Source organism: Zea mays, chromosome 3 (genome assembly GCF_902167145.1).
Source record: "Zea mays cultivar B73 chromosome 3, Zm-B73-REFERENCE-NAM-5.0, whole genome shotgun sequence".
NCBI lineage: Eukaryota > Viridiplantae > Streptophyta > Magnoliopsida > Poales > Poaceae > Zea > Zea mays.
In genome coordinates this window covers 195,786,071-195,930,249 of record NC_050098.1, presented here as the reverse complement: position 1 = coordinate 195,930,249, position 144,179 = coordinate 195,786,071, and the positions used below count along the sequence as shown (strand labels likewise).

The following is a 144,179-nucleotide window of genomic DNA, read 5'->3' as shown; positions in this document are numbered from 1 at the left end:
ACTGAGAATGACAAACGAATGCGCAAAGACTGAGTGTGGATGATCAAGAATGCTCTAAGGTTGCTTGGTGTGCTCCTCCATGCGCCTAGGGGTCCCTTTTATAGCCCCAAGGCAGCTAGGAGCCGTTGAGAGCAATTCTGGAAGGCTGATCTTGCCTTCTGTCATCGGGCGCACCGGACAGTCCGGTGCACACCGGACACTGTCCGGTGCCCGATCTCCTTCCTAAAATGGCGCAGCCGACCGTTGCAGATCTGGGAGCCGTTGGCGCACCGGACATGTCCGGTGCACACCGGACAGTCCGGTGCCCCCTTCCGACCGTTGGCCCGGCCACGTGTCGCGCGCAGATTCCGCGGCCGACCGTTGGCTCACCGGACAGTCCGGTGCACACCGGACAGTCCGGTGAATTTTAGCCGTACGTCGCCGGTCAATTCCCGAGAGCGGCCAGTTCGCTCGAGCCAGCCTGGCGCACCGGACACTGTCCGGTGCACCACCGGACAGTCCGGTGCCCCAGACCGAAACAGCCTCTTGGCTGTACACAGCCAACTCTTCTCTTTTCTTCTTCTTTCTGTTTCTGATACTTAGACAAGTATATTAGTACACAAAACCAATGTACTAAGACTTAGAAACATACCTTTGCTCTTGATTTGCACTTTGTTCATCCATGGGCATAGATTCACATTTAAGCACTTGTGTTGGCACTCAATCACCAAAATACTTAGAAATGGCCCAAGGGCACATTTCCCTTTCAGTTCATCGTCTTCCAGGGCTGAGCCCGAGTTCGAGCCCTGGGGTCGGGTGAAGCGGAGTTCGTCGTCTTCCGGGGCTGAGCCCGAGTCCGAGCCCTGGGGTCGGGCGAAGCGGAGTTCGTCGTCTTCCGGGGCTGAGCCCGAGTCCGAGCCCTGGGGTCGGGCGAAGCGGAGTTCGTCGTCTTCTGGGGCTGAGCCCGAGTCCGAGCCCTGGGGTCGGGCGAAGCGGAGTTCGTCGTCTTCCGGGGCTGAGCCCGAGTCCGAGCCCTGGGGTCGGGCGAAGCGGAGTTTCCCATAGCGCCTGGGGCCGGGCTTGGCTGCCGTCAGCCTCACTCTGTCGTGTGGCATAGCAGTCAGAGCGGTGCAGGCGGCGCTGTCCTCTTGTCAGACTGGTCAGTGGAGCGGCGAAGTGACTACGGTCACTTCGGCTCTATCAACTGGAGGACGCGGGTCAGGATAAAGGTGTCAGGCCACCTTTGCATTAAATGCTCCTGTGATTTGGTCGGTTGGCGTGGCGATTTGGCCAAGGTTGCTTCTTGGTGAAGACTGGGCCTCGGGCGAGCCGAAGGTGCGTTCGTCGCCGTAGGGGGTCCTCGGGCGAGACGTAAACCCTTCGGGGTCGGCTGCCCTTGCCCGAGGCTGGGCTCGGGCGAGGCACGATCGCGTCCCTTGAATGGACCGATCCTTGACTTAATCACACCCATCAGGCCTTTGCAGCTTCGTGCTGATGGGGGTTACCAGCTGAGATTTAGGAGCCTTGAGGGTACCCCTAATTATGGTCCCCGACAGGGCTTGATGGCCAAACTCACAGGCAACACAGAGAAAGAGGGGAGTCATTAGGAGGAGAAAATGGAAACTATGAATCAGGAGCTGGTGGAAGGGAGTTGCAATCGCACCTGCCCAAGTTTCTATTTCCAAAGTTTGGTGGGGAGGATCCCGCGCTATGGGTGATCAGGTGTGAGGACTATTTTCGTATGTACCAGGTGTCTGAGTGCATGACGGTGCTTTCAGGTTCCATGCACATGGAAGGAAATGCTGCTAGATGGATGCAAATTCAAAGACTGAAAGGGGATTTGGGAAATTGGAGGCACTTCTCGAAGACTGTGATTGACAAGTTTGGGATAGATGTGTTTCCCCGAGTCATGAACAGAATACTGTATTTACAGCAGAAGGGAAGTGTGGAGGAATATGTTCAGGAGTTTGAGGAACTCAGATATGCAGTTTCAGTGCATAATCCAAGCCTGAGTGAAGTTTTTTTTGTGGCTCAATTCATGAAAGGTTTGAAGCATGAGATTCAAGGGCCAGTGATGTCTCAAATACCTACTACCATTGATAGAACAATCAGACTTGCTGTGGTGCAGCAGGAGGTTTGGGCAAAAGGAGGTGGTAGATTAGTGAAGTTAGGTCAGATGAATAAAGGGGGAACATGAGGGAAGACTGAGGTGAATGGAGTAGTGGAGCAGGGACACTGGAGTAAGGAGAGACAGGTGAAGGAGTATAGAAGGGTAAATGGATTGTGCTACACTTGTGGAGAGAAATTTGAGCCAGGTCATCAAGCTAAATGCCCTAAGAGGGTGCCTCAACAGCTGAATGTGACTACCGAAGAAGATTTGGAGATGGTGCTTTCTAAGGAAATGTTGGAAAGGGTATAGCAAGAGGAAGGGCGGGAGGAAGCGTTGCATAAACTGTCCTTACATGCTGTGAGTGGAGCTGACACTTCAGAGTGCATCAGATTCAGAGCCTTGATCCAGGATCAGTTGATGCTTAAGCTGGTAGACTCTGGAAGTTCCACTAGTTTCATGAGTCAAACTATGGTGGACAAGTTGAGTTTAAATTCTGAACTATGTGCTGCAGTCACGGTCAAGGTAGCCAATGGGGAAGTCTTGAGGAGTGATAAAAAGGTTAGAGAAGTGACTTGGTGGACTAGGGACATACTTTTGTGTCATCTATGAGGGTTTTGGATATTGGTGTGTATGATGCCATCCTAGGATTTGACTAGCTAAAATCCTATAGTCCAATGCAATGTGATTGGGAGAAAAGGACCCTGTCCTTTGTTCATCAGGGAGAACAAATTTAGTTGAAGGGGGATTCTATGTTGGTAACTGAAGTCCCACAAGTGGCAGCACTGAAGGTGCAGAAATGGTTAAAAGGAAATGAGGTTTAGGTGTTTGTTCTATTGGAACCTGTTCCAGAACCAGTGGAAATTGTGGAGTCTGAACCTCTGAATGAGTTACTAAAGGAATTTCAGGACATCTTTGAAACACCAAAGGCTCTACCACCCACCAGACTTTATGATCACCATATTCCTTTACTCCCAGGATCAGTGCCTGTGAATGCAAGGCCATATAGGTATTCACCATTGCACAAGTCTGAAATTGAGAGGCAAGTTGCAGAATTGTTAAAGGCAGGCCATATAGTGCCAAGTGTTAGCCCTTTTGCCTCTCATGTGCTACTTGTGCAGAAGAAGGATGGCTCATGGAGGTTTTGTGTGGATTATAGAAAACTCAATGATATGACAATCAAAAATAGGTTTCCAATGCCTCTTGTGGATGAGATTCTTGATGAGTTGGCAGGCACTAGCTATTTCACAAGTTTGGACATGACTGCAGGTTATCACCAAATAAGAATGGGAATAGAGGATGAGCATAAGACAACCTTTAAGACCCATCATGGTCACTACAAGTTCAGGGTAATGCCATTTGGGCTTACCAATGCCCCAGCAAGTTTTCAATGTGCCATGAACTCAATTTTAGAGCCTTTTCTAAGGAAGTTTGCTATGGTTTTCATCGATGATGTACTGATTTATAGTCCAAACTTTGTTCAGCACTTAGAACATTTAAGGAAGGTGTTTTCTGTTTTGAGGACTCATAAGTTTTATTTGAAGAGAAAGAAGTGTGTCTTTGGTCGACCTGAGTTGCAGTACCTGGGTCATATCATATCCAAGGATGGAGTGGCCACTGATCCCAGTAAGACTAAGGCAATGTTGGATTGGCCTGTTCCTAGTTCAGTGACTGAGTTAAGGGGTTTTCTGGGATTAACTGGGTACTGCCGAAAGCTTGTCAGGCATTATGGAACAATTGCCAAGCCTCTGACTAGGTTGCTGCAGGGAAAGCAATTGTGGAATTGGACTGAAGATGCTCAACAGGCTTCTGACAAATTGAAAGTGGCAATGACACAAACCCCAGTCTTGGCTTTACCAAATTTTGAGATTCCATTTGAGGTAGAGACTGATGCTTGTGTGGAAGGTATAGGGGTTGTTTTGATGCAACAACACAGACCAATAGCATTTCTTAGTAAAGCTTTGGGGGTGAAGAACAAACAATTGTCTATATATGAGAAAGAGTTTTTGGCTCTTATTATGGCAGTAGACAGATGGAGGCCTTACTTGCAGAGGTCCCAGTTTGTTATAAGGACAAATCATCAATCTTTGACTTTCTTGGGTGAACAACAGTTACAGTCAGACTGGCAAAAGAAAGTTATGGCGAAGTTGATGGGTTTAGAATTTCAAATTGTATATAAGAAGGGCAAGAAAAATGTAGTGGCCGATGCACTCTCGAGAGTTGGAAGGGTTATGGCTTTAACCACTGTCACTGAAGTCCAACCAGCCTGGATAATGGAGGTTACTAATTCTTATGTAATAGACCCTGAGGCTCAACAGATGGTGCAGAGACTGGTTGTGCACAGTCCAGATGAGGCTGGGTTTTCTCTTCATTAGGGCATAATCAGAAGACATCAACAGATTTGGTGGGTAACAATTCTACTTTAAGAACCAAGATTGCCTCATCTTTTCATGAGTTGGCTCTCAGGGGACATTCAGGCATCAATGCAACTTATAAAAGGGTGAAGAAAATGTTTTGGTGGTAGGGACTAAAACTGGATGCAGATTCCTTTGTTAAACAGTGTCAGGTCTGTCAGCAGGCCAAGGGTGAAAGGCAGTTCCCTGCAGGTTTACTACAACCTTTACCTGTCCCTACTGGTGCATGGAGGGATTTGACTATGGACTTTATTGAGAAACTTCCCAAATCAGAAGGATATGACACCATTATGGTGGTGGTGGACAAGTTTTCAAAGTATGCCCATTTCTTTCCATTGAAGCATCCCTTTTCTGCTCAGGTGGTGGCTCAGGTGATTCTTGACAATGTGGTGAAGTTGCACGGGGTACCACAATCTATAGTGTCAGATAGAGATAATATTTTTACTAGTGTCTTTTGGAAGCACTTGTTTGAGTTGCTTAAAGTGAAACTAGCTTTAAGTACTGCTTACCACCCACAAACGGATGGGCAGAGTGAAAGGGTAAACCAATGTTTAGAGATGTATTTGAGGTGTGCTGTGCAAGCTACTCCTCATAAATGGAAGTCCTGGTTAGCTATGGCAGAATTCTGGTACAATACTTCTTATCATTCATCTCTAGGTTGTTCACCTTTTAAGGCATTGTATGGATATGAAGCTTTTGTGTTGGCTGAGCCTCATATTTAGGGCACAGAAGACATTGATGTGATGCAATGGGTGAATAAAAGGGATAATCACAGAGTGATGCTTCAGGAACAATTGTTGAAGGCTCAGCAACGATATAAGCATTTTGCTGATCTTAAGAGGAGGCCATGGGAATTTCAGGTAGGTGAGCAAGTGTTGCTTAAGCTCCAACCTTATGTGCAACATTCAGTGGTAAATAGGTCATGTCCTAAATTGGCTTTTAAGTTCTTTGGTCCCTATACTGTCTTAGAGAAGATTGGTGAAGTGGCCTACAAGATTCAGTTGCTTGAGGATGCATAGATACACCTTGTTTTCCATGTGTCACAACTCAAACCATTTACTCCCAGTTATGTGCTAGTTTTCTCAGAATTACCAAAGGTGTTGGATTTGGGGCAGGAAGATGTTCAACCAATGGATATTCTGGACAGGCGTCTAGTCAAGAAGGGAGGGGCGGCCATTACACAAGTGTTGTTTAAATTGTCAGGTTTGCCAGTAGCAGCAACTACTTGGGAGGACTATAATGTGATTCGGGCTAGGTTTCCAGATGCACTTCCTTGGGGACAAGCAAGTATTCCAGGAGGGGGAAATGTCACAGCTGAAGGAGATCAGTAAGTCAGTAGAGATTTCCTTAATAGGATTAGCATTTGGTGCATGTGACACAACTGGTGATAGCTGGCTTAACAGCCTTGTAACCAATCGGATTAGGGTTGACAGTTGGCGATAGTTGGCATAACGACTTGTAATAGATTTTGGGTTCTAAGGTCATCATAGGGGCTTATAAAAGGCTTGTAATCATCTACTGATGGATTCATAAAAGTAATGAGAATAAACTCGTCTAGCAAACTTATCTGTCGGACTTCTTGCTGTGCGTCATCTTCCCAACTTCTACGACTTCTCACATCGGCGGAGGCGCACCGCCGGTCACGAGAGGCCGGTGTCTCAGGATCTCATCGTCCTCAACACAACGGCCGTCACAGATCGATGGAGTTCGCTCTCTGGGGAGGCTGCTCACGCTCAGATTCTTCTGTCCTCTGCCGCCAAGCATGGTTCGATCAATGGAGTTCGCTCTCCGGGGAGGGTGCTCGTGCTCAGATTCACACCTCCCCCAACATGACGTGTCCCACCGCCCCTGCTCGCGGCCTCCTTGCCAGCATCGTGCCGGACGCCGCTGCCTCCTTTGCTCGTGACCTGCTACCCACGACCCCCTTCCTCTTCTCCAGCGGTGCCGCTCCCACCAGTGTTCCCTCCATTTCCCACCCTCGCTCCGACGATACTCCCGGACGAGCATAGGGCTCTAGACAAGTGTTGTTGCACGCTCTCCTGCAGTCTTCCCCAACGACGCGACCGCACCCAATGCCGTCCTTGGCCATGCTCTTGTGGCTCCTGGCTTCTCCGGCCCCGCCTTTGCCCTGGCTGTCGACACCCCTCCTTTCTAGCTCCGCCCATTTCCATCAGGATCACTGTGTGCATCCTCCTCTACGATGAACAACTCGTCTAGGGCACCCTCGTGGCTTTTGATCGTGCCATAAGCCCTGTCCTTCATGACTGCGTCGAGCTTCACCCACATGCAGGCCGCCACATGTCTGGTTCGCTTATCTTTCCTAGATATATGATTGCCTCCCTGGCAATCGAGACATTGTTGTCTCCCTCACCTACTAGTGACCTTGTCGGAGCACCTCTTGTCACATCCGGTTTTAAGGGAAAACCAAATGCTTAGCATATATGTGCCAGGATCTATTTCCACACATATGTTGCCATCACAATTGTAATATATAAAAAGAACAATGCATAAAAGCGTAAATAGAGATTATATTAACATATTACACTTCGAACAGACTTAATGTCTTAACCTTTATTCATCAAAGTATAGTAGAGCATGGGCATCCTTACAAAGGAAGATGACCGAGGGAATCACTAGACTAGCATCCATCGAGTTCACCATCATAATCTTTATCTATAAACTTCTGATAAAAAAATTAAGCAAGGGGTGAGCTCACTTATGGTGGGGGCTCAGCAAGTGGGGTGAAAATGCAAGGTTAACAAGGTAAGGTTGAGTTTTAATGCGGTTAGCATTTTAGTTGGTCAACATTTTATTATCAACACTTGATTACTAAGTATAATTATATACCAAACCCATATTAAGCATAAGCAATAAATCTTTAGCATATATATCATCAACATAAATAATCACCAGCATAAGCTCATTCCACTTGAACAAAATAGAGCATGATTTATTTCCATCTTCAAGTTCAATTATCATGTGAGGGTTTAGGTTGCTCTTAACTATGAGCACGATTGATATATCAATTTTACACTCTACAGAGGTGGCACGTCTTTACCCATGAGTCGCAATTCCCTTCTAGCCTGGGTTGATCAAACATGTATTCACTCCCAACGTGAATGGCTAGGGTCTCATTATGAGGCTTTTCCCTAGAGTCCTCATTATGTAGGTGTTGGAAATGGCCAAACTACATAGAGCACATCTGACGTAACCTAATCTTATACACCAGTCTATAGGAAAACATGGGAACTATGCCCATATCCAATCCACCTGAGCTGGAAATATAGCGCATGGCAGATGCCACGTTCCTGTTGACCAGACCAGCACCCAACACAAGACTTCCCTAGTTATTTAACCAAGGGCGTCCAATACCACCCTCATGGTCGCACTGTTTTCCTGGGTGGTCACTCCATGTTCCAATTAAATCATATGATCTTGATTAATTAACGAAGAATACACAATAGCAATGATAATGGTAACATGATCTTTGGAACAATAATATCATAAACAAGAGTGACTACATAAAGTTAAAGTTGTAGCAATAGCATAACTACTAAAGTAGAGTACAATACCCAAGTTTGATCAAGAAATAAGGTTGGAATGGTTAAGTGTATTTTAATAGGCAACCCATCAAATTATGCATATCATGAATGTAAACTTAGTTATCATGTGTTGATTAGGTTCAAACAGAATATGCAGGGGGAGAAGTCCACTTGCCTTGCTTATAGAAAAGTTAAGGTTCTTCTTCAAAATTGAATCTTGATTCTCAAATATGGGATCAATCACTGGACATCACATAAACAAACAAGAAGAAACAAACACCACACAATAACATACAACATTCGTCGTAGACAAAACTAAAAGAAAGCATAATGAAAAGAGCATTTGCTTTTCAAGACATCACAAGCAATGATTATAACAAAAAGGATGCTCTGTTTGAAAAAGGTTTGATTCATTGCAATAGCAAAAACCCAACACTCCAAGACACAATCAAAGCAATCAATCCACTCAAAGCCCCAAAATCAACTCTAGAGCATTATGGCTTGTGAGAGGATCACTTGTGTTCTTTGTTACTCTTGTCGCTTGGTTTGGCCTTTTTCTTTTCCCTTCTATTTCTCAAGTGACTTGTAATCGAAGCAAGAGACACCTAAGTGTGTGGTGGTCCTTGCGGGGTCTAAGTGACCCAAGAGATTAAAGAAAAGGCTCACTCGGTCTAAGTGACCGTTTGAGAGAGGGAAAGGGTTGAAATAGACCCGGTGTTTGTGACCTCAACGGGGACTAGGTTCTTTGGAACCGAACCTCGGTAAAACAAATCATCGTGTTCACTTGCCTTGATTTTTGTTTGATTTGTTTTCCCCTCTCTAACGTTTCCTTGCTAGTGTGATTTTGAGTTGGCTCCCATACATCATCCGAAATCCTTGAGCAACTCCTAGCAAGAGAGATATTCTTTTGGACTTGAATTTAATTCTAACTCTAACCCCCGACCTTAGTGTGTGTTTAAGTTTATAAATTTCAGATTTCGCCTATTCACCCCCTCTCTAGGCGACTTTTAGCTCCTTTTCCCACTTCCACGTCTAGGGCTACTCAGGCCTTTGACCTTGTTCATTGTGATCTCTGGACTTCTTCTGACCTCAACCTCTCTAGTTACAAATATTACCTAGTCATTCTAGTTGACTTTTCTCGCTTCTTTTGAACTTTCACGCTTCGGTTGAATTTCGACATGTTGGCCACCCTCACACACTTCTTTGCTTAGGTCTCCACCCAGTTCGTGCCCTCCAGTGTGACAATGGACACGAGTTCGACAACTCCACCTCTCGCTCCTTCTTCCTCTCGCATAGTGTGCAATTGTGTCTCTCATGCCCTTACACCTCTCCCTAGAATGACCAGGCCGAACCACCATCATCCGCACCACCATCAACATGATCCACTACCTCCTCTTTCAGGTGTCTCTTCCTGCCAGCTACTGGATAGAGGCCCTGAACACCGCTGCTCATCTCCTCAAACGCCTCCCCTCACGGGCGGTGAGTCACCCCATTCCCACTTTACCCTGTATGGCACATCCCCCTCCTACGACCACCTTCATGTGTTCGGTTGTGCCTGCTATCCCAACACTTCTGCCACAATTCCCCATAAGCTATCTCCTCGCTCCACTTTCTGCCTCTTCCTTGGCTACCCCCTGACCACAAGGGGTATCAATGTCTTGACCTCATCACCCACCACATACTCATCTCCTGTCACGTTGTTTTTGATGAAGATGTGTTTCCCCTTGCTGGCTCCTCCCCACCCACCGATCTCGACTCTCTCCTTGAGTCTGATCCGGTTCCCCCTCCACCTCGGTCGCTCCCACCTGCTTTACCCCAAGCCTAACTGCCCGCCTTGCATCGTTACCCATGCCACACACGGCTTCGACGTCTCTGCTCGTGCCTCTACCCACGCCACGTGTGGCCTTGACGCCTCCGCTCGCGTCTCTTCCCACGCCACGCACGGCCCCGTCGACCCTGCATGCACCACGCGCGGGCCCATCGATGAGTGTGCCCACTTCATTAACCCCGCCCACTTCTACCACCGCCGCGAGCGGGCCACTCCCTTGGCTTCCGCTGACCTAGCCCCATCGACGATTGTGGCTCGCTTCACCAACCCCACCCTTGTCTACTGCCACAGCGAGTGGACCACTCCCTCGGCTTCCAACGCACTGTCAGCCTACATCGAGCCTCCTGTGTACCACCCGGTCGCCATCCATCGTAACCCTGAGCACGTTCACTCGATGATGACTCGTCGTGCAGCCAACGTTCTCCATGCCCGACGACCGGCTAATCCAGACGACAGACGCTCAATGGATACCTTCCTGGTCCCCTCCTCCATTCATGTCGCCATCGTCGACCCCACAGGAGTCACGCTATGGAGGAAAAGTACGTGGCCCTGCTGGCCCAACACACCTGGGACTTGGTGCTGCGTCCGCCAGCCACCAATGTCATCATCGACAAGTGGATTTTTCGCCACAAGCTGACCTCGGATGGCTCCCTCGACCGCTAGAAGGCCCGTTGGGTCCTTCAGGCTTCAACCAACGCCCTAGAGTGGACTACAATTAGACCTTTAGCGCCGTCATCAAGTTTGCCACTGTTCGAGTCATTCTCTCCCTCACCCTCTCCTAGGATTGGGTGATCCATCAGCTAGATGTCAAGAATGCCTTCCTCCACGACACTCTGACGGAGATTGTCTACTGTTGCCAGCCCACCAGCTTCATCTATGCCGCTCGTCTGGATCTGGTCTGTCGATTGAACCACTGCATGTACGTCCTCAAGAAAGCGCCGCGGGCATGGTACAGTCGCTTCGCCTCCTACTTGGCTTCCATCGGCTTCGTCGATGCCAAGTCGGACACGTCCCTGTTTATCTGCTGGCGCCACGATGACATTGTCTACCTCCTGCTCTACGTTGACGACATTGTGCTCACGTCATCCATCGCCGACCTTCTACAACACACGATCATCGCCCTTCAACGGGAGTTCACGATGAAGGACCTAGGGCCTCTTCACCACTTCCTCGGCATCGTCACAAAGCGCCAGCCTCAGAGTCTCTTCCTCCACTAGCGCTAGTACGCGATCGACATCCTGGAGTGGGCTGGCATGTCTAACTGCAAGCCCTGCTCCATGCCTGTCGATACTCAGGCGAAGCTCTCTGAGGACGACGAGCCCTTAGTCGCTGACGCGACATCCTGTCGAGCATGACCGGTGCGCTCCAGTAGCTGACCTTCTCCAGACCCAACATCGATTATGTCATCCATCAGGTATCCCTACATATGCACACCTCGCGGGAGCCCCATCTCACCGCTCTCAAGAGGATCTTGAGCTACCTCCGCGGCTCCCTCGACTATAGTCTTCTACTCTGACCCTCCTCAGCGTTGGAGCTCATGGTCTACATCAATTGTTGTTCTCTGAACGCACTGGGTGGTAAGCCTTTGGTAAGCGGATCCACAAGCACTTTCTTGTTACTTATATGTTCAATACTTTTGATATGATTCTGGACTCTCCTTTACAACGTATAACTTTTGTGTCAACATGTTTAGCAGTGAGAGCACCTAGAGGGGGGTGAATAGGTGATCCTGTAAAATTCAACACTAAATTCCAACAACCTTGATTATAAAGATATTAGTGCGGGTTAGTTAAGTCAATGAGACGAGCTCTTGTGAACACAAACAATCAAAGAGAGAGCAATCACAAGAGACAAGCGATTTTATCCCGTGGTTCGGCCAAGTAACACTTGCCTACTTCCACGTTGTGGCGTCCCAATGGACGAGGGTTGCACTCAACCCCTTTCAAGTGATCCAATGATCAACTTGAATACCACGACTTTTCTTCCTTATATCCTTTTCCCGTTTGCAAGGAATCTCCACAAGTTGGAGCCTCTCGCCCTTACAAGATTGATCACAAAGAATGCACAAGAGTAAGGTTGGGAAGAGCAACACACACAAGACTCAAAAACGCAGCACACCAACGCACACAAGTGAAGATTTGAGCTCAAATGACACACAGGGAGTTCTCGACTCGAATGGAGCTCAAATCTCTAACACAACAACGCGAATGCGCGGGAGCAGAGTCAGGATGCCTTAGAATGTTTTGTGAATGCTTGGGTAGCTCCTCCATGCACCTAGGGGTCCCTTTGATAGCCCCAAGGCAGCTAGGAGCCGTTGAAGATCAACATGGAAGGCTATCCTTGCCTTCTGTCGAGTGGCGCACCGGACAGTCCGGTGCACCACCGGACAACCACTGTAGACTGTCTGGTGCCGATCTCCTTCCTATTCTGGCACAGACGACCGTTGTAGCTCCGGGCCAGTTAGCACATTGGACACAGTCTGGTGCACACCGGACAGTCCGATGCCCGCTGCCGACTGTTGGAGCTGCCACGCGTCGCCCGCAGATTGCGCGGCCGACCGTTGGCGCAGACGACCGTTGGCTCACCGGACAGTCCGGTGCACCACCGGACAGTCCGGTGAATTATAGTCGTACGCCGCCAAACATTTCCCGAGAGCGGCATGTTCACCGGAGACCAGCCTGGCGCACCGGACACAGTCCGGTGTGCCAGGCCAAGCTGAGTTTTGGCTGCACCGAGCCAAGTCTTTTTGGTTCTTTTCTTCTTCTCTTCTCGCTGTTTCTAGCACTTAGACAAAACATGTTAGTACTTAAAAACTATGTACTAAGTCTAGAAACATACCTTTTCTTTGATTTTCACTTCTCTCTTCATTTAGCACATAAGAACTTAATTAAATGTGTTGGGCACTTAATCACCAAAACATAATAGAAATTGCCCAAGGGCACATTTCCCTTTCAATCTCCCCCTTTTTGGTGATTTATGCCAACACATCCAAAAGCAACCAAAATAAGTGCAACATCAATGTAATTAAGAACAAAATTGTCTTTGCACAAGTTTTGACATATTTGGATCATTCTTTGCCACCACTTGGTTTGTTTTTGCAAATCAACTTCATTTTTCTATCTCTAAGTCAAACACACTTGTTTAGGCATAAAGAGAGATAATCCAAGAGTAAAATTGATCAAGTTCCAAAAACTCCCCCTTTTTCCCATAATCATAAATTCTCCCTCACAAGAGACCAAATTTTGCAATAAGAGTATTTTGGACAAATCAAAAGTTCTAACTCTATTGTTTTCAAAATTCACAAGTGGTAGCTGATCCGTTTGCTTTGGCCTTAATTTCTCTCCCTTTGGCATTAAGCACCAAAACGGGATCATTTTTGGCCCTTTAACCCCATTGCCTCACCAAAAATGTCAATTAAGAGCAAAAAGGCAATGAGAGCATAAGTATGAACTTGGAGGTGAGTACACTAATACCGGAGTGCAGTGGAAGTCTTTGCATGGTCCAAGTTCACCTTTCCCTTTCAATGCACCTTTGAGACTACATTAAGTAAACTCAAACACAAAGGTTAGTCTCAAAGGGTCAAGTTGTAGCACTTCTCCCCCTAAATATGTGCATCACTCACACATAGACTTGTGAGGTCCGGGGATCCCTTGCACAACTTGAGCACCATAAATAAGCAACAATGCATGAAGTAACATGATCAAAGGCATAGAACACATGTATGCTATAAATCAATCCAAGTTACGCGAATCTAAGACATTTAGCTCACTACGCAACCTGCAAAAGGTTTTCTCATCTAACGGCTTGGTAAAGATATCGGCTAGCTGGTTCTCGGTGCTAATATGGAAAACCTCCATATCTCCCTTTTGCTGGTGGTCTCTCAAAAAGTGATGCCGAATGTCTATGTGCTTAGTGCGGCTGTGTTCAACAGGATTATCCGCCATGCGGATTGCACTCTCATTGTCACATAGGAGTGGGACTTTTCTCAGATTGTAGCCAAAGTCCCGGAGGGTTTGCCTCATCCAAAGTAGTTGCGCGCAACACTGGCCTGCGGCAACATACTCGGCCTCAGTAGTGGATAGGGCAACGGAGGTTTGTTTCTTTGAGCTCCAAGACACATGGGACCTTCCTAGGAATTGGCACGTCCCTGATGTACTCTTCCTATCAACCTTGCATCCAGCATAATCGAAGTCTGAATATCCAATCAAGTCAAAGGTAGACCCCTTTGGATACCAGATCCCGAAGCAAGGCGTAGAAACTAAATATCTAAGAATCCGCTTAACGGCCACAAGGTGACATTCCCTTGGGTTAGATTGATATCTAGCACACATGCATACGCTAAGCATAATGTCCGGTCTACTAGCACATAAATAAAGCAAGGAACCTATCATAGACCAGTATGCCTTTTGATCAACGGACTTACCTCCTTTGTTGAGGTCGACATGCCCGTCGGTTCCCATCGGTGTCTTCGCGGGCTTGGCGTCCTTCATCCCAAACCGCTTGAGAAGATCTTGAGTGTACTTCGTTTGGGAGATGAAGGTGTCGTCCTTGAGTTGCTTCACTTGGAATCCAAGGAAATAGTTCAACTCGCCCATCATCGACATCTCAAACTTTTGAGTCATCACCCTGCTAAACTCCTCACAAGACTTTTGGTTAGTAGAACCAAATATCATGTCATTGACATAAATTTGGCACACAAAAAGGTCACCATCACAAGTCTTAGTGAAAAGAGTGGGATCGGCTTTCCCAACCTTGAACGCATTAGCAATTAAGAAATCTCTAAGGCATTCGTAACATGCTCTTGGGGCTTGCTTAAGTCCATAGAGTGCCTTAGAGAGCTTAAACACATGGTCGGGGTACCTGTCATCCTCAAAGCCAGGGGGTTGTTCCACGTACACCTCCTCCTTTATTGGCCCGTTGAGGAAAGCGCTCTTCACATCCATTTGAAACAACCTGAAAGAGTGGTGAGCGGCATAGGCTAATAATATTCTAATAGACTCTAGCCTAGCCAGAGGAGCAAAAGTCTCCTCGAAATCCAAACCTGTGACTTGGGCATAACCTTTTGCCACAAGTCGAGCCTTGTTTCTTGTCACCATCCCGTGCTCGTCTTGTTTGTTGCGGAACACCCACTTGGTTCCCACAACATTTTGCTTTGGACGTGGCACCAGGCTCCAAACTTCATTCCTCTTGAAGTTGTTGAGCTCTTCCTGCATGGCCAACAACCAGTCCGGATCTTGCAAGGCCTCTTCTACCCTGAAAGGCTCAATAGAGGAGATAAACGAGTAATGCTCACAAAAATTAGCTAATCTTGAGCGAGTCGTTACTCCCTTGCTTATGTCACCCAGAATCTGATCGATGGGGTGATTTCTTTGGATCGTCGCTCGGACTTGAGTTGGAGGGGCCAGTGGTGCTTCTTCCTCCATAACTTGTTCTTCTTGTGCTCCCCCTTGATCACGCGCCTCTTCTTGATGAACCTGTCCATCATCTTGAGTTGGGGGATGCACCATTGTAGAGGAAGATGGTTGATCTTGCTCCTGTTGTTCCTGTGGTCACACCTCACCTATTGCCATCGTGCGCATTGCGGCCGTCGGAACATCATCTTCATCTATGTCATCAAGATCAACTTGCTCTCTTGGAGAGCCATTAGTCTCATCAAATACAACGTCGCTAGAGACTTCAACCAAACCCGATGATTTGTTGAAGACCCTATACGCCTTTGTATTTGAGTCATACCCTAGTAAAAACCCTTCTACAGCTTTGGGAGCAAATTTGGAATGTCTACCTTTCTTCACCAAAATGTAGCATTTGCTCCCAAATACACGAAAGTAAGAGACATTGGGTTTGTTACCGGTAAGGAGTTTGTAGGAGGTCTTCTTGAGGAGGCGATGCAGATAGAGTCGGTTTATGGCATGGCAAGCTGTGTTCATAGCTTCTGACCAAAACCGCTCGGGCGTCTTGAACTCTCCAAGCATTGTCCTCGCCATGTCGATAAGCGTCTTGTTCTTCCTCTCTACCACACCGTTTTGTTGTGGTGTGTAGGGAGCGGAGAACTTGTGCTTGACGCCTTCCTCCTCAAGATACTCCTCAACTTGTAGGTTCTTGAACTCGGACCCATTGTCGCTCCTTATCTTCTTCACTTTTAGCTCAAATTCGTTTTGAGCCCTCCTTAGAAAGCGCTTTAGGATCCCTTGGGTTTCATATTTTTCCTGCAAAAAGAACGCCCAAGTGAAGCGGGAAAAATCATCAACAATTACAAGACCATACTTACTTTCCCCGATGCTAAGGTAGGCAACGGGTCCGAAGAGGTCCATGTGAAGAAGCTCCAGTGGTCTTGATGTTGTCATCACATTCTTGCCGTGATGAGTGCTTCCGACCTGTTTCCCTGCCTGACAAGCTGCACAAGGTCTATCTTTCTCGAAGCAAACATTGGTTAGTCCTAACACATGTTCTCCCTTTAGAAGTTTATGAAGGTTCTTCATCCCAACATGTGCTAGACGACGATGCCACAACCAGCCCATGCTAGTCTTAGCTATTAAGCATGCATCTAGATCGGCCTCCTCTTTCGAAAAATCAACTAAGTAGAGTTTGTCGTCTAATACACCCTTAAACGCTAATGAACCATCACTCCTTCTAAAGACAGAAACATATATATTTGTAAATAGACAATTATAACCCATACATAATTGACTTACAAACAATAAGTTGTACCCGAGCGATTCAACTAAGAACACATTGGAGATAGAATGCTCGGATGTAATGGCTATCTTTCCCAGTCCTTTGACCTTGCCTTGATTCCCATCTCCAAAGATGATCGAATCCTGGGAATCCTTATTCTTGACGTAGGAGGTGAACATCTTCTTCTCCCCCGTCATGTGGTTTGTGCATCCGTTGTTGATAATCCAGCTTGAGCCCTTGGATGCATAAACCTGCAAGGTAATTTACACTTGGGTTTTAGGTACCCAACTCTTGTTGGGTCCTACAAGGTTAGTCACAATAGCCTTTGGAACCCAAATACAAGTCTTGTCTCCCTTGCATTTGGATTCCAACTTTCTAGCAACTACGTTTTCATTCTTACATAAAAGCGTAAAAGAGGTATTGCAAGCATGGTAAATAGTAGAAGGTTCATTACACATTCTCCTAGCCACATGAGGCACACCATTACTTCTCCTAGGCCTACTTCTACCATGCACAAAAGTAGAGCTAGAAGCAAACATATCATGTGAATTAAAAGCATCATAACTCCTATTATAATGAGCATTCCTAGAAAATTTTCTATCATAAATGTAAGCATGACATTTTTGAGAACTACTAGCCATAGGAGCCTTCCCTTTCTCCTTGTTGAGAACGGGAGCCTTTTGGCTTGTTAAGTTCTTGGTTTCCTTTCGAAAACCAAGTCCATCCTTAATAGAGGGGTGTCTACCAATTGTGTAGGCATCCCTAGCAAATTTTAACTTATCAAAATCATTTTTGCAAGTCTTAAGTTGAGCATTAAGACTTGCCACTTCATCACTCAATTTTGTAATAGCAATAAGATGTTCATTACATGCATCAACATCAAAGTCCTTACATCTATTACAAATACTAACATGCTCTACACATGAACTAGATTTATTAGCTTCCTCTAGCTTAGCATTTAAATCATCATTCAAAATCTTTAAACTAGAGATAGATTCATGGCAAGCAGATAATTCAGAGGATAACAGTTCATTTCTCTTAGTTTTTGAAGCAAAAGTTTTTTGCACACTAACAAATTTATCATGCGCCTCATATAAAATATCCTCTTGCTTTTCTAACAATCTATCCTTTTCATTTAGAGCATCAATTAATTCATTGATCTTTTCTACCTTAGCTCTATCTAAACATTTGAATAAGCTAGAGTAATCTACTTCATCATCGAAAGAATCATCATCGCTAGAAGTAGTGTACTTAGGGGAATATCGAACACTTACCTTCTTCTCCTTGGCCATGAGGCAAGTGTGGCGTTCGTTGGGGAAGAGCGAAGATTTATTGAAGGCCGAGGCTGCCAGTCCTTCATTGTCGGAGTCGGATGAAGAGCAGTCTGAATCCCATTCTTTGCCAAGGTGCGCCTCGCCTTTCGCCTTCTTGTACACCTTCTTCTTCTCCCTCTTCCCATGCTTTTCTTGTTCCTGGTCATCATCATTATCGGGGCATTGAGCTATAAAATGACTAGTCTTACCGCATTTGAAGCAGGAGCGCTTTCCCTTTGCCTTATTCTTGGAGGGATATTCTTTGCGTCCTTTGAGCGCGGTCTTGAAGCGCTTGATGATAAGCGCCATCTCATCTTCATTAAGTCCGGCAGCTTCCACTTGAGCTACCTTGCTTGGTAGCACCTCCTTGCTGCTTGTTGCTTTGAGAGCAACCGGCTGCGACTCGTAGATGGGTAGTGGACCGTTCAAGGCATCATCCACGTATCGTGCCTCCTTTATCATCATGCGCCCGCTCACGAATTTTCCGAGTATCTCTTCGGGCGTCATCTTGGTGTACCTGGGGTTTCACAAATGAGATTGACAAGATGGGGGTCAATTACCGTGAATGACCTTAGCATAAGTCGGACGACGTCGTGGTCTGTCCATCTTGTGCTTCCATAGCTTGTAATCTTGTTGATGAGGGTCTTGAGCCTGTTGTAGGTTTGTATTGGCTCCTCATCCCTGATCATCACAAATCTCCCCAGTTCGCCTTCCACCAACTCCATTTTGCTGATCATGGTGGCGTCGTTTCCCTCATGCGATATCTTGAGGGTGTCCCATATTTGCTTGGCGTTGTCCAAGCCGCTCACCTTGTTGTATTCATCCCTGCACAAGGATGCTAGCAAAACAGTAGTAGCTTGTGCATTCTTATGAATTTGCTCATTTATGAAAACGGGATTGTCAGTACTATCAAAATTCATTCCGTTTTCAACAATCTCCCAAATACTAGGATGGAGAGAAAATAAGTGACTACACATTTTGTGACTCCAAAAAGAGTAGTCTTCTCCATCAAAGTGTGGAGGTTTCCCAAGTGGAATTAATAGCAAATGAGCATTAGAATTAAATGGAATACAAGAATAATCAAATAAATAGTTTTGATTCACCGGTTTCTTCTTTGACGAGGAGTCATCGTCGTCGTCGTGTGGTGAAGAAGACGAGGCATCACTGTCGTAGTAGATGATCTTCTTGATGCGCCTCTTCTTCTTCCCATCCTTCTTCTTGTGACTCGAGCTAGAGTTAGTGGGCTTGTCGTCTCTTGGCTCATTGAAGAGGGACTCCTTCTCCTTATCGTTGACCACCATCCCCTTTCCCTTAGGATCTATCTCTTTGGGCGATTAGTCCCTTAAGTGAAGAGAACAGCTCCAATACCAATTGAGAGCACCTAGAGAGGGGGTGAATAGGTGATCCTGTAAAATTCAACACTAAATTCCAACAACCTTGATTATAAAGATATTAGTGTGGGTTAGTTAAGTCAATGAGATGAGCTCTTGCGAACACAGACAATCAAAGAGAGAGCAATCACAAGAGACACATGATTTTATCCCGTGGTTTGGCCAAGTAACACTTGCCTACTTCCACGTTGTGGCATCCCAATGGACGAGGGTTGCACTCAACCCCTTTCAAGTGATCCAATGATCAACTTGAGTACCACGACTTTTCTTCCTTATATCCTTTTCCCGTTTGTGAGGAATCTCCACAAGTTGGAGCCTCTCGCCCTTACAAGATTGATCACAAAGAACACACAAGAGTAAGGTTGGGAAGAGCAACGCACACAAGACTCAAAAACGCAGCACACCAACGCACACAAGTGAAGATTTGAGCTCAAATGACACACAGGGAGTTCTCGACTCGAATGGAGCTCAAATCTCTAACACAACAACGCGAATGCACGGGAGCAGAGTCAGGATGCCTTAGAATGTTTTGTGAATGCTTGGGTAGCTCCTCCATGCGCCTAGGAGTCCCTTTTATAGCCCCAAGGCAGCTAGGAGCCGTTGAAGATCAACATGGAAGGCTATCCTTGCCTTCTGTCGAGTGGCGCACCGGACAGTCCGGTGCGCCACCGGACAGCTACTGTAGACTGTCCGGTGCCGATCTCCTTCCTATTCAGGCACAGACGACCATTGCAGCTCCGGGCCAGTTAGCGCACTGGACACTGTCCGGTGCCCGCTGCCGACCGTTGGAGCTGCCACGCGTCGCCCGCGGATTGCGCGGCCGACCGTTGGCGCAAACGGCCATTGGCTCACCGGACAGTCCGGTGAATTATAGTCGTACGCCGCTAAATATTTCCCGAGAGCGACCTGTTCACTGGAGACCAGCCTGGCGCACCGGACACTGTCCGGTGCACCACCGGACAGTCCGGTGTGCCAGGCCGAGCTGAGTTTTGGCTGCACCGAGCCAAGTTTTTTTGGTTCTTTTCTTCTTCTCTTCTCGCTGTTTCTAGCACTTAGACAAAACATGTTAGTACTTAAAAACTATGTACTAAGTCTAGAAATATACATTTTCTTTGATTTTCACTTCTCTCTTCATTTAGCACATAAGAACTTAATTAAATGTGTTGGGCACTTAATCACCAAAACATAATAGAAATTGCCCAAGGGCACATTTCCCTTTCAAGCAGCATACTTGAATAGTTATTATTGTTGTCATAGGAGTAAACTACTTGAGTAGTTATTATTGTTGTCAACCATTATCAACTTTGGGTACAATTTTACTTAATCATTTGTCTGTCCCTTAGCCTCATATCATGTTATACCATGTATTTGCATCATATTGATGATAACTGCTTGTTTGGAGCTTTTTCACATAAAAACTTGAAGTGTAAATATTAGCGATAACTGTAGATTCTGCTACACATTTCACAAAGTTCTACCTTTGTACTCAAAATCCTTTAAAAGTACTAGTTCTTTCCTTTTAGCATGAGACCAACATTCGTAACTCTATTTCAGTGATCTATTTCTGAACACTGACAAAACAACACAGATACATGAACTACGTCAGGGTAACACCATACTTGTGCGTTCATTGAATCATTGAGCTTCCAACTGCTGAAGCATATGGTACCGTATTCGTTTAGTTTATTGCAAATTGTCTCTTGGAACATTAAAGTTCCCAAATCCCTTACCCTTGATTATCGGAACATGCGTAGATTTTCTTAGTATACATGCGATAGTCCTAATACCCCTGTTCTTTTCTATCTTGGTGAATCTCAATTATTAGAACAAGAGATACTTCACCGAGACCAGTTTCATTTAATCTTGAGGACAAGAACTTTTTTTCAGCTATAGATTGACATTACTAGTTTACTACTCACATGTAAGATGTCATCTATATATGTAGAATTAGGTAATTAATTTCCCTTAACGACTTCAAAAGCACTTAGCTCTTGACCTCCAAACCTTTCGTGGCAAAGAAATATTGTCGGTCCAAAATTGATCGCTTGGGATGAATTAGGGTTTCAGATTGAGGACTTTATTTCAAGTCAGAAATAAGGTGGGTTTTACTAGAACTTAACTTTGCATGTATAGTTCTCAATAAAATATCTATACATAGCTAATGCTTAGAAATATCTCAAACATAAACAAAAAAGCTTGTGGAAACTAAAAGCACCACTGAAGATCATTTTTTCTATGGTGCCTATAGTTAGACCTGGAAAAAAGCTCGAGTTCGACGAGTCGATTCGGGCTCGCAACGGCTTTGCTCGGCTCTGAGCATCTCGGCGCTTAGAACGAACCCTAGCCGAGCGTGTCTTGTGGTTCGAGAAAAGAGCGAGCTAGCTCGGCTCGTGGCACGACTTAACAACAATTTGTTACACAATATTCTAATTAGCATATAAAGTTAGTGCCAAATAGACGATTAGATTATGTTATTTGAGATTACTGTAGAGAATTAATCTATTTTCTATATTATATTAGTAATATATTTATTTAACTAATTTAAAATATGTTACTTAAATTATTTTTAAGATTTTATATTATAATTTGGAGGGCGATTTCACATTTATGGTCAGGCTCCTTGGCTTGATGATCCGGCTCGCGACCTAGCATCGAGCCAATTGTACTTTTCAAGCACGTTAGAGAAGGGAGTCGATCCGAGTTTAGCTCGTTACTCAATCGAGTCGTAGCGAGCCGAGCCAAGACTTTGTATCTTTTTAATATACTGTGCCTAGATATTAAAAAAATGTTTTCTCTATAAAAAAAGAAGCAAGATATATAGCTAGCAGGCATAGAATGTAGAACGCACTTTTGTACATCGATGAGCACCTTTGTATTAATGTAACCTTCTTATATTTTAGCACCATATGGATAGCCATACCTACAATGCAAGAGACATACGAAGCACACGGAATGGAACATGCGACACAAAAATGAACTGACGTTCATTCTCTTTGACACACATCTGTTACATCGCCATACTGGAGCAGAGCGATGACAGAGGACTGGCCTTAGTGACAGCAACTTAAGGCTTGTAGTCGTAGGGAGAGGATATACACATAGATGTGAGACCCCTCCCTTATTATTCAGCGCAGGAACATTATATTCTTCCTTGCGAAACACAGATACAGTAGCACGAACGTAACGACGACCGACGTTGTCTTTCTTCTAAGAAACGAGAATAGCGTCAAGACAAACCCACTGGCCGATGAAGAGCTTTCGGCAGTTGACGTTGGGGTTGAAGCGGAGGAACTGCTTCAGGGTCAGCCCGGCGGCCTGCGCCACAGCGAAGCACGTCTCCCGCTCATGCATCCCGTACACCTTTCTGCAGAACAGCTGCGACACCGACACCGGCGGCGGGACTGCGGCGGCCACGGTGACCGCGACAAGGAGACACGCCACGACAAGAGCGGCGCTGCCACGGCTCGCCATTAATTGCAAGTTTTATGTGTAAGCTCGAGGTCAGCTCTGCTGCTGCGGTGTGGTGAGAGGCTTGCTTGGCTCGTGCCTTCTTTTTATAGCGAGCGCTGGCGATCGGTAGCGAAGGGCAGAATGGCATACGAAATTCCACGACCTTGGAAACGGCGCCAGTTCCAGCCAAAATGGTGATACGTACTATACTTACGGACTTTGTCGCTGCTGCCCATCGGCAAGGCGGCGGCCATTCTTTCCTTGGGCGAAAAAGGAGTGGGAGGTTTCATCCGATTCGCCCGGGACGAAGCCGAACAAGGGCTCATCATCAGCGTGACGACTGAGGTGAGAATTAAGGAGATGATGGACGGCATCAAGTGGATCATTGAGCAGCCAGAGTGAGAGTTTATGGTTCCTATGGAAGTAATAAGGTCCATAATTTATTATATGGTGTAGTTTTTGACTCAACAAGGATTTCAGCTTTTATACATAGATCTTTTGTTTCAGATTCTTTGGCTACGTCGAAACGGCATTGTCTTTGTGCATACGTTTTCTTTAGAAAGAGCAGTTGTTAAAATATAGAATGGATTTTATCATTGCGTTTTTCTCATCGAGATGGTATATATATATGTAATATATAAATACAGTATACGGCGGCACTAAAATGCACCTGGGTGCATTCTCTATATTGAATGCACCCAGGTGCAATAACACCCCGAGCACGTCTCCTCATAAGAGCACGCTCTCGGCCCTCCTGTACGCGCGCCTTCCTGCCCCTCGCCCCGGGTATACTCTAATTGCAAACTTGAGTCTCTGTTTTTACTCCTTGATTACCATTGCATGGTGTGTTGTTGCTCCAGTTGTAACGTTTGTTGCTTGTTGATTGCAACTATAGGTATCCGCTAATTGCAAACTCATGATTACGTGTTGTTCTGCAGGATGCAAACATACTTGATGTGTTTGTCCCCAGGGTGCGACAAATATTTGATACAAGGGAAGAAGCCTACCTCTTTTACCTTGACTATGCAAAGTTAGTTGGTTTTAGTGTCAGGACAAAGAGGTGTAATTGCAACTACTGGTGTGGTGTGATTGCAACCCCTCATTAGGTGTGATTGCAACTGTTGTATAATTCTACCCAAATATCTGTTAATAAGATGTAAACAAAATGATTGCAACTGCCGGTGTGTTGTAATTACAACTACTGGTGTGGTGTGGATGCAACTGCTGAGTTGCTCTGATGTGATTGCAAGTACTGAATAACTCTAGGAAATTTTGTTAAAAATATGATTACAACTGCGGGTCTGGTGTAATTGCAACTGCTGGTATGGTGTGATTGCAACTTCTATATAACTAGATGCAACTACTGGTCAGGTTCGAAATTGTAGCATTCTGTCGGGAGCGTAAGGGAGGGACGAAGACGAAGCGTCGGTTCGACCTGGGTGGGGCGGTTGGCTCGGACCAGATACTCCTGGCGTGTAGGTTCGGCCTGGGTGCATTCTCTATATTGAATGCACCCAGGTGTAATATATAAATACAGTATATACGGCGGCACTAAAATGCACCTGGGTGCATTCTCTATATTGAATGCACCCAGATGCAATAACACCCCGAGCCGCCCTCGACCCTCCTGTACGCGCACCTCCCTGTCCCCGCGCCACCCTCTCCCCCACCGCCGCAGAGCGCCTCCCTATCCCCGCGCCGCCGCGAGCCTCCATGTCCCTGCGCCGCCGCGCGCCTCTCTGTCAGCGTGCCTCCCTATCCCCCGCATTATGTGTGATTGCAAGCCCGCATTAGATGTGATTGCAACTATTGTATAATTCTACCCAAATATCTGTTAAAAAAATGTAAACAAAATGATTGCAACCGATGGTGTGTTGTAATTGCAACTGCTGGTGTAGTGTGGATGCAACTGCTGAGTTGCTCTGATGTGATTGCAAGTACTGAATAACTCAGGGAAATTTTGTTAAAAAATATGATTGCAACTGCTGGTCTGGTGTAATTGCAACTGTTGGTCTGGTGTGATTGCAACTTCTATATAACTATGTCCAAAAATCTGTTAAACAAAAAATGATTGCAACTGCTGGTCTGGTGTGATTGCAACTTCTATGTAACTATGTCCAAAAATCTGATAAACAAACAATGATTGCAACTGTTGTCTGGTGTAATTGCAACTATTGGTCTGGTGTGATTGCAACTTCTATATAACTATGTCCAAAAATCTGTTAAACAAAACAATGATTGCAACTGCTGGTCTAGTGTGATTGCAACTTATATATAACTATGTCCAAAAATCTGTTAAACAAAACAATGATTGCAACTGTTGTCTGGTGTAATTGCAACTGCTGGTCTGGTGTGATTGCAACTTCTATATAACTATGTCCAAAAATCTGTTAAATAAAACAATGATTGCAACTGCTGTCTGGTGTAATTGCAACTGCTGGTCTGGTGTGATTGCAACTTATGTGAAGAGGTTGAGCCGTTCGCGGAGAAGTCGTTCACGGAGAAAGAGGGGCGGGGGCGGGGAAGTGAAAAGGTTCTGTCGGGAGCGTGCGGGAGGGACGAAGACGGCCTAGGTGGGGCGGTTGGCTCGAACCTAGCGTGTAGATTCGGCCTGGGTGCATTCTCTATATTGAATGCACCCAGGTGTAATATATAAAAACAGTATATATATATATATATAGCCCTGGGCTCTCTAACTAATGGAAGCCCCGACCAGCAACCGACCAGGTGCACGGACCGCACCGTACCGACCAGGTGCGCAGGCTTTTTTGGCTCACTGTACCACCTACTTACGTCAATTATAACTACGTGTTATGCTCAATCGTGTTACGGTTTACACACTTTTTGATATGCGCAAGTTTCGGGCATCCGGACCCACGAGAAGATTGTGTTCCCGCAATCTGGGCAGCTGTACTAGTCCCCACATAAATATTGATATTACGATGTCTTATGTTTCCGTTTACGATACAGTAATCCATGTGTCGGTGCATGGGCCTTCGCGTTGATTTCGCCAGCAGTTTACGTGTATCGGGCCCACGAATCCAGCAACCGAGCACGCATTTTTTTCAGCTCACCTCACCCGTAACGCTCGCGGCGGCCGAACCCTAGCTCAATCGTCGTCGTATGCTTCTTCTCCACCGCGGCTGTCGAACCCTAGATTAATCGCCGCCGTGAGCTTCTTCTCTACCGCGGCCGCCGAACCATAGAGATTCTCCCCCCCGTCGTTCCACCGCCGTCGCATTCACCTTCTCCACCACAGAGACCCGGAATCGCCTTCTCCACCGCAGAGACGTCGTCGCCTTGTTCTTCTTCACCGGGGAAGGGACCCGGAATCGTGGAAGCAGTGGCGCCGCCCCCTCGTTCTTCTCCACCGCAGAGACCGAGCCCTCGTTCTTCTCCACCGCGGCGGCCGAACCCTAGGCAATCCACCCGCCGTCGCGAGCTCCGTCTCCAACGCCGAGTCCGACCGGCCGTCAACTTCAGCGTCCCCTACGCATTGACCGAGCCGCGCGTTGCCTTGGGCTTCTCCCCTCCAAAGGGTCCTGAAATCGACCGGCCTCCAGGCACATCCACACTCGGGTAAGTCCTGAACCGCCAAATCTTATATTTGCATATTTACACAATCTGAATCGTAAATCGGTTTCACCTTATTATTAACTCAATTGTTTGATTTATCAAAAAACAATTCAGCATAAATTTATTGTTAAACGGATACACAAATTTATACTATTCAACGTCTCACACGTTTATGCACTTTACAATACCGTGTTATGCTGCTTTGTTGACAAAATTATGATATATACATCAATATGTTATGCCATAAACATCTCGCTTTCAATTAGGGCCAGCACGCACGAAATAGCCAGATTATACATTAATTGGACGTCGCATATGAGCAGAATTTTTATTGATCCATTACGTTTTTTATGTATATGTGTTGTTTGATTTGGCTCGAACATCATATATGAAGAACGCAGCAACACGTCTCCCTATCCCTACCTCCAAACCCTTCCTAGTGGGCCCTAGCAGTGCTCCCTGGCCCCCTTTATTCGTATTTTGCACAACATGCATAGATGTTAGTAGTGCTGATGCATGTTTTTTTGTGTAGTAATGGAATGCATGGTCAGGAACTGAACTGAATTGATTTGCGCTTATCTTTTTATTGCTCCTTTACGTTTTTTATGTATATGTGTTTTTTGATTTGGCAGGAACATTATACATGAAGAACGTAGACCGACCTCCATCTAATCCAAAACGGATTATAATTCAGTCTACTCAAGAGTGCTTTAGTGTCGACATACCCCATGTTCCGGCGGAAACTGTTAGACACAAAACAAGGCAGGCTGCTGATGAGGACGATGACTTTATGCCATTATCGAAGAAGCGTAACTTTGATGACAGTCCTCCAAAAGTCTTGAAGAAGATAGTTACAAAGCAGAGAAAAGTAGTGGACCCCCCCCCCCCCCGACAGGTTAGAATTTATGGTCAATGGCAATATATCATTTTCTGCGTGAAATTATGTTGTGTTGAGGTTTTATTTAAACATTAAGTTGCGATTATGCAGATGTAAATGTTTACGCTATTCATTGTATACATTTTTTCAGCAGAGGCTTAATGTGAGATGCAATCCCCAAGACGTATTAGTAAGCATCCAGATATTAAATGACAGACAGCGCCAAGCTATTGCACGGAGGGGGTTCTCCAGTATTCTTGATATGAGAGTTGACGCACTCGGTAGTAGATTTCATTTAGCTTGGCTGATGGAAAAGCTTGACCATAATGACATGACAATTCGAGCCGGCGCAAGGAAGGAGCTCAAAATTACAAAGGATACGGTGCACCTTATTTTGGGGTTACCAAATGCTGGTGGAGGAACGACATTGGGCATTGATGAAGCTGTTGCTGCCAACAATTTAAGGGCTGAACTTGGTTTATCGAAAGAAGATTTTGGGGTTGTAGCTCTTCAAGATCGTCTGAGGAAAGGGTCTGACGATGATCTAAGCATCAGATCCTTCTTCCTGATACTTGTTCAATAAGTTGTTGTTCCCTACTGCCAGCTGGGGAATAACCAACCATGAGGTTCTTTTAACTGAGGAGATGGATCGTTTCCACCAGATGGACTGGTGCCAGCTTATTTTCAATGATTTATGCCAAGCTGCCAAGAAGTGGCATACTAGGAGCGTTACAAACGTTTCTACAACCATTTACGGATGTTCCATCATCATTCTTGTAAGCATATCCTTTTTTGTCTGTTATATGTAGCCATATTTTTTATGCAAAATCCATATACATGTAGATTATGCTTTGTTATGTCTCACAATGATTCATGTTATGATTTTTGCAGCTGTATTATTTGGATCATCTTCATGACTCAGCGGCACCTCAGAATAAACGTGGAACACCACGCATCAAATATTTTGATAGGAATATTATTCAAGCACTGACAAGAGCTGACAAGGGCAAGATACACAAAGGACAAGAACCATTTGGACATTGTTCGGTATTTTTTTATGTGTCTATCATATTTTTTTTATCTGCATATGATAACTTTCACATACCTTTATGCCAGTTTGTTAGCATATTTATGATGCTTTTTGTGCATTGTCAATTAAACATATGAATCACATTTATCAATTTAATTCGCCTTATATATGGTACATGGATAGAAGCAGTGTCATTTATATTTACAAATCAAACTCCACTATATATGTGTGTATAAGTTTTACTCCATCTTTCACGCCTTTTTTTAGTTCCGAAGCACCACAGAGACCTGCTACACAGTTGTACCACCTGTTGAAGCACAATTTAAGGCAAGATTCTATTTATATATTTTTTGTCATAGAATTTCAACATAATATTCAGTTATACACTATATATTTACTTAATAATTTTCAATTTACAACAGCATAAGACCAGAACAAACACTTTTGATGTACCTCGTCCTGACCCATCTGGACAGCACACAATTCACATCGAACTCCCGCTCATCAGGGATTTGATATCAAGCAAGCTGAATCAGCTTCCATCCCGCCACCGCCTGGGTTTCATAGAGAAGTTGTCACATTATGATACGGAGGTTGGTAAGGCGTGTTCAGTTATTAAACAGACTCTTCAGCAGATTGTTGAGAAACAATACAATCTATCTGATGTTTTTGGCGAGTTAATTGATGAGGTCCTCCGTGCGGAGTCGGGGGACAACGAAGATGGTTATGATGTGCAGAAAACAACTACAAAATCAGATGATATTCTTCCCTAGACGGCAGGTTAGTCAGTTTTATGGTCTTTACGTCAATATAAAAAAGTTATGCAATCATTTGTCGATATCGTTTTGATGCCATTATTTTAAACAATGTTTTTTACATGATACGTAAAGAAGGATGTACGTGTCCGGCCCCCCAAACTATACCCGATATGTCTACTCCAGCATCCCAGCAGGATACGCAGTTGACAGACACACAGGTACATGAATTACTGTTAAGGCAACAGCATATTCGTGTACTATTAGAAAGTTGCCCCGATGAAGCTGATATTGATCCACTGCTTCATACAAATATAACGAAACAGAACAAAACACCTACAACCACAATGGTAATGTTTTTCTTATTACTTGTATTTTTCATTGAAGGGTTGTATTCATCGTTTTCTTTAAATAGCATATAACTATTACAATTTTTTCAGGGTAAACATGGTGACGGTGGCAAGAACATGCCGACCAACACAAACGTCACTCCTAAAGCAACACCACATACGGAATCTTCCGTGCCGATATTTGATGTGACGCCGCAAATAAAGGTATGAGTACACCGCCTCGTTGTTTTTCTATATTATTATTAGTAGTTTACTAAACTTCTAATCCATTTATACCATAATTGTTAGTCTACTGGTGGCGTCCAACAAGCGGCAGAAATAGATATCCCCGACAATGGTCCATGCTTAGATCAGACTCCATCTGAACATGTCAGGTCAGTATTTTTATTTCCATTATAGTTGTCAAAACTGTTCACAGATTTTGTACAGTCATGCTTCACAGTCTGACTAGTTTATGCATTACACAACGCAGTGTTATGCATATTTGCACATACATGTATGCTAAGTAGATGTACATTCAGTTTGCTACATAACTGTTAATTGCTTATGATAAATTCCACATACGTTTATGCCAGTTTGCAAGCATATTTATGACACTTGATTTGGATCAGTAATGTCAGCTCAGTAATTTTATGCCAGTTTATGACACTTGATTCCACATACGTTTATGCCAGTTTATGTCAGCTCAGTAATTTTCATATTCATTATAGTTGTCAAAACTGTTCGCAGATATATATATATATATTTTTTTTTTCATATATATTTTTAGGTTTCTGTTGAAACCGATCCAGCTACAAACACTCCTCAGGTTGACCAGGCTTCACTGGATTCGGAGATGCAAACTATGTTAGCTCTACGCGAATATTTGTGTGGTACGCAATCTGACACCAGCAGGTATGAAGTACAGACAAAATCAAAATCTGTTTATATTCTGGTAGTTTTACGCGACCTCACTAATTGTTATCAAAAATTCCCCAGGACCATAATAGATTATGGTGAATATTCTTCAACATGTTCTGATATATATGAATCTTTTGCCGATGGGAAGTGTCTCGACAATGTGTTCATGCAGTGCTTCATCCAATTTGTTGATGGTGATGCCAAAAATCAGCAGCCCTCCATGAGTTCGAACAGATTAATTCTTGATGTTAATGTTAGGGTTGAAAGCTCTCTTGTGGGTTTTGGTGTTTGGATGACAACTCAATTAAAGGACTAACAAGTGTACTAAGTGTTGAACAGGTGCTTAATGTAAAGCTAATAGGGTTCAACACAAGTGAACAAGTGTGATGGTCCAAGGACTAGATGATGGATAGATAATGGGCATCACAAGTGAGATGGACATTGCATAAAGTGAGACTCGGGTGTGTAGCTTGGAGACAACTGATCAAGCCAAGGATGGAGGTAAGAAGAGCTTCGAGGTACCAAGTGCACGGGAGAAGGTCAAAGAGGTTGAGGAACCCAAAGCCAAGGGTGAAGAAGAAGACTAGCAAAGTCAAGGGTGATCGAGTTGAGAAGAGCTATGGCACATCAAGGATCACTACATAAGGACATGACTTACAACCAATGAGGAAACATCTATAGTTATGTGGTGTAAGTCATAAGGCTCAAGATCAAGCTCTAAGAAGTGAACAAGGTCACTAGAAGAAGAACCAGTATCAAAGCCAGAACTGGAAGCAGCCCAAAAGAGCTAAGTGCACCTTGATCCGTAGTTTGGGTTGTTCCTATGTTTGGAGATATTCTGTGGGCCTTTGCAGGATGTTGGAGCTCAGAAATGTCAGTGTAGATCAAGTTAAGCTGACTTGATGATTTATGAGTCCAACATCAATCTTAAGCATGTCAAATGATAGAGAGGTGAAAATCCAAGAGAAGGTATATTTCTAGACTTAGTACATTGGTTTTTGTGTACTAACGTATTTGTCTAAGTGTTAGAAACATAGAAAAGAAGAAAAGAAAAGAGAGGCAAAAGGCTTGGCTGTGTACAACCAAGACTCAGCTCAGTCTGGCACACCGGACTGTCCGGTGGTGCACCGGACAGTGTCCGGTGCGCCAGGCTGAACTCTGGTGAACAGACCGCTCTCGGGAGAAGCCTGGCGACGTACGGCTATAATTCACCAGACTGTCCGGTGGTGCACCGGACTGTCCGGTGAGCCAACGGTCGGCTGGGCCAACGGTCGGCCGCGCAATCCGCGCGTGACGCGTGGCCGAGCCAACGGTCAGATGGAGGCACCGGACTGTCTGGTGTGCACCGGACAGTGTCCGGTGCGCCAACGGCTCCAAGACTGCAACGGTCAACTGCGCCAAGTTTGGAAGGAAATCGGGCACCGGACAGTGTCCGGTGGTGCACCGGACTGTCCGGTGCGCCACCCGACTGAAGGCAAGATTTGCCTTCCTGGATTGCTTCCAACGGCTCCTAGGTCCCTTGTGCCTATAAAAGGGACCTCTAGGCGCCTCAATCAGATACAAGTGCAACCAACAAGTGTAGACATCACTCTGATCAATTCTCACTCTCTCTCTCTTGTGTGTATCTCTCTAGTTTGTGTAGAAGGCAAAGCTATAAGCCTTTAGAGAGTGGAGAAGTGCTGCTAAGAGCTAGAGCAAGGTCTTGAGCATATTGTTACTCTGCCGGAGTGCTGTCAAGAAGATTGTAAGCAGCTGCGGCTTTGTTGTAACTCAACTCAACATAGTGGAAGGCTCTATCTGTCATACTGACAGATCTGAGCAAACGGAGGAAGGAGTTGAAATAGACTCCAAGCCCAGGTGTGGCTAACTCCAACGAGGACTAGGCAAGCGTTTCAGGCTTGGCCGAACCTCGGGATAAATCCTTGTGTCTGTGTGCTCTGTTCCGTATTGTATTCTGACTCTCTGTCTTACTCGTTTTTATATCTGCACTTCAACACTTATCTGTGGTATGAGCTTTACTTGAAGTGCAGGACATTTTGAGACAGGATCCTCTATTCCGCTGCAACCTACTCAAAGGGTCTTCTCATTCCACTGCGTTCTAGTCTTCGATTAGAGTAAGAATTTAAGTTTTAAAGTGATAATTTTTATTCGCCTATTCACCCCCCCTCTAGGCAACATCCAGATCCTGTTCCCGGGCCAAAGGGAACTTTCAATTGGTATCGGAGCTAGGCCTCTCCAGTGTGGGCTTAGCCGTCCGGAGATGACGATGTCGTCACAAGAGGTAACTGTAGAACTTCTTTTAGGCGATGGCTCTAATTACAAATCTTGGTCTGTCTCTATTTATAATGCTTTCATGCAAGTTGATCCTGACTTGAGACAGATCTTTAGTAGAAGTATTTTTCCCTCTGATATTAGTAAAAATCCTTGTAATGCTGAACTAAGATGTTTATCTCTCAATCACCGTGCTTGCAACATCTTAGTTGACTCTCTTTCTAGAAGTGCTTATTTTGCCATCATGAGTAGTGATAGTGATTTATTTGTTGATGCTCATGATTTATGGAATAGAATTAAAGGAAAATATTCTGTGGCAAATTGTGATGCTCCTACTCCCTATATTACTTGTGATACTAACCAAAGGGAGAAGAAAAGTGTTGGGCACCAAACGATGAATCCACCTCGTCGACAGGTTTGTTCTCCACTAATAATAAGTGTTTTATTGCTAACAATGACGGTGGAGACAAAAGCCATGATGAGGAGGAATATGAGGATGATAGCGAGGATGAATCTTCATCACCACAAGGTACATTTTCCTATATTGCTTCCACTGACATTAATGACAGGGAAAATGAGACCGATGATGTGGAAGAAGAGGAGATTCATCGTTTCTACATCCATCTCAACAAAGAGGACAAAGCACTCTTGGTTAAGCTGTTGAGAAGGAACAAGGAACAAGGCGAGACGCTTCTCAGGCTAGAGGAGTCCCTCATCAAAACCAACAACAGCCTGGAGAAGATGACCAAAGAACATGAGGAGCTAAAGTGCTCTCATGATGATTTGGTCCAACGGTATGAATCTGTTTTAATTGAGCAAAGAAATAGTCATGATGCATTATCTAATGTTGCTCAACTTAAAACGGAAAATTTCATGCTTAGGAGTCAAGTAGAAATGATAAATTTGGAAAAACTTGCTCTAGGTAAAAAGTATGATAGGTTATCATATTCTCATAGTAAACTAGTTGATGACCATATCATGCTTAATGTTGCTCATGAGGTTGTAATTACAAACTTAAATTCATGTGAACCTCATTCTTGCACAAGTACACATCTAGAAAATATACCGTCATGTGCTAACCCCTGTCGCTCAAAAGGAAGCGAATGTTTGAATGAGCAACAAGTTGTAGGGTCAAAAAGAAAATTGCTTGGGAACAAGAAACAAAGACAATTAAGGAGAAGACGCCATGCTCAACTTCCTCAAGATATCTGCGAAAACGTGGTGAAGAAGCTTGAGGAAGGAGAAACCGCAGCAAGGGTCAAACTCCTTGAAAAAGATGTTCCTAAAGCAATAAGTGAAGCAATCAACATGATACAGGAAAAAGGTAATGATTCAATTAATCATGTTATTTGCACTAATAATTTCTCTATGTCATCTAAAAGTAACAAGAGAAGAGGAAAACGGAGATGCTTCAAGTGCAAGGCATTAGGCCACCTCATCGCATCTTGTCCATACAAAAACAAGGACGAAGGGATAAGGAGATGTTTTGGATGCAACAACAAGGACCACATGATCACGTCATGTCCGGTCATGAAGAATCAAAGATGTGCATTCTCCAAGATGACTCTCACCAAGGACAAACAGCAAGCGTCATGTCAGGTTAAGCAACGTTTCTGCTACAAGTGTGGTGAGCAGGTGAAAGGGAAATGTGCCCTTGGGCCATTTCTAAGTATTTTGGTGATTAAGTGTCAACACAAGTGCTTAGATGTGAACCAATGCCCATGAATGAACAAAGTGCAAATCTACAACAAAGGTATGTTTCTAAGTCTTAGTACATTGGTCTTGTGTACTAATATACTTGTCTAAGTACTAGAAACAGGAAGAAGAAGAAGAGAAGAAAGTTGGCTGTGTACAGCCAACAGGCTGTTTCGGTCTGGGGCACCGGACTGTCCGGTGGTGCACCGGACAGTGTCCGGTGCGCCAGGCTATCTCGGCCGAACAGGCCGCTCTCGGGAATTCGTCGACGGCGTACGGCTAAAATTCACCGGACTGTCCGGTGTGCACCGGACTGTCCGGTGAGCCAACGGTCGGCCGAGCCAACGGTCGGCCGCGGAATCTGCGCGCGACACGTGGTCTGGCCAACGGTCGGAAGGAAGCACCGGACTGTCCGGTGTGCACCGGACTGTCCGGTGCGCCAGATCTGCAACGGTCGGCAACGGTCGGCTGTGCTGTTTAAGGAAATAAATCGGGCACCGGACAGTGTCCGGTGTGCACCGGACTGTCCGGTGCGCCCGGTGACAGAAGGCAAGGATAGCCTTCCAGATGTGTTCTCAACGGCTCCTAGCTGCCTTGGGGCTATAAAAGGGACCCCTAGGCGCATGGAGGAGTACACCAAGCATTCCTACAACACTCCTAAGCACCAAGACATCGATCTCGCGCATTTGTTTCATTGTGATAGCATATAGAGCTCTTGTGGAGTTGTGAACTCTTTGAGTTGTGTTGCGAGCTCTTGTTGCGACTTGTGTGCGTGCTATTGCTTTGGTCTTTTGAAGTCTTGTGTGTGTTGCTCATCCCCTTCCTTACTCCGTGATTCTTTGTGAACATCAAAAGTGTAAGGGCGAGAGGCTCCAAGTTGTGGAGATTCCTCGCAAACGGGATAAGAAAAGAAAAGCATAACACCTGTGGTATTCAAGTTGATCATTGGATCACTTGAGAGGAGTTGAGTGCAACTCTCGTCCGTTGGGACGCCACAACGTGGAGTAGGCAAGTATTTGTGCTTGGCCGAACCACGGGATAAACCACTGTGTCTTCTCTGTGTCTGATCTTTTGTGGTTATCATATTGTGCAAGACCTTCTCTAGCCACTTGGCATTATTACTCTAACTCTTAACAAGTTTTTGTGGCTATAAGTTTAAGTTTTACAGGATCACCTATTCACCCCCCCCCCCCTCTAGGTGCTCTCAATTGGTATCAGAGGCGTTCTCTTCAAGAAAGGGACTAGCCGCCCGAAGAGATGGATCCTAAGGGGAAGGGAATCGTGATCAACGATAAGGAGAAGGAGTCCTTCGTCAATGAGCTCAAAGATGACAAGCCTACCGACTCCGGCTCGGGTCATAGACGAAAGGAAGGGAAGAAGAAGAAGACGAGGCACATCAAGGAGATCGTCTACTACGACGACAGTGATGAGTCTACTTCTTCCCAAAAGGACGACGACCACAACGACTACGAGCAAAGGAAACCGGTTAATTCTAACTTTTCCTTTGACTACTCTCGTATTCCGCAAAGCTCAAATTCACATTTGCTTTCCATTCCACTCGGCAAGCCCCCACACTTTGATGGGGAGGACTACGGATTTTGGAGCCACAAAATGCGTAGTCACCTATTTTCTCTCCATCCTAGTATATGGGAGATTGTAGATAGTGGAATGCACTTTAATAGTTCGGATAGTCCTATATTCATTAATGAGCAAATCCATAAGAATGCACAAGCTACTACTGTTCTTCTAGCTTCATTGTGCAGGGATGAATATAACAAAGTGAGTGGCTTGGATAACGCCAAGCAAATCTGGGATACCCTCAAGATCTCTCATGAGGGAAATGACGCTACCTTGCTCACCAAAATAGAGTTGGTGGAGGGCGAGCTTGGACGGTTCGCGATGATAAGGGGCGAGGAGCCAACTCAAACATACAACCGGCTAAAGACCCTTATCAACAAAATAAGGAGCTACGGAAGCACGCGATGGACGGACCACGACGTCGTCCGACTAATGCTAAGGTCCTTTACCGTTCTTGATCCTCATTTGGTGAATAATATTCGTGAGAATCCCAGGTACACCAAAATGTCGCCCGAAGAAGTCTTAGGAAAATTCGTCAGCGGGCGAATGATGATCAAGGAGGCAAGATACGTGGACGACGCCTTGAATGGACCGATCAACGAACCACAACCTTTTGCTCTCAAAGCATCAAGAAGTAAGGAGGCGCTACCTAGCAAGGTGGCACAAATTGAGGCGGTCGGACTTAATGATGAAGAGATGGCTCTCATCATCAAACGCTTCAAGACGGTGCTAAAGGGTCACAAGGGGCAGCCAAGCAAGACCAAGACGAAGGGAAAGCGCTCATGCTTCAAGTGCGGTAAGATTGGTCATTTTATCGCTAACTGCCCCGATAATGATAGTGATCAGGAAAAGGGAAACAAGAGGGAAAAGAAGAAGCATTACAAGAAGGCAAAGGGCGAGGCGCATCTAGGCAAGGAGTGGGACTCGGATTGCTCCTCTTCCGACTCCGACAATGAAGGACTCGCCGCCACCGCCTTCAACAAATCAACCCTCTTCCCCAACGAGCATCACACATGCCTTATGGCAAAGGAGAAGAAGGTATGTACTCGCAACTCTACCTATGCTTCTTCAAGTGAGGACGAATCTAGTGATGAGGATGAAGTAGATTATTCATGTTTGTTCAGGGGCTTAGATAGATCTAAGATAGACAAAATTAATGAATTAATTGATGCCTTGAATGAAAAGAATATACTTTTAGAAAAGCAAGAGGATTTGTTGTATGAAGAACATGATAAGTTTGTAGAGGCTCAAAAATCCCTTGCATTAGAAATTAAGAGGAATGAAATGCTTGCCTGTGAAGTGTCAACATGCCATGATTCTATTTCTAACTTAAAGAGCATAAACGATGATTTAAATGCTAAACTAGTAAAAGCACAAAAATCCAACTCTTGTGTTGAACATGTTGAAATTTGCACTAGGTGTAAGGATGTTGATATTAATGCCTGTAGTGAACACTTAGTTTCCATTTCAAAATTGAGTGATGAAGTGGCTAGTCTTAATGCTCAACTTAAGACTAGCAAAAGTGATTTTGAAAAACTAAAATTTGCTAGGGATGCCTACACGGTTGGTAGACACCCCTCAATTAAGGATGGACTTGGCTTCAAGAGGGAAGCCAAGAACTTAACAAGCCATAAGGCTCCCATTCCCGCCAAGGAGAAAGGGAAGGCCCCTATGGCTACTAGTGCTAAAAGGAACCATGCCTTTTTGTATCATGATAAAAGACAAACTAGAAATAGAAGTTATGATGCTTTTGATTCATATGTTTATGATTCTCATGCCATGTTTGCTCCTAGTTCTTCTTATGTGTATGATAGAAATGTTACTAGGAGAAATGTTGTTCCTAAAAGAAATGTTGCAAATGTTCATAGAAAAGTAGTGAATGAACCCTCTACAATTTATTGTGCTTTGAATGCTTCATTTGCAATTTGTAGAAAGGATAGAAAAGTAATTGCTAGGAAGTTAGGGGCAAAATGCAAAGGTGATAAAACTTGCATTTGGGTCCCTAAGGAAATTGTGACTAACCTTGTAGGACCCAACAAGAGTTGGGTACCTAAGTCCCAAGCCTAAATTTGCCTTGCAGGTTTATGCATCCGGGGGTTCAAGCTGGATTATTGATAGCGGATGCACAAACCATATGACGGGGGAGAAGAAGATGTTCACCTCCTACGTCAAGAATAAGGATTCCCAAGATTCAATTATATTCGGTGATGGGAATCAAGGCAAGGTAAAAGGGTTAGGTAAAATTGCGATTTCTAATGAGCATTCTATCTCTAATGTATTTTTAGTAGAGAGTCTTGGATATAATTTGCTATCTGTTAGTCAATTATGTCATATGGGGTATAACTGTCTATTTACAAATGTAGATGTGTCTGTCTTTAGAAGAAGTGATGGTTCACTAGCTTTTAAGGGTGTATTAGACGGCAAACTTTATTTAGTTGATTTTGCAAAAGAAGAGGTCGGTCTAGATGCATGCTTAATAGCTAAGACTAGCATGGGCTGGCTGTGGCATCGCCGCTTAGCACATGTGGGGATGAAGAACCTTCACAAGCTTCTAAAGGGAGAACACGTGATAGGTTTGACTAACGTGCATTTCGAAAAAGATAGACCTTGTGCAGCTTGTCAAGCAGGTAAACAAGTGGGAGGAGCACATCACACCAAAAATGTGATGACGACTTCAAGACCCTTGGAGATGCTGCATATGGACCTTTTTGGACCCGTCGCCTATCTGAGCATAGGAGGGAGTAAGTATGGTTTAGTTATTGTTGATGATTTTTCCCGCTTCACTTGGGTGTTCTTTTTGCAGGATAAGTCTGAAACCCAAGGGACCCTCAAGCGCTTCCTCAGGAGAGCTCAAAATGAGTTTGAGCTCAAGGTGAAGAAGATAAGGAGCGACAACGGGTCCGAATTCAAGAACCTTCAAGTGGAGGAATTCCTTGAGGAGGAAGGGATCAAGCACGAGTTCTCCGCTCCCTACACACCACAGCAAAATGGTGTGGTAGAGAGGAAGAACAGGACGCTAATCGATATAGCGAGGACAATGCTTGGTGAATTCAAGACCCCCGAGTGTTTCTGGTCGGAAGCCGTGAACACGGCTTGTCACGCCATCAACAGGGTCTACCTCCATCGCCTCCTCAAGAAGACTTCGTATGAGCTTCTAACCGGTAACAAACCCAATGTATCTTACTTTCGTGTATTTGGGAGCAAGTGCTACATTCTAGTGAAGAAAGGTAGAAATTCTAAGTTTGCTCCCAAAGCTGTAGAAGGGTTTTTGTTAGGTTATGACTCAAATACAAAGGCGTATAGAGTCTTCAACAAATCATCGGGTTTGGTTGAAGTCTCTAGCGACGTTGTATTTGATGAGACTAATGGCTCTCCAAGAGAGCAAGTTGTTGATTGTGATGATGTAGATGAAGAAGATGTTCCGACGGCCGCTATACGGACCATGGCGATTGGAGAAGTACGGCCACAGGAACAAGATGAACGAGATCAACCTTCTTCCTCAACTATGGTGCATCCCCCAACCGAAGATGACGAACAGGTACCTCAAGTGGAGGCGCTTGATCAAGGGGGAGCACAAGATGATCAAGTGATGGAGGAAGAAGCGCAACCGGCACCTCCAACCCAAGTTCGAGCGATGATTCAAAGGGATCATCCCGTCGATCAAATTCAGGGTGACATTAGCAAGGGAGTAACTACTCGATCTCGATTAGTTAATTTTTGTGAGCATTACTCCTTTGTCTCTTCTATTGAGCCTTTCAGGGTAGAGGAGGCCTTGCTAGATCCGGATTGGGTATTGGCCATGCAGGAGGAGCTCAACAACTTCAAGCGCAATGAAGTTTGGACACTGGTGCCTCGTCCGAAGCAAAATGTTGTGGGAACCAAGTGGGTGTTTCGCAACAAACAGGACGAGCACGGGGTGGTGACGAGGAACAAGGCTCGACTTGTGGCAAAAGGTTATGCCCAAGTCGCAGGTTTGGACTTTGAGGAGACTTTCGCTCCTGTGGCTAGGCTAGAGTCCATTCGTATCTTGCTAGCATATGCCGCTCACCATTCTTTCAGGTTGTACCAAATGGATGTGAAGAGCGCTTTCCTCAACGGGCCAATCAAGGAGGAAGTGTACGTGGAGCAACCCCCTGGCTTCGAGGATGAACGGTACCCCGACCATGTGTGTAAGCTCTCTAAGGCGCTCTATGGACTTAAGCAAGCCCCAAGAGCATGGTATGAATGCCTTAGAGACTTTTTACTTGCCAATGCTTTCAAGGTTGGGAAGGCCGATCCAACTCTTTTTACAAAGACATGTGATGGTGATTTGTTTGTGTGCCAAATTTATGTCGATGACATAATATTTGGTTCTACTAACCAAAAGTCTTGTGAAGAGTTTAGCAGGGTGATGACACAGAAATTCGAGATGTCGATGATGGGCGAGTTGAACTACTTCCTTGGGTTCCAAGTGAAGCAACTCAAGGACGGCACCTTCATCTCCCAAACGAAGTACACGCAAGATCTGCTAAAGCGGTTTGGGATGAAGGACGCCAAGCCCGTAAAGACTCCGATGGGGACCGACGGACACACCGACCTCAACAAAGGAGGTAAGTCCGTTGATCAAAAAGCATACCGGTCAATGATAGGTTCTTTGCTTTACTTATGTGCTAGTAGACCGGATATTATGCTTAGCGTATGCATGTGTGCTAGATTTCAATCCGAACCTAAGGAGTGTCACTTAGTGGCGGTGAAGCGAATTCTTAGATATTTGGTTGCTACGCCTTGCTTCGGGCTCTGGTATCCAAAGGGGTCTACCTTTGACTTAGTTGGATACTCAGACTCCGACTATGCTGGATGTAAGGTCGATAGGAAGAGTACATCGGGGACGTGCCAATTCTTAGGAAGGTCCCTGGTGTCATGGAACTCTAAGAAACAAACATCCGTTGCCCTATCCACCGCTGAGGCCGAGTATGTTGCCGCAGGACAGTGTTGCGCGCAACTACTTTGGATGAGGCAAACCCTCCGGGACTTTGGCTACAATCTGAGCAAAGTCCCACTCCTATGTGACAATGAGAGTGCTATCCGCATGGCGGAGAATCCTGTTGAGCACAGCCGCACAAAGCACATAGACATCCGGCATCACTTTTTGAGAGACCACCAGCAAAAGGGAGATATCGAAGTGTTTCATGTTAGCACCGAGAACCAGCTAGTCGATATCTTCACTAAGCCTCTAGATGAGAAGACCTTTTGCAGGTTGCGTAGTGAGCTAAATGTCATAGATTCGCGGAACCTGGATTGAATTGTAGCATACATGTACTTATGCTTTTAATCATGTTCCTTTTTGCATTTTGTTGCTTATTATGGTGCTCAAGTTGTACAAACACTCCCTGGACCTCACAAGTCCGTTGCAAAGTGATGCACATGTTTAGGGGGAGATGTGTTACAACCTGACCCTTTGAGACTAACCATGTGCTTGAGTTTGATAATTTAGTCTCGAAGGAGGATTGAAAGGGAAAAGGTGGACTTGGACCATGAAAGACTTCCACTGCACTCCGATGAGAGGGTAACTAATTCCAAGTTCATCACATGAAATCTTATTGCCATTTGCTCTTAATTGAAGACTTTGGTAAGGCAATGGGGTTAAAAGGCCAAGATTGATCCCGTTTTGGTGCTTCATGCCAAAGGGGGAGAAAATAAAGGCCAAAGTGATAAATGGATCAGCTACCACTTGAGAGATTTTGAAAATAGTAGAATAGAGTTTTTGTTGTGTCAAAAGGCTTTTATTATCTCGTATTGTCTCTATTGTCAAAAGTTGGCTTCTTGTGGGGAGAAGTGTTGATTATGGGAAATAGGGGGAGTTTTTGAAATCTTTGATCAATCTCTTTTGGAATGACTCTCTTTATGCCTCAATATGTGTGTTTGACATAGGAATAGAGATTTGAGTTTGATTTGCAAAAACAAACCAAGTGGTGGCAAAGGATGATCCATATATGCCAAAATTGAATCAAAACCAATTTGAGTTTTCATTTGAAGTGATTTTGCACTTGTTCTAGTTGCTTTATGTTGTGTTGGCATAAATCACCAAAAAGGGGGAGATTGAAAGGGAAATGTGCCCTTGGGCCATTTCTAAGTATTTTGGTGATTAAGTGTCAACACAAGTGCTTAGATGTGAACCAATGCCCATGAATGAACAAAGTGCAAATCTACAACAAAGGTATGTTTCTAAGTCTTAGTACATTGGTCTTGTGTACTAATATACTTGTCTAAGTACTAGAAACAGGAAGAAGAAGAAGAGAAGAAAGTTGGCTGTGTACAGCCAACAGGCTGTTTCGGTCTGGGGCACCGGACTGTCCGGTGGTGCACCGGACAGTGTCCGGTGGTGCACCGGACAGTGTCCGGTGCGCCAGGCTATCTCGGCCGAACAGGCCGCTCTCGGGAATTCGTCGACGGCGTACGGCTAAAATTCACCGGACTGTCCGGTGAGCCAACGGTCGGCCGAGCCAACGGTCGGCCGCGGAATCTGCGCGCGACACGTGGTCTGGCCAACGGTCGGAAGGAAGCACCGGACTGTCCGGTGTGCACCGGACTGTCCGGTGCGCCAGATCTGCAACGATCGACAACGGTCGGCTGTGCTGTTTAAGGAAATAAATCGGGCACCGGACAGTGTCCGGTGTGCACCGGACTGTCCGGTGCGCCCGATGACAGAAGGCAAGGATAGCCTTCCAGATGTGTTCTCAACGGCTCCTAGCTGCCTTGGGGCTATAAAAGGGACCCCTAGGCGCATGGAGGAGTACACCAAGCATTCCTACAACACTCCTAAGCACCAAGACATCGATCTCGCGCATTTGTTTCATTGTGATAGCATATAGAGCTCTTGTGGAGTTGTGAACTCTTTGAGTTGTGTTGTGAGCTCTTGTTGCGACTTGTGTGCGTGCTGTTGCTTTGGTCTTTTGAAGTCTTGTGTGTGTTGCTCATCCCCTTCCTTACTCCGTGATTCTTTGTGAACATCAAAAGTGTAAGGGCGAGAGGCTCCAAGTTGTGGAGATTCCTCGCAAACGGGATAAGAAAAGAAAAGCATAACACCTGTGGTATTCAAGTTGATCATTGGATCACTTGAGAGGAGTTGAGTGCAACTCTCGTCCGTTGGGACGCCACAACGTGGAGTAGGCAAGTATTTGTGCTTGGCCGAACCACGGGATAAACCACTGTGTCTTCTCTGTGTCTGATCTTTTGTGGTTATCATATTGTGCAAGACCTTCTCTAGCCACTTGGCATTATTACTCTAACTCTTAACAAGTTTTTGTGGCTATAAGTTTAAGTTTTACAGGATCACCTATTCACCCCCCCCCCCTCTAGGTGCTCTCAGCAGGGTCATCTATCCAAGGTATGTAATAAAGGTAAGGTTCCCAAGCAAGTGAATGTGTCTCAATCTCATTCGCTTAGGAGACCCAAATCATACACTTGTGCTAGATCTATAACGAGATCACCTAGAACTAGCACAAAGACTATTTGGGTACCAAAGGCATTTTTAGTTGAACGTCATGGACCCATCCCGAGGTGGGTACCAAACTGTGCTAACTTGACCATGCAGGTGCCTTGAGATGGACTGGAGACCATGGGAGAGCTTAAGACGGTTAACTCAAACTCTATGCTTAAGCTGTTAATTGTTTTGGTGTTTATTCATTGACCCAAGGTTGAATTATTGTGAGACACTAATCCCATGTTCATCTCAAGTGAAATAAGTTGTAGAGATCCTTAATCATTATTGGCGAATCAAGCAAAGGACCTCGATTGCGCATCTGGCTCTCCAAAGGACGGTACCTGTGCTTCTTAAGTGCATTATCAGTATTACTCGTAAAAGTTGATTGTCGTGCTATCTGTCCTTGGAGTAGTTACGCTTTTAAGATTACTCGTGTTGAACCTTGTTAATAATTGATTTCAAAGATCACATTCATGTTTGCTTAATCATGACTGGGTGCTCTATAAGTCATATCTTTTGAATCATTCATTGGGTAGCTTATCAATTGAGATATTTACCATGATTAATCCTTTATGTGTTCATGGATAAACTTGTATCCTTTTGTAAATCATGATATACGTGTGTAATGAGTAACCTATGTGTGCAAGCATGACATCTTGTTTAGTCCATGTTCACATGATTACCCTATTTTGGCACTGTGTTATGCCTCTAATGCATCCTCTCGAGCTATGAAGTGCATAAACAATAGGGAACTTGTGGTAATAACTGGTGCTCTCATGGCCATACAAGTAAAAGGCAAAGGTATGGAAAATGGAACTATGCAATTTCATTAAATATCTTGAAGTTCCATTATTTGTGATCATAGCTATGTTCTTGCATTTCATTAGTAGTATCTTGGCTTAGGTGACTTATGCCTTAAAATGTTGTTTCTCTTGGTGCACCTAAGAAAATTTTTCTTGATCTTGATGTGATTAGATATTATGCTTTATTTGCATGATCTTGTTGTTTTCAATTGGCATATATGGTGAAATGATTATCATGTATGAAGCATGCCTAGGTTGCTTGTAAAATGTCATACTCCTTGAGGCATGCATTATTGTATTAAGTCAACCTTTCATTTGGTATTCAATTGGTATATCTTTGTGATGAAATTGATAAAGTATGTCTTGACCAAGAGATGTTGTGATTCCCTCTAGTTCTGAGAAAGCTAGAAAGTGCAAAGTGCAAGTTATTCAAATACTTGATGCACAAGTTTAGGGGGAGCACACATAACTTGTGTCTTTTGAGACTAATTGTTTCTTGAGTGATCTTGTATAGTCTCAAGGTGGAAAAGAGAAGATGAGCAAGAAATGGAGCAATCAGGACTTGGGTACCTCTGTAAGTCAAGAAATTGGTATCTTAAGTCGTGAGTAATTGCATATTTTCAGATTGCTCATGCTCTATAATATTTGGTGATACTAGATGTTTATCCTTAAATATCATGGAGCTATAATAATAAATGACCTTTCAATTGGTAGCCGTGATAGTTTGCTTCAATTGACATCTTTTGATAATCACTAGAATAGAAGCTTCATCTTGTGCCACAATACTATAACTTGCTCTAAGCTGGGTGTCTTAGCAACAAGAAAAGGTTAGGATAAAGGATCAGGCACAGGTGTGGAGAAGCTCCCGAGAGATTAATACTTTCAAGATGGGAAGTACATCACAACATGGTAAAGGTACAAAAGGAAGTATTGATATTTTGCGTAAATGTATCTTAATATCTCTGGTGCATATGTTTAATGAATAAGGGGGAGTTTTGATAGTGTGTTTTTCCTCCTCAACACCCTGCTGTCCCTTGACATCATCCTATGTTCTTGCTTGAGTATGGTTTTTTGGTGTTTGATGTCAAAGGGGGAGAAGTTGTGCATTAAAGCTTATCTCAACCTGAGAGGAAAGCTTATCCTAAGGGGTGATGTGTTAGTTTGAGCTTTGCTAGTGTGTTATTGTGTTATTGATAATTCTTATCATATGCTTCTTGCAGTATTATATGTGTTGCATCATATGGACTAGTGCTTCTATTGCTATGAATTAATTGGCTTCTATTGTGTTCATTCTGTAATAGATATTCATGTGGGTAATGGTGCATATGGTTAATGGTTTAATGGTGCTTTAAGATTGTTTTAAATTGGTATCTTAATGGTGAATAGTGGTAGGTTGATATTCCTGTGATATATCCACTCAATTGAATGGTGTTTAACTCTGATTCTGTGCATTTGTGTGTTATACGCATCATGGTTTGATCCTTGACACAATGCATCCCACAGGTGCTAAGGTGTAGCAATGCTTCGATCTAGCCTAAGTATGTGCATTTTGGCATTTAAAGCCAAAGCTAAGATTTTAATGTAAGCACATATTTAGGGGAAGCATTCTACAATCTTAGAACTCAAAAGTTGTGCTTTAAAGTTTCACTCTTATGTAAGCTTTAATTGTGTTGCCATCAATCACCAAAAAGGGGGAGATTGAAAGCTCTCTTGTGGGTTTTGGTGTTTGGATGACAACTCAATTAAAGGACTAACAAGTGTACTAAGTGTTGAACAGGTGCTTAATGTAAAGCTAACAGGGTTCAACACAAGTGAACAAGTGTGATGGTCCAAGGACTAGATGATGGATAGATAATGGGCATCACAAGTGAGATGGACATTGCATAAAGTGAGACTCGGGTGCGTAGCTCGGAGACAACTGATCAAGCCAAGGATGGAGGCAAGAAGAGCTTCGAGGTACCAAGTGCACGGGAGAAGGTCAAAGAGGCTGAGGAACCCAAAGCCAAGGGTGAAGAAGAAGACTTGCAAAGTCAAGGGTGATCGAGTTGAGAAGAGCTATGGCACATCAAGGATCACTACATAAGGACGTGACTTACAACCAATGAGGAAACATCTATAGTTATGTGGTGTAAGTCATAAGGCTCAAGATCAAGCTCTAAGAAGTGAACAAAGTCACTAGAAGAAGAACCAGTATCAAAGCCAGAACTGGAAGCAGCCCAAAAGAGCTAAGTGCACCTTGATCTGTAGTTTGGGTTGTTCCTATGTTTGGAGATATTCTGTGGGCCTTTGCAGGATGTTGGAGCTCAGAAATGTCAGTGTAGATCAAGTTAAGCTGACTTGATGATTTATGAGTCCAACATCAATCTTAAGCATGTCAAATGATAGAGAGGTGAAAATCCAAGAGAAGGTATATTTCTAGACTTAGTACATTGGTTTTTGTGTACTAACGTATTTGTCTAAGTGTTAGAAACAGAGAAAAGAAGAAAAGAAAAGAGAGGCAAAAGGCTTGGCTGTGTACAACCAAGACTCAGCTCAGTCTGGCACACCGGACTATCCGGTGGTGCACCGGACAGTGTCTGGTGCACCAGGCTAAACTATGGTGAACAGACCGCTCTCGGGAGAAGCCTGGCGACGTACGGCTATAATTCACCGGACTGTCCGGTGGTGCACCGGACTGTCCGGTGAGCCAACGGTCGGCTGGGCCAACGGTCGGCCGCGCAATCCGCGCGTGACGCGTGGCCGAGCCAACGGTCAGATGGAGGCACCGGACTGTCTGGTGTGCACCGGACAGTGTCCGTTGCGCCAACGGCTCCAAGACTGCAACGGTCAACTGCGCCAAGTTTGGAAGGAAATCGGGCACCGGACAGTGTCCGGTGGTGCACCGGACTGTCCGGTGCGCCACCCGACTGAAGGCAAGATTTGCCTTCCTGGATTGCTTCCAACGGCTCCTAGGTCCCTTGTGCCTATAAAAGGGACCTCTAGGCGCCTCAATCAGATACAAGTGCAGCCAACAAGTGTAGACATCACTCTGATCAATTCTCACTCACTCTCTCTCTTGTGTGTATCTCTCTAGTTTGTGTAGAAGGCAAAGCTATAAGCCTTTAGAGAGTGGAGAAGTGCTGCTAAGAGCTAGAGCAAGGTCTTGAGCACATTGTTACTCTGCCAGAGTGCTGTCAAGAAGATTGTAAGCAGCTGCGGCTTTGTTGTAACTCAACTCAACATAGTGGAAGGCTCTATCTGTCATACTGACAGATCTGAGCAAACGGAGGAAGGAGTTGAAATAGACTCCAAGCCCAGGTGTGGCTAACTCCAACGAGGACTAGGCAAGCGTTTCAGGCTTGGCCGAACCTCGGGATAAATCCTTGCGTCTGTGTGCTCTGTTCCGTATTGTATTCTGACTCTCTGTCTTACTCGTTTTTATATCTGCACTTCAACACTTATCTGTGGTATGAGCTTTACTTGAAGTGCAGGACATTTTGAGACAGGATCCTCTATTCCGCTGCAACCTACTCGAAGGGTCTTCTCATTCCACTGTGTTCTAGTCTTCGAGTAGAGTAAGAATTTAAGTTTTAAAGTGATAATTTTTATTCGCCTATTCACCCCCCTCTAGGCGACATCCAGATCCTGTTCCCGGGCCAAAGGGAACTTTCAAGGGTAAATTATCGTAACATACCTACACCATATTCAGATACACAATCTGTGAACCCAAGTATACTGACTCCATTTATATTGTTTATTGCAGTCACTACTCAACTTTGAGGAACAGGAACGACACAGTCGGAACCCTCAACCTTTTGATGAATCTGTACTGCACACACTTCTAGACAATGCATTGCCCGAGACAGATGAAATGGATAAATGCAAAGCGGTAACAATCGTATTTCATTTTACAAACATAATTTATTTTTAAATGGTACATATCACATTGTTATGTGGATATCATTTACACTGTTCATCTTTATGTTTTTTACACAGTCAGATCATGGTTCCCATGGTAAGCAGGGGGCACTGGACATTGTATGTTGTCAATACAGTGAAGAAGTGCATTCACATTTTAGATTCCATTCCATATGGGGCAACACTTGGTGGTACTACATGGAAGGACTATCATTTTGCTGGATTGGACTTAGGGGGCAGAAATTTACCATGGGCTAAGGTTATTATGAGTAGATTAAACAAAGCCATACAACATGTACGGCCCAGGACATGCTTTCCCAAATTTGGCAACTTCACAATTGGCTTGTGCCCAAATTGTCCTAACATGGCAGAAGGATCCAATGATTGTGGGTTTTATGTTATGGGATACATTCTCTTTTATGACTGCGTCGAAGGATCTCTGCGGTTAGACATAGAAGCAGTACGTATAATTTTATCAGTTAATTCTATAGTTGGCACAAGGCAATATATGGTACACATGTATAACTAACACAATTTTATTGTCTTGCAGGGCAACACTAGTGAGATACGGTCTCTTGCGCTGCATTATATCACATTCCATCTGAAGAACAAAGCATTATCGCTGCTTGAAGACATCCAAAGATTCAAGGTCTAATGGATGTAGTTTAGTTTAGACATGTAATATATTGTGTATACAATGGTTCCCTAAACTTCAGATCAGTCATGTGTGTATAATATGGGCAAAGACGGTAGATGTTTCTTATGTTATGTCAATAACAACTTTGGGGATCAGCGAATGTCTAAACTGGAATATTGTACCAAATGTGTTCGATCGTCATGTGTGTTTCTTGCATTTGATTCTGCCAATTTCCTTTACAATTTTATGCTGTCAACAACCTCGGATTATGCTTGTTTTGTCCCAAGTTTATGATATACTTATTGCCGGTGTTATGCATGTTTGCCCATACATTTATGATACAATTATCACCGTTCTATGCCCATACATTATTCTTGTTTTGTCTCAAGTGTATGATACAATTATCACCGTTATATACTGGAAACATCTCTTTTTTTGTACAGTCATGCTTCACAGTCTGACCAGTTTATGAATTACACAACGCCGTGTTATGCATATTTGCACATACATGTATGCTAAGTAGATGTACATTCAGTTTGCTACATAACTGTTAACTGATTATGATAAATTCCACATATGTTTATGCCAGTTTACAAGCATATTTATGACACTTTCTGGGCATTGTCAATTAAACATAGGAACCACATTTACATCCAGAATATAATTTTATCATAAATATTATGGTATTTTACTCTCTGCCAGATGAATCATCATCTCCAACATCCACTGTTCGTTTTTTCGACGTTGATGTCTCATTCCACTATGGTGCTGCAGCTATGATTTTGTTTCTTGAACCAGGAGACCGTCCTCGCTTACGTCCAGATAGGTTAGCCAATCGAACCCTATTATCCTCCACAGTTAAACACGTACGGCTGTTGTGACCATCAGCTATGCCACATTTCTAGCACTTCCTGCTCATCTTCTTAGCTCCTTTCGCACCCAATTTAAGAACTTGTTACTCACTACTTTTGATTGTTCTTCCCTTAGGCTTGGCCTTATCTGGTCTTGCTAAGTTTACACCTTCCATATGAAACTCCAGTTTCTACAAATCAAAGATATTAAGTCAGTTTTTATATTCACGTATTTCATCATATATTGTAGCAATGTTATTACCTTTCTAGCTTCCACATCCGTAGCACTACTATCAACCAGCCGAATATCAGTGTTATGTTCCAATGTTAATATCGGCATATTACATTGATCATCCTTAGCATTGCATTCATTTGTATTAGGCCCCATTAAAATTTCCTGTGAAATAACGCAAACTCCAGTGAAGACACAAATTTTATAGAGCAGCATATATAATACATTATAAAATTTTGTTCCATACCTCGTTCCCATCATCTAATTTTCATAAATTGTCTATAACTATGTCTTCTGTTTCATACGCTTTGACCTATATCATCATTACATACATGGATCATTATCGACATGTAATTATGCAAAATTCATAATAACACGATGTGCGTACCTAGATGTCATCGCCAACACTTGTGCCACAACTCTCACCAGTACCTATATCAGGCTCCACACGCATCAATAACCCTAATAATTCGTCCATCATCTCTAGAGCTTTATCATTCCTAGCTTTAGACAGACTCGCATGGTGTACTACTTTCATTGCTTTTTTAAGCAACATTTTCTGTCTATATGATCTAGTTTCTCCATCTTTTCCTTTCAAATTCCTATCGTCTCTTGAAAAAGGCACATCTTGTCGCGCGGAGTATGTGTATCGTTGCAAAATATACTCACTCGGGATCCTTTCAATTTGTAGATGCATGAAAGCGTGTACAAGATGAACACAAAATAGGCCTATAATTGATTAAACATACATTATGTCATATATTAATCGCAAACAGCTATGTATTCGTAATAATTTAGAATTTCATATAGAAACAATCGTTTAGTATAACATACCTGTATGCTCCCAATGCTTGCACTCACATGAATACTTTCCGGCATCCACGTCAGCCCTTATTTTGAATTGGTGTTGACCCCAAACAATTTTATTTGATCTTGTAGTATGTTTCACCACCCAATCATTTTCATCACCCTCTGTATCACGGTCTATTCGGTATGCAGTTGCATATTTTACGGTCTCCTGGAATCTTGTCATCACAGCTCTAGTGTATGCCCTTGCAACTCTTATTTCAAACATATACAATGTAGTTGTATCCTTTTGACCCTGCAAATTACACAATATAGTATTAATACTGTTTTGTTTTTAATAGCATAAAACATATGTTATCAATTTTTTCACTTACCATGCATCCTAGTGCCTCTTTGGCCTCTTTCATCTTCCTACTATGCAGGAGCTTCATCATTTGCTTTGCAAATTGATGAAGCGGTGTGTTTGCATCCATGTGGGCACTCTTCACCAGCTTGTTCATGCTCTCGCTTCGTTGTGTAGAGACCATAAGACCACAATAGTCTCCTTTGAAAAATGCAGGTACCCAATCTTTGCGTATTTCATATAATCTGACAAGGGTGTTGTTCTCGTGTAGCTAGAAGTCATTTAGCATCATTTGCCAGGCAGCCTCGAACTCCACTTCATTCAATGGATGATGTATTATAGATTGGAACCTTGTTTTGAAATCCATCTCCTCAAATCTTGCATACAATTCATTCAAGTGGGGCATATACCTATTTTGCACATGTCACAAACACAATCGATGTATTGTGTTTGGGAATACTCTGCCTAGTGCGATTGGCATAGCAGGGTCTTGATCTGAAATAGATAAATTTACATAACATTATGCAAGCCAATATGATAGGATATAGTATGTGCCATAATAAATACGAGCCATTTATTACAACATACCTGTCAACATCACTCGTGGTCCGTCACATCCCATGCATGTTTTGAACGTATTGAAGACCCACTCGAATGTATCAACTGTCTCGTCTCCTAATAAAGCAAACCCAAATATTGTGCATTGTAGGTGGTGGTTCGAGCCAACAAACATGCCTAATGGCTTATCATACATATTAGTCTTATGTGTAGTATCAAAGGTAACTGCATCACCAAAATCAATGTACTCGGCTTGCTGTCTAGCATGGGACCAAAATATGCTTAAAATCTTCCCTTCTTTGTCCAGTTGAAAGTCTGAAAAAATTGTGGATTATCTTTCTTGCATAATGAAAAAAAAAGATAACAGCTTCGACATATCATTTGCATTTCTTTCCCTTTGCCATGCTTTTTTCCTGTCAAAAAAATGTAATGATTATGCACTATATCTAACTCAACACATTACGATTGTTTCCGTAATATATAATACAATTATTGTCAATGCATAATACACTTACAGGTTACTCATGTCCTGCACGGTTATTGGAACGTTTTCTGGGCCACCATGCATTTCTGTAACAAAATCCATAATGCAATGTTGTGGAATCCTGCTTTCTTGCATCGCACTAAGGAACTCCATATATTCACGATCATGAGTTTTGTTGCATTGCAATTGCCCTTTTCTGTATCTTTCTTCAAGAATTCATGATTATGCTCATAGTTTACCAGATCAATCCGGACGGAAATAACATTCTCTTTAGCATCATCGTAGATTTTTTAAAGTTTCATCCCAGCCTTGCACTGTGTTCGTTTCGAACATGTGTTACGTATCCTTGGATTTCTAGCTACCCTTTCAGCATTCTTTCCTTCCATTGAACAATTCAACCATTTACAATTCTTCCGCTCCCTATATTTCTTCAATGAAAATCCAACCTCGTATGCATATTGACTATAAAAATTATACGCCTCGTCCACGTTACTAAATGTCATACCAACTTTAGGTATCAATCTTATATCAATATTGTCCGGCTGCGCACAGAAATTTAACATTTACGATTCAATAGTGACTAAATCTAACGTAATATAGGTACAACATTACAAAGAAGTATGTAAGAAAATAAGAGTATCATATTTGGGAGAACTTACATGGCTTTGAAGAATATGAGGTGTGTCCTATTCATGCGGCCCAATATGTCTCATGGGGATGTGCTTCTCTGCGTCGACCACGTCTGCCGTTTTTGTGTGCTCATCGATATGTCCAGGTGCCCTCAATGCCGCCGGGGGAGTAACAGAGACACCCTCTGTGTAACCGGCGATCGCAGACGCTACAGGATTCATGTCCATTGAAATAGACGTACCTATTGGCTTATGCACAGACGATACAGGTGGCATGTCATCGCCAGCGCCGGTGCTGGACATTTTCTCGCCGCTAATCGCCGGCCGGTCCTCTCACTTCCGCCGCCGCTAACCGCCACCAATATCTCAGATACGAACGTGGACGAGTGGCTGTAAATTTGTATTTGTTTCCTCCCGTAACTGTTGAGAGCACCTAGAGGGGGGGATGAATAGGTGATCCTGTAAAAACTTAAACTTAAAGCCACAAAAACTTGATTAATTGTTAGCACAATAATGTCAAGTGGCTAGAGAGGAGTCTAAGCAAGACACGATAACCACAAGAAGATCAACACAGATAGACACAGTGGTTTATCCCATGGTTCGGCCAAGTCCAACGCTTGCCTACTCCACGTTGTGGCGTCCCAACGGACGAGGGTTGCAATCAACCCCTCTCAAGTGGTCCAAAGACCCACTTGAATACCATGGTGTTTTGCTTTGCTTTACTATATCTCGTTCGCGAGGAATCTCCACAACTTGGAGCCTCTCGCCCTTACACTTGAAGTTCACAAAGAAGCACGGAGTAAGGGAGGGATGAGCAACTCACACAAGACACAAAGATCACAGCAAATACGCACACACAAGACCCAGACTTGAGCTCAAAAGAGTATCACGAGTTTCTCACTAGAACGGAGCTCAAATCACTAAGAATGTCGAACAAGTGCGCAAGAATGAAGTGTGAGTGATCAACAATGCTCAAAGGATGCTTGGTATGCTCGTCCGTTCGTTCATAGTTCCTATTCATCCTTCATCGTTCGTTCATCGTCACTATTCATCGTTCATCGTTCCTTCATATGAACTATTCACCATAACCATTCACGTTACTATTCATCGTCACTATTCATCGTTGCTATTCATCGATAATCTGATTACCCCAAATTTCAACTACTCATCCGTCATGCTGTCCAGTCCACCTAAGACCAGCCAGACCCATATTCTAGTCATACGAACTCTGGTGACTGTGATTTTCCTTCAAGTAGGGAACTTCTCATCTGGTCACCCATCCCAAATTTCTCCAAGTTGAGCACGCTTAACTTTGGGTTCTTTCAAGCCAGACTTCCAAAAAGAAAGGCGAACCATGTTTGTATGGATACGTCTTCAATCCTATAAAACCTGGACCAAGATACCACAGCCCACTCGGACCAGAATACCACAGCATTCCAACTATTTGGGTCCCGCCTTACTGTTGTCTGATGAGACACAGTAGGTAGGAACAGTTTCCACCAACATAAACCTCTGCCCAAGAAAAGCCCAAAAATAATTCCTCGCACCCTGCTCAAAAATACATTTGTATTTTTGATTTTCCAATTATCTCTAAATATTCAAATTCTAGAATATTTATTTCCTTTTCTTTTTCTCCCTATGATTATAAAATCCAAAACTCCTCCATCCAAACTCAGATTTCAGTCATTCTTGTTTCTAAAATTCTTGTCAAACTATTCCCTATCCAACCATGGTTCATATTCCATAAAACTCCCAAAATACTCTTGTCCCATATTCTGCCTATAACTCTCCTGTCCATGCTAAGTCAGACGATTCTTTCGTCACTATTCTCACTAATAGTGAACTTCACTGAGCTACACCACATACACCCAGCTATAAATACACCTAGCTACCCTCTCCCACTCCACACACTCAACACCCTCAGCCAAGGCAAACACCCCACCCACTCAGTTACTCCGCCCTGTCGGCTACACGCACAGTGTCGCTTCGCCTCCAGTCCACCCTCCTGGTAAGCACCTCCACCACTAGTAGTACCTCAACACCACACGACACAGATTCTACTCAAGACTCTGCCCATCCATATATCGCTATTCTGACCACTATACTAAATATTTGTTGGTATACTTGCTGGTTTGTTGTATGCTTGTTCATGTTGCATAGTTATCGGAGCGTTCGTGCCGTCTCGTGGAGGCCAGATCTGCAAGTCTACGCCAGGCAGTGGAGCTAGAAGCCAGTTCCACGAGATCCCCTTCCCCTTCGCTGGATAAGCACGGCAAGCTCACTGGATCCCTTTGATGCATAAATTACCTATGTTTTACAACCACAACCCTCAGCCTGTTATTTTATGCATGATATGATTTTAAGACAAGTTATTATGGCCACCCAGCCGCTTGCCGCAATCAATCCCTGATATATTTGTTACAAATGATTTGAGGAAATGTGTGAGTTTTCAAAAGAAAATACTTTTCAAAATGTGTATGATGAAGGGTTTTCACCCTTATCACCTTTGAGTAGGGATGATCAGGGACTCCCTGGTTTAGGGGAGGGCCTAAGGTGATGGCTCAGCTGGTTTAGGCGTGAGCAGAAGGATTGTCCCCTCTTATAAGGACCGGTTTGTCATCTTTCGCTACCTGTACTCATGATAAGTACAACCACTCGAGACTGTGTGGGCAGTCACTCAATCTGAACTCGTACGGTCCAACCCCAGGGTTATGAAGGCTAGGGAGCACCGGGAGGATAAGGAGGGGGAATGTTTTGTCCAGTTTGGACATAGCAGTGGCCTGACTCCTTCCGGTGTAACCGTTAAGGTTAGTACGTGCGAGGAACGAAAGAGATTCGGATTCGGGTCTCATTGATCATGAGATCGCAGAGCCGGACTAGTGGGTAAAGTGTACCCCTCTGCGCAGAGTTCAAACCTATTCGAATAGTCCGTGTCCACTGGTATGGACGAGTCTGGTGTGGTATGGAAATTAGTGTTTTGTTTTCAAAAAAAGGGGTGCGTTTGAGAAAAATGGTTTTAAAAAGGTCCGGTGGTTTAGCCGTGAGCTATGGTGGACAGGAAGTCCAGTAGTTGTTTTTGAAAATGAAAACCAGTGGGAAACTGCTGAGATACCTGGATGGTTTAGTCCAGGAGATTTTGTTCTAATATTGAAAAACTTCCTGCTCCTTTGGGAGAGGATGCGCTTTGAAAAATGCACAGTGTTTTACAAAACAACCCTGCATCAAATATTGTTGTTTCTGCAAAATATCCTGAGCTCCACATATTCCATGCATTATATCTGATTTCACCATTCCGTGGGTGAAGGTGGGCTGCTGAGTACGTTTGTACTCACCCTTGCTTATTTGTTGTTTTTCAGAAAAAGGAGATCGAGTAAGAGTTACGGCTGTTCCCAACCTTGCCTGTGGCTGTTGGACCGCTGATTTGCTTTGCTGCGTATATCGGGCTGCTTCAGCCCCACTCTGATGATATGTCCCGAGTTGTGGACCAACTCTTAAAGTTGTTCGCCACCTTTATAGGTTTGTCTCGTTTAAGCAGATCTGGGATCATCTGTTGTATAAATGTGTTTACTAGCCTCCTGGGACTAGTAATTGTATCACATTGAGTCCCAAAGGATTGGGGCGCTTCACTGACGCAAGCTGGCGTACAGTGGGCCGAACGCGACCTGATCGACGTCCTGGCTGGGGCTTCACCCACTAATGGAATCCCAGGGCTTCTATTACCTCTTCCCTATATATATATATACACACACACGGAAGTTCAATGTAAATATGAATGAAGGATTTTTCGTCCACTGCTGGTGGAGAGGGTTTCCGTCCCTCGATTTCACTACCCGTTTCCTAAAAACCGATACAAAAAATCTGATGAAAGGTTTCAGTCCATCGACTTTTGTACCGGTTGTCTCAAACCCGGTATTGATACATGCATCCGTACATGTTATAAATTGTAGAGGATTGTAGTACCGGTTATCATTTACCAACAAGAGGGAGATTGAAAGGTCTTTGCTTTATTTTGGTGAATGAGTGACAATTTAGGTGGACTAATATGTTTTTATATTGAGATACACAATATTTGTCCATAAAAACACTAGGGTGAGCAACTCTAACCATGTAGATGGGATATTTTGAAAGATTATCACTACTAAATGATGCTAAGGTGTACAAGATAAAGATGACCTTTGTAACATGTATAACGCTCATTTAAAACGTAATAATGACATGTGATACCACGTTAGAGCACACTAATGAAAGTTTAGGGATCCAAATGACACAACATGCCAAGTCCGAGATCGCAAGCGGCTCTAACGTGGCATGCCACGTCGGCATCTGGTTTTGCAAACCCGACATTGGACGGTTTTGCATGGACCGACAAAGTTACAAGACCTATTTCCCCGGTTTTCTAAGTTAGGGGTCGAAGTGACACAACGTGTCAAGTTCGAGAACCGCCAGTGCACTTTACTCTATTCAACTACATCTCTTTTTAAGTCATACCACCAATATCTTTCCCTAAGATCAAGATACATCTTAGTACATCTGTGGTTTATGGAGTATGTTAAATCTTGAGTTTCCCTCGAGATAGACTCCTTGATAGATTTCACTATTGGCACACAAATCCTTTTGCCGAACCACACTATCCCCTAATTATCCATACCAAATTCTGGTGCTTCGTCAATCAATATGTTCAATAATATCTTTGATTTTGTCACTATCAAGAAATAATTATACGGATTTTTTACTTCAAGGTAGGTTGTTCTACCTCCAACTCTATAGTATTAGCCACAATTCTCAAATTAAGGTGTGTTCAAGCTCTTCACATAACTCTTTAGGTAACTGAGTTGCACAGACCATGTTGACATAACTCTTTCTCCTCAAAACATCTACTAGTATGATAGCTTTACTCGAGTGGTAGTATATATCCAAATCATAATGTTGATTAACTCTAGCCATTTGTGCTAACTCAAATCCAAATCTGACTAAGTGAATATATGTCAAACTGTTACCATATATGTAGATCTCATTTTTTGTGACCAATTAAGTAGTATCTCCATGTCTTAAGAGCATGTCTCATAGCTACTAACTCTAGATCATGGGTTAGATAGTTGAACTCATGTTTTCTTAGTTGTTTGGACGCATAGGAAGCAACTCTACCCTATTGCATAAGAATACAACCAATACATTGTCAAGAAACGTCAGAATAGATATAGAAGCTTTTAGTACTGTCAGGTAAGATTAACATTAGGATGAAGTCAATCTCCTTCTAGTATGGTTAGGTAAGCTTTTAGAGTTTTAGTACGACCAGTGCAATTTGCTCGTCCGTTTTTTATCTCACACTCCTGTGTTCACCGACAAAACTACCCTCATAATACACCATAAAGAATGGGGTGGATGTGTTGGAATATTCCTATAATTCCTTTTATATATTTGGAATATGCCTTAGAATATGCTTTCATGTACGCCTATAAATATAGGTCCTTCCTGTAACTTGTACTCTGCGGTTGATAGTGATATGTTTCCTCGTGGTTGTTTGCTCCTCCATATTGGAGAGGATTTTCCACGTAAATCTTTGTGTCTATTTTATTTCCCTAACAAGTGGTATCAGAGCTAGGGTTAAACATATTGTTTTTATCCATATTGTGGCCGCTACCGCCGCCGGGTTTTGCTATTTGTCGCATTATGTCGACTAAATTTGATATTCCGAAGTTTGATGGCAAAATTAGTTTTACTATTTGGCAGATTCAAATGAAGGATGTTCTTACCCAGTTGGTTGTTCAAAAGGCGCTATAGACGCGACCTGCTGACATGACTGATGATAAGTGGCAAGATATTGATGAGAGAAATTTGTCCACCATACAACTCAGTTTATCTTTTGATGTTCTGCGTGAAGTAATGCATGAAAAATCCGCAGCAACATTGTGGAAGAAATTGGAGGAGCTATATATGACCAAGAGTTTTGCAAACAAGCTACGTCTCAAGGAGCGTTTTTACACTATTCACATGTCAGAAGGTACATCTATGCAATCACATCTTAATAAATTTAATTCAATTATTGTGGACCATGAGAGTCTTGATGTGAAGATAGATGATGAAGATAAGGTAATTTTATTAGTAGTCGTCTCATTGCCCATTCTTTTAAGAATTTTAAGGCAATTATGCTTTATGGTCATCATACTTTACTGTCCTTTGAGAATGTTAAGTCAAATTTGTTATCCAAGGAAAAATTTGATGTTGATTCTCATTCTAAACCCAAAGGTGAAGGTTTAATTATTCGGAGATCTGGAGATTATAAATCCAACCTTTATTATCGTTATTGCAGAAAAAATACTCATCATATTTCTCAGTGCCCCCAAAGTGAGAAATAAAGAGGAGAGAAAGAAAAAAAATTGGATAAGTCTTCTCCTGAAGCCAGTTTTGTTGAAACTTTGGATAATAGAGAAGCTTTGTTTATTGCCTCTTTTGATAAGGGCTCTTCTTAGGTTCTCGATTTCGCTTGCATTTTTCATATATGTTCGCATAGAGATTGATTTTCTGATTATGTCTAGTCTCATGCTGGTGAGATTGTTATTGGAGATGGATCCACATGTGAGATTATTGGAATCGACTCTATTTATATTCAAGTTCATGATGACAGTATTAAGAAACTTATCAATGTCCGTTTTGTTCCAAAATTGAAGAGAAATCTTATTTCTTTGAGCACTTTAGAAGCAATGAGATTCAATTTTGCTGCTATTGATAATGTTCTTAAGGTTTCTCGTGGCAATCGTATTATCTTGAAGGGCAACCGTTTGAATAATCTCTATTACTTGTAATGTTCAACAGTTGATGCTGAAGTTGTTTCTATTGTGTTCCAGAAGAGAGGTTATTTTGATGATACGAAGTCGTGCTCTATTTCCAAGTCTAATGATTCTTTAGACTTGGTTGATATTCAAATTTAGCATCCTAGTGGTGTTTGGAAAACAGTTCTATGGATTTAGAGTTAAGGGGAGATTTGTTGAAATATTCCTCTAATTCTTTTTATATATTTGGAATATGTTTTGGAATATATTTTCCTATACGTCTATAAATATAGGCCCTCCCTGTAACTTGTACTCTGCAATTGATAGTGGATCTGTTTCCTTATGGTTGTTTGCTCCTCCATATTGGAGGGGATTTTTTTCACGTAAATCTTTGTGTCTATTTTATTTCCTAACAGAATGAAATATCAAAACTTGAGAAATAAATAATAGAACTACTCTAAGTGTCTGTTTTGTTTAGTTTTTTTCTGACCATCTTTTTCTAAGAATTTGGCTATATAGAGAATCTAATGGTAAGAAGAATCTGAGTATCATGGGATTACGTGCGTAGTAAGATGAAGGGTCTGTTTGGTTGCCTGCATCTGCGCGTGTTTGCATCACAGGATGCGGGTAGCTGCTGTTTGGTTGCTGTGAGCCAGACTATGCGCGTGTGACGGTGTGAGCTCTGTGTTTGGTTGTCTGCATGTAGATTTGGATTCAGTCTCGCACGATCCTTAAAGCACTCTGAGCCAGGCTCACCAGATACGAGCAGATTGGTCGCATCTCCAGAGCCAGACTCCAGTGATTCTGGCTCACACAGCCAGGTTGGCGAGAGAAACCAACCAAACAGACCCGAAGTGATCCAAATGGTTCAAGATTTAGGAAACAATGAATTCCTACAATCACGACGACTCGTTCAATTATATGTTCATGTTAATTTTTGATGGTTTTATTAAAGCGATTTTTACAAAGTAAATTAAAAGTTAGAGCGTTTAACAGTCCGCAACAGTTTTTTACGACAGAACCTGAAAAAACCTCAAACTCAAACGAACAGGACCGAAGTCAGACGATCTGATCCGCCACGAGAACGCCCACCCCGACCCGGTCGCCAACTCGCCACCATGCCCGCGCTCCTCCCGTCGTCTTTGACTCTTTCCCCTTTCCTCAAGCCTCCTTCCCCAACCCGAAGCCCCACCGCCTCGCCGCAGCCGCCACCACGAGTCCCGAGTCACCCAACGCGGCCCCCAATCCCGGCAGCGTCCGCCTCCGCCGCCTCATTGCCCGTGAGGACCTCGCCGGTGTCGCGCACCTCGTAGAGCGCTCCGTCTCCCGCGACGGGAGGCCCCCGACGTCTACCTCTGCACCAAGCTCATCCGCAACCTCTGCCGCCGGGGCCGCACTCCCGACGCCGCCCGCGTGCTCCTCACCGCCGAGGGCTCCGGGTCCCCCGTCGACGTCTTCGCCTACAACACCCTCGTCACGGGTTACTGTCGGTACGACCACCTCGACACCGCGCGCAGGCTCATAGGGTCCGTGCCCGTCGCGCCAGATGCCTAAACGTACACGCCACTGATCCGTGGGCTATGCGACAGCGGCAGACCGGTAGGGTCGCCGACGCGCTCAGCCTGCTCGACGATATGCTCCTCTGCGGGTACCAGCCCAACGTCGTACGCTACATTGTGCTCCAGGAGGCCATGTGCAAGAACAGTGGGTTCGAGCAGGCCATGGCAGTCCTTGACGAGTTGCTTGCGAAGGGATGCACACCCAACATCGTCATGTACAATGTCATCACCAATGACGTGTTCAGGGAAGGCTGCGTTGATGATGCCAGGGAGATCTTGAATAGATTGTCCTCTTACGGTTACGGGTTCCAGACCAACACTGTTAGCTATACCACCCTCCTGAAGGGCTTATGCGCTTCTAAGCGGTGGGATGACATTTTGGAGTTCTTTGTCGAGATGATGGAGAAGAACTGCATGCCAAACGAGGTGACATTTGACATGCTAATCATATTCTTTTGTCGAGTAGGTATGTTCTTGAACGAATGACGGAGCATTGGTGTGTACCTTGTGCAATATTGTTATAAACTCAATTTGCAAATAAGGCCGGGTTGACGAGGTCTTTAAATTCTTAAACAATATAGGTTCCTACGGGTGCAATCCAGATACCATTAGCTATACCACGGTCCTAAAGGGCTGGTGTCATGCTGAGCGATGGAATGATGCCAACGAACTTTTGTAAGAGATGGCATGTAACAATTACTACCCTCCAAACGAGGTAACATTCAATACATTTATCTGCATCTTGTGCCAAAAGGGGTTGATCGAGCAAGCTATTATGGTTACTGAGAAAATGTCCGAGCATGGCTATATAGTGGGTGTTGTCACATACAATGCTCTTGTAAATGGATTCTGTGAGCAAGGTCATATTGACAGTGCCCTAGAACTGTTTCGCAGCATGCTCTGCAAACCCAATACCATCACACACTACTTTGCTGACAGGCTTGTGCAATGCTAAATAGTTAGATGCTGCTGCAGATCTCGTAGCTGAAATGCTTCGTAGGTATTACCCTCCGAGTGACTTTCAATATGATGTACTTGCGAGTTTTTTCTGCCAAAAAGGATTTCTTGAGCAAGCATTTGAGCTCGTTGAGCAGATGATGGAGCATGGTCGCACCCCCTAACCTGATCAGATATAATACATCACTTGATGGGATTACCAAGGGTTGTAGTTCAGAAGATACCTTGGAGTTGTTGCATGGCTTGGTCATCAAGGGAGTATCGCCAGATGTCAACATTTTCTTCAATCATCGGTATCCTCTCAAAAGAAGATAGAGTGGAAGAGGTCATTCAAATGTTATCTCTCAAAAGAAGATAGAGTCGAAGAGGTCATTCAAATGTTTCACGTAGTGCAAGATATTGGAATGAGACACAAAGTTGTGGTGTATAACAGGATACTACATGGTCTCTATAGAAGATGTGAAATAGATAATGCTATCAACTTTTTTCCTATATGGTATTCAATGGATGCATGCCCAATGAATCAACCTATATTATACTTATTGAAGGCCTTGATCATGAGGGTTTGTTGAAGGAGGCCCAAGATCTACTGAGCGTGTTGTGTTCAAGAGGAGTTGTAAGCAAAGACTTAATAGAAGAGTAACACTAAGGTTGACGACCAAACTGTGCATACCCTTTGGGTCCTGAAAATCCTGGCATTAAATGCTTATTCGTTATTCACAGTGAGTCGATTGATAGCCTCGTGTCATTCAAGGTGCAGTGTTTCATGTAGATGGTTGTTTGAGGGCCCATAACATCTCGTACGAAGGAATCTTGACAATGTGAGTTTCTGCTTACATGTATTTATCATACTTTTGTGAGATAATATGCTGCTCTTTTGAACTTTTGTTGTAGCAATGATTAGGAATTTGGTCAGCTCTTGCTGTCCATCCTATGTACTATAGGTGTATGGCAATAGGCCAAGGATGTAGTGGCATACATCAGCCATGTAGGGAGTAGTTGAGGCTGATCTATGTCATGTACTAGTGTACCATATAGTTGGTGTTAGAAATGTATTAGGGTTTATGGGGTATTTACCATTTCACCCCTCTGTCTGTAATGGGCCAGGCCCAACTCAGTCTACTATTAATATACAGGCCCACCCTAGTATAGGGTTAGGGTTTCATTCTACATGGTATCAGAGGGCTTCCTCCCTCAGCCTCCAGTCCAGCCGCCGCCTCCACCCCTGGCCGGCCGCCGCTCTCCCTCTTCCTGGCCGGCCGCCGCTCCCCCTCCCCCCGGCCGGCGCCAACCCCTGGCCCGCCGCCCTGCTGCCTCCAGTCCGCTCGGTCGCCTCCAGCTCCGCGTGGGACCCGCCCAGACCCGTCACCCGCGCCGGCGGCGTCGGTGACCGCCGCCAGCCTCGCCTCCTCGAGCTGTCGCGCTCAGCCCCGACCGTGCGACCCCGGCGGCCGCGTCACTCGCGCCGTCAGTTGTCCGTCTTCAGGAAGCAGCGCCGCCCCCTGCCCTGCTTCCGACCTCGCCGGCGCGCGCCTGTACGCTGACTGTCGCCCGCGCCCCGAGCCGCCCGGCCGCGCCCCTGCACTGCTGCTCCCCCTCGCCGGTCGCGCGCTCCTCACCGGCCGCCCCACCCCCCGTTCCGTCTCTCTCTTTGGCGGCCAGCACCAGGAAGCAGCGCCGCCCCCTGCCCTGCTTCCGACCTCGCCAGCGCGCGCCTGTACGCCGACCGTCGCCCGCGCCCCGAGCCGCCCGGCCGCGCCCCTGCACTGCTGCTCCCCCTCGCCGGTCGCGCGCTCCTCGCCGGCCGCCCCCCCCGTTCTGTCTCTCTCTCTGGCGGCCAGCACCAGCCCCCCCTTCAACTCCGCCGCGCAGCCGCGCTCCCACTGCCGTTAGACCTGCTTGCCCATGGCACACCTCCCCCTAACAGCTGCCATGCCAACCGCCGCGACCACAGCTGTCGACTCGGCCCTCACCGTCGACCCTGTGCTCGACTTCCCCTCGCCCAGCGCCGCCGGTGCTACCGCCGCGGCCAGCGCGCGTACTGTCGGCCTCGTCCCCTCCCGGTTTGGCCTCCCAGGCTACCCGACGTACCCCGACGCCCTCACCGGTCTACCCTCGCCGACACGCCTCCCCAGACTCCCGCCCCCTGGGTTCTCCACCACTCGGTCGCTCGTCGCCGATGCCACCTGGGCTTCTCTGCCACCCTCCACCGACTCCACGCTGGCATCTACCATCGCCGCCATCCAGGCTGCCCTGGCCGCTTCGCAGGAGCGCGAGCGCGCCGCGTCCCACGCTCTGGAACAGGAGCGCGCCCTGGCCGCCACTCTGACTGCCCAGATGGCCACTGCGCAGCGTCTTGTCATCGGTCCTCCTCCGGTCGACCAGGAGACACCACCGCCCACCCCAGAGGCTCCCCACGCCTCTGGACTCGATGCTGACCCCATCGCCGCTCTCCACGCCCAGGCGGCCGGACTACAGAACATCCGGTCCCTCGTGTCCGTCGTTCTGGACCCGGCGTCCTCCCACTACCCTCGTTGGAGGGGGCAGGTCCTTCTCACCTTGCGGCGCTACGCCCTCGACGACCACGTCCTCGACGACGTCGCCACCCCGCCGTCCCGGGCTTGGTCCCTGATGGACTCCGTGGTCCTCTCCTGGCTCCACGGAACCATCACCGTCGAGCTCCAGGACATCATCCGCGACCAGGCGGACACAGGTCGTCAGGCGTGGCTCGCCCTCGAGGAACAGTTCCTCGGGAACCGGGACGCTCGCGCCCTGCACCTCGACGCCCAGTTCCACCTGTTCTCTCAGGGGGACCTCTCCGTGGACGAGTATTGCCGCCAGATGAAGGGCATGGCGGACTCTCTCCGCGACCTCGGCGAGCCTGTCGCCGATCGGACCTTGGTGTTGAACCTTTTGCGTGGCCTTAGCCCCCGCTATGGCCACCTGAAGGCTCTCATCAAGAGGACCGTTCCCTTTCCCACATTCCGTGCCGTGAGGAACGAGCTTCTCCTCGAGGAGCTCACCATGGCGTCTGAGGCCACTGCTCCGGCTCCGGCGCTCTACAGCGCTCCTCCCGGTGGTCAGGCACCTTCAGGGGGCCAGACCCCTCGCCCTCCGTCGACTGGGGCCCCTACCCGCCCCACACCTGCCGTCCCTGCGACCCCTCGTCAGGCGTCCGCCATCGACGGCAGTCGTCGTTCTCGCAAGGGCGGTCGTGGGGGTGGTGGCTCCTCTCGTGGTGGTCCCCTCGGCCGGGGTGGCGGCCAGGCGTGGCCGTCACTCTATAACCCCTGGACTGGGACCATCGCCATGTGGCCAGGCCAGGCTCCACGTGCCTCCCGTCCCCCTGCGCCGGCCCTACTGACTGTGCCACCCTACGGCGTGCCTCCCACGCCTCCCTACGGCGTGCCTGCATCGCATCCGGCTCCGCCCCTACTCCTGCCCCCGGGGACCCCCACGACCACTTGGTCCCCGCTGTCTGGAGGCTGGGACAACGCCTCCCTCGCCGCCGCTTTCAGCACCATGGCGATGACCCCCCCTTCCTCCGACTGGGTGATCGACTCTGGTGCCTCCTACCACACCACTCCCACTACAGGCATGCTCTCCCGCTCCCACCCCCCTCATTCCTATCATCCTTCATCGATCGTCGTTGGGAACGGTTCCACTCTGCCCGTCACCTCTGTAGGTGCCTCGGTTCTCCCTGGACCGTTCTACCTCAACGACGTTCTCGTAGCCCCCCACATCACTCATAATCTCCTTTCTGTTCGTCGTTTCACCACTGACAACTCTTGTTCCATCGAATTTGACCCCTCTGGTTTCTCTGTGAAGGATCTGGCCACCAGGACTCCCCTCGCCCGCTGTGACAGCTCGGGGCCCCTCTACACGCTCCGGCCATCCACCTCCGGCGCGTCTCCGCCTCCTGCCCTGGTGTCCACCACCTCCTCCACCACTTGGCATCGTCGTCTCGGACATCCCGGCTCTGACGTCATGACCAAGATTACCAGTAGCCTAGATCCTTCATGTAGTAGGGGACATTTTGAGGGCCTCTGTCATGCTTGTCAGTTAGGTCGGCATACTCGTCTCCCATTCACCACTTCTTCTCGGGCTGAGCAGGCTTTTGACCTGGTTCATTGTGATCTCTGGACCTCTCCTGTACTCAGTCTTTCTGGTTATAAATACTATTTGGTGATTTTGGATGATTTTTCCCATTTTCTTTGGACTTTTCCTCTTAGATTGAAGTCCGACACGTTCACCACCCTCACACACTTCTTCGCCTGGGTCTCCACCCAGTTTCACCGCCCGGTCCGTGCCCTGCAGTGTGACAACGGCCGCGAGTTCGACAATCACGCCTCTCGCTCTTTCTTTCTCACTCATGGCATCCAGTTGCGTCTCTCGTGCCCCTACACCTCTGCCCAAAACGGCCGGGCCGAACGCATGATTCGCACTACCACCAACATGATCCGCTGCCTTCTCTTCCAGGCGTCTCTCCCCGCCAGCTACTGGGCAGAGGCCTTGCACACCGCCACTCACCTCCTCAATCGTCTTCCCTCCAAGGCGGTGAGCCACCCTACTCCCTACTTCGCCCTGTACGGCACAGCCCCCACCTACGACCACCTTCGCGTGTTCGGCTGTGCCTGCTACCCTAACACTTCTGCTACTGCCCCTCATAAGCTTTCTCCTCGCTCCACCCGCTGCCTCTTCCTTGGCTACTCTTCTGACCACAAGGGGTATCGGTGTCTGGACCTCGCCTCCCACCGCGTCATCATCTCTCGTCACGTCGTCTTCGACGAGGATGTGTTTCCCCTTGCTGGCCCCTCCCCACCCACCGATCTCGACTCCCTCCTCGAGTCTGATCCGGTCTCCCCCTCCTCCCAGGCGCCCTGCCTTGCGCCGTTACCCGCACCCCGTGCGGCCTCGACGTCGCGGCTTGCGCCTATTTCCGCGCCACGCGCGGCTTCGCCGGTCACGCCTGCGCCACGCTCGGCCCCGTCGACCACACCTGCGCCACGCGCGGCCCCGTCGACACCCACGGCTCGCTTCGCCGACCCCGCGCTCGTCTACCATCGCCGCCGCCACGTCACTACCTCGGCACCTGCCGACCTGGGCCCGTCGACGCGCCCGGTGCGCTTCGCCGACCCCGCTGTCGTCTATCACCGCCGCGTGACGGCTTCGCCCGCGGCCTCCGACGCCCAGGCAGACTGCCCTGAGCCACCGGTGTACCACCCGGTCGCCATCCACCGCGACCCCGGGCATGTCCACCCGATGGTGACCCGGCGCGCCGCCGGCGTCCTTCGACCTGTCGACCGGCTGATCTTGGCAGCTGATACGACCACCACTCCACCGGACGCCTCCCCGGTCCCCTCCTCCGTTCGTACCGCTCTCGCTGACCCACACTGGCGGCGCGCTATGGAGGAGGAGTACGCGGCCCTCCTGGCCAACCACACCTGGGACCTGGTGCCGTGTCCACCAGGCACCAACGTGGTCACCGGCAAGTGGCTATTTCGCCACAAGCTTACCTCGGATGGCTCCCTCGACCGCTACAAGGCCCGTTGGGTCCTTCGGGGCTTCACCCAACGTCCCGGCGTGGACTACGACGAGACCTTCAGCCCCGTCGTCAAGTTCGCCACTGTTCGCACCGTGCTCTCACTCGCCCTCTCTCGGGACTGGGCGATCCATCAGCTCGACGTCAAGAATGCCTTCCTCCACGGCACTCTGACGGAGACTGTCTACTGCAGCCAGCCCACCGGCTTCGTCGACAAAGCCCGTCCGGATCTGGTCTGCCGACTGAACCGCTCCCTCTACGGCCTCAAGCAGGCGCCGCGGGCCTGGTACAGTCGCTTCGCTTCCTACTTGGCCTCCATCGGCTTCGTCGAGGCCAAGTCGGACACATCCCTCTTCATCTACCGCCGCGGCGACGACACCGTCTTCCTTCTGCTCTACGTCGACGACATTGTGCTCACGGCATCCACCGCCGACCTGCTACAGCGCACGATCATCGCCCTGCAGCGAGAGTTTGCGATGAAGGACCTGGGGCCCCTCCACCACTTCCTCGGCATCACCGCCGAGCGCCGGTCCCAGGGTCTCTTCCTCCATCAGCGCCAGTACGCCATCGACATACTGGAGCGGGCTGGCATGTCCGACTGCAAGCCCTGCTCCACGCCTGTCGACACTCAGGCGAAGCTCTCAGAGGACGACGGGCCCCCGGTCGCCGATGCGACATCCTACCGGAGCCTGACCGGCGCGCTCCAGTACCTCACCTTCTCCAGGCCTGACATCGCCTACGCCGTCCAGTAGGTGTGCCTGCATATGCACACCCCACGGGAGCCTCATCTCACCGCTCTCAAGCGGATCCTGCGCTACCTCCGCGGCTCCCTCGACTACGGCCTCCTACTTCGACCATCCCCGACGTCGGACCTCGTGGTCTACACCGACGCCGACTGGGCTGGTTGTCCAGACACGCGCCGATCCACTTCCGGTTACGCCGTGTTCCTGGGCACCAACCTCGTCTCCTGGGCCGCCAAGCGGCAGCCCGTCGTCTCTCGCTCCAGTGCTGAGGCCGAGTACCGCGCCGTGGCCAACGGCGTGGCAGAGGCCTCCTGGCTGCGACAGCTCCTCCACGAGCTCCACAGTCCCCTCCAGCGCGCCACCCTCGTCTACTGCGACAACGTCAGCGCAGTCTACCTCTCCACCAATCCCGTGCAGCATCAGCGCACGAAGCACGTGGAGATTGACCTGCACTTCGTCCGCGAGCGTGTCGCCGCCGGTGACGTTCGGGTTCTCAGCGTCCCCACCACGCTGCAGTTCGCCGACATCTTCACCAAGGGATTACCGTCAAGTGTATTTTTAGACTTTCGCTCCAGTCTCAACATCTGTACAGGATAGAGTTGCGACTGCGGGGGGGTGTTAGAAATGTATTAGGGTTTATGGGGTATTTACCATTTCACCCCTCTGTCTGTAATGGGCCAGGCCCAACTCAGTCTACTATTAATATACAGGCCCACCCTAGTATAGGGTTAGGGTTTCATTCTACAGTTGGTACTAGACTTGTATATATACTAGAGACTACGCAATAGAGAAGGCAGTTCAGTTGTGCCACACATTTAGAGTTTCAGTCTGTGTGCGTGTGTGAGCTCTCTGTCTGCACCCTGTCTTCTACCTCTAGCCGAGAGTGAGTGTTGGTGAGCGGGTTGCTTACCTGTCCAGGGAGATCGAGGGCCAACAACTTTTGCCAAGGGGGATGTAAAGTTTCCTGTTTTAGCTTACTCTTGTTTTGTGTAGCTGTATATATTGCCAAAACATTTTGTATGTGAATAGGCTTAGGGTGTAGAAATCTTAATAACAACAATAATATTGTTCAGGAACCTCATTTAGAAGAGTCGACCAATGAGACCAAGAGACAAATCTGGAGTGAAGCACAAGAAAACAAGATTGGTGCTCATCATGGTTATTAAAACGGTAAAACCTTAAAACGTTATGAACCAACTTTTTAACATTTAAACGTTTAAACGAACGTTGAAACGTCTTTTCAGACTTCACATAGAAGTTCAAATATAAAATAAGTTCATACATAAGTTGAGTACTTGAGTTCACAAACCAAATTGAAATTCACTGTGAGCAATATGGTTGCACAATCAGTAGTTCAGTACTCACCAATATGGTTGAGCAAATAGAGATTGACTGATTCACTGTGAGCAAAATCAGTACTCACCAAATGATCAAATGGAGAGCAGTGGAGGTGGAGGATGGCTGGCTGCTAGTGCTGGTCTTGGGCGCTGGCAGAGTGGAGCCGCAGAGGATGGCTGGCTGGTTGCTGGTCTTGGGTGCAGATCTGCTGTGGGGTAGGCGGCCAGCGGTGGTGCAGGTCTGCTGTGCCTCCACGGCCGGCGGTCAGCTGTGCCTCCACGGTCAGCGGCCGGCTTTGCCTCCGCGGCTGAGGAGAGGAGAGACGCGCCGGAGATGTTGGAGGATAGGAGGGAGGAGGGCGGTGGCGCCAGCTGAGCCGTTGGAGCCAGGAGAGGAGAGACCGAGAGAGGAGGGCGACGGCCGGCTGAGCTGTTGGAGGAGAGGAGAGACCGAGAGAGGAGGGCGGCGGCCAGCTGAGCCGTTGGAGGAGAGGAGAGAGGAGGGTGGCGTGCGTCCAACACCTAGAGGAAAACCTAAAGGCCCAGGAAAGGCCCAGAACGGGTAGAACGTCCTCAGCACGCATAAAACGTCCTAAAACGCGATTAGGACGCTTAAGCGACGCTTAAACGCTCGAAACGGACGTTCTACGCGGCTTACCTAAAACGCTTGGACGTTCCAACTGCTAATCACGTTTTAACGCTTAAACGACGCTTAAACGACGTTTAAGCGACGTTTTAATAACAATGGTGCTCATAGATTTCATACTGTCGCAGTAACGAACACAATCAACATTTTCTTAGCTGACACTTGCTAAACTGCCAGCATTGTGCTTACAATGATTGTGTTTTTTCTTTCATGTGGAATTGACATTTCACATGTGTGCGGTTGCTTTTCCGTTCATTGAAGAATGCAGATATAACATCCCTCACATAATCTTGTTTTTTTCCCAGGTTTCTTTTTCTTAAAATCGTCTTGCCAAAGAGTACTACAATTTAGAATATAACATCATCTAGATGCCTTTTTTGGCTTTATAAACAAGATGGTGTGCTTTACCATCTTCATCACCAAGAAAGAATGTCTATGCTGTAAGCTTTTTAGCTTCCTTTTGGTAACTGTAGGTTTATGCCATTATATTTTTGGCCTCCTGAAACCTCAGAATCTAGCACACATGTTATATCCTGAATAGTCAATTCTGGTATCAGATTCTAACATTATTCTACGTTTCAGTGGTGGCTGATTATCAACTTTGGTGGAGATGTTACAAGTACGACACTAATCAACAATTCAAGATGAAACAAACCCAATGAAATCATGATGTGCAATAACCTTTCCTCCAGGTTAGGGCATTCAGGTATGCGGTAAGCTTTTATCCTTCCATATCAGTGCAGACTTAAATTGGTTGGTAAACTATTAAACTGCATGAGATGCTGAGCTGAAGAAATATCATTGCTCAGATAGTAAGAATCAAATGTCTGATCTAGGACGTGTTGGGGGCATGAGTATCAATGCCGTGATTTTCAGATAAGCTGGGTTCTGGCCCTTCTGGATGTACACCGGCTTTGACAAAATTTTCAGTACTGTCCCAGGAAGAGTGACAAGTGGCTTATGACTTGGTCAAGCATGGCATGGCTCTAGAGACAGGCGATGAGAGTACCTGGAATAGTATTTGTAGGGTTTGTACAGAACCTGGTGGCTAGATATTTTCCTAGTACACCAGTGGAATGAAAATTCACTTTCATTTACATTCCTTTTAGAAAATAGTCAAACCATTATATATTGTTACTTCCTCCTATCGTAAGACAAGTCCATCTCAATTTATCATAAGTCTGACGTTGTAACTTTGACCATCAAACCATCAATGTCTGAAACTTTAATAGGTTTCCCTAGCTAGCCTGGCTCTGGCTCGCATATGAAGACCAGGCTGCACGGAGCCAAGTTGAGAAGGTGCACATGTGTTTGTTTGGTTCACTTCCCTAGCTAGGCTAGATGTTGTTTGGTTGTTTTGTATGAGTACTTACTACATGGGCTAAAAAGTTATTAGATAAATTAAAAATCTGTAAATAGACATTAATTATATGTTAAAAATTATTTAATAGACGTCAATTACATATTCATATACACTAATTATATGTTCACTAATTATATGTTAATAGTCTTAATCTTAATTATATTTTTTGTTTATAGTTTTGTTCGCAAAAATGTCAAGAACATAGATATAAAATCGGTTCGGTGATTAAATCTTTTAATTAGAAGATGTAATGAAAAAAAGTCACTAAAAAGTACCTGGAAAAACGTGTTTGAGCTTAGGCTATCCACACTTATTCAACTCTAAATTTCTACCCTAAAAAGAATATTTTATCCTTGTTAACAAAAATCTTTACCTATGTCACAATTCTCTATACCAACTATCATATATTATATTATTTCTTTTTCATTCTCTTCGCTTCCCCACCCAACTACCACTATACAGTTCACGTTCTTGCACATGCCGCTTGCACTTGTTGGCGAACGGTGCTGCTGCAAGGTGTTGCCATACAGAGAGGAGAGAGAGATGTAAAGGTGAAAGGAACTCCGTAAATGAATGAAGTTTTTTTTTGAGTCCGTCCCTATTTTACCGTAGCTGGAAGAGTTGCCCGTTGCAGCAAAATGGCACTTCGCGTACCGTTGCTCACTGCGAGTCCGCAGCGATTTTACCTAAATTTTTCTTTATATATCACTTTTTTTACATCATCAATATTTCATCCCCTGCTTTTCTATCTTCTACAGTGGTTCTCTCTAAATACTTCCCCTATACCCCACTACAACTATAAAATATCATTTACTACACCTACTTTTCATTTATTATTAATTTTTATTCTACTAACAATTAATTGAACAGTATGAGCATAGTGTTTAAAGGACTTGGCTCACCCTCCACATCTGGTGGAGCACTGTTCTCAGCGCTACCACTGTTGCTTGTAGGAGAGGGTTTAGGGGTGGCCGCTGCGTTCATCTCGTTAGACTGTCTTCACCGCTTCCTGCCGGAGGCCCCCCTCCCCTACGGTAGCGGCTACAGGGACACGCTAAAAGCTTCAACGGTTCACTCTAAAGCATCTCCTACGGTAGCGGCTAGCGCTACCATTTTCTCTCTCCCCCCAAATGCAGTGTGCTCTCCATTCCTCCCCTATATACTGTGCTGTGGGCCCACGGTTAATTATTAGTTGATGAAAAATTGGTAGAAGGTGAAAAGTAGGTATAGAAAATGATATTTTATGGTTGTAGTGGGGTATAGGGGAAGGATTTAGGGGGAACCGCTGTATAGGGTGGAGATATAGGGGGAAGAGAACGCTGACGTGGCACGTGAGTGGGATATAGGGGGAGAAATTTAGGGGTAACTGCTGAACACAGTCTTAGACTCTCTTCACCGCTTCTCGTCGGAGCTCCCTCTCCCCTACGGTAGAGGCTACAGGAAGACGCTACCTGCTTCAACGGTGCCCCCTAAAGCACCCCTACGGTGCAGCCACGCGCTATCGTCTTCTCTCCCCCGAATGCAGCGTGCTCTCCTTTCCTCCCCTATCTACTGTGCTGTGGGTCCACGGTTAATTATTAGTTGATGAAAAATTGATAGGAGGTAAAAAGTAGGTATAGAAAATGATATTTTATGGTTGTAGTGTGGTATAGGGAAAGAATTTAGGGGGAACCGCTGTATAGGATGGAGATATAGGGAGGAAGGGAACGCTGACGTGGCACGTGAGTGAAATATAGGGGGGAAATTTAGGGGTAACCGCTGAACACAGTCTTACGCTAAACGCATAGAGAAGGGGAGGGGGTATACAGAAGGGGAGGGGGCACGGCGCGGCATGCCCTGCGGACAGCCAGCACGCTTGCCTGCCTGCGTGCGCCGAGCGCGCCGCTCGCGCGGGCCTGGCCCCAGGAAAACGCAGGTGGGTTCCGTTTAACTGAAGCTAGGTTCGGTCGTTCGGATGCTACTTTTGCACAGTTTAAGCCAGGCCACGAAAGCAGGAAACCAAACACCTAGATTTGTATATACTTAGCCTAGATAGCTGGCTGTGCACCCAACCAATCAGTCCCATATAGATTGAATTGATTGTACAACATTGGCATTACTAGATTCCTATGAATATACGCTTGAGCTAAAGCGGCAGCTGCAGCTGCTGCATCTATGGCTGCGAACTGCTCAGTGAAACACTGTGGAATGGCTGCAGCGGTCGTCAGTTTAAGCTTAGCCCAACAACAACTCGTGGCTTTACCTGCCACTGAGATGAGATGTGTATTAGAATTTATCTTTTTGTTTAAAAAAACAAACGGGGCTTTTTGTTCTCCTGACTAAAGTATAATCTGTCACATCAAATGTTAGAAATGTTAATTACAAATATTAAATATTGTCTAATTACAAGACTAGTTATGTAGATGAAAACTAAACGATGAGACAAATTTATTAAATCTAATTAATCTATAATTAGAAAATATTTACTGTAGCATCACATAAACGAATCATAGACAAATTAGACTTAATAGACTTGTCTTACCGTTTAGTCCTTAACTATTTAATTAGTTTTGTAGTACAACTATTTAATATTTCTAATTAGTATTAAAACATCTGATGTGACATGACTAAAATTTAGTATCTACCAAACGAACCCAAAGTCTTTTAATCCAAACAAGTTGTGATAGCATAGCAGAAACCATAAATTAAGATTTAGATACATAAATAGTTGTTTCTTATTCGCTCCTATTTAATACTAAATCTTTAAATAAATTTTATCTTTTCAAGTTTTCTTTTAGTGCTTCTTTTTATGTCAACTTTGACTTTCCCCTGCAAGCCGGTGTCTTTGGAGAACTCAATTAAACATATCTAAATCATTTGAACCGGTTTGATTTTTTTTGTGTAGCCACAGATCCAACGCAGTAAACCTATTTTCACAGCACGTATTTGTTGGACATGATAGCTTTTTAGACCAATATTCTACATCATATAACATAGCAGGTGAATCACTGTCATATAGAAGTTAGTTTTAGCTTCTATGGTACTCTCTTATTACATAGAACACCAAATATGTCTTCATCCTGTTTTGATTATATGACTAATATTTTCATCAATATCCTCATCTCTCTGTACAATTGATCAATATGCTCATCTATATGCAGAATTGGCAATATCCTCGTCTCTCTATAGAATTGATCCTAAGTACCGAAAAATACCCTTTCTAGATACTGCATTACATTTTTCAAACATCATCTATCATGTTTCATCGTGCTGATGTCACATTTAGGGGTGGATAACGAGCCGGCTCGGCTCGTCCGAGTTCGAGCTACCGAAAAATATCCTTTCTAGATACTGCATTACATTTTTCAAACATCATCTATCATGTTTCATCGTGCTGATGTCACATTTAGGGGTGGATAGAGCCGGCTCGGCTCGTCCGAGTTCGAGCTGGCTCGTTAAGCTAACGAGCCAGCTCGGCTCGGCTCGTTAAGTTAACGAGCCACAGAGTTAGCTTGGCTCGACTCATTTACGAGCTCGAGCTGACTCGTTTAGCTCACGAGCCATAGCAGAAAAATAATATGTACATAATAATTAATTTTTAGTTAATTTTAAACTAATTTAACAATAGAAAATAGTAATTATACTTATAGTTTCACAAACCACGTCAATGTAACACCAAATTAGCACAATTTATCACTCATCAATTCACATGTGTGTTCATCAATTTAACCCACAATTATATTTATAGAGACCAATTTAACACATAGACATAATTCATTAATCATTAGTTTAACTCAGGCTATAGACACCTCACATACATATAACATGTTCATCAATTATTCCGTAAATAATATACATATGATTTTGTTTTGCTCGAATGTGGTAGCTCGTTTAGCTTGCGAGCTGGCTTGTTAACGAACCATGCTAGGATGTCAACTCAGCTCGTAAAAAAATTCAAACGAGTCGATCCGAGCTGACCATAAACCGAGCAAGCCAACGAGCCACGAGTATTTCGTCCGGTCCTAGTCACATTCATGTTCAGTTTCCATTTTATAATAATAGAGTTTGCTTAATTACAAAATATTGTTTCAAATCCAAGTTCACAAGTAACTAATTGTATCATGACTGTATGATTTCTACGACCGACTGCCCTTGCTAAACCCATTGTAAGGAATGAGTGGCTGAAGAAACACTTCTTAAAATACTGATGATACAAACAGTCAACCCAGAATCCGTTGTATTGCCAGCAAAAGTTATCTTACATGGGCAACTTACAATCTTACATAAGTTAGTGCATCAAACTACTTTGCTACGCCCTATGCAAGCAACCTGTCCCAAGGCTCAATAAAAACATGAGTTCTTATTGTTTGTTCACATCACTCAAGTATCGAAACGACAAGGCGGCACCAAAGTTCCTCCGTTCCTCCTCGAAGTCATCGTTCATGTCGTTGTAGATGGACTCTGGATGAACCGTTGAAATAGCTGGGCACGACTCATGGTCATGGACCCCTTTGGCTATGCAGTCTTTGGTCGCGAGCATCTTCACCTGCCCAGCATGGGAGATCTCTACCACGACTTTGCCATCATCCGTGGGAAGAGGCTGCTTCCAGGGTTCCCCATCCATTCTCATGTAAGCATGATCAGTTGCGCCTCTGAGGAACTCGAATCGGACACGGTGAGCCTGACCATTAAAAGGCAAAATAATTTTATTGCTCGTGAACTAGTTTTCTTGAATTGAAGTTCGAGTCTCCAGAAGCAGAGTGGTTTTATTTTAACTGAGCTTCAGAACTGAGCTTTAAATTGTTTTTTTCCCTTCTATTTGTCGAGTTGAACTTGCATTTGAATTGGGCCTGGCTCTAAGCCTCTAACTAGTATTACTTAGGTCCATCTATCGACTGACAGCAATGCATGTTGGGAGTGGATGGGGAAAATACAGCAGGTAATGGTCCGGTATGAAGTTGCAAACCTGAGCAAGGCGAGTTCCATGGCCTTTTGGAGATAGCAAGACAAGGCCATGCCAAGCATCTTTGAAACCCACAACCTCTAGAAGGCCATCATCCACAAGTGGAGGCATCACCAAGTCTCGCTGCAATGATATAATTCACATGAGAGAATCAAATAAGGAATTTAAAATATTCTCCTAAACATATTTTTCCTTTGTGGAATAAATCGAGTTCAATAGTAGAAAAAAGTGTTGTACGAGTAATATCATTAGCATAATCTTAAACTCACTTTTCTTTGCTTCCTCTTACTTGGTGTTCCCCAAGGGTTTAGTCCACCAGAGAAGCTGGGCAAATTGAGACAAACAATGGACCGAATACTGCATTGTTGTAAGAAACTATGTAAGAACATTATATATACCCAATTCTGAAGCAGTAGTGACAACATGTCACAAACATCTGAAAGTACTATAGCACCTAGTGCTTCCACTGTGATGTGTGCTAACTAGAAAGATGGTTCAGAAGGAAAACATGAGGATTATATGCTTCAATATTGTCTATGCTATAAGTGAAACTTCAAAGTTTCATTACCGCAAAGATGAGTACATAACATCCAAAACTCTCCGGTGTATGATCATGTTTTATTTTTACGTTTTTAAAATATGGAGCTGGACAATATCACTTAAGAGGAGTTTCTACAGATTGATTTACATCTGTGAGCCATGAGTTCTGTGTGCTAATGATATGAATGTTTTCGCTTAGTTGCGAAAAAGAATTTTTTTTGCTTCATTATATGTTACAATTTTTACATGTAATTTCTATATTAGCGGATTGAATTGACCTGTAGTAGTCATTTATTTGGGATCGGATCGAACATACTGGCTAGTTGATAATTGATATATACAGCACCTGGCTAGTTGTTGATATAAACAAGAGCACAGAAGGCTTACCTTTGTGGAATTTCCATGGTTTCCCATTTTCCAGATTTTTTCATTATCTTCACTTTCGCAAGGCAAGCAATGTTCCTAGTACCAGTGAAAAAAATGCCAAAAATGACATGAGCGACTACAATGTTATCAACAAGTGACGATTTTATTAAAATGAATAGAATAAATACCAGATTTCTGAATTGTAACTTGTGACAAATATTACTTTTCACAACAGAAGGCAAATCCACAGGCAAGTTAGTGCCACCAAGGGAATTACCGTGACATTGGATGAAACAAAGAGGCACAAAACCATCCTTGTGTGCATGCCAGCTTCAAGTATGTTTTCTGCAATACAGAATTGCAAAGAGATTGAGTTTATGTACTGCTAAACATATATGTAATCGTAAATGAGAATAAATTATAAGGAACGACCAGCACTAAGAAAACAAAGAAAGCACACCAGCTTATTTCACCTGATTGGACAACTGATTCTTGAACTTCTCTGGATGCAGTTTCCTCTGAGAATGAAATGCATAAGACACTTGGGCATCCATTCCTGTGAAAGAAAAGAACCTCTTTCAAACTGCCATTTTAGCTAAGGAGAAAGTTTCTTCTGTCCATTTTATTAAAAAAGCATCCTTCAGCCTGCCTCTTATGTGATCAAGCAGAGTCAATTAAGTATATCTTTGTATCTCGTGTCTTCTCTTGGTAGGTCAAGGACTCTCATCTTGTGTAGATTGGGTTCACTAACTATTGCTCCTCGGCTGGAGAGTCTCGCTTTTCCAATTGGTGATGCCAACCAATCTAGGGGTTTGATAAAAATATGAGAAAAGGGCTGAATTCTTTAATCATCTTGGTCACTCGGGAAATATGGACTTAAATTCGCAATGCTTGTGTGTTCGAAGGAGCTCCTCCGAATGTCCAATTGGTTCTACAACCTGTGGCTAACGAGAGTGCTCTGTGGTGCATGGCTGGAGCCTCTGCTCTTAATGAGATGCTTCTTCAACTGCTAAGCACACATACCTGATGTGAGCTGTTTTAATGTGGGGGTGTTTTTCCTTTTAGTTTTCTTGTTTTAAGTGTTGGTTGTGGGAGTTACTTTTTTTTCCTCCCTTATACTTGGAGTCTCCGTTTTTCTTTCTTCTTAATGAAATTACAAGTAGTGTTACTGTGTTGTTCGAAAAAATGAGCCTAAACCAAAAACATACATCTTTTTGGAACAAGGAACTTACCCATACTGAAGTAATTCCAAAATCCCCCACGATATGTATAAGAATACTCCTGGGAACACGCAGAGAAAAATATTATATGGAAAACATGGCATAGCATAGCGTAATTCAAACCATTTTGTTTTCTAATAATATTGCTGACAATTAATTCCTCAAGTTTCTTAAGATTCATTTTACAAGAATTTCTCTTATGTGATAACTGTCATTTAAGAATTCAACCAGTAGACAAAATAAGTATCTATTCAGGTAGATAAAACATGACTAAAAATACATCATGTTCTATTCAATAAGTTGAAAAGGTTAATCAATCCTTATGTTCTATTCAACAAGTCGAAAAGATGCCAACTAAATATTTGAAGTTCAAGTAATGGAATATACATAGAATAACACAAGACTACAAGCAAAGCTTGTTTGAGCAATGATATTGTTCTTGATGCATGATACATGATATTCCCTTTTGCTATGGTTCAAGATATTATCTACTCCCTCCGCTCCAACTTGTAAATTGTTTTAGATTTGTCCTAAATTAAACTTGTCTAACTTCGACCAAGTGTATACAAAAATAGATTAACATATATAAATATCAGAGAAATACACTATTAGGACTAGTTTGGGAACCCCATTTCCCCAGAGGAAATTAGTTCATTTTCCCTTAGGAAAATAGGAATCCCTGGGAAAATGGAGTTCCCAAACCGCCCTTAAAATAAATTTAGTAGTATCTAATGAACCTACTTTGCTGCTGTAGATGTTTGTACATTTTTCTATGAACTTGGTCAAGAGAAATTTAACTTAGGCCAAAGCTAAAACGACTTATAGTTTGGAACATAGAGAGTAATTTATTATCAACATGATAATTGAATATAGCAAAGGGATCATATTCTCATGAATGAGAAAGCAGGAAACAACAACCATGTCCAAAAAGAAAGGAAAAAGGTAGACAAATGCAGTAACTATGCTAGCATTAATGAAAATAAATGGTAATGTCCAGCATTGTTACCATATCTTGTGGATCTGTCTTTGGCATACGTCGAAATGCATGCAAAGAATGAGGCAAGTCAGGAGGTGCAATTGGATCACAAGGAGAATCTTTTGGGCTCTCCATTCTCATGACAATGTGCCAGCTGAATTCTTGTAACGGTTCCAATATTAGTCAAGACCCATGTACCATATGAAGATTTCATACAGAAAGATAGTGAAGGGTGTAAAAGCAAACCCACCTGTCAATGTTCATCTCTCTTGATTCTCTTACCAACTGAAGAAATGATATGACCGAATCATAATCTGTTCCAGGATTTTTCTTTCCCTGCATATTAATTGTTTGATATTATTGGCAGCCAGTCACATAAAGTGTTTCCCAAGCAGCTAGCAGCCTAACACGAAAGCTGGCTCCACAAAAGGCAACATAAAGAGGAGTTTACTACCTACCACCACAAGAAACAATTGCTTATCTGAACAGATGATGTAAAATTACTTAACCAGAACAGCTACTAAAGTTCAAAAATTACATTATTAGAAGAGAACTACAAAATATTTCCTGTTTGCATAACGTTGAATTCATTAAAGATCTATCTATCAAGTATATATATCAAGGGCTCAAAGCAGATCAGTGTTTTAAAGACGTCGCCTAGGCGTCTAGACGTTCAAACAATCCGAGGCGCCTTGCTCGCCTAGGCGCTGCCTAGGCATCTAGGTGGTGGACAATTTCTTGTCTCACCATACCGCCTTAAGAACTATGGTAAAGATTGTCTAATATGAAGAAAAAGATTGTTTTGATTTTTAAACTCACCCATCCAAAAGAATATGGCAAGTTATTTCCAGTCCCCAGCGGAACTGTAGCTACAGGAGGTGGATGTCCTAACTTAAGATCAGATACAACTCCAAGCAACCAACCTGCCGTTCCATCACCTCCAGCAACCTAATTGGATTTACATGATAAAACAGAGGCATGTTAGGACTATTCAAATAAACAAACATACAAATTAATGGTAGAAACATTAGCAGGAGGTCTTGGAATATGAAATTGCCAGATTGCACTCACTATTAGCCTTAGTCTCCTATAGACTTCAGAAGCAAGAGTGTCACCACCGTGCTTGAGCCTTTCCAGGTTGCTGTATAGTCTGTGCAAGACATTGTCTGGAGCTTCATCAAGCAGATCAAATACCTGAATTTTATATAATTACATTGTTAGGCCTAGCCACAAAACCATAACTTAATTTCACTGCAGAAAAATATGATAGGTCAATGTGATACCAAACAAGTATATTTGCAAAAAAAAAGACGGTATCTACCTGGGCATGGTTGAGAAGCTTACGGTATGTGACAATCAACTCACGTCCCAGTTGACCTCCACTTTTTGTGTTGACAAAAACAATCACCGGACAAGTAGGTATCTGAGATGCATGCTCCACTGGAGACTCTGGCACGAAAATATAGGTTGGGATATAGAACTCTTTCACCATGTTATTTTTCTCAACATCGTTCTCCATTTAAGCCTGCAACCTGCATCATTAATGCTAATGTTAGTTAGATGGTTATACACTGTAAGGCTAGACATTCTATGTTCTTTCACTGGCAAAGGGCAAACGCAGCACAGCACAGCATTTATTTATTTTTTGGCAAAGGGTGTGACTGTGACTCCATTCCATTCCATTCCAAGTGAAACGGCTTCAAATGGGATCATAACCAAAACTAGGTGAAGCTGCTTTAGAAAGAGGCTTGCTCATGACGCCCATCCCTTCTTCAAGTCCACGGAAACAGATGTCAGTCGCTATCGGTGTGACATAAGGCCTACTACTCGTACCAATTATGTAAAACAGAATTAGTGCCGCTGTTCGCTTGCCAACAAATCACCTCACCTGCCAGCATCCTAGAACAATCTAAAACAGGTAGCCGTTACTTTTACCCTTTTCTTAAGGATAAGTCTGACGGCGAATCGTTTGTTTTGAGACAAGGACCGAATAATTTGAAACCAAACCATTCAAAGTGATCAAACTGAAGTCACCAACCAATCGAGTTAAATTCAGGAATCAGACCTAGACGCACCGATCGTGGCGACCTAGAAACTAATAACTGATCAAAATAGATGGTAGATATACAGAGCACAGGTGGAGAAACACAACCAACGCCAGCACCAGGAACCCGAAACGAACCGTGACGAGATCGTGACGCTCGGAGCGCTAGAGCTAGTGAAAATGCACGCCACACAGCTAGAACCAAATCATTGTAGAAGAACGCGGCGGAAACCCCAAGCCCTTACAGGCCGACCAGAAGCGCTCCAATCCGCAGAGCTATTCTCGAGTTTAAACAACAACAGGGGGGGATTTTTTTTTGGAAGAAGTGCGCAAATCTCCCCCGCTCGTAATTATCGCATAAACCAGGATTCGAAACCTCATGAGAGCAATAATAAGAGAGATTAAAAGCAGAGGAATAGCTTAGGGATCGCTCGCACGCACGCACGCTCGCGCACCTGGAAAGGACGATGTGGGGGGGAGAATCCGAATCGCTTGTGGGCGGGTGGCGCAATGGCCGAAAAGGAGAGCGCCGCTTTGGGGGGGTCGGTCGAGGAGGCGAGCCGCGAGCGGAGGAAAGGAATTGGAACGGGAGGGGGAGGGATTCCCTCGCCTCTCTCACCTGCGCGTTTTGGGTGTCCTTGTGTGCTGAGCAGAGCTCGAGGAGGGAGGGAGGGAGGGTTGCAGGTTGGGAAAAAAACAGCCGGTGGCACGGCCAGCTTATAAGCGGCTGCCACCCAGGCGCGGGCTTCGGCACTTGTTCCACGTGCGGCGCCGACGCGTGGCTTCTACTCCCGGCCCAGTCTGCCGGTGGGCCCAACAGAATGATGTAGGTGCGGTGCGGGACCGTTGGAACCTGGTCGGTTACTTTTACCTGGTGGCTGCCTTTCTACGTTGGGCTGGTTCGATTCGCGCCGCCCGCGGAGTAGTTCGCTTGTTTGTCCTTGAGCCTTGGCTGGAGCCGACGGGACAAACCACCCGCCGTGCGGGCTTGTCCGGTGTCCGCCTCTCTCTCTCTCTCTCTCCGAAGTCCGCGACACACACTTGAGCAACAGCTGCAGCGGGCTCCTCGCCTCGTACGCCGTTTCTTTTTCGGCGATCACGGTGCAGTCGTGGGCGCGTCGTTGCTCGGGCCGGGACAGGTCAAACCAGAGTAGCAGTGTCCAGGAATCTTGACAGGCGATTTGCCTTGGATCCTGCAATTGGGTGTCTATTCGTTTCTAGATTCCCAGCGACTCCGTGTACTAGAGGTCACATGTCCGTTAGTCAAATGAAATTGAGTGGTTTGCCCACTCCGTGCGTAGAAAATCACCGTGGCCGACACAACTGATGTCACTTTCCTCTCGAGCTGGCTGCGCCGCTGCATGTATTTGCATGCGCATGGTACGAGGTTGTCTTCACACTTTAGCACTATTCACGGAGTAAAGTTTAACATAGGAGATATAATAAGAGATTGGATGGGTAAGTTGCTAGAACACCGCTTAAGCACCCAACGACTGCCGCTACCTTTTACCATGCATGGACGCCATATATAAACAAGCAACCACAGTGTGTGGTAATAGACTCGTGGGTGTCCTGTGTCCATTATGCCGAAAATTAGCCACGAGCAGAAGACCTTGGGGGGACATTAGTGGTGGCCTCAATTCTCAAAAGAGACATTATTCCTGACGAGATAGCAGCGCACCGAATTTGTGCTGGAGGCGCCCTTGTTTACAAGCAAGGAGAGATTCCTGACGACGACGTGGCGGAAGCATCTCCTCTTCTCTTTCCCGTGCACCGTGCTGACATAGAAAGGGACGATCGGAATGTTCACCAAATCAATGCAAAGATGATAGCCATCGCATGCGTTAAGCTGAAAGGTGGTGGTGGCGGTGCCGAAAGTTTTTTGCCCACGGTGTGGAGCCGTCGCCATGGATTGCTGTGCGGCGGATGCCCGGCTGCCGGGTCATGTATCCGAGAGATAGATGCGGCGGTTCACGCACGACAGCCTACGATGAGTTGTACATTGTCGACGACGGTTCGACTGTTTGTCTTTGCTGCAATTCGGTTTCTCTAGGACATGTTTAGTTTCTCCTAAGCATAAATATAGTACACACTTTCCCTCCTATAATTCTATAAATCTCTCTATTCGCTCCTACAAACGGTATAAACGGCAATGGTAAATATTAAGGTTAATGAAGCTGCTAGCAAGCGTCTCGTTATTGATGGACATATGACATATCACCTACTAAATCTAAACACGTGCACCTATGCTAAGTTAGGAGATCTGAATCTAGACGGTCGATTTTCACTACAAAGAATCTACCTATTATTCAAACAAGGTCAGCTTTCACCACAGTCCACACTGCCTTAAGATTGTGGAATAGCTTTACAATCTTTAGTTCACACAAAAAAGATTACCTGTGGAGGCAGCTTTCACGGTTTACATGCATGCTCACTATTATGATTTCGCAATCCCAAAATCTAGCCCTTGTATAATCATCACCCGAACACTGCCTACCCTTTACAGTATCTGCCTGATCTCATGGTTCTGTTTTGCTGATTTATGAATGTACAGTATGCGCTAAATTTAACCCACTTACTCAAAAGTTGCCAACAACCCAAGGTTTTGGGCTGGTTGGGCAGCTTATTTGGAAGTCTCATTTGGACCGACTGTAATGGCCCTATTCCAGGACTAAGGCCCCACACATATCAGGCCCACATAAGTCATTTAGAATTCTGGATAGGGCTAGGTATTCGGTCTATTAGGGTAATTCTATTTGGGTTTTTAAAGTTTCGAATTTTGAAAAATGAGAATCGAAGTTTTCAAAATAATCTTAGGAATTGAACCCGAGCAGACCGACAATACCAGTTCGCCGAATAGACTAGTAGTGAGACTACTGTCTTTTGTTATAATATAGAGAGAATAAATAATTAAATAGAAGTATTATTATTACAACAAGTGACTATAAAAATTTTATATATATATATACACACACAAACACACTACCATTAAGATGATATCATAATTTTTACTTGATAAATTCGTAAATCACTCATAAATCACATAACAATATCATCACATACTAAGAGTTTTTTTAAAAAAAATTTGGGTTATTCGGTCTACTCGGGTTTCTAACTCATACCCCAAAATATAGCATATGTAGGAACTGAACCAGAAAACCTAAATAGACTAGGTTCAGTTTGGATTCAGATTCGGTCTTTGGTTTTAAAATGCCCACCGCTAATTCTGGATATGTCATGCTTGGGTGGTTTTTGTTGATGATAAAATTGTTCCAATTTAGAAGCATGTGCCACCGTGGCATTACCGGCCAGGCCGGTCATCAAACTTGCCAAGCCAGGTTTACAAAGTTGTTCAGGTCTCCATCAGAGGTTGGCCTTACTGACTTCCTCTGTTAGGCCAGCTATAGTAGTTGGCTTTCCTGTGAAACCCAGTCTAATCGACTTTAGTGGTCGGCTAGGTCAGGGTTTATTGTTTTTCAAAACGGATTCATTTCTAAGTTGGTTTTTGAAATTGAAAATTTATCGGTCATCACTATGATAAGAGTTTAGTTCGAGTCTGAGCTGATGTCAAAGTGGAGTTCGATGACACAAGATCAAACCAACCTAGATTCGCCGAGGTGTAGATTGGATCTTATAAAGCTTGAACGGAGGACATTAGAGCCACCGAAAGATCCGGGACAAATCCAAAATTCATGATTTTATTGGCGATGAATATCAGTGTGCGAAAGATGACTGCTTCTGCTGGTGCAAAACTCATGGTTGCCATCAACTTTCTGGTGATCATCGCGACTTCCCCTATCTGGGGTGCTGAAGATTATTCATTAGTTAATTTATATGACAGGTCACATAATCAAGAACTAAAGGTAAATACATGAGACACACAAAGATTTATATAAGTTTAGGCTCTCAGAATAAGATAATAACCTATATCCTATATATTTATGGCGGTATCTATTACCTATATAATGTGATCGGATGATCTATCCTTGTAGCTACCCGACCCTCATTTTATAGCCAAAATGCCAAATACATTCAACACACAAAACATAAGCATAGACAATCCGTTTACAAGTTGCTAGTGACATTTTATTGCAGGAGCATGTTCACAATGGCAGCACTAGCAGGACATCAGTCCCAATTCATACTCATTTAGGAAAGATGGCTGCTGCAGCTTAAGCAACCAATATGTGCACATTAGGTTTCACTTTTCACTCAGCAAAAAACACAAGGGTAGAAACGAGGAAACACAAGGCAGCTGTAGCTTGCTACACCCTAATAGCCAAAGTATCATCAGTCTCTATTCCTGCTGCAGCTACATCTGGCTGCAGCCGATCGGCGTGACGCTCTACAATGTGAACGGAAGTGTATTTTTTATGACATTCAGGCATCAGTATTTCAGTGAATTTATCATCAAATTATTGAACGCGTCCAATATTTCAGATGTAATTGTTAAAAAAAATGATGTTTCGACTAAGGCCTAAGGGCATCATCAGCGGTAGACTGAATCATTGACGTAATAATACGCTTGGGTTTAAGTGAAATTGACCTGCTCAGCGACGATAGGTGTTGTCCAGAACTCCAAATAGAGCACATCAATAATGGTATCCCCGCCGAGCTCGTCCAGTAAAGCCTGCTTCGCCCGCCGCGCTTTATCGCTCCCGAGCTCCCACCGGAAGCACCCCGTGTACAGCATGCACCCGAGGTCTCCGAGGAAGAGGTACATGAGCGATCCTGCGTGGAGGGACGCGCCGGCCACGGAAACCAGCCGAAAATCAGTAGTTCCGCGCCAGTCGTGTAGAGAAAAGAAAAGAGTGAAGCGAGCGAATCAGGAGGGGTGACGTATGGTGCGAGCGGGCGGAGGGATGCCTCGATTCCCGGGAAGGCGGGAAGCGGATGGGGAGGAGGGAGGAGGCGCACCGTGGTCGGCGAGCAGTAGAGCGAGCCATAGGCCCATGGCGCCACCCGCCCGCCAATCCGAGACCACGCCGCCACGGTGTGGTCCTGGTGGAGGTGCGTCAGGAAATAGGCTTGGCTGCCGCCGGAGAACTTGACCACCGGTACCATGCCCTCCTCCATGGCTCGCCGCCTTTGCTGGAAGCCTCTCCAGCTCTCCTCAGTCCTCACCTCGTCGTCTCCTCGCTTCCCTCAGGTGTTCCTGCGCTGCGGGCCTGGGTAAAGTGGCACGTGCGCGAGGCGCGCCAAATCGAAAATTTCACTGCTGACGTGTACTCACCCTTCTGCCCTTCAAACACAACTCGCATTTTAAGAGTTCACTAATCTCAAATTTGACTATATATACACATACACTAATATTTATAGTATCAAATTAAAATGTATTTATAATAAACATATTTAGATATGCATACTGTTTTTTTTTATAAATTCAGCTAAATCTAAAATCAATTAACTCCTGGCTGTGCACTCATTTTACAAAGGGGGAGTACTGATCTATAGATATGTGTGGTTTAATTTTTGGCTCTGGCTTTTGCCCCTTAAAGACCAAAAATCAAAGTAAAAGACTGGATTCAGAAAACAATTTTTTAGTGGCTTTTAATGATTCTAAAGAACGGTTTTTAGTAGTATATATACAGAACAACTTTCTTGTAGTATATATTCGGAAGAACTTTTAGTAGTTTTTAATGGTTCTACAGAACGGTTTTTAGTTTTTTAACACCTCATAGCCCACAGTTTTTTTTTCACAACTCACTCACGGCAGCTTTTTTTCACGGCCAAATCCCAACCAAACCAAACCGACCCTAGAAGCGGCTTGCAAATCATGAGTAAGGTTGAAGAGCATTGCAATATGGATATGACATTTGTTTTTGACAAATTTATTTCTAAAAATTCTTCAGATACCAGTCTTACAAAATACAAATATAGAGCATGCAAACATAGATAGGGCTAGTTTGAAAACACCGTTTTCCCAAAGGATTCCAATTTTCCCAAGAGAAAATGAAAATCCCATAGAAAAATAAGATTTTCAAACTAGCTCTAAACAATTGTTTTATCCAGTATACAGGGAATAATAAGTAGTGATTCTCCATTGACGAATATGCAATACAGTAAACAGGCTGAACAGAGCACATAATACCGTGTAGATAACTACCATTTGAGAACATAAAGCTCATCACCGGCTCCGCAAAACAAGACAAGAGAGCCCAGACCCCAGCATAACTGCATAAGCATCTTCAAGGCAGCTTCTACCTACGAGAAGAGTACTCTACATGGTGTTCACAACATAAACATCTCACAAGCAAACCAACAAAGACTTCGATGATCTAGGACTCCGATATGAAACTCAAACGCGAAGCAGCCACTGATCATGACACGCAGTTGATATACAGAAGCGAAGATAAACAGCCAGTCCCATCTTTCAGATACACAGAATCGCCTCACTAGTCACTACAGGCCCCATGTTTTCCTTCGTTCTTCAGCTGCTTGCGGCCATTGCCTCAGTTTTCTGCATCCACAGATACAAGAGAATAAGAATCAAGCAAGCAACATATGTCAACAAGTCGATTTCCACACCACAAAAGTTGGATAGCAGGCTTATTACGAGCTTCAAGAAAGCAAAGATTGGCATACAAAAATGACTGGTTATGTTTTTGTCAATTGTCAAATAGGGGCACACACAATATGCGAGACTTGAGAGAAAATGGATATATGCTCCATCAAAATAGATGAAATAACAAAAGCGAACACAGTGTTAATGCAGTGATACTGTTCTTGTAAAATCGAGTTAAAATATGGCACCATAGACCATCGGCACAAGTATTCTACTCCATCAACATTTTTTCTCAAAATTGCCCAATACAATCAAAGAATATTCAAAAGGCAACTGCATATGAAATGTGTCCTCTGATGGAAATGTCAGTTCTCAAGTAAAAAGAATAGTTTGTGTTCTTGATCTAGCAGACAACAGTAACTATATCCACAACATGGTTACTTAGAAATGAAAAATAAGATGATAAAATGGTATGCTTCAATCAATAATATGTGCATGAACTGTAGTTTGAAGCATTTTAATGGCAATGTCAGTTCTCATTTAATGCAATTAGGGAGAAGTAATAACATGAGAGGATGGAAGTAACAGAGCAGTAACGCCAAGGCAATAAGAGAAGTGAGGATGGCATGATAATATCATGGCAGTAGCAATACATAGAGCCCTTGTCAGGGCATAAGAGCAAGTATAATAAAGGGATGTAAGTAGGCTGTATGCTGGTGGAGGAGAGAGAGAAGTGGGTTATAAGCTTACAGATGGCTTAAGCACAAGAACCAAGAAACCTTCTATGACAAACAAGTGGACCATGCATTAATAATTGAAGAGCTATCTACTATATGAGTGGGCCGAGAAATGAACTGCAAAGGTCTATACAGCCAGCAACAGGTTGTATTATTAGCCTTGCTCTCAAAATAAACTGAAAAAAGAGGGGACCGATACATAATAGATGTGGTACAAATACTCCAGATACATGAAGGATTACCGAGGCGGACAATGAAGATAAAATTTAACTAGAAAAGAAACACTCTAGATTTCTGAAGTACGTGATGTTTTTAATTGTCTGAGTCCCTAGGCAAAACCTTCCAAAAAGCAAACACTTCGAAGTGGAATAACTTCCACGAAGGTGGCAGTGAATAAATTTCTGCTTTAGTGGCAACATTAAATGTGTGACGGAATAGACCTAAGAAAAAAAAGAGAGACTAGTTCTAAGCATGCAGCCTTGAACAGTTGAACTACTATGATTAAATTGCAAAGCAAGCTAAGTAGCTATGTGCAACTTTGGCAAAGCATCTGAGCTACTGGAGCTAAAATTCATGTCCCATGATGCAATTTTCCCTATTTATTCAACCGGGAAGCATAGTCTACCATTTTGATTTATGATAAACTTCTACAGGAGTATTGAACTATTAGAAACTTAAAATAAATTAGTTATTTATCAATCAGCCTATCCACTCATGAATAAAAAGTAGCTAGAGATGTAACAGACGATCGAAGATTAATAAATAACAAAATAACTGAAGGAAATTCGTCACTGAACCAACTATTCTGTACAAACACCAGCCTTCCATATTGGAAAGTTATGTACTAAATTGTTGCATACAACACTTCATTGCAAAATAGTCAATCCGCATTACTAAAACGAAAAGATGAGCTAAAAGAAGAAAAGAGGCAGACCTTTCTGCACCTCAGGCGCATCGTGATAAACAGGTTCGTCCTCTGGTACAGTGTGCAACTCATCTGTCGCCCCTGATGCATCTCCACTGGCATCTGCAGCATCATCAGGGTAGCGAACAACCACAACGGGGCATACACAGTGGTGTACACAGTAATCACTAACACTCCCAAGCCTCCCCTTGCCGCCTTTCCGAGAGGCCCCAAAACCGCGGCTCCCCATGATCATAGCGGACAGGCCAAGGCGCTCAGCCTCGAGGCAGAGGCGCTCCTTCATGTCGTGGTCCTTGACGACATGGATCTTGAAGGGGATCTGGGCATCGACAAGCGGCTGCGCGAGGTCCTGCGCCTTGGTAGAGGTGAAGGCGTCGTATTCCTCCTCCCGCTTCTTCTGCAGCTCCTCCTCGGAGGGGCCGCCCTCGGCGGCGGCGGCGGCGTCCTCGGCAGCGTCGGCCTCGTCAGCGACGGAGACCGGGATGGAACCCCAGTCGGCGCCGTAGAGAACGGAGGTGGGGCGCACGTGGAGCAGCACGACGGCGTCCCCGGGGCGGAGGTAGTTCTGCACGGCCCACTTGACGGCGAAGGCGGACTCGTCGGAGAGATCGACGGCAATGGCGATGCGGCGATGCGGGGAGGCCGGGTTGGTCCCGGCCAGCGAGGAGAAGAAGAAGCGCGGAGAGGAGGGCTGGATCGCAGCCGCCTGCGCTGCTGCGGAGAGCCGCACCGAGGCCGGGGCGTCGGCGCTGGTGGAGAGCTTGGCCGCCATGGGGTGGGTGAGTGGGTGGGATGTGAGTCGTCGGAGGAACGGCGCGCTAGGGTTCTGCTGTGTTTACTCTGATGATGATGAACAAGTGCTTATTGTTTTTTGGGGGGAATTTTCGGTGGCGATTTGATGATGAAGGCAATGGGATGGGCGAGAGCGAGAGAGCAGGTACTCCCTAGTCCCTACTTTGCAACAGTGAGGGCTGTGAGGCCGATTTGGGGAAGAACACGTAGCAGCCTAGTGGTGCCCCACCAGGGCCACGGGCCACCAGTACTGCCCGCTCTTTTTGTTGTTTCGCTTTCTCTAATCTTTTATTTGTATGTAGCTCGTCCATACGTGCGATGACTTTCAGTCTAAACTGTGCCAAATAAATGAGACAGCAAACAAATAGGCTCCACGTCTGGTACGGGTGATATTCGTTCATCTTCCGTAGCGCATACGACTTCAGAAAGAAGCAGCATGATTCCTTCAGAATTTCCCTGCTATGTGTTAAGTAGGTTATGTGGGCAAATACCTGCTTTGCCCCTGAGGGGTCTCACATCCCTACTACTAAGTTTCTAACGTAGGCGTCCACACAGCAGCGGTTCTGCCTCGGTTGAACGCCCGCTCTCCCCACCGCCGCCGCAATCATCGCCCACACGCGGATCCCCCAGATCCTCCCCACCGCCGCCGCAATCAACGCCCACGCGGATTCTCCCCACGATCCCCTCCCCGCACACCCCCACCCTTCCATCGCCGACCGGAATCGATCGATCCACCCCGCACACCCCCACCCTTCCATCGCCGACCGGAATCGATCGATCCAAAGCCCCCTTTAGAGCCCCAGCTCTATCCAACCCACGAATGGGATCTCGATGCCCATGGCGGCCTCGGTTCGTCTCGCCGTAGCGGCTGCCTCGCCCCCGCTGACGTGGCGGAGATGGACTCGGGACTCCTCTTCTCGCCGCGTCACATCCACGGGCGAACCCGTCGCCTCCCGCACCGCGCGTGCGGGCGCCCGCTCTCCTCTCCGGGCCTCCCCTGTTCCCCGCGATTCCTGCGCCGGAGCCGCCGTCCGGAGGACACCGTGTGCGGCGGCGGCAATAGGTGGAGGTGTGGAGGCGGAGTCCACGGAGCGAGAGGCGCCCGATCGGATACTCTAAAGCGGGTGGCGCTGCTCGCGCTTGGCTGCTGCACTGTAGCCGCCGCTCTTGGCGCGGCGCGGGCAGTGGCGGGGGACTCCATCAAGGCGTCAGGATTCGGACTATGGGTGGCGGAGTTGCTGCGGAGGCTCGGATGGCACGACGACACCGTCGTGTTCGCGCTCGCGACGCCGCCGGTGATCGAGCTGCGGGGGGCGATCCCGTTGGGTATTGGCTGCGGGGCCCATCCACACTGCCCCTCTGTCGCAAACCCCACGCGCGTCGCCTCCACTGCACACCCCCGCCTTCCATCATCGGGCCTCTGCCGCAAACCCCGCACGCGTCGCCTCCACCGCACACCTCGCCCTTCCATCGTCGCCACCGCGCACTCGCCCTCCACGCCATCCTCGCCCCAAATCGCTCAGCTTAGGCATAGATGGAAGTCCCCCCGCATCCGCCCCTGCGGCAGAGGCCCTTCGTGCACGATCTGTTTGCCCCTCCACGCATGGTGGTTCCGCCTCCACCTATCGTCGCCCCATCCACTCAAGGCCAATTGCATCCAAATGTCGCGCAGGCCGCACGTCATCTTCATCCTTGTGGCGCCAACAACCATGTGCAGCAAGCAGCGGATGCGGTAGATGGTTGTTTGCGTCCCATATAACTCAATATATGCCTGCCCCGATGCTATCTACACGCCTAGAGGCGACAGTCGGACACACGGCCAAGTAGGAGCCAAAAAGAAGCAAGCCCCGTCGCCGTCATGGAAGGAGGAGGCCATCCCGCCCACGCTGACGAGGAGCCACCAAAGGAGAAGGCCCCACCACCCAAGGAGAAAGCCGCCCAAGGAAACCTTTTCATTTCAGGTGTTTAGTGATGCTACTTGCCCTGAAACCTTTCGATTCTTGTTGTCCTCCATGGAAGAAATGGGCTGTTTGTGTCTGATATTTTACCTAGGTTGTTTAGATCTACTAGAGCTTAATTTAGTCATCTAAAGTTTATCTGGTGGATCCACGACATTAAAAATGACATCAACCAATAATGCTTCATCTGTGTAGTCCTACTGAAAATCCACAAAAGGAACAGCTCCAATTCCAGATAAAGTTCATAAAAACAATTGTTGCATTATATGAAAGACCAATTAACCATTCAACTTCCAGCCACACAATTAACCATTCAGCTTGCAGCCACAGTTTTGTCGTGCCTGTTTTAGTAAATGAATTATGGGCTTTTTAATTGTTACTCCCTCCATTCATCAAGTTTTGTAACATCGTCCAACGCGTAATATTTTATAGAAATATAAAAACAATGATAATGTGTTGAAATGACAAAGTTATGCTTTCTTTACATCTGATTCGGAACCATGGCATGCTTACAGAAGTTCATTGGCACGTGTTAAGCTTTTGCTTCGCACACGGAACAACAAAATATGCTTTTTCCCTCTAAGATACCAGACCAGTTTAAAGCCTCCAAGAACCTTGGTTTACAAGCATACTGGACACAACATTAGTGAGGCATTGATATGCTTCAGTTTTTTTTTCACTTTTTGAGAAGATGAAGCATGCAGTAGTTGTTTCAAAAAGGATAGTGACAACTTTGCAGGATGTTCAGTTAAATTCAGTAGTCCTCATTGTTCACAAAACTATAAAGTAAGATCTGCATGGGCTGCTGAATCAGTCACACATCATGGATCATATGCAACTGAAAAAACATCCAGATGCAGCACCAGAACTACCTGGAATAGATGCCTTTTAGCTGCTGCTGTCTAACCAAAATAGGCCCCGTATTTGGTTTCCTTATATGTGCTTCTGCATTGCATTCATTTGCCTAATTTGTAAGATGCATATCTGGCATTTGATTGTTCATCTAGAGAAGGGTTGGAGGTCTTCATCAGACACTGCTACTGAATCCGTTGACATCATAGACACATGGGAACCTTTGGAAAAAGGCCTTTCTACCATAAGGATATTCTTATATTCCTTCAAATAGGAAATTGAAACACTAACACACTTTTGTACCCAGACTAAAGACAGTTCGCCATATGTTGATGATCACCGTGACACTGTCGAAGAAGCCTCTGGATACATCATCTCTAGGGTAAGTCAAAAACCTATCCTCTCGCTACAAACACAGAAGAATTTCAGAGTTGATCACTTTTCTTTTCCTAATTCGTAAATTGTTGTTCATTGTTTTCAGCTTTCCTGCTTATTATTGGATATGTTTGATATTGTACTTAGTTTATACCAACTACCTATCCCAAGCAAGGTGTCTTATATTAGATGGAGCTAGCTAGGCAGCACCAGCAAGCAAGGTATTGTACGATGGCAAGGTGTCTTATATTAGATGGATGGTTCGTCGTTCCAAAGGTTTCCATTAACCAACAATATATCATATGATCTCTGATCCAACAGTACCTACTCACTCTCCATCGTCTCCATCTCCAAATTGATGAAGGTGTGTACATCATCCCTTTCTGCCCCTTGCGATCGATCCTCTTCAATATATTATATTAGTTTAAAAGAATCGTTATTATCCAATTCGATTACTAGCAGTAGCTAAGAATCAGAAGCTAATAAAGTTCATTAATTCATATTCTTGAATGGGCTAGAATCTTAAAAGATTTAATACACATAACTAATTTAGAAAGCACTTAAATAAACTGCATGTTTCTCTTTGTTAGTTGGAACTCTTACTTTTGTATATTTTATTAAATCTCATCTTTCTTCCAAGCTTCAGCACTTTCATTGAGATCACAACCCTAGAAGAATTTGTGTTAGACCAAGTAAAGGTTGAGTTGGTCTATAAGACAATATATTAATATAGGAATTTGAGATGAAATTATATTTCTAGAATTACCTCTCAATTTATTGTAAACTATATAGTTCTTCGTTTTTAGAAAGACTCCTATTAAGCCAAAATTAAAGATTTTGCAATGCATTGTTTTCCTTGCTATTCTACTATTATGATATTGATGAAGAAACCAAAATTAAAGTTTGCTTTCACTCAATAATTGCTTCTACACTTCTAATTCGACCCTGCTATGTTCTGTATTCTACTATTCTGTATGCTGCTTAGAAACCCTCTGGTCGGGGGTTAGGTAATAGGTGACACTCCGACTTTGACGAATAATTTTTTTCAATACTCGGTCTGTAATAGTATTTATTTTTGAATTCACAATTCTGGTTTGATCATTCTTTCAAGTAGCACATGCTCTGTTCAAGTTTGGGGTTTAAATCTGCTTTAATTCCAATAGTATAATTCCCTGTTAAAAAATTCAAATAGATGAGTATAATTCCCTTTAGCTAGGTTTTCTGCTTTCTAACTACATTTCAGCATCCACCATAGCTGCACACTTATACATACAGTACCTTCTCCGGCACGGGAATTGAATTTCCATGTCCCATCTTCGTGTACTTGATCAGTAGTAGCCTCAACATACTGGCAACGAAAGGTTTGTGGGTGGCATTTAGAGGTAAGTTGCTTCACAGGAACTATTCTTTATGGGATTTTTATTATGTCATTCTTGTTTTTGTAATGACTACTTGAAATTGGTTTTGTTTAGGGTCGTATACTCATTTCTGTAATTTCCAAAACATCAGGAAAAAATGCACTACTTTACAGAAGGGAAAATCCTCTCTCCTTGAGATGCTCTTTTCGCTCCTTGAGATGGCAGTCCTAATGGTACATACAGTACAGGTTTTAAACCACTTTCTCATCAGGTGTGCCCAGCATTGCTTATCAAATGATGTCTCTTGCTGTTTTTGATACACATTTCTTTCATTATGGTGCTATTTTTAAAAGGGACGCTGGCATCTTTTTCAAAAATTTCAAAATTGTATCCTAAAGATAACAAGGTTTTTATTCTGTTTATCTGCATACATTGTCTTTGTGTGAGGACTCATAAAAAGAGGCTACTCATAAAAAAAGGTTTTTATTCTGTTTATCTGCATACATTGCTTTATATCGCGTTTATTTTGTTCTTGCTATTGCGGGTATTGTACCTTCATGAATATATGATAACTGAAGATCATTATACTGCATGTTTACAGGAATATATGATAACTGAATATATATTGAGAAGAATGTATTGCTATTCCAGGGTTTTGAGCACATCAATAAAGTGTCTACAGGAATAGGCTGTATGTTTTTTTTGGGGGAAAATACTGCTTTTGCTTGCAGCTCATGGGCAGTAAAGAAATGCATGTCCTCATAAATCATGAATGGTGATTAACCACAGATTTCTTGAGCTAAACATGATGACCATGTTTTTTCACTTCCTGTAATCTTGCTCTTTGTAGGTGGATCAAGTGCATCATGCCTTAGGGGAAGCTGGTTCTGGTCACTGGTGGAACCAACGGCATCGGTGAGATACCAATATCCCTGCTCTCCGTTCTAGCATTGCGTAGCATTTTCCTTGTTAGAAGTAAATATTTCGTGTTGAATTGCTTCGAGACAGAAAAGCTCATTTCTCTCTGAAGGTGACTATATCTTAGTGCCAATTACCGTGTTTAAAACATGCGAGATATTAAGCATTGGAGAACTAAGGATAACATGTTTGTGTTGCATTCTGATGTTACGTTTTCTCCAACTTGTTGTGTCCCACAGCAACACTTTTTAGCGTTGCTTACTATATCAGTTGGCAAGATATTGACAAAGTAGTGGGTACATCCTTTCAGGGCAGTTGGTTGTAGCATCATCGCTGAGCAGGAACATCAAGTCAAGGTTGCTCCTAAGAGATCTAGAAAAGGCATCATCCTTATTTGGCAAGTAGGATGAGAGTGTAGGTATGTACTGCCTGATACTCTGCAGTTGAAGTTAAACTTTCACCCAAGGTATCAGCCAATGTTAAAGAAGAACATGCACTTATTTAGATAATCCAGACAAAAGAGTTTTGGGCAAGGACAATCTTAATGGAACATAGCAGGACCCTTCGATTCTAGAATGAACCAAATAAAAGGTTAAATTTTAGCTGTGACAAACGTGTAATGAGTTATTATTGATTTGAGCTCTAACATCCATTTATGTGTTCATTGTGTACATTATTCTGGTCAAATCATGCACACATGTATGCTTAGTCATTTTATGTCCTTGCATGTCAATAACTATAGGTATCTGTGTTTATCACATATACAAGCTAACAATATACAATTATAGGTGAGACAACGTCTTAGTTCACTGATCACACACATATTTTTGTGACAGATTGGGATGGCGTCAGAAATCTTGTAAGTGCCTTGCCACATACAATCAAGATAATGGTTCTTGTGTCATCCATTGGTGTTACAAAATACAATGAGATACCATGGAGGTATAATGCCTTATGATTCTGAAGAGGAATTTCGATATTTACAGTTGAACTTCATGACATCGTAGTATGATAGTTATGCCTTTGGACTGGATTCAGATATAACTGACAGGTAGAGTATTTGAGAATCCTCTTGGACTAGATTTGTTTCATTTAGAGTAATGCTCTTGGACTAGATTCATTTCATTAAGGCCCCGTTTGTTTCGTTGGAATTGAATTCCATTTTAATAATTATAATTTAGACAAAACTAATTAAGTTCATCTATTTATATATGTAATATATTTGTATATTATCCTAAATCATATGAGAGAGATAGTTATATACTACATTTATGTTATAGCGAAGCAAGTAAAAGAGTGTGCTATAAGTTGTACATCGGAAAAACAACATGTAAATCTATAGAATCAATTTCCATCTCTCACCTCATGAATTTGAGATAGTCTTATATAATAACTTTGGAAAGTGGTGGAATGTCACATTCTAAAAAAATAGTCTATTCCATTAGTAAGATTCCAATTCCTCAAAATGAAAGGAAACAAACGGGGCCTAAGAGTATTTGAGAATCCTCTTGGACTGGATTTAGATACAACTAATAGACAAACAACAGTGTTGTCCGCGTTAGGACATTCATCTAGCAATTCATTAGAATCAGATGACTGGATTGAACCTACTGCCTATGTTCTTAACTCAACTGCTCTTCTTTCAAGGGAACATAGGAATGTTTTGGATTCTTTCCGTCTGTTGCAAAATGATCCCACCGTTCACAAGCAGAGAGCAGTTATAGTTGTTGGGTTTGAACTCTGAACACATATTTTTGACCAAATACACCATCATATGTAGTTTTACTATTGTAATTAAGTTGTATCACAAATTCACGGTAGTATTCTCGTGAAGACCTCCATTATGACCTTGGAACAGATTCTTGAAGCTAGCAATTATTTCTTCCGGTATGTCTCATTCTGGTGTGTAAGGTGAGATGTAGCACTGTAGCTCCTCCCACCTCGGTGCAAGTGTAAACATAAGATGACATCTGCACTTTTAGCTTGGAACTAGACGATAAGTTGAATTGTAGATAAGTTGAATTGTACGTACAATCTTGTTCTTCATGTGCCTATTTCTTATTCTCAAAATTACTTTACATTACCTTATTTACATATTTCTTGTATTTACGTGTTTTAATTTTTCAGTAGGTTCTACTTCTGCACTTGGAACCATCAACAAAGAGTCAAAGAGTAAAGATGTTATTCCACGATGACGTGTTTCATACATTATTTATCTTTACGTTATGTTTTGTTGTAGATTTTTAATTGTTATTTTCTATTTTAGTATTGCATTGTATGGTTGTTTCCTTGAAACCACATTCACACTCATCTCTATAGCAATGAACGGACACTTTGTTATATCTTTTAAGATCTTTTAAGTATGTAAACATCCAATATGAGTGATGCTAGCAAGAATATAGAATAACAATTAGTGATTTTACATATCTATGGATTTTATCATATTGATTCCGTAGCAACGCACGGGCATATACCTAGTCTCTATATAAGGAACATGTACACCACCTCATAATACAGAGATCAGAAAGAGGCCAGAGGCCCAACCCTATATCCAGTGTCTCGTGTATTTCCTCTGTCATGCTTATGGGAAGGGAGACGGGTTCTCTACATCTTCTTGCGCCTCTACTGCTGACGGGAGGGAAGGGAGCGGATCTGGTGATCCGTGGTAACGTAGTTCTCAACACGTTATCAGCACGCTCTACCTCGACGTTGCTGCTGGATTGTTGGATCTTTTATGGGCTTGGCCCATTTATTGAATAAACTCTATGGTGTGTAATGGTGGAGAATACCAATAGTACCACATTGGAAGTCCAAGGGTCCTTTGCCTTGACTTATATGGTGGGATTTATTCCACTTAACTTGAGAAGTCAAGAAATGGACAAGGGCGTGCCACACGCGCGCGCGCGCGCCGCCGCCGGCCGGGCCGGGCGTGGCGTGGCGAGGCAGGCAGGCAGGCAGGCCGGCGAGCGGGCGGGCGTGGTGTGGTTGTGTTAATTTTTAGCACTCACCAACCGCGTACGTTAGCCGAGTGACTCTGTCTCTTCGTCTGGCGAGTGACCCTGTCTCTTCGGCAGTCAGCCGAGTGACCCTTCTCCTTCAGCTGCCGACTTATGGCGTGACTCGGCGAGAGCTGGCCGACTCATGGCATAACTCGGCTAGAGCTGGCCGACTCTTGGCGTGACTCGGCGACCTTTCTCCTTCAGCTTCCCTCTGCGAGAGGTTAAATAGAGGAGCACCCCTGTCACTCGGTACACGCGAAAAACACTTTCAGTCTCACAATCCAGCCGCCGAGTGAGGGTATTTCCATCTCGTGACTCTGCGCGCACAGAGAAGCGAGAGGGCAGGTGCCTCCGAAGCCGGTGCCGTTCGAGACCTTGCACGGGGGATCGGCAATTAGGTTTTTGGGGAGCGTCTTCGCGACTGCCCAACATCTGTCGTTGTCTTCATCGCTGGTTCTTGGCGTCTTCAACTCGATCGGATGACAAGAGAAGTTGGACAAGGATCAGGATCCTCGGAGCGCATGGGAGGGTATGATCAATTCAGTTCATTACAGTTTTATATTCTGCATATTATATATGTCGTATGTAGCTTTGCTCTATCGTATTATAATATGTTATATCTGTCTGTCTTAATTTTACAGTCATCCTGTTTATATTGTTATCTGTTTATTTCCAGTTGTTCCGCAATAAACCATGAACCATGCTTATATACTTATTTTATTTATATGATTTACATGCTTCATATGCTTGGTGTTCTCATGATCCATATTGTTATGGATATTTTTGAGATCGCGATTTCTATGGTTAATTATTTATTAGATGTCATCATCATAATGTTAATTTATGGAATTAAAATAAAACGGAAAATGCCTATAATTCTAACAATCCAAAAACCTAATGTTAGGCATTTTTCTGTCAGAGGTTTTGCTGCTGTGCTAAAGCCTGATCCTTTTGATGGTAAAAACTTCTTGATATGGAAAGCTAAAATGGAATTGTGGCTAACTGCAATGTCTTGTTTTCATGCCGCTGAGGGCAAGCCTGCCAACTTACCTCCTGAGGATGAGGCTAAGTTTAAGGCTGAAGACAACCTCTTTCGAGGAGCAGTAATTAGCGCACTGGATACAAAATTCCAGAAAAACTATATCATCCTTCCCACAGGGAAAGAGCTGTGGGATGCTCTTGTTGGAAAGTTTGGAGTTACTGACGCTGGTAGCGAGCTGTACCTCATGGAGCAGCTGTATGACTACAAGATGGTTGAGAACCGATCTGTAGCGGAACAGGCTCATGAGTTTCAGGCACTAGCTAAGGAACTCGAACTTTTTCCTTGTCCTCTGCCTGACAAGTTTGTGGCTGGCGGTATAATCGCCAAGTTGCCACCTTCTTGGAAGGACTTTGCTACCTCTCTCAAACATAAGAGACAAGAGTTCAATGTGGAGGAGCTCATTGGTACTCTTGATGTTGAGGAAAGAGCTAGATCAAAGGATAATGGAAAAGGTGTGGAGACCTCTACTGCTAATGTGGTGCAGAAGAGAAACTTCCGCAAGTTTAACAAGAAGAAAAACCAGAACAAACCAGAGAACGCGAATAAACCTGTTCAACCAGCACAGTTTAAAAAGAAGAACAACAATAACAAGGGAAAGGGAGGATGCTTTGTCTGTGGCAGTGATCAACATTGGGCAAGAGAGTGCCCTGATCGCAAGTTCACTCAAGACAAGAAATCAGCTCATGTTGTAACTACTGAAACTGAAGGAGGAACATCTGGGTATGGTAATTCCTTACCATTTGTTCTTTCAGTCTGTAATTCACCTGAGTGGTGGATGGACAGTGGTGCAAACATTCATGTGTGTGTTGATGCCTCTATGTTCACTTCCTACCAGGTCGGGAGGTCTGGCGCCTTGTTAATGGGAAATGGGTCGCGTGCTCATGTTCTTGGTGTTGGTACGGTCATTCTGAAGTTTACTTCGGGAAAGACGGTGCCATTGAAGAGCGTGCAGCATGTGCCCTCTATCAAGAAGAATCTCGTTAGCGCGTCTATGCTATGTCGAGATGGATACAAAGTTGTTCTTGAGTCTAATAAATGTGTTGTGTCGAAACATGGTATTTTTGTTGGTAAAGGATATGACTGCGGAGGCTTGTTCCGCTTATCTCTGCATGATGTGTGTAATAAACTCGTGAATTCTGTTCATTTTTCTGACGAGTCGGATTTATGGCATTCACGTTTTTGTCATGCAAGCTTTGGCTGTCTTATGCGGTTAGCAAATATAAATTTAATTCCTAAATTTAACTTGGTCAAAAAGTCTAAGTGCCATGTGTGTGTTGAATCAAAACAACCCCGCAAGCCTCACAAGGCTACTGAGGCGAGGAGTTTGGCACCTCTAGAACTTGTTCATTCTGATCTGTGCGAGATGAATGGAATTTTGACCAAAGGTGGTAAAAGATACTTTCTCACTTTTATAGATGACTCCACTAGATTTTGTTATGTGTATCTCTTAAAAACAAAAGATGAAGCGTTCAATTATTTTAAGGCCTATAAAGCTGAAGTAGAGAACCAACTTGAGAGGAAAATAAAACGGTTAAGGTCTGATCGAGGTGGAGAATATTTCTCTAATGTGTTCGATGAGTTTTGCGTGGAACATGGTATTATTCATGAGAGGACACCGCCATTCTCACCACAATCCAATGGGATTGCTGAAAGGAAAAACCGCACTCTAACAGATTTGGTGAATGCCATGTTGAGTACAGCGGGATTATCCAAGGCATGGTGGGGTGAGGCGATTTTGACAGCATGTCATGTCCTGAATAGAGTTCCAACAAAGAACAAAGAGATCACACCATTCGAGGAATGGGAAAAGAGAAGAGTAAATCTCTCATATTTGCGCACTTGGGGTTGCTTGGCTAAAGTGAATGTGCCAATCAACAAAAAGCGTAAACTTGGGCCTAAAACTGTTGACTGTATATTCCTTGGGTACTCTTTTCACAGCACTGGGTATAGGTTCTTAATTATAAAATCTGATGTGCCTGATATGTATGTTGATACTATCATGGAATCAAGAGACGCAACATTTTTTGAGAATGAGTTTCCCATGAAGAATACACCTAGTGATACAAGTCATGAGACTATAATTCCCCATGAGCACGAACTGTCGATTCCTATAGATCATGCTGAGGATTCTCACGTACACATCCCTGAGGAGGATGACACTATAGTCACTCGAAAGAGCAAGAGACAGAGGGTTGCAAAATCCTTTGGTAATGACTTTATAGTGTACCTTGTGGAAGACACACCAACTACCATTAGTGAGGCATATTCCTCTCCTGATGCTGACTTATGGAAGGAAGCAGTAAGGAGTGAGATGGAATCTATTATGTCTAATGGAACTTGGGAGGTCGTTGACCGTCCTTATGGTTGTCAACCTATTGGTTGCAAATGGATCTTCAAGAAAAAGCTTAGGCCTGATGGTACAATTGAGAGGTACAAGGCAAGGCTTGTGGCCAAAGGATATACCCAAAAGGAGGGTGAAGATTTCTTTGATACCTACTCACCAGTGGCTCGATTGACTACAATTCGCACATTAATAGCCGTGGCAGCCTCTTATGGTCTTATCATTCATCAGATGGATGTTAAGACAGCTTTCCTAAATGGAGAGTTGGATGAGGAGATCTATATGGATCAGCCAGAAGGGTTTATTGCGGATGGTCAAGAGAACAAGGTGTGCAGGTTGATAAAATCATTGTATGGCCTAAAACAAGCACCTAAGCAATGGCATGAAAAGTTTGATAATACTCTTACAACAGCTGGTTTTGTTGTAAATGAATCTGACACGTGTGTATACTATCGGTATGGTGGGGGTGAGTCTGTTATGCTGTGTCTTTATGTTGATGACATTTTGATCTTTGGATCAAATCTCAATGTGATTGAGGAAGTTAAAAATCTTCTATCGAGCAATTTCGAGATGAAAGATTTGGGAGAGGCTGATGTCATTCTAAACATCAAGCTTGTTAGAGAAGCTGATGGTGGGGTAACTTTGTTACAATCCCATTATGTGGAAAAGGTATTGAGTCGCTTTGGTTTTAGTGACTGTGATCCTGCTCCAACACCTTATGACCCCAGTGTGCTATTAAGAAAGAATCGGAGAATAGCAAGGGATCAATTGACATACTCCCAGATCATTGGCTCGCTCATGTACCTTGCAAGTGCAACAAGGCCAGACATCTCTTATGCTGTGAGTAAGCTAAGTCGGTTTGTGTCGAAACCAGGAGATGATCACTGGCGTGCTCTTGAGAGAGTGTTGTGGTATTTGAAAGGTACTATGACATACGGTATTCATTATACCGGAAACCCAAAAGTGCTGGAAGGCTATTGTGATGCCAACTGGATCTCTGATGCTGATGATCTTTATGCCACAAGCGGATATGTGTTTCTGTTTGGAGGTGGCGCTGTTTCCTGAAAGTCTTGCAAGCAGACTATCTTAACGAAGTCTACAATGGAAGCAGAACTCGCAGCATTAGACACTGCTGGGGCTGAGGCCGAGTGGCTTCGTGATTTCCTATTGGATTTACCGGTAGTTGAAAAACCGATACCGGCTATTTCCATGAACTGTGACAACCAAACGGTGATTACAAAGGTTAACAGTTCTAGGAATAACATGAAGTCTACAAGGCATGTTAAGAGGAGATTGAAATCTGTCAGAAAGTTGAAAAACTCCGGAGTTATAACTGTGGATTATGTCCACACATCAAATAATCTGGCAGATCAATTTACTAAGGGTCTATCACGCAATGTGATAGAAAGTGCATCGAGGGAAATGGGTATGAGACCCATGTGAGATCTACTCTAGTGGAAACCTGCTCTATGTGATCGGAGATCCCGTGAAGTAGAGTGGAGAAACAAGCTAGGAGTAGATTGTGAGGAAAGATCCCTTCTTTAACTCATTTCTGATGCACATCTTTCCTATCTGTAAGGCAGGATGGTTTTTACCTTAATGTATTCCAAGAGTCTTATAAAGGTGAGATGTTGTCCTACAGAACATCTTCTGAGGAATACACCTATATGAGTCAGACTGCTAGTCACAGTCTATGGGATTTGGGTAATCCCTAAATACTCATGAAAGGCACTGAAGTGTGACTTATATGCTTCTAAACAGCGGGAATACCCTTCTGCAGCCTAGTATCAGCAAAGGATTTGAGTGAATCTTATTTCGCACAAAACTGTCAATTCAAGGCATAGTCCATTGTTCAGTTGTGAATGAGTGAAACTCTTATTCTAGATGGATGTTCAACTTAACAGTCTCCATCGAAACACTGATATATCAAAGGATTGTGATTCTGATACTTCATCATTACAAACCCTAGAGTTTGGTGGGGATAATTGTTGGATCTTTTATGGGCTTGGCCCATTTATTGAATAAACTCTATGGTGTGTAATGGTGGAGAATACCAATAGTACCACATTGGAAGTCCAAGGGTCCTTTGCCTTGACTTATATGGTGGGATTTATTCCACTTAACTTGAGAAGTCAAGAAATGGACAAGGGCGTGCCACGCGCGCGCGCGCGCCGCCGTCGCCGCCGGCCGGGCCGGGCCGGGCGTGGCGTGGCGAGGCGAGGCAGGCAGGCAGGCAGGCGAGCGGGCGGGCGTGGTGTGGTTATGTTAATTTTTAGCACTCACCAACCGCGTACGTTAGCCGAGTGACTCTGTCTCTTCGTCTGGCGAGTGACCCTGTCTCTTCGGCAGTCAGCCGAGTGACCCTTCTCCTTCAGCTGCCGACTTATGGCGTGACTCGGCGAGAGCTGGCCGACTCATGGCATAACTCGGCTAGAGCTGGCCGACTCTTGGCGTGACTCGGCGACCTTTCTCCTTCAGCTTCCCTCTGCGAGAGGTTAAATAGAGGAGCACCCCTGTCACTCGGTACACGCGAAAAACACTTTCAGTCTCACAATCCAGCCGCCGAGTGAGGGTATTTCCATCTCGTGACTCTGCGCGCACAGAGAAGCGAGAGGGCAGGTGCCTCCGAAGCCGGTGCCGTTCGAGACCTTGCACGGGGGATCGGCAATTAGGTTTTTGGGGAGCGTCTTCGCGACTGCCCAACATCTGTCGTTGTCTTCATCGCTGGTTCTTGGCGTCTTCAACTCGATCGGATGACAAGAGAAGTTGGACAAGGATCAGGATCCTCGGAGCGCATGGGAGGGTATGATCAATTCAGTTCATTACAGTTTTATATTCTGCATATTATATATGTCGTATGTAGCTTTGCTCTATCGTATTATAATATGTTATATCTGTCTGTCTTAATTTTACAGTCATCCTGTTTATATTGTTATCTGTTTATTTCCAGTTGTTCCGCAATAAACCATGAACCATGCTTATATACTTATTTTATTTATATGATTTACATGCTTCATATGCTTGGTGTTCTCATGATCCATATTGTTATGGATATTTTTGAGATCACGATTTCTATGGTTAATTATTTATTAGATGTCATCATCATAATGCTAATTTATGGAATTAAAATAAAACGGAAAATGCTTATAATTCTAACATGGATCAGATCTGCATCAACTCTCCGTCAATCCGGTAGGTCTCCGGCCTAGCCGAACTGTCCTACGCGACAGGCTTCGATTCACCCTCTACGCAATCGAACGGTATGCTTACTGTTCATCGTGTGACCGTGTGGTTTGAGTTGCGCGCGTCGTCCCTGGAGTAGTGGCGGCGGCAGCTCTGACAGGCTTAGTCAGGCTATCCGCAAGCGTTCCTCCTAAATTTTTCCCCTTATATCACTTTTTTGGGTCACATCATCAACATTTTACCCCCTATTTTTTTTATCTCCCGCAGCGGTTCCCCCTAAATAGTCCCCCTATATCCCACTACACTATAAAATATCATTTTCTATACATACTTTTCATCTACTATAAATTTTTTATCTACTAACAAATGGAATTGGGCCCACGTGAACAGTGTTTAGAGGGAGGAGAGAGACAACGCCAGAACGAGGGGGAGAGAGAAGGTTACCTCTACTTAGAGCGCTGGCTAGGGTGAGCCGCTGCGGCGTTGGAGGGCGCCCTGTAGCCGCCATGCGAGCTACAGGGCAAGGGGTGGGGGCGTCGCGCCGCGTCCGTTGCGGCCAGTCTCAGTTGGAGATGTGAGAAAAAAAGGGAAAAGCACCAATGCATGTGGTCAGACGTGCGAAAAAAAAGAGAGGAAAAAAAACAATGCATGCGGCAAGTCTGTTAGAGATGTGAGAAAAAAAAGAAAGGAGTCGCATGCAACCGCTTGCTGGCCAGATGTAGCCACATGCACGTTTAGAAAAAAAAAGTAGGTCCTACAGATTCCCCGCATGCAACCGCTTGCTCACCGATTCCAGCCGCATGCACGTTAAAAAAAACTCCCATGTGTTGCATGCATGCGTGGAAGGTGGAGTGGTTAAGAAAAAAAACTCTCATATGCTCTCTGGTGCCAAATTTTTTTTGTTGTTAAGAATTTGTGGCTAAAAACCGGCGCAATTGTCTTGTTAAAGTTTTATGAGCTTCTTACAATAGAAAGTATTGTACTACCTATATATAAATTCCTGTTGAATTAATCAACTTTAACATAATTTAATTTATATACATGCTCTATATTATTTATTCTATTTATTTTCTGGTGCAAATAACAAGTAGAATAAAGCATGTTTTATGTTACAATTTCTATTTTAATTAATTATTTTCCGCAGTAAATAATTAGTAGAAAAATAGATGTTTAAATATGGAAAATATTTTTTTACACCTGATGTGTTATGCTCATGCAATAATTTTGGTGTCTATTTTTCTGCTTTTATTTCTCGTATCAGATATTTAGCAGAAAATTATTAAAATGCATGTAAAGTCTATATTGTCCATACTTAAATCGCTCTAAATATTTGTGTTGCGTTGAGCTTTCGGACTCACGTCGAGCGATTAAATTGTATAATGGGTACTCAGACACGCCGATCAGGCTGCGTTGGTAATCAGCTGAGTTATGACATTAGCTGAATATTGACTGCGCCCTGGCAACACGACGCAATATTTGTGCCGTTCGAACTTGGCTGCGTCATGTGATTGCTATGTCGCGCTCTCCATTAATCGGATCGCTCCTGTTGAGTCAGACCGCCATCGCTGAGTCGCGTATTTTTCGCATGCCCTGCAGGCACGGTTCGCCCGCCATGATCAGCGAGCCACAATTGCGCCTGTTGCGCACGTTGCGTGGATTTATCCTATACCCCGACTATCGAGCCACAATTGCGCATGTTGCGCTTGTTACGTAGGCTTATTCGTTGTCGTAGCCTTGATGGCCACACACATGTTGACGCCAGATACGCTGGAGCTTGTACTCGCGTGGAATGTGATGGATTATTCGAGCCCCTGAAGTCACAGCATAGCGCAACCTTCGTAAACAATGTTGTTTAACTCTATATTTTATTTGATTGTATTGTGTGGCATCATATATTTATTTATATTACCAAGTGGCCATAAAAACTATATCAAGCTCTATAGTGCTTGAATAATATAGGAAATTAAATTGAAATACAACAGAACATGGATAAGTTAATTCTCTCCTCTCTTCTCATGCATAAAGTTTTACCCGAAGTAACCCGAAGATATATAATATAATGCATAAAAGCCTTTTTGGCATAGAAGATATCACAAATTGGGATTATATTAGTAAGCAAAAAGACCTTACCAAATGATTTAAGATCAGAAATCTCAGTGATACATTGCTCAACCAGATGTTAGCACATTGCTCTCTTTGTTGTTGGATGACATGAAGCAAACTATGAGATAAAAGGACATGTAACCGCTAGCAACACGAAGTTAAAAGTATACCGAGAGATTATTCTGAGAAATTTTTCACTATGTTGGTGTGAAAACCATAGTGTGTTCCCGTCGAACCACTTTACTCGTTCTATCGAGGACCTCTATGCTTGTGTCGCATACATCTCTCGGAAATGTAAATACTTATAGTCACTGAATTGACTCAGGATAGTCCTTTAACAAGTTTGGTATACATTGTAAGCTAAATGGTAAAGGTCGGTCCTGAATGGACACATACCTGGGGTTTATGTAGCTGAACTACACTGAATTCCACACTTGGCATGCTTACCATTATCTACCTCCGATCTACCAGAAGTGAGAAGAGTAGACAAATAACTATGAAATCCCACATCACAACAGAACTTGAAGCTAAATTAGACATTAACATGTCCTTGGTCCTTGGAGCCAGAAGAGTCATATGTCTTGACCACTAAGCTATTGGTGATGGTAATTTGTGATAGAAATATGAAGATCTTATGGAGACTAGAGGTATTCTCCCTAGTCTTGATGACTCCTTTGTATGAGAGCAGTATTATCTATTGTTGAAGACTAGTCCCAAGCGGATATTGGTATTTCTTTCGCTCTTGCCAAGCAGTTATCTCCATTTGCTTTGTCGAAAGCTTACGAATCAGATGATTTTTCCCATATAAAAGGAATTATTGGCCTTGTCTGTTCTATTCCAAAGCTTCTCTTTTTGCTGAACAATAAAGAGATCGAAATAATGCTATATATAACAATTTGGTATATAATATGAGGAGAAATGTTTGCCTTGCTGGCAACACCATAAATAATTAATTATTGTTATAAGTTCTCTCTCAAAATTATTATACCTAAAAATGTTGCATAAATCGATACTCAATTTCAGAGCGGTATGAGTAATTGGGTAAAACATGGGCAATGATAAAACGAGCTGGACTATACATTTCTGCACATAAAAATCTCTGCTTGGTAGCATTGGCCTGATGCCGTGCACTTTACTACCAATATCTACACACATATTTTTCTATGTGCTTAAAAGCATAATGCAACCAGTGAATGTCTTTATGAGCGCTAGACCCTGATGATCATTTTACTTGTTGATCTGAAGTCAACTAATGGCTCCAAACGACGAATGGTATGCATGAGCCCCTGAAGGACCCGTATGGATAAAATAGTGTTGCGCATATCAGTCTAAATCTTAATGATTGATTATGCATTTGGTAGTAATAACAATAAGTTTGCAGAATTGTAACCATGAAGCAACTTGTTGTTGCGTGTCTCGCTGGATGTTGAGACTAACCCTTCATGTTGAAGGACAAATATGTAGTATTCATGCCACTACATTAATCTAAGTCCAAAGCTCACTGCATAAAACCCCTATCTGTAATGTGCGTAAGATTTCCCAAATAAATCACCATAATAGTATACATTGGCCACAACTGGATGATTGTGGTTGGGGATTTTATCCGTATGTTTTTAAAACATCCTCGGCATTAGGGGAGGAATGCCCATATAATGTAATGCCTCAATATTCTATTAAACACACAAAAGTCAAACTAAACCTGTCGTTCGATGTGTACTCCTGTGTATATGAAGTTTGCCAGAAATCGTTGAAGAGTAACCATATTGGTCTGAATGCTTCTACCTGATGTAGATGTGGATATACCCGGGATTAATATAATATCCACATCTGACTTATTGGTATTTGATCTATTCTCGGGGACGCCTGTGAATATGGTCCATTAGCCTTAGTCAAAGCATATGTTCTGATTGCAGATTCACGTGGTCTGTGATAACTCTCATCCGATTAATTCACCCTGATGGTGATTTGCCTCATGAAGAGGTTCATCTTGATGATGAAATTCCTAGCAATGCGCGCAATATCATTGTGCTGGGAATACGGAACAATGAATCTTTCGTTTTGGGAAATAACGGAGATCATTATTAAATGTGGGAGACAAATATGTCGACACCTATATTGCCTCTCTAGATTGCAAATGGATCCAAAACAAAGTCCTAGGCATGAGTGCTTTAAGCTCTCTTATCGGGTCATTGATAAATGCAATCGAGGCTGAACCAATAATCGCAAAATGAAAGTCGCGAGCTTGAAGTTCGGACATTTATGGGCACTGTTGAAATAATGTGTGGTGAATGCGATGGTTCAAGTGGTCTTGTGAGAGACTCATCCCACGTATGTGTTGAATAAACACAGTTCCGCTATGTAATATATCTGGCAAATGGCATGAATTATAATATGTAGTTAATAGGATTCTGAAGATCCGTCATGAGATCCTAGGAGGACTCATATCTTTGAATTGTAAATATGCAACATATAAATCTCGTACCGAATAATACATTCCTGATGAATGATCACTCTCCTATGTAGGGAGAATATCTCGTAGTTGAGACTATCGTTCCTAGATGGAACCTATCCAGAAGAAACAAAGTCTGTGTTGAACACCAAAGTTTGATAATCCCTATAAAGGGATAAAGACCCATACAGACCCGAAAAGGAATAAGATGAGGTACCAAAGGACTTGAAGTTCAACGAATAAGCACATGTGCATTCCATGAGTTTTACTCATGGTAATTTCCACTAGTTGTGGAATTACGGTATCCTCTAAAGCCCTGATGGCAGAAACCTATAAGGTTTAGGTGTTACTGGCAAAATATCCCCATTGTGCCAGAATGACAGACTATAATGATGTATCTGATCGATGAAAAATCTCTGATGGATTACGATCTTAGATGGACTTTTGTGACACCATCATAGATGTTGCAATGGATGAACGCCTCGAGCGATGTATCATATTTAGAATATGTACTATTGCAACTATATTATCCCCTAAGTCCTATTGAAGGACATGTTATTTGCTTTGCACAACTATGTATAAATTGTGGTGTAAGATAGAAAATGATAGCACATCAACCTCATCCATTCTCGTTATTCCAGATGAACAATGAGACATATATCTTGAAGAATATGCTTGAGTAATGAGGGATAACGACTTTGACAGATGTCATCGTCAGGGGGAGCGAATGTTTATATTGATCACAACCGCGAGACAATAAATGTCATATTCTATGCCCTAAAGGCGTGAGTTTGATGATCAATATGTGAAGCTTTATGGAACTTTCTATCAAATATATAGATCCAGTCGATCGAACACCATCAGTCAAAGTGGCTTATTTATATTGATACATGCACTTACCTCGTATATCCTAGAAGTGAGTAGAGGTAAAGTTCCTGAAATAGTCCTTGCAAGGATATGCAATCCGTTTGCTAAATCTTTATGTGCATATACTTCTAGAAGAAGATGTTTTGTCTTATTGATACGGTTTTGCAAGGATCAGGGGGAGCACATTTCTAAAGTTAGCCCTTGTAGAAGATTCGATAGAATCTAGATCTCAGAGGATCGAAATCTGTCCCGATGACAGTTGTTGTACTCTTTTTCCCTTAGTGAGTTTTCTTGAAGTTTCTCACATGAGTTTTTTAACGAGGCAACAAAGTGCAAATGCAATTTGTATTACCATGCACTCTTTCTCCATATTTTTCCCACTGGGTTTTTCGGAGTTTTAACGAGGCATGTGTTGGTCGCGGTATTCGCCCAAGGGGAGTGTTAAGTAACCCTAGTTAGGGTTATGTGGGCAAATACCTGCTTTGCCCCTGAGGGGTCTCACATCTCTATATAAGGAACATGTACACACCTCATAATACAGAGATCAGAAAGAGGTCAGATGCCCAACCCTATATCCAGTGTCTCGTGTATTTCATCTGTCGTGCTTATGGGAAGGGAGACGGGTTCTCTACATCTTCTTGCGCCTCTACTGCTGACGGGAGGGAATGGAGCGGATCTGGTGATCCGTGGTAACGTAGTTCTCAACACTATGGATGCCTTCTGCCCGACAGCATGCTAGCAGCTCGTTAACTCTGAGGAAATAACTTTTTGTTGAGCTTGCTGAAATTCAAGGCAGTGGTAGAGTAGTCAGTAGTCACGGTAGGGCGCTCGAAGCCCGAAGGAGACTGGTGGACAGCGGTGTTCATTGCCTGTCCAACGGCCCATAGAGCGAGTTGGGCCAGCGCGCCCAGAGAAAGCAGAAGCAAGCGCACGCTAGGCTTCTACTCTAGTCCAGTGGATGCCGACCTACCGTCTCGTTACGTGATCCAATTGCAGCCTTTACGGGCCCAGTACGGGGCCATCGCCGTTCCAGTTCCAGCACCACCGCCCGTGGCCGTTGTAGCAGGGCTGCGCCGCCGCTCTGACTGCCGTAGGCTGCTGCGTGGGCCTCCTAGGCACACACACGGGCGTCGGCGCTGGCCATGGCGTCGCCGTCGCGTAAGGTTCTCCTAGGCGTAACCTTCGAGAGGCGGCTCCGGTCTCGCACTCGGCAACTCTTCTGGGCCGCCGATCTCCCTGTAGCTACCACCTCTCGCTCTCTCGCGGCCGCCGCTGCCACGACGCTGCCGTCGGGCGGGTCTCCAGCGGCTCTTCTGTTCTCTTTGAGGACCATCTCGTCAACGCGCCTCTCGAAACTGTCCGCCTTCAGTGACGCGCCCGGCCCATCTGTGGTGGACCACAAGTTTGTTTCTCGACCTCGCAGTCTCAGCACGTTATTCCATTTATTTATGCACTCTGGGTAGTTTGGAAAGCTTTCAAGTGCGAATGGGTCCAATGGCGAAACTGGATACATCATACATGTAAGATCGTTGGATGCTTGATAGAGCAATTTTTGTTGGAATTTTTTTTGCCTCCACCTGTGTCAATCGGTAGCCCTAAACCAGACACTCAAAATGCTATGTAATTTTCCAATATAGTGACAATGGACAAAAGGTTGTTCAGGAGAGGTAAGAGTTGCTTGAATCGAATCAACAGTCTGAAATGTGGAAAGCTGGGCTTACTGATATAAGTTTATCACAGTAATTTAAAATAAAATCTGATCGTGAGTATGTTAACTGTTTTTACTTTATAATTGCTCTAGTTTGGTTACGTGAGATTTGCTACATAGCTTTTTTTCGCATGGGTTAGCTGTTGATTATATGATTATGTACATTGAATAGGTCGATAATGCAAGAGGATGAATTTCACAAATTAGCAGATGAGACAATTCATGATTTGCTTGAAACACTTGAGGTGGTGATATGGCCTTCAAATCTCAGCACTTGAGCAAAAGCTCTCGTCGAAGATGTTAAGCCATTGTACCTTTGACCGATACAATTCTTCATGTCTCTATTTTAGGAATATGGTGACTCCATTCAGATGGATGGTTTCGACATAGACTATGGGGTTAGTTGCAACATGCCATGGAGAATCATGTGATTCTTACTATTATGTGTTTTTGTTTTCGTGTATTCAATTATTGATGCATCCTTCTCTTTTCCTTGACATTCTAGAACCAGGTTTTGACATTGAGGCTTGGGGATTTGGGGACATATGTTGTGAACAAGCAATCACCAAACAGACAAATCTGGCTTTCTTCACCTGTAAGGTAATACTACCATCTTAGTATCTCAGTTGTTGTTTGTTTCATTTTATGTATTGGACCTCTGAGTTAGATAGGCATATAGTTTCAGGAACCTATCACTGTGTAATGGCTAATGATTACATGTCTTCCTTTTTTGGGAAGGAAAAAAGGCATTTTCTGGATAGAAGAGAGCGGCCATTTGTGATATGTCGTTTGGTTTATCCAGTAGGCTATGCGTCTTATGATGTGGTTCTGAAATTTATCTATACTTCATTTCCAATCAAATAGACCCACTGTTGGATATCTTGTACAGCAACCAAAAGCTCTTCATTGAATCGTCTATACTTCATTTCCAACCAAAAGCTCTTTATTCTTATATATCTTATATATAAAAAAATGCTATCTGGATATGCATGCAGTGGGCCTTCTAGGTTTGACTGGGATGCAGCAACTAATGGTTGGATATACAAGCGAACTGGATCGAATCTTGTGCAACTTCTTGAGAAGGAGATTGGTGAGCTCTGTGGTACTCCAGTACAACTTTCATAATAGTACAGGAAATGCCACACAACTAGGTTGGATGGAGAGCAGTGCACTTGAGGTACAGTATGAATGAGAGTATGAGACAACCCTCCTGTAATATGGTTATTCACAAGATTTTCTTCTGGACATTTGCACACTGTTTGGGATAAATAATTTCATTCGCTGATAACAGGACAAAGTAAACATCAGACATATATCCTTTGCTTTGAGATGCCCTAGAGACCTCAAGTAGTCAAGTGCTCATGGTACTTTGTTGTATAATTTTCACCTTCTGTTAAAAAGGACAGACCCAATGCGGGTGGCTCCCACATGAGTGGGGTTTAGGGAAGGATAACTAAGTCAAGCTCTACCCCTGTATTATTTTGCAGAGAGGTTGCGTCAAAACCTAGGATCTTTGGTCCAGTGGGAAGCCTTTTCACCACTGCGCCACACCTTTTGTTAGTATCATAATATGAGTAAGTTTGTCAGACTACATTAGTGTTTCTGAATTCAATATCACATTGGAGCTGGACCAAATTGACATTAAAGATCACTGTTCTGTTGTACTAAGCAACAAGGATCAAGTTACATCAATATTGAAACATCATGTGTGCCTCTTCTTCCATCAGCTTAGGGCTCAATCTGACCATGAGAATGCAGAACTCCATCTGATCCAGCGCCCCATCCCCGTCAAGATCCCCTTCCCTGATCATCTCCGGGAGCTCATCACCATGGAGTTCTCCAAGCCCGAACCTGGCCGCATTCTGCTTCAGGCTCTGGCAGGTGATCTTGCCTGTCCTAGGCTCCATGAGCAGCTGGAACCCTTTGCATAGCTCCTGAATCAGCCCCTCCACCCCTACCTTCCTCACCATCATTGGCAGGAAGTCCTACAACTGCATGGAGGAGCCGTTGTCTGAGCTCGTACTAGAATTGCCCCGGGAGATCATGGTGAAGATTAAAGATCTGGCAATGGTTGGCAAGATTTATGAGTGAGATTGTGGTTGATGAGCGATGGAGAGAGAGGTTGTTGGTTATATAGGGGGGGGGGGGGGGGGGGGGGGGTGAATCCATGGAGGTCCTTAGAAGTAGAGTCTCCCAGTGCATGCCAGCCAAAGTACAGGTAATTGTAGCCTTGCAGGTTTCCCTGAGCTGCCTATCTCCAGGTGGTTGTTGCATCCGGTAGTTTCTGCGAAATAGCACACAGGGTTAGCTGTCTTCCGCGAGATCTGAAAGAGTGGTTGCTTGAACGGGTCTTGTTTCTTCCTTTTCGCGGTTGACTTACTAAAACAGGGGGCTTAAATGCTTGATGACATAAGAAAACGGAAAGGTAGTGTGAACGCTGACTTGAAGTTTCGGCATGAACAAAAGCAGATCAAGTAGCTGATGATATGATAATAATAATCTGTGATCAAAGATCGTGGACGGTGTCACGTGTGAGTAGGGGTGATAACGAGCTCTAAATTTTACACTATAAGATTTAAGGATTGGATTAGGGGTGATAATAATCTGTGAACAAAAGCAGATCAAGTAGCTCTATTTCTATTCATTTTTGAACTACAAATTATTTAGGACCCTACCATTCTGTGAAGAAGCATTTAGATCGTGATCTATTACCACCTCTACGTATGTGTAAGACAAGAAACAAGTTTGAATCAGACTAGCAAGGAGTATACGAAACGGTGAGGGTGCGCATAGTCTTCTGAACGTAATCCTAGTAAATTTCGTTCCAGTTATGTTCGGCTTAGGATGTCGCTTATGGTTCAGTTTCAGCATATTTGGCATCATGCCATGGATGACGCACTTGTCCTCCCGATAAAAACTCTGAAGGCAGTAAACGAATTTCACAGATGGCTAGAATCCAAAGCATGAGAACACAACGAAGATTTGGACACTAAACAAGCAAGAACCAATGAAAAACCCAAAACTCAGTTCAAATCAGATAGGTTTGATAGCATACCGGACAGGTATGGTATGACTTGAACAATGTGTATCATCGTAGAAAAAAATAAATTCTAAAGGAAGCTTTAAAAAATCTCCACAAAATTCAATAGTTGAAAATACCCGACATGCATGATTTGTACACCGGATAGATCCGGTATAAAATCAGACTGCAAGAGTTTTCTTCAAAATTTCATATCCGATTCAAATCTACTTTGGTTGAGTTTAAATTTTACAAAGAAGTTTCTAGGATGCTGAGAGGATATCCTTAAAGCATCAACACCCTAAAACTCACTTAAACAACCGTGATCTCAAAACCAATCTCCGAAAACGTGGTCTTCTCCAAATACTCAAAAGATCAAATTTCGCGTGCTTTGTGAGGAATCTGCCAAAAACAGTTTGGTAGAGATGTTCCTCAGATGTGCTTAGCACGAGTTGATCCAACCCAAACAATCTCCAATCCTCAAAAAATAAAAAGATGCAACAAAACAACAAAGAGAGGGTGACCGAGAGGAGAAAACCCAAATCGATTCAAAGCACGAGATCTTACGATTGAAAGGAAAGGCTGGTTTTGTTGTCATAATATCAACTTAAATAAGATCTGGTCTTGAACACAAACAAATGGCTCAATCTCTCATGTGTGGATATCTCAGTACAAGACTCTTGCTAAACTTAGAAGATGTTTGAATGCACTAGAGCTAATAGTTAGCTGCTAAAATTAGCTGAATACATCACTATTAGCTACTTTTAGCAAATTATCTAATAGTTAGCTAGCTATTTGATAGCTAGTTAATTTCCTTAGCATTTTTAGCCAACTAACTATTAGTTCTAGTGCATTCAAACACCTCCTTAGAAAACTAACACCTAAAGACCGAAATGAAAACACTAGAAGAGATGGTTGGCTTGGCAACACACGTCTTATTTATAGAGCCATATTATTATATCACACATTCCAAGCATGTCCTTAGATATTTTTATCAACAACTTAACCGCAAGGATAAAATGGTTCAAGTAGAGATATGTGCACGATGGCCACAAGCCCTTCACAAAGAATGCTATGCCTTGACGCAAGCTTCCCGATGACGCTATGTGCCACATTGAACTCCATTCCAAGTTTTGAGGCTCAAATCCAGCAAACTGTTTACCTTTGGTTTTGAGTCCCAAATAATCAAACCTAGCTAGAGAAGCGTATCCGCTACACCTCCTCTATGATATTGATATGTGTCACCACTTGTCCTTGACCACCCAATCATCAAGTCCTTTGTGCTCCCGCTTGACTTAGTTAATCGTTGTGTTGACTTGGTCAACCTAGTCTATTCCTAGACATTTACACTTTCTTGTCGATGTCCCTAAGTGGCAACCACCTATGTTCAATCTTCTGGTCCAAGCCTCATGTCCCTACTTCACCACTCCTAGTCCATTGGCATGAACCCACTTGACCTTTTCCATAGCCATAGTCTATTTTAGTGTTCCATACCTACGCACCACAAGCCAAGAGATGTATTGCACAAGACCATACTCATGCAATGGTTATTATAAACACTAAACCAAAGCTTGATCATGTCCTCGACAATCACTCATCATTGCAACACATATGTGCACATCTCAATCATATGTTCACAATCTCCTCCTTGATGAGCGCATTGTCAATAGCAACATAAAGAGATAAGTAAAAACAAAAAGAGATAGGTAGAATTCATAAAATTACCCAAAAAACAAAGAAAAACAAAAAATGGGTCATTTAAAATGCAAAGCTTGACCCCAAAACATGGGCAATAACGCAATGTAGTCAAGCAAAAACCAACTAGTTGTCAATAAGAGACAAAAATGGCTTAACACCACTAGCTAAGGATTAGAGCAAAAACTAAGTATCAGAGCAACTCAACTAGAGTCTAAACAACTCAAAAAGCACCTAGTCCAACTAGAGGAGGCAAAGACTCAAAATAACTAGCAAAACACTTCAATGCAAACTTCCCTTGAACATGTGCTCTCTCCCAAATGTATGTATGTTCAACTCTTTATGTGTAGCTATTCTCTCCCTTGTTGGCACATGCACACATCAAAGAGCCAAAAGCTGCAACTCATCTCAAAATATGTTATGAAATGCATAAGGATGCAAAAAATGCACGAGCTTCAGGAGTAGATCATTTAGAATGAAAAGATACTCTGAGTGATAATATCACATGAGTATAGAAATAAATCTATGTGCTAGCAAACATGAGAAGAAGATGCATGGGTGAATTAAGCTTTTAGTATATGAAAGGTCACACATCTTCATCTTTCTTTTATTATGCACAAAGGATTTTGGAAATACAGTGACATGAATGTACCTTTTGAGGTACTAAGGACCTGGATGTCACCTAGAGGGGGTGAATAGGTGTTATTAAATACGCAAACTCTATAGAACTTTCTTACTTCACTTGTAGAGTGGATTGCAGTGGAATATTGTCCTTGTCTAGATAATACATACACCTCACAGAAAACTTGTATCAAATATAAGATGAGAAGTGCAAATAATAAAAAAACAGAGAGATAGGACACATCAATTTTTCCGTAGTTCGACTAAGCCTCAAATGTTTGGCTACATCCATGTCGTAGTTAGCCAATCTGGCTTAGAGTCTATTTCAACTTCTTTCTTTTGCTCAAGTTTATCACCAAGATGATAAACCGATACTTCCATTATCTCGATGTTGTGTTACAACAGCACCGAGGCTGACCACAACTTGGTAGCTCTCCGACAGAATCGTAACCCGAATGATTTGCTCAAGATCACACACGTGCTCTTTTTTTACATCACTCTTTTGCTCTTCACACAAGCACTATAGCAACACACACCTCTCTATGACTAGAACACGCACCAATCACTTGATTTATCAGAGAATACACTAGAGGGGACTAGGATATGAGTATGCACTTGGTTTGCTACTTTTCTTAGTGCTTGGGTACATCTATTGGGGCATGGAGAGGTCCTTTTATAGCCCCAAGCCTCAAATAGACGTTGTAAATAAACTAGGAAAGTTTTTGTCCTTGGGTGCACAAGTCCGATGCACCACTGGACCCCCAACAATAACGCCATCTCTAGGATCCTGACTAGGTCTTTCCATCTAGAGCTGACATCGGACCTATCCAGCGCGCCATCGAACCACCACGTGTCAGTCACCACATTGAGTTAACCGTTGGAGGCAAAGTAGCCATTGGACCCCGAGGTCCAGTGCATCACCGGACCATGAGACGATGATTTTAGCCAAAAACCCTAGAACGCCGAGTTCTCTGTAGGCGGTCTGGTGCATCGGACTCAAGGTCCGTTGCGTCAGGCCACTGAGCCTTTCTGCAGGCCTCTCCGCGCACATGGTCTGGTGCACCACCGGACTGGCCCGGTGCATCAGGGAGCAGCAGACCAAGTCTTTGTTTTTGTGCTTCTTCTTATATTCAACTTGGATGACTTTAAGGACTTTCCTGAGACTTAAACAAACATAATTAGTGCATAATCAAATGAACTAAGCCATGGGACCTCACCATTTACTTGTCTTCAACTCTGATTCTTTTTCTACTTCACTTTTTGCTCCAAACTTTACTTGGAACCTCAAACTCTACAAAGGTTCAGATTTGTCACATCTTAGAATTCCAATATGTTCCAATGGTCACTACAAACTTTTCCATACTCAGGATTGACCCAAACACTAAATCAAAGTAAGCACAACTCTTGAGCCTTCCAGGTTCTAACTTCGATACTTTAAGCTCGATCTTGTGACCATGTCGTTTTCTTGAGCTAGGAAATCTTGAGCGTTATGACTTGAACCATCCGATACATATGAGTTTACTCCAATAGCTTTAAGTCACATCTTATGTTGTGGTCTTCAATACAACATGAATCTTCTCAACTTGATCAACCCTTGACCCTTGCAAGAACCTCTTCTTCACCATAGCTTTAGGTACCTTGGTCCTCTTGACTTTCTCCCTTGCTTTAGTCCCTCGAAGACCTTTCTTGCCTTTTTTCTTGGTTCACCAAACTGACTCTAGATTATGTCCATTGATTCTCAACTTCTCAATGTCCATTCTTCAACTTCATAACCTTTTTCACTTGTGATATCCATAATCCATATTTTGACTTGGCTTAAATGGAATACCACCTTGACTTCTTGTGCTGAACCATGCAAGAGCTTTTCATTGAGTTTCTGTTCAACACTTAACACCCTAGTTAGTCCTTTAATTGTGTTGTCATTCAAACACCAAAATCCATAAGGCACTTTCATGACATAAGAAACCTTTGAAACATGATACTTTCATAGGTCTCTTAAGCTGACTCAAGGTCTCAAGGATGTCAAGGCTTTGGATATTGTTCCGCACGAGTATTTAGACATAGAGTGTGCAAATGATCGACCCCCGTAGAAGTAATAACACACACATATTTATAGGGTCGAGGTTAGATACATCTAAGCTCAAAATTACAAGAATGAACATCCCTCTTTACAAAGACTAAGTACAACCAAAGATGGGAAATTGTGATTTTTTGAAGGATGGAGTGTCATGCATGTCTTTTTCTTCTCCTTTGTAACCTCCAAGCAGTTACATTTGAAGTAGGTTCAGTCCTGTTTAGGCTTCATCTCTCCCCCTTCTTCTATTGTCATCCACCGATGTAGAGCCGAACAGAGCTTTCGATTCACACGATTTGTCTGAAGGTGCCTACATAAAAATGAACTTCGGCTAAAGGCCTTCTCCCCAAGTGGGCTCCTAGAACATTTGCTTGTCATCCCATTGCCTCCATTAACCACCGTGCCCCTCTTCGATAGAGTCCATCATGGATAGGTTCAAGCCTAGTGAGAGGTCTTTCGAACCCTATACACCTTCCTCAACCACATGTTCCTTTCCTAAGTGCAGTTCAATAGCATGATCCTTGGATAGTGGGACTCTTAGGAAATATAAGAAGTTCGACCTAAGTACTTGCAAACAAGGCTCAAGGTATGAGTATATATTGTTGGGGGCCTTCGGCTTCCGAAGGTCCTCAAAAACATGATTTAACAATGTTTCTGGAGTATAATGTGTGAACAGGTATCTTCGGACTTGTATCAGAAAGGGAGAAGCTCAAAAGATACGAAGGTTGACACAGTGCCGAAGCTGTGAAGCAGGAAAGCTTCGGCATGTTCGCAGAAAGGGGAACCGACTTAAAGATGAAAAGGCCATTTGGACCTCGATAGAATGCTATAGAATTATCACCAAATGTAAAGGGCATGTATGTAATTTTGTATGGGTTGTACCCCGTGCCTATAAATAGGTGAACAGTACCCCCGTACTGTTCACGCTGACTTGGCATTTGCTTTTGCGTCACACTTGTATTTTCATCTCCTTCCAAGCCGAAGGTACATTTATGATTCGATATTGTTTTTATTTATTTATGACGATATAATAAAGTCAAATGGATAATGTTATATGATTATTCATATTATCTTTTTACGTTTCATATGCTTCGTTTCTCATTAATGTATACTGTGATGATGAAGGTTCGTCCTTCATGGCCTTCGTCCGAAGATCGTTATATCCTAAGGGAAATAGTGCTTCGAAGGACGAAGGATTTTATCGTTTAACATTCTCTGTGTTGCCTTGTTCTTAACTTATAGCATTTGAGAACAAGTCCCCAACATTGGCGCCCACCTCCGGTGAACTCACTTCCATTTCTTGAGCTTTTTGACATCTTCGGCAAGCATCACCTTCGTCATGCCGCCGAAGAAGGCTTCAGCACCAGGGGCTGGCACGCTGCAGCCGCTGGACCCCAATCAAGACGTCCTTTCTCTTAGAGAGGCACGAAGCTAGAAGAGGAAGGCTACCAGTCCAACACCTCCGGAGGATGATCTAGATCAGGAGATTCAAAATCTGGAAATCCTTCAGCAGCAGGTTCAACGCAAGAAGGAGAAGATGGCCAGGCTAGTTGAACTGCAGAGGCAGATAGATGAAGCCTCTGAAGAAGTTCGTCATCTTGCTCAGGATGAGCGACACCGAAGGCCTCAGCATCAAGACCTTCATCAGGAGGGCTTTCCCAACGAAGATGACTGGTATGACAATTTCCATCATGGGAATTTTGTTTTTGATGATGCTTCTCCCCTGTCCGCTGAGTTACAGGCTACACCTTGGCCTCCGTCCTACAAGCCGCCTCAGCTCCCCGTGTTTGATGGCCACTCAGACCCGAAGCAGTTTTTGATGAGCTACGAGGCAACAGTGTCTTCGTATGGTGGCAATGCTTCAGTCATGGCCAAATCTTTCGTTATGGCTGTCAGAAGCGTTGCTCAAACCTGGTATTCCTCCCTTCGACCAGGAACGATCACCTCATGGCAGAAGCTGAAGGATTTGCTGTTAACTAGCTTTCAAGGGTTTCAGACGAAGCCGGTCACTGCTCAGGCTCTCTTCCAATGCACTCAGGACCATGAAGAGTACCTTCAGGCATATGTCCGAAGGTTTCTACGATTGAGGGCACAGGCGCCAACAGTGCCCAATGAGATTGTCATTGAGGCTATGATCAAGGGGCTTCGGCCAGGGCCGTCAGCACAGTATTTTGCCAGAAAGCCACCACAAACGCTGGAAAAGTTGCTCCAGAAGATGGACGAATACATTCGAGCTGACAATGATTTTCGTCAAAGAAGGGAGGAAGCTTTCAGGTTTTCTGAAATGACCAGGGGCTTCGGAGGAAGGTTTTACCCGAGGCATGTTAGGTCAATTCACAATTCCACTCAGAATGACGATAAAGGGAGTCAGCAACAAAGGCCACAATACTCCTCACAGGCTTCAGGGCAACAACAAAGTTCCTTTTGACCTCCAGCTCCAAGAGGCAGAGGTGCCAGGGGCTTCGGAGGAAGATTTGGCGATCAACCGAGAAGAATCTTTTGCTTATTCTGCGGTGAAAACAAAGGCCATACTACCAGAATGTGCCATGTCACTATTCAGAAGCAAAAGGAGATAGCTGAAGCAGCAGCACAACAAGCTCAGCCGAAGCAGGTCATGCATACAGCTTCGTATCATTCGCCCTACATCCCAGAATATGTGGGCAACCATCCTGCAGTCTCTGCTGCTTCGGCAAGTCAGCCTTCAGCTTCCTGGCAACAGCCTCCGCCTCCACCTCCGTTGCAACAAGGCCAGCAGCCAGAAGGGAGCCAATATGCTCCACATCAAAGGGACTTCAGAGAACAGTCCGAAGCTCGCACGGTCAACAGCACCGTGCCAGAGTCAAAGCACATCTATTGACAAATATCCTACCTTAATAGCAATCTTTTTCATTCAGTTTTATTTTCTGTAATAAAGGACATTGTTTAGGTTTCATGTAATTAGTTTCGTTGATTCCTACAAGAAAAATATGTTTTCTTCACAGGTTTGTGATAATAAAAAGGACCTTCGGACTATCGAAAATCCTTCGAAGCAACAAAAAGTCGTTCTAAGGAACGCAGAGTAAGTCTGACGAAGTCACAAAAAGTCGTTCCGAAGGGAGCGCAGTGTAAGTTTTCTGCTCCAAAGTCGTTCCTAAGGGAATGCAGAGCTTATACCGCCTAAGTAAAAGGCGAAGAAGCTCCAAAGACGTTCCTAAGGGAATGCAGAGCTTATACCGCCTAAGTAAAAGGCGAAGAAGCTCCAAAGACGTTCCTAAGGGAATGCAGAGCTTATACCGCCTAAGTAAAAGGCGAAGAAGCTCCAAAGACGTTCCTAAGGGAATGCAGAGCTTACAGCGAAGAATCAGCGCTGATACAAAAATATTGTGTGGGGATATGTGTGTATCTTTCGGAACAAATGTCATCTACATAACATAACATCATCACATCATTTTGCATAGCATGAGCATCATACATCATGTTGCATATGGCACAAGAAGGGGACACAATATTGATCTTCGGAAGTATGCTTTGAAAGAGTGAAAATCGTGTTGTCACAAGGAGACACAATCTTTATCTTCGGAGTATAGCTTCGGAGAATTTTTTTCACGAAGCTTGGATATTCTTCATCTGAGCACTATGGACATTGTTGTGATACATAAAAATTTTTCTTCACGAAGCATGAAAAGAAGGGAAGGTGTTTTTTCGCCAGACTCAAAAACGGTACGTGTGTAAAGTTTCATGCATCGTAAAGAATTGAGTAGCAAAAATAGATATATTACATTCGGGGTTACAAAATATTACACTATATTACAGTTCCGAAGTTTTTTACAAAAATGTTTAATCCTCTCTCAAAACAACTTCTGCAGCTTCATTTAGGAGCCGATTGACGACTTCGTCCATAATATCTTCGGCCATCTTTTTAATTTCGTCATCCCCCTTCGGCTGGGGGTCCGAAGGCGCTTTAGTCGGATCTGAAGCAGGATACGGCTACATTGCTATTACAAATCGCAAACAGATCTTAAAAGCCTAAGGATTACAAAATGATAAAAACTATTATTTAGTACCTAATTGATCTTCGGTTTCTGCGCTCTTGCCAGCAGCCTCAGCTACTTCTCTAGCATCGTGGATGCCCTTTTCACTTCTTCGGATAATTTCTCCGGCCATTTCCCGGCCACCATTATCCTAGATATCGGTAAAAAATTTTCCACCAATTATGCTAGCTTCGGCCGAAGGATCTATTGTATCTTCAGAGGACAAGGCAGCTTCGGACTGTGCTAGAATTTTTACATGTTCGCAGCCCTTCTTCTCTAAGATGGTAGCAATCCCTCTGGCGCCAGAGAAGGCACATATATCTCCTCGGCTATGTAAAATTTCTTCGAAGGCTTCAGCTTCGTGGTCAATCCATTCAATGACACCTTCGGGATTGCCTCTCGAAAAGTTTTCTTCACTTGAGAATGCGCCGACCTTGGCGAAGCTAGCCTTTAATTTTTTAACACAATCTATAGATTTATTGTAGCATCTCTTTTTGGATGAACGAAGCTCTTCAACAGTCACTTCTAGGTGATCTGCCCATTGATCGCTGAGTTCACGCTTTGTTTCTTCAAGTATACGTTCTTCTTTGGCTCTGGCCAGTTGTTTCCGAAGGTCTTCAATTTCGTGTTTCTGAGCTTCAGCTTGACTTTTAAAAGCAGCTTCGTCCTCCTTTATTTTATCTATTAATGAGTATAATATTTTGTCTTTTTCGAGACCTTCGTTCCTCAGTTCAATTACTTCGGAACGAAGGTTGCTCAGGGCTATAGTACAACCTTCGTCTTCAGCATCTTTTTGTGCCCTGAGGGCATTGCTGAGCATCAGGCCCTGCAAACAGGAGCATGTCTGTGTCAATAGTTTTAAACAAACGAAAAATTTTGAACTCGACAAAAAATACAAGAATTCCATTTGTCGCACCTTTAAACTGTTGTAAGCTAGACTATCAGCCAGATCGTTTTTTGACAGCACCGAAAGTCCGTCTTCTAAAGTTGGGAATCCGAAGCTTCTGCTCATCTCCCGACAGACAGAAATTTCTTTACTGTCGGGGAGACAATACAAGAAATCTTCTTCTCCACTGCCATTAAATATCAACGCCCCCTTTGGATATTTCAACTTTTGGGCATAATGCTGGGCCTCTTGTTCTTCTTTTTCTGACAACTTTTTCCCCGAAGCATGACGAAAAATATAGTCATGAATTTTGGGGGATGCTTCGGAGGTAACAACACCAGTTTCTTCAAAAGTTGACTTTGTTATTTTTTCTGCCTTATTTTCCAAGGTTTTTGCGGGCTCTGAGGGCCTAGCTTCGGCTTCAATTTCTTGCTCTGGAACTGTAGAACCAGAAATTTCAGCTGTTATTTCAGGAGTAACAGCAGCCTTCTTCGGAGGTGTGCTCGAAGATTTGATCATTTCCAGTACATCTAGCACATTAGCCATTCTCTTTCTCTTCGGAGTTGTGGCTGGCACTTTTTCATTTTTTGCTGTCCCAATGATTGCTGTAGGACTCAAAACTTCTGATGTTTTGGAGCCCTCAGTTGCTTTTTTTACCTCTTCAATTTTTTCTGTGGACGGCGCTTCGGTTTTCTCTTTTGTTTCTGACAACAAAATATTTGATTGTTCTGATTCTATCTTTGGTGGCACTTCGGCCGTTTCTCCGATCTCTGGCAATAAGGCTGGCTCGGTTGGTTTTTCAGCTTCGGTGGCCGAAGAAGTTTTTCCGGTAAACTCGGGCACCGAAGCTGGCTCAATATAACGCGGCCGATGCGTATAAACCTTTATCTTTTTCCTTTTCGGTTTTGGCTCGCTAGGAGCAGCTGCAGATTCTTCTTTTGCAGAGGTTGTGTTTTTTCTCTTCTGCCTCCGAATGGGATAGCAATAGTCAGGGTAGACAAACCCGATGACATCAAATACCCGATTCAGTCTCTTCTTCTTTCGGCCTCCGAAGGCCGCTGACATTGCATTATCTTCAGCCTTCGAGTAGGTCCCAAGCAGCTCATCACTTAAATTGTCAATACTTTTCAACCACTCGTCATCTGGCTCAATAAATTTATCTCCAAATTTAAATGTGTACTTAAACCTGATAAGTCCACCTTCGTCGGCCTCTTTAATGGTTTCTTGTGGCATTTCCCATTTCTCCGCAAGCGGCCACACCCTGAAAGCGATATGCTCTTGTACTAAGTCCCTTGTTCCTATAAAAGAGCAGACAACGCCGAAGGCCCTCTGGCATTCTTCGGCAGCTTCATTCATTTCCACCTTCGGCCTCCGAAGGCCGAAGCTTTGCCAAATAGGACGCATGATTATACCTTTGATGTCTTCTCGTGCTGATAGGTCATTCTTCACATAAAACCATTCTGTCATCCAATCCCCGGGCCATCTCTTCCGAAAGGTTGGTACGGGACAGCTTGCCCCGGACCGAGAGACGAAACTGTAGCAGCCAAAGTTATTGTGGTACTGTTCTTTGCCCCAAGGTTTTGTTTCATATAATAATTCATGTATATTGCAGAAGCTTCTTGCGTCAGGCTTCAGACCTTGGCTTCTCGTGGCCCACACGAAGATATTTAGCCTTATAATGGCCTCGGGGGTAAGTTGGTGAAGATAGACTTCAAAAATCTTCAGCACCTCTACGACGAAGCTGCTCAAGGGCAATCGCAGCCCAGCCTTCAAAAAGCTTCGGAATACTACGACTTCATTCTCTTCAGGGTGTGGACAAGTCTTCTCCCCTTCATCGGCCCTCACAACGGACAAATCCCGGAAATACCTTCCTCTCATATTAACAAGATGATTCTCTTTGATAGTTGATTTACCATAAACTGAATGGCTTGGTCGCCAGGGGCGATCTTCGGAGTCTTCGCCACCACTGTCTACATCATAACTTTCACTGTCACCAGTATCTTCAGACAGTCCTTCCAGAATCTCATTGGTGATTTTTTCTGTGTTGGTCTTCGACATCGCTATAAGAAATCCTAAGTTCTTCTCTTCATCAAGACTCAGCTTCATCTCAGCAGCAGCCTTCTTAGCAGCTTCAGACATCTTCGGAAGAACTAAAAACTGTTTTCAAATCCGAAGCTTCAAAGCTAAAAGCTTAGCAAATCACAGTGCACAAGAGCTAAAAATCGAGCGAGCGAGAGAAAGTGGCAAGAAAGCGTACCAAATGAGCTCGCGGCATGCTCTTATTTATATGCTTGATGCGGTAAAAATTGAAAGACCCCACTTGTCATTGAATGTTGCTATTCTAGCAAAGGGAAGGTGTTTTTTCGGACCTTCGGCGTAAAGCCTTCGTCCATGTCGCAATCTAAATTTATTATTTCAAACAAATTAATATTGCGAGGGGCTACTGTTGGGGGCCTTCGGCTTCCGAAGGTCCTCAAAAACATGATTTAACAATGTTTCTGGAGTATAATGTGTGAACAGGTATCTTCGGACTTGTATCAGAAAGGGAGAAGCTCAAAAGATACGAAGGTTGACACAGTGCCGAAGCTGTGAAGCAGGAAAGCTTCGGCATGTTCACAGAAAGGGGAACCGACTTAAAGATGAAAAGGCCATTTGGACCTCGATAGAATGCTATAGAATTATCACCAAATGTAAAGGGCATGTATGTAATTTTGTATGGGTTGTACCCCGTGCCTATAAATAGGTGAACAGTACCCCCGTACTGTTCACGCTGACTTGGCATTTGCTTTTGCGTCACACTTGTATTTTCATCTCCTTCCAAGCCGAAGGTACATTTATGATTCGATATTGTTTTTATTTATTTATGACGATATAATAAAGTCAAATGGATAATGTTATATGATTATTCATATTATCTTTTTACGTTTCATATGCTTCGTTTCTCATTAATGTATACTGTGATGATGAAGGTTCGTCCTTCATGGCCTTCGTCCGAAGATCGTTATATCCTAAGGGAAATAGTGCTTCGAAGGACGAAGGATTTTATCGTTTAACATTCTCTGTGTTGCCTTGTTCTTAACTTATAGCATTTGAGAACAAGTCCCCAACATATATATTACAACCAATAAATACATCAAGAAGACTATTTGACAACAAACTTACCATGGGTGGAGGATTAGCAATGCAAAATCCCTAATATATCATGGCATACTCGCCTAACCTGACAGAATGTCACCATCCGATAACTTCACAGGAGTTAGTCGCGTTAGGTCATTAACTCTAATGAATTTGAAGCCATAATTCTCCCTATACTACAACGGTAAGACACATTGGCTAAGGAACTTGGCAACCACCCCCACCACTATCATCCTAACTCCTTTAGCACTTGTATCTGCTCAAGAAGATGTTAGATAGTAGTCCTACTAACCTCCAAAATCATTTTCGGCTATGCACATGGGATATGGGAGAGTAATGGCCTCCACCGCTTGTAGAATATGGCTCACCATGTACAACCAGTGCAACTTCTATTGTTTGTTGGTGTCCAAAAGAGTATAATCAAAATACTCATCTTTCATCCCAAAGCGCAACCAAATTGGTGGAGCACCTCAATGATGTTCTGCCAAATCCAAGTTTGATGGAATTAAAAAAAATCCATCATACCACTAATTACAAAGGAAAAATGATTCAATCTTCTTTCTCATGTCTCTTCTTTTTTTTCTCTTCGCGACAGAGAAGTGCAAAACATCATCAACCACCCCTAGCCATACCCCACGTCATGGTGGCCCTGTCGATCGCGTCGCGCCACTCCTGGCTGGTTGCACGGGCATTGGATTCGAACCACTGAATGATTTTGAGCCTTTGCTCTAACCTTTAGGGTTGATGAATTAGGGTTTAGGGCTTAGGGTTTGCAGTTCTAGGAACATTTGGTTATTTAGGTCCTATAATAATCCAACTCACATTACCATATTCTCACTTGCTTCTTCTTTCTCAACTCCACACTTCAGTGATTGACTTGTTCCTTCCTACTTGATGGGAGATCTATCCATTTTCTAACTATGTAAAAACCACTTGTCGAAAAAGCAACGCTGAAAGGGAAATATGCCTAAAAACCATTTCCACACTTGTTTTGGTAATTGATGACCGCAATAACCAATTGAGCTAACAAGTTTACTAAGTTATGATTTCAGGAACTCAGAAAATTCTTCAAGAAAGATCAACCCTCAAAACAACGCACCGTGTACCATACGAGCCTCTAAAGCGGACTATCCCGAATAACATAAATTATTCTGGACAAGAGCTCTTGTTGGAAATATCATATTGCGTGGATTGTCTGAGCCCTTCCGATGGACTGCCTGCGACACCTCGATGCATTTCGGACAGAAACTATGCCAAGTGCACATTTCTACTACGGACCGTTCAAAAGATAAGTGAAGACCGTCTGACGCCATGTGCGGACCGATCGGCCTTAGGTGCGGATCGTCCGCTCGTTGAAAACCAGAAAAACTGAAGGTGCCAGGTTCAGTAAAATGAATTATAGCATCCACGCGGACCATTCGGAGGCAGGACCGGACCATCCGCGTCGGACTTTATCTGACATATGATGACACATTTAATGCGCTTATAACCGTTGATATAGTCGTTACTGCTGACCGTTGCAAATCCAGTCGTTAATGTGCAGTGTGGACCATCTGGAGGGAGGGCGTGGACCGTCCGCGTGTGGCAGAAAAGTGGCAATGGATAAAAAGTGGTTGGTGGCTATAAATACAACTCTAACGACCTCCATTCACTTCACCCTGGCTTCCATAACTCACATTCATTGAAAAGAGCAAAGACTTCACTCCATCTACACTCAAAGCATCAAAGTCCTCGCCAGGTGCCATAATTGTGTTTGAAGATCATTAATGTTTAGTGCTTTGCGAAGACCCAAAAGAGTGTGACATTGTGATTTTATTGTTGCTCTTTGTCGCTTGGTTTCTTGATAATGCTTTCTTCCTCTCCTTCTAAACGCTCATTGACTTGTAAAGCTAGCAAGAGACACCTAATTGTGTGGTGATCCTTGTGGGGGTCTAAGTGATCCTCAAGATTAAGAAGAAGCAATCAACGGTATAAGTGACCGTTTGAGAGAGGGAAAGGATTGAAAGAGATCCAACCTATGTGGCCTCCTCAACGAGGAGTAGGTTCTTCGGAACCGAACCTCGAGAAACAAATCACACGTGTCTTTGTGATAATCTTGCTTTGCGATTTGATTATTCCTCTCCCCTCTCTCTAAGTTCTCCTGCTTATCATTTTGAATTAGCTCCCAAAAGTTATCCACATTGATTGAGCAACTCGTGGCAAAAAGAACTTTCTTCCACACTCCAATTTCATTAATTCTCGTTCCAACGTTAACCTCGGGTGAAGTTTTGTGTTCAAGTTTATAATTTTTAGGTTTCACCTATTCACCCCCTCTAGGCATCTTTCAATTGGTATCAAAGCCCGACACTTCATTAGAGTCTAACAACTCGAAGTGATGTTAGGTGAACACGCCAAGAACGAGAAGGTGTCGTCGGGACCCAAGCCCGAACATAAGGTGTCACTAGGTGAGATCAAGATATTCGGCGACAAGCACAAGCACAAGGAGCACAATGAAGATTCTGCCGGCTCCACGAAGTCGCATAAGAAGAAAGGCAACAATAAGAAGAATATGAATAAAGTGGTCTACTACGTGTAACGCCCTGAATTTGGGGGTAGAATTTTTTCTTCTTTTCTCTCACCAAATTCGGGCGTTACTCTCTTTTCTCTTTCCCCGTTTGCCCCTTCTTCCCAATTTCAAACCAGTATAGCGACAGGTGTCCGTGTTATGTATAAACCAAAACCTAAGTGTCATGGGTGTTGCATCATGCCGAAGCACATTTCTTTGTCTGATGTTGAATGTTCGTCTCGTTCCGTTCCGGATTTCGGTTCGCGATTTAATTCCGTTTAGTGGTCGCGCTCGTCGTGGGTTTTCGATCCGCGAGGTGGCCCGGCCCAACCTAGCCCAGCCCAGCCGGCCCGGCCCGCCTCGGCCTGCGCGCCCCCGGCGCCCAAAACCCCCCCATGCGCCCCTCCCCTCTCTCTCTCTCATTTGGATCTCCCGCGCAACAACCTCTCCTCTCCCTCTTCCACCTCTCTCTCCCCGTGGTGCCCCGGCCCCCCGCTCGGCCCCCCGACCCTGCCCCTCCCCGGCGGCGCCCGCCCGCTCGGCCTCCCCGGCGGCGCTCGGCCGCTCGGCCCTCGGCGCGGCGGCGCGGCTCCCCTCCCCCTCCCTCCCCGGCGGCGATCCCGCCCACCCCCTACCCGACCCCGGCCCCGGCGGCGCTCGGCCTCGCCCTCTGCCCCTCCCCGGCCCCGCCCCGGCTCGCCCCCTCGGCTCGCCCGCTCGGCCCCTCCCCGCGGCGGCGCCCCGGCTCGCCCTCGGCTCGCCCGCTCGGCCCCGGCCGGTTCAACCGCCCCCCTGGCCGGTTCAACCGCCCTGGCCCCAGCTCGCCCGCTCGTTTCCCCGTCCCGGCCTCGCCCGACCGTATTTTCGCTCGCCCGCGTTCGCGATGATTATTCGTTAATTAGCGTGTTGCGTCGCGCGCTTCACCGCGCGACGGATTTGTCTAAATTCAGATTCTATCTTGTGTTGCGTCGTGCGCTTCGTCGCGCGACGATCCATTTTGTTTCAGGTTGTTTAAGGTGTAGCGTCGCGTGTGTATTCACGCGACGTTCCACTTTGGACTCAGTTTAGTCGACGTATGCCGTCGTGCGCTTCGTCGCGCGACGCTTAACGTCTCCTCGTAACTAAGGCGAAGTGTCTCGTTGCGTGCTCGGTCGCGCGACGATTCGTTAACTTCTTAATTTGTTTTAGAGAGCTTTGTCGCGCGTCTCGCCGCGCGACCATCCTTTTATTTATCTCCACCTGCTTATAATAATTAGACATGAAACATGACTTTACTTTATGCTAAACATAGTGTCTACCTTAAATTCCTTCCATTAAGCGAGTGGCTAAATTTATAATCATGTAACGTTATCGTTTCTCGACTGTCTTTTCCTCTTTCTCTCTTAACCGTACTCGCGAGCCTGCGTAGGACGTCTGTTTACTTATTGCATTCTATTGTATGGTGTACTGTTCTTTTGTATTAAATATGTGGATGTATGTATGTTTGCGCTCGCATAGAGAACGATCCAGTTGAAGAGCCCGAGGAACCCGCAGGAGAAGCCCCTGAGCAGCAGTCGTTTGGTGGAGGCAAGTGTCCTTTGACCTATCTCTGTCCTATTCATTCTTTAATTCACCTCCCGCTTTACACATTTATGCCTAAGGATTGACTAGCTTTTGTTATCCCTATCCTTGCTTACCTATTTGGGTTGGATTATTACTGTTTAGCTTTATGCTATTGCTCAACTCTAATCAATGAACATGATGAGATTATCTATGATACGCTGTTTTCCCTTCTCTTATGATGATGTTGTACTTGTGACCTTCAAGGGGGCTCGAGCGGTTTCTCGAGTGCCTCTCCGTAAGGACCTGTTCTATGGATGACCGCCCGGGAAAACAGTGCAACCATGAGGGTGGAATGGGGTGCCCTTAGCTGAATAATTAGAGGATCCGGGGTGTAGTTCACTTAGCCGTCGTGCCGTCAATGGGGCTCGGTGTATGCGGCTCGCTCTGCCAAGTTTGGGTTCGCCCCTTGGGGAGGAGTGCGGTGCATTTAGGAAACCTAACGGGTGGCTACAGCCCCGGGGAATCTTTGTAAAGGCTACGTAGTGATGCCCTGCTAGGCCACCTAGGTAGTGGTCAATGGGGAGTAGCTCTCTCCGGGCAGAATGGGAATCACGGCTTGTGGGTAAAGTGCACAACCTCTGCAGAGTGTTTGAAAAACTGATATATCAGCCGTGCTCACGGTTATGAGCGGCCAAGGGAGCTCCAATGATTAGTGATACTTGATCAGAGATATTTTGGTACAGGTGGTTATGAGATTGATGGTTTTGGTTATGATTATGGTGCTGGTAAGTGGTACTCTTTCCGTTTGGAAAGGAGTACGTTTGGGTTAATAACTTGGGTTAATGCTAAAACTTGGCTTTCTACTAGTAAGTAATAATCTGACCAACTAAAAGCAACTGCTTGACTTATCCCCACATAAAGCTAGTCCACTACAGCCAAACAGGATACTTGCTGAGTATGTTGATGTGTACTCACCCTTGCTCTACACACCAACCCCCCCCCCCCCCCCCCCCCCCAGGTTGTCAGCATTGCAACCACTGCTCAGGCGAAGATGAAGCTGTGGAAGGAGACTTCCAGGAGTTCCAAGATTACGACGAGTTCTAGGTGTGGGTTAGCGGCAACCCCCAGTCGGCTGCCTGTGAAGGCCGCAGTTATCTACGTTTCTTTTCCGCACTTTGATTTATTGCAAGAACTATATGGACGTCTCAGACGTATGATGTAATCGACTATTTCCCTTATTAATACTATTTTGAGCACTGTGTGATGATGTCCATATTATGTAACTGCTGTGTACGTGAATAACTGATCCTGGCACGTACATGGTTCGCATTCGGTTTGCCTTCTAAAACCGGGTGTGACATAAGTGGTATCAAAGCCGTGCTGACTGTAGGACCGCTAACCTAGAGTAGAATGGTCGTTCTAAGGACTATAGACCTCTGTCTCTGCCTTGACTTTGATATCCCTTCAAAAGTTGGTCATACCGACCAAACCTATGTTCTACTATATATTATACCTTGCTGAAAAACATGTTTTATTCTAATCCTTCATTCACTTATGATTCATTACTTGCTGGTCATATTAATTCTGTTCTCACCCTTTTGCTTGCGATGTCTTTTGTAGATGGCTCGACTTAGACACACTGCACGAAAGTCAGTCATCCCCTTCTTACCCTCCCGCCTTGCTGAGCGTCCGCTTCGCCGTCCCGTGGCCGGACAGTCCAGCCACTTGGAGAGACTACACCACCGCCTGCGTGAGGAGCAGGAACGTCGACGACAGGAGCAGCAGAGCTCTTCCTTCTCGCTCCACCAGGAGATAGAGTCTGTGAGGAGCTGCTCCCCTGTGCTTCCTCTGGAGCCGCCCCCTGCACCACCACTGGGCGCCCCAGCTTCTGGAGTAGCTGCTGGAGGAGACCCAGACGACGGAGATGGCGACGACAGCTCGAGCCACGACACCGACTTCTCTGCTAACCCTGAGCCGGAAGGATGGGTTGCTCGACCCATCACTCGCGACGCTGCTCGCGGGTGTCACTTCCACGATGCGCTCGACACCCTGCTACGTCGGGCATTTGACCGGCATACTTGGTCCGTCGAGTATCGCTGTGTGGTCTACCAGCACAGTCGCGGGGTCTACCCGGACCGCTGGGAGGCGACTTGCTTGGTGCGCTGCCCGGAGAACAGTCTCCAGGGTGCGGAGGCCTGCTCAGAGCACTATTCTATCTCTGAACGGGACTCAGCTGAGGCAGCCATGCAAGATGCTGCACGGCGTGCGCTTTCGCACTACTGCTCGGTTTTCGGTGGGGCAGCTGACGGTCTTGACCTGAAGTATTACCCCCGCCGTCCATCTGGCAGCACAGGAGGCGTGATTGTTTCACCTGTCGGTGAGGGCAATCCTAGGTTGAGCAGCACAGTCAACCTAGCCGCCGTGCTAAACACGGAGCTGGACCATGCATTAGACGAGCTGAGTAGGGCTCGTGCTGAGATCGCCCTGCTGCGGGCTGAGCGCGCGGAACGTCGTCACTTGGATGGTGGTTCCCCCGCTCCCGTTGGGACTCAGCACCCGTACCGCTCACCTCAGCGTGGACACCAGTCTTATGGCAATCCCGACTGCAAGACCAAGATAACTCTAGAACCATAGATCGTTAGAGTTGGATCTTGTAATTAATACGAAATATATATACATAGAAGCTTCAGTCTTAGCATTAGTCTCAGTCTTAGTTAGTCTTAGTTAGACAGGGTAGTTTGCTATATCCTGTGCATTTATGCTTGTCATGATGAACTATGTTTGGTTTGGATCTTTGTAATGATTGTCACCAGAGTGTGGGTATCCCCTGCATTTTGGTTCACCTACTATGTTAATAAAGTTAGTTATATAGTTGGGAAACCTTTTATTCCACTTTCCTCTTTATCTGAGAAGCTGTGTGGTCTGTGTTGGAGATCAGTGAAGATGCTCATCTGTTCAGTGCTGTTGAAGAATTCTATTCTCTTCTCTTATGCTGCAAGATTTGCCAGATCAGTTCTGATGTGTGGTTGCATTCTGCAGATGTCAGAGAACAGGCGCAGAGGAGGAAGGCGTGCTCAACAGGAGCGAGCCGCTCCGCAGGATGAGGTGCCCCAGCAGCAGCACCTGCCGCCCCCGCCCCCGATGTCGATCGAACAGATGTTTCTGATGCAAACTCAGGCAGTTCAAGCCATTGGTCAGACTTTGGCCGCCATTCAGCAGCAGCAGCAGCAGCAACAGCAGCAGGCCCCACCTCAGCCTCAGATGCCTCAGATGCCCAGAGACAAGCGTGCTGAATTCATGAGAGGTCATCCACCAACGTTCGCTCACTCTTCTGACCCCATGGATGCTGAAGATTGGCTGCGCACTGTGGAGCGGGAGTTGCATACCGCTCAGTGCGATGACAGGGAGAAAGTTTTGTATGGTCCCCGTCTGTTGAGAGGAGCAACCCAATCATGGTGGGAGTCTTACCTCGCCACCCATGCCCACCCTGACGCCATCACCTGGGAAGAATTCAGGGGTAGCTTTCGTCAGTACCATGTCCCTGCAGGTCTGATGACAGTGAAGAAGGAGGAGTTCCTGGCCCTCAAGCAAGGGCCATTGTCTGTCAGTGAGTACCGAGACAGGTTTCTGCAATTGTCTCGTTATGCTCCTGAAGATGTCAACACCGACGCCAAGCGACAATACCGTTTCCTGAGAGGCTTGGTTGACCCTCTGCAGTACCAACTGATGAATCACACCTTCCCGACATTCCAGCACCTGATTGACAGAGCAATCATGACAGAGAGAAAGCGTAAGGAGATGGAGGATCGTAAGCGCAAGATCAGTGGACCCCAGCCTGGAAGCAGCAGCCGCCCTCGTTTTTCAGGCAATCAACCTCAGCAGTTCAGGCAGAACCAGCGTCCACCTCAGCAGCATCAGCAGTTTCAAAGGCAGTATCCTCAGAATCAGTACCAGAACCGTCAGAGCAATCAGTCAGGAGGTCAGTTTCAGAAGCAGAATCAGCAAGCACCTCGTCTTCCTGCCCCAGCAAATCAGCAGAACAGTCAAGCAGCACCAGCTCAGGTTGGAAACAGGGCGTGTTTCCACTGTGGAGAGCAAGGCCATTGGGTGATGCAATGTCCGAAGAAGGCAGCCCAGCAGCAGTCAGGCCCCAGTGCCCCAGCAAAGCAGAATGTGCCTCAGCCCGGAGCCGGCAATCGCTCTCAGCCGCGCTATAATCATGGAAGGCTGAACCATTTGGAAGCTGAAGCAGTTCAGGAGACCCCCGGCATGATAGTAGGTATGTTCCCAGTCGACTCCCATATTGCAGAAGTGTTATTTGATACTGGAGCAACGCATTCTTTCATTACTGCATCATGGGTAGAAGCACATAATCTTCCAATTACTACCATGTCAACCCCCATTCAAATTGACTCAGCCGGTGGTAGAATTCGAGCCGATAGCATTTGCTTGAATATAAGTGTGGAAATAAGGGGGATAGCGTTTCCCGCCAACCTTATAGTAATGGGTACTCAGGGAATAGATGTCATCCTAGGGATGAATTGGCTAGATAAGTATCAGGCAGCTATCAGTTGTGATAAAAGGACAATCAAGTTGGTGTCCCCACTAGGAGAGGAAGTGGTGACCGAGTTAGTCCCGCCTGAGCCAAAGAAAGGAAGTTGTTATCAGATGGCTGTTGATAGCAGTGAAGCAGACCCAATTGAGAGTATCAAGGTTGTTTCCGAATTCCCAGATGTGTTTCCAAAGGACTTACCGGGTATGCCACCAGAGCGGAAAGTTGAGTTTGCTATAGAGCTTCTTCCTGGAACCGCCCCCATCTTCAAGAGAGCTTACAGAATATCTGGACCAGAGTTGGTTGAGCTTAAGAAGCAGATTGATGAGCTGTCAGAGAAAGGTTACATTCGGCCAAGCACCTCGCCTTGGGCCGCCCCTGTCCTATTTGTGGAGAAGAAAGATGGCACCAAGAGGATGTGTATTGATTATCGAGCTTTGAATGAAGTCACGATCAAGAACAAGTATCCTTTGCCCAGAATAGAAGATCTGTTCGACCAGTTGAGAGGAGCCAGTGTGTTCTCCAAGATTGATCTGAGGTCAGGTTATCATCAGCTCAGGATCCGACCTTCGGACATTCCGAAGACGGCATTCATTTCCAAGTATGGGTTGTATGAGTTCACAGTGATGTCTTTTGGTTTGACCAATGCGCCAGCATTCTTCATGAACTTGATGAACAGTGTATTCATGGATTACCTTGATAAGTTTATGGTGGTATTCATTGATGATATTCTAGTTTATTCTCAAAGCGAAGAAGAGCATGCAGATCATTTGAGGATGGTGTTGCAGAGATTGCGAGAGCACCAGTTGTATGCAAAGTTGAGCAAGTGTGAGTTCTGGATCAGTGAAGTCCTGTTCTTGGGTCATATAATCAACAAAGAAGGATTGGCTGTGGATCCGAAGAAAGTGGCAGACATTTTGAACTGGAAAGCGCCAACAGATGCTAGAGGAATCAAGAGTTTCATTGGAATGGCCGGATATTATCGGCGATTCATTGAAGGATTTTCGAAGATTGCGAAACCAATGACAGCGTTGCTAGGCAACAAAGTTGAGTTCAAGTGGACCCAGAAATGCCAAGAGACCTTTGAAGCGCTGAAAGAGAAGTTGACTACAGCGCCTGTCCTAGTCTTGCCTGATGTGCACAAGCCCTTCTCGGTGTATTGTGATGCTTGCTACACAGGTTTGGGATGTGTGTTGATGCAAGAGGGAAGAGTTGTGGCTTACTCGTCCCGACAGCTGAAGGTTCATGAGAAGAACTACCCAATCCATGATCTAGAGTTGGCAGCAGTGGTTCACGCACTGAAGACATGGAGGCACTATCTGTATGGACAGAAATGCGATGTTTACACAGATCACAAGAGTCTGAAGTACATATTCACTCAGTCAGAGTTGAACATGAGGCAGCGAAGATGGTTAGAGTTGATCAAAGACTATGAGTTGGAGATTCATTACCATCCAGGCAAAGCAAACGTAGTGGCAGATGCTTTGAGCAGAAAGAGTCAAGTCAATCTGATGGTCGCTCGTCCGATGCCTTATGAGTTGGCCAAGGAGTTCGACAAGTTGAGTCTCGGATTTCTGAACAATTCACGAGGAGTCACAGTTGAGTTGGAACCTACCTTGGAGCGCGAAATCAAAGAAGCGCAGAAGAATGATGAGAAGATCAGTGAGATTCGGCGATTGATTCTAGAAGGCAAAGGCAAAGATTTTCGAGAAGATGCAGAAGGCGTGATATGGTTCAAAGACCGCTTGTGTGTTCCCAATGTCCAGTCCATTCGGGAGTTGATTCTTAAGGAAGCTCATGAGACAGCTTATTCGATTCACCCTGGCAGTGAGAAGATGTATCAGGATCTGAAGAAGAAATTCTGGTGGTACGGAATGAAGAGGGAAATCGCAGAGCATGTGGCTATGTGCGATAGTTGTCGAAGAATTAAGGCAGAGCACTAGAGACCTGCTGGATTGTTGCAACCGTTGCAGATCCCTCAGTGGAAATGGGATGAAATTGGTATGGATTTCATAGTCGGATTGCCTCGCACTCGAGCCGGCTACGATTCCATTTGGGTAGTAGTGGACCGTTTGACCAAGTCAGCCCACTTCATACCTGTCAAGACCAACTATAGCAGTGCCGTATTGGCAGAATTGTATATGTCTCGGATCGTTTGTCTTCATGGTGTGCCAAAGAAGATAGTGTCAGACAGAGGAACGCAGTTCACCTCTCACTTCTGGCAGCAGTTGCATGAAGCCTTGGGCACGCATCTGAATTTCAGTTCAGCTTATCATCCGCAGACAGATGGCCAGACCGAAAGAACCAATCAAATTCTTGAAGATATGTTGAGGGCATGTGCGTTGCAAGATCAGTCCGGATGGGATAAGAGATTGCCTTATGCAGAGTTTTCCTATAACAACAGTTATCAGGCCAGTTTGAAGATGTCACCGTTTCAGGCGCTTTATGGAAGGAGTTGTAGAACTCCGTTGCAATGGGATCAGCCTGGAGAAAAACAAGTATTTGGGCCAGACATTTTGCTTGAAGCCGAAGAGAACATCAAGATGGTTCGAGAGAATCTGAAGATAGCGCAATCGAGGCAGCGAAGCTATGCAGACACAAGAAGAGAGCTGAGTTTCGAAGTCGGAGACTTTGTCTATCTGAAAGTGTCACCGATCAGAGGAGTCAGAAGATTCGGAGTGAAAGACAAGCTAGCACCCCGCTACATTGGTCCGTATCGGATTCTTGCAAGACGAGGAGAAGTGGCCTATCAGCTCAGTTTGCCCGAGAATTTGTCTGCTGTGCATGATGTCTTTCATGTGTCTCAGTTGAAGAAGTGCTTGCGTGTGCCAGAAGAGCAGTTGCCAGTGGAAGGTCTTGAGGTCCAGGAGGATTTGACCTATGTTGAGAAGCCAGCTCAAATCCTTGAGGTTGCAGACCGAGTGACCCGAAGGAAGACCATCAGAATGTGCAAAGTCAGATGGGATCATCACTCTGAGGAAGAAGCAACCTGGGAGCGCGAAGATGATCTGATGGCTAAATACCCTGAGCTCTTTGCTAGCCAACCCTGAATCTCGAGGGCGAGATTCTTTTAAGGGGGATAGGTTTGTAACGCCCTGAATTTGGGGGTAGAATTTTTTCTTCTTTTCTCTCACCAAATTCGGGCGTTACTCTCTTTTCTCTTTCCCCGTTTGCCCCTTCTTCCCAATTTCAAACCAGTATAGCGACAGGTGTCCGTGTTATGTATAAACCAAAACCTAAGTGTCATGGGTGTTGCATCATGCCGAAGCACATTTCTTTGTCTGATGTTGAATGTTCGTCTCGTTCCGTTCCGGATTTCGGTTCGCGATTTAATTCCGTTTAGTGGTCGCGCTCGTCGTGGGTTTTCGATCCGCGAGGTGGCCCGGCCCAACCTAGCCCAGCCCAGCCGGCCCGGCCCGCCTCGGCCTGCGCGCCCCCGGCGCCCAAAACCCCCCCATGCGCCCCCTCCCCTCTCTCTCTCTCATTTGGATCTCCCGCGCAACAACCTCTCCTCTCCCTCTTCCACCTCTCTCTCCCCGTGGTGCCCCGGCCCCCCGCTCGGCCCCCCGACCCTGCCCCTCCCCGGCGGCGCCCGCCCGCTCGGCCTCCCCGGCGGCGCTCGGCCGCTCGGCCCTCGGCGCGGCGGCGCGGCTCCCCTCCCCCTCCCTCCCCGGCGGCGATCCCGCCCGCCCCCTGCCCGACCCCGGCCCCGGCGGCGCTCGGCCTCGCCCTCTGCCCCTCCCCGGCCCCGCCCCGGCTCGCCCCCTCGGCTCGCCCGCTCGGCCCCTCCCCGCGGCGGCGCCCCGGCTCGCCCTCGGCTCGCCCGCTCGGCCCCGGCCGGTTCAACCGCCCCCCTGGCCGGTTCAACCGCCCTGGCCCCAGCTCGCCCGCTCGTTTCCCCGTCCCGGCCTCGCCCGACCGTATTTTCGCTCGCCCGCGTTCGCGATGATTATTCGTTAATTAGCGTGTTGCGTCGCGCGCTTCGCCGCGCGACGGATTTGTCTAAATTCAGATTCTATCTTGTGTTGCGTCGTGCGCTTCGTCGCGCGACGATCCATTTTGTTTCAGGTTGTTTAAGGTGTAGCGCCGCGTGTGTATTCACGCGACGTTCCACTTTGGACTCAGTTTAGTCGACGTATGCCGTCGTGCGCTTCGTCGCGCGACGCTTAACGTCTCCTCGTAACTAAGGCGAAGTGTCTCGTTGCGTGCTCGGTCGCGCGACGATTCGTTAACTTCTTAATTTGTTTTAGAGAGCTTTGTCGCGCGTCTCGCCGCGCGACCATCCTTTTATTTATCTCCACCTGCTTATAATAATTAGACATGAAACATGACTTTACTTTATGCTAAACATAGTGTCTACCTTAAATTCCTTCCATTAAGCGAGTGGCTAAATTTATAATCATGTAACGTTATCGTTTCTCGACTGTCTTTTCCTCTTTCTCTCTTAACCGTACTCGCGAGCCTGCGTAGGACGTCTGTTTACTTATTGCATTCTATTGTATGGTGTACTGTTCTTTTGTATTAAATATGTGGATGTATGTATGTTTGCGCTCGCATAGAGAACGATCCAGTTGAAGAGCCCGAGGAACCCGCAGGAGAAGCCCCTGAGCAGCAGTCGTTTGGTGGAGGCAAGTGTCCTTTGACCTATCTCTGTCCTATTCATTCTTTAATTCACCTCCCGCTTTACACATTTATGCCTAAGGATTGACTAGCTTTTGTTATCCCTATCCTTGCTTACCTATTTGGGTTGGATTATTACTGTTTAGCTTTATGCTATTGCTCAACTCTAATCAATGAACATGATGAGATTATCTATGATACGCTGTTTTCCCTTCTCTTATGATGATGTTGTACTTGTGACCTTCAAGGGGGCTCGAGCGGTTTCTCGAGTGCCTCTCCGTAAGGACCTGTTCTATGGATGACCGCCCGGGAAAACAGTGCAACCATGAGGGTGGAATGGGGTGCCCTTAGCTGAATAATTAGAGGATCCGGGGTGTAGTTCACTTAGCCGTCGTGCCGTCAATGGGGCTCGGTGTATGCGGCTCGCTCTGCCAAGTTTGGGTTCGCCCCTTGGGGAGGAGTGCGGTGCATTTAGGAAACCTAACGGGTGGCTACAGCCCCAGGGAATCTTTGTAAAGGCTACGTAGTGATGCCCTGCTAGGCCACCTAGGTAGTGGTCAATGGGGAGTAGCTCTCTCCGGGCAGAATGGGAATCACGGCTTGTGGGTAAAGTGCACAACCTCTGCAGAGTGTTTGAAAAACTGATATATCAGCCGTGCTCACGGTTATGAGCGGCCAAGGGAGCTCCAATGATTAGTGATACTTGATCAGAGATATTTTGGTACAGGTGGTTATGAGATTGATGGTTTTGGTTATGATTATGGTGCTGGTAAGTGGTACTCTTTCCGTTTGGAAAGGAGTACGTTTGGGTTAATAACTTGGGTTAATGCTAAAACTTGGCTTTCTACTAGTAAGTAATAATCTGACCAACTAAAAGCAACTGCTTGACTTATCCCCACATAAAGCTAGTCCACTACAGCCAAACAGGATACTTGCTGAGTATGTTGATGTGTACTCACCCTTGCTCTACACACCAAACCCCCCCCAGGTTGTCAGCATTGCAACCACTGCTCAGGCGAAGATGAAGCTGTGGAAGGAGACTTCCAGGAGTTCCAAGATTACGACGAGTTCTAGGTGTGGGTTAGCGGCAACCCCCAGTCGGCTGCCTGTGAAGGCCGCAGTTATCTACGTTTCTTTTCCGCACTTTGATTTATTGCAAGAACTATATGGACGTCTCAGACGTATGATGTAATCGACTATTTCCCTTATTAATACTATTTTGAGCACTGTGTGATGATGTCCATATTATGTAACTGCTGTGTACGTGAATAACTGATCCTGGCACGTACATGGTTCGCATTCGGTTTGCCTTCTAAAACCGGGTGTGACACTACGAGACTGACTCCTCCATGCCATCGACATCGGACACTAAATCAACCTACTCCAAGCGCAACGAGCGCAAAAAGAGTAACCAAATTCCTATCCATTACCCCCGCATTCCAAAATACACATAATTACTTTCAGTCCCATTAGGTAAACCTCCTTAATTTGATGGAGATGATTATGCAATGTGGAGTGATAAAATGAGGCATCATCTAACCTCACTCCACGAAAGTATTTGAGATAATGTTGAGTTTGGTGCATAGGGTACACAGGTTGGAGAGGAAGGCTATGATTTGGATGAAGCTTCCCAAATCCTACATTTCAACTCCCAAGACACCACCATATTCCTTGCATCCTTATGTAAGGAAGAGTATAACAAGGTGCAAGGGTTGAAGAGTGTAAAGGAGATTTGGGACATACTCAAGATGGACACGGAGGTGATAAGGTCACCAAGATCACCAAGAGAAGATGATCGAGGGAGAGCTCAGACGATTCATCCTCAACAAAGGATAAGAACCACAAACCATGTACAACCGACTCAAGATGATGGTGAACTAAGTTCACAACCTTGGAAGCATCAAGTGGGACGACTACGAAGTCATCAAGCTCATCCTAAGGTCACTTGTTTTTCGTAACCCCACAAAAGTTCAATTAATTAGTGAAAATTCTAGGTACAAAAAGATGTCTCTTGATGAGGTTATTGGTAAGTTTGTTAGCTTTGAACTTATGGCCAAAGACTCACGACACATTGGGAACATGGACCATGGTGCCACCTCCATACCTGAACCACAACCCGTTGCTTTTAAGGCAATGAAAGAAAAGAAGGGGCACACTACACCTAGCAAGTGACCTTAAATCGACACCTTCAAGCTTGACAATGAGGAGATGACTCTCATCATCAAGAGCTTCCGGCAAATGCTCAGTCTACGAAAGGGAAAGGACCACAAATCCCATTCCAAGAGGGTTTGTGAAGCGTTCCGGTCCTTTGGGAGTCAAATGTGATACAATTACTAGTCCCAGGAGGCTAGTAACCACATTCCTTACTTCAAATAGTACAGAGTTCGAATAATAGCTATTACAATACCAGAGGACAAGCTCGAGAGAGCCAGAATTACAAAGCGCAGTAGAATATAAACTAGCCCAAGCCACAGGCAGAACTGGGTGTAGACACAGTCCCCTCAATCAAGCATAGCAGAAAAGAAGTCTTCAGCTGCTGAAAACATAAATAAATCTAGGTGAATACACTAGGTATTCCGCAAGCCCATCCCGCTCCCGTAAAGAGAAAGGGACCTATATAATACATGCTTTATATGGTGGAGTTGAAGTCACTCTTCTTTTTCTCAGAGAAAGGCAATACTCTGATGGTTTTTCCCAAAGAAGGAAATAGCACCTTTTCACACTCAACCACCACTGAGCTTCCCGCCCCCGTGGCATCGTTTCATTTCCAAAAAAAACACCCACTCACACATTTCCCTGTTCCCGAAGGTTGTAAAACACTAATTGTCATACCACACCAGACTCGTCCATTCCAGTGGACATGGACTATTCGAATAGGTTTGAACTCTGCGCAGAGGGGTACACTTTACTAACTAGTCCGGTTTCTGCG

The 144,179-nt window shown here is 44.8% G+C and overlaps 5 protein-coding genes and 3 pseudogenes across 12 annotated transcripts; 4 read left to right on the top strand and 4 right to left on the bottom strand.

Moving 5' to 3' along the window:
* The first annotated feature begins 60,250 nt into the window (after window positions 1-60,250).
* On the top strand, window positions 60,251-71,229 carry LOC100502191 (uncharacterized). 6 transcript variants are annotated; one of them, XM_035966028.1, is made up of 4 exons: window positions 60,251-62,541; window positions 69,079-69,175; window positions 70,294-70,428; window positions 70,571-71,229. In XM_035966028.1, the coding sequence occupies exon 1, from the start codon at window positions 60,785-60,787 to the stop codon at window positions 61,247-61,249; it is 465 nt and encodes a 154-aa protein (XP_035821921.1). In that variant the 5' UTR covers window positions 60,251-60,784; the 3' UTR covers window positions 61,250-62,541; window positions 69,079-69,175; window positions 70,294-70,428; window positions 70,571-71,229. The 6 variants fall into 6 exon arrangements, with proteins under 6 accessions (XP_035821921.1, XP_008673348.1, XP_020405570.1 ...); XM_008675126.4 differs by lacking the exon at window positions 69,079-69,175; XM_008675125.4 differs by lacking the exons at window positions 69,079-69,175; window positions 70,294-70,428 and having other exon boundaries at window positions 60,255-61,229; window positions 61,345-62,541.
* A 4,283-nt stretch (window positions 71,230-75,512) lies between these two features.
* Window positions 75,513-82,126, bottom strand: LOC100384658 (Diacylglycerol kinase 5). 2 transcript variants are annotated; one of them, XM_020549958.3, is made up of 13 exons: window positions 81,578-82,113; window positions 80,717-80,927; window positions 80,467-80,589; window positions 80,215-80,343; window positions 79,646-79,731; window positions 79,426-79,549; window positions 78,432-78,480; window positions 77,673-77,755; window positions 77,477-77,544; window positions 77,221-77,295; window positions 76,563-76,650; window positions 76,297-76,416; window positions 75,513-76,011 (listed from the first exon to the last, which is right to left on the bottom strand). In XM_020549958.3, exons 2-13 carry the CDS (start codon window positions 80,912-80,914, stop codon window positions 75,691-75,693), a joined length of 1,464 nt encoding a protein of 487 aa, XP_020405547.1. In that variant the 5' UTR covers window positions 80,915-80,927; window positions 81,578-82,113; the 3' UTR covers window positions 75,513-75,690. The 2 variants fall into 2 exon arrangements, with proteins under 2 accessions (XP_020405547.1, NP_001309206.1); NM_001322277.1 differs by having other exon boundaries at window positions 75,537-76,011; window positions 81,895-82,126.
* A 3,282-nt stretch (window positions 82,127-85,408) lies between these two features.
* Window positions 85,409-86,589, bottom strand: LOC103651138 (5' exonuclease Apollo-like; annotated as a pseudogene).
* Window positions 86,590-87,263: 674 nt separating this feature from the next.
* On the bottom strand, window positions 87,264-90,554 carry LOC100192770 (uncharacterized). Its single transcript, NM_001137966.1, has 2 exons — window positions 89,616-90,554; window positions 87,264-87,899 (listed from the first exon to the last, which is right to left on the bottom strand). Exons 1-2 carry the CDS (start codon window positions 90,376-90,378, stop codon window positions 87,892-87,894), a joined length of 771 nt encoding a protein of 256 aa, NP_001131438.1. The 5' UTR covers window positions 90,379-90,554; the 3' UTR covers window positions 87,264-87,891.
* Window positions 90,555-91,229: 675 nt separating this feature from the next.
* LOC103652455 (uncharacterized) lies at window positions 91,230-92,134 on the top strand (annotated as a pseudogene).
* Window positions 92,135-97,136: 5,002 nt separating this feature from the next.
* LOC100275779 (LOC100276928-like pseudogene) lies at window positions 97,137-98,197 on the top strand (annotated as a pseudogene). The gene is given in 1 exon segment (NR_148559.1): window positions 97,137-98,197. The product of NR_148559.1 is annotated as a protein-like pseudogene (transcript).
* A 13,575-nt stretch (window positions 98,198-111,772) lies between these two features.
* LOC100284365 (frataxin) lies at window positions 111,773-113,865 on the top strand. The gene is made up of 5 exons (NM_001157260.2): window positions 111,773-112,245; window positions 112,724-112,796; window positions 112,902-112,949; window positions 113,057-113,151; window positions 113,547-113,865. The coding sequence occupies exons 1-5, from the start codon at window positions 111,986-111,988 to the stop codon at window positions 113,674-113,676; spliced, it is 606 nt and encodes a 201-aa protein (NP_001150732.2). The 5' UTR covers window positions 111,773-111,985; the 3' UTR covers window positions 113,677-113,865.
* A 289-nt stretch (window positions 113,866-114,154) lies between these two features.
* Window positions 114,155-114,652, bottom strand: LOC100282390 (uncharacterized). Its single transcript, NM_001155301.2, has one exon. It carries the CDS (start codon window positions 114,522-114,524, stop codon window positions 114,240-114,242), a length of 285 nt encoding a protein of 94 aa, NP_001148773.1. The 5' UTR covers window positions 114,525-114,652; the 3' UTR covers window positions 114,155-114,239.
* Window positions 114,653-144,179: the final 29,527 nt, after the last annotated feature.

Bases quoted from the DNA above. Each gene is read 5' to 3' on its own strand.
- LOC100502191 (XM_008675125.4), top strand. From the start codon at position 60,785: ATGCGACAGCGGCAGACCGGTAGGGTCGCCGACGCGCTCAGCCTGCTC. The intron at 61,230-61,344 runs GTATGTTCTTGA...TAAACAATATAG, and splicing joins CATATTCTTTTGTCGAGTAG to GTTCCTACGGGTGCAATCCA.
- LOC100384658 (NM_001322277.1), bottom strand. From the start codon at position 80,914: ATGGAGAACGATGTTGAGAAAAATAACATGGTGAAAGAGTTCTATATC. The intron at 77,756-78,431 runs GTAAGTTCCTTG...TTTCTTTCACAG, and splicing joins TTGGAATTACTTCAGTATGG to GAATGGATGCCCAAGTGTCT. The intron at 76,012-76,296 runs GTTTGCAACTTC...TTTAATGGTCAG, and splicing joins ATGGAACTCGCCTTGCTCAG to GCTCACCGTGTCCGATTCGA.
- LOC100192770 (NM_001137966.1), bottom strand. From the start codon at position 90,378: ATGGCGGCCAAGCTCTCCACCAGCGCCGACGCCCCGGCCTCGGTGCGG.
- LOC100284365 (NM_001157260.2), top strand. From the start codon at position 111,986: ATGGCGTCGCCGTCGCGTAAGGTTCTCCTAGGCGTAACCTTCGAGAGG. The intron at 112,246-112,723 runs GTTTGTTTCTCG...TACATTGAATAG, and splicing joins CCATCTGTGGTGGACCACAA to GTCGATAATGCAAGAGGATG. The intron at 112,797-112,901 runs GTGGTGATATGG...TCTCTATTTTAG, and splicing joins ATTTGCTTGAAACACTTGAG to GAATATGGTGACTCCATTCA.
- LOC100282390 (NM_001155301.2), bottom strand. From the start codon at position 114,524: ATGATGGTGAGGAAGGTAGGGGTGGAGGGGCTGATTCAGGAGCTATGC.